Source organism: Salvelinus namaycush, chromosome 16 (assembly GCF_016432855.1).
Source record: "Salvelinus namaycush isolate Seneca chromosome 16, SaNama_1.0, whole genome shotgun sequence".
Lineage (NCBI taxonomy): Eukaryota > Metazoa > Chordata > Actinopteri > Salmoniformes > Salmonidae > Salvelinus > Salvelinus namaycush.
Window position 1 is genome coordinate 4,465,932 of NC_052322.1, and position 131,799 is coordinate 4,597,730.

General features: G+C 42.6%; 1 protein-coding gene across 2 annotated transcripts; it reads left to right on the forward strand.

The window, feature by feature from the left end:
• Positions 1-2,596: 2,596 nt before the first annotated feature.
• LOC120060919 (dynamin binding protein) lies at positions 2,597-117,829 on the forward strand. Of its 2 annotated transcripts, XM_039010351.1 has the most exons (17): positions 2,597-2,911; positions 22,526-22,680; positions 22,831-22,953; positions 40,736-42,961; positions 98,009-98,208; positions 98,659-98,758; positions 99,872-100,019; positions 106,744-106,761; positions 113,043-113,242; positions 113,365-113,495; positions 113,730-113,834; positions 114,576-114,704; positions 114,845-115,177; positions 115,697-115,879; positions 115,982-116,180; positions 116,514-117,190; positions 117,440-117,829. In XM_039010351.1, exons 2-17 carry the CDS (start codon positions 22,536-22,538, stop codon positions 117,623-117,625), a joined length of 5,103 nt encoding a protein of 1,700 aa, XP_038866279.1. In that variant the 5' UTR covers positions 2,597-2,911; positions 22,526-22,535; the 3' UTR covers positions 117,626-117,829. The 2 variants fall into 2 exon arrangements, with proteins under 2 accessions (XP_038866279.1, XP_038866280.1); XM_039010352.1 differs by lacking the exons at positions 2,597-2,911; positions 22,526-22,680; positions 22,831-22,953; positions 40,736-42,961 and adding an exon at positions 75,959-77,610.
• Positions 117,830-131,799: the final 13,970 nt, after the last annotated feature.

A 131,799-nucleotide genomic window follows, 5' to 3' on the forward strand; every position in this document is an offset into this window, starting at 1 on the left:
CTCTTCAACCGATCACTGCCCGCCCATCCAGCATCACTACTCTGGACGGTTCTGACTTAGAATATGTGGACAACTACAAATACCTAGGTGTCTGGCTAGACTGTAAACTCTCCTTCCAGACTCACATTAAGCATCTCCAATCCAAAATTAAATCTAGAATCGGCTTCCTATTTCGCAACAAAGCATCCTTCACTCATGCTGCCAAACATACCCTCGTAAAACTGACCATCCTACCGATCCTCGACTTCGACAATATCATCTATAAAATAGCCTCCAACACTCTACTCAACAAATTTGATGCAGTCTATCACAGTGCCATCCGTTTTGTCACCAAAGCCCCATATACTACCCACCACTGCGACCTGTACGCTCTCGTTGGCTGGCCATCGCTTCATACTCGTCGCCAAACCCACTGGCTCCAGGTCATCTACAAGTCTCTGCTAGGTAAAGCCCCGCCTTATCTTAGCTCACTGGTCACCATAGCAGCACCCACCCGTAGCATGCGCTCCAGCAGGTATATCTCACTGGTCACCCCCAAAGCCAATTCTTCCTTTGGCCGCCTTTCCTTCCAGTTCTCTGCAGCCAATGACTGGAACGAACTGCAAAAATCACTGAAGCTGGAGACCCATATCTCCCTTACTAGCTTTAAGCACCAGCTCACAGATCACTGCACCTGTACATAGCCCATCTGTAAACAGCTACCTTATCCCCATTCTGTATTTATTTATTTATCTTGCTCCTTTGCACCCCAGTATCTCTATTTGCACATTCATCTTCTGCACATCTACCATTCCAGTGTCTAATTGCTATATTGTAATTACTTCGCCACCATGGCCTATTTATTGCCTTGCCTCCCTTATCTTACCTCATTTGCACTCACTGTACATAGATTTTTCTTTTTTCTACTGTATTATTGACTGTTTGTTTATTCCATGTGTAACTGTGTGTTGTTGTATGTGTCGAACTGCTGTGCTTTATCTTGGCCAGGTCGTAGTTGTAAATGAGAACTTGTTCTCAACTAGCCTACCTGGTTAAATAAAAATATTTAATTGCTACGAATGTTGTTGTTGGCTTACTTATTTTTCTACTACAACGTGCATCTGTTGCAGATTGAGGGGGTGGATTCATGCAATTTAATCTGGTAGGTACTGCTTCAGAGGACAGTGTCTTCCAGAAAAGTATTTTTAATCACAAAGACACTCAATAATCAGATTAAAACACTCTTCAAAGTGTTCCTCGCACATAGCGTCCTCAAAGGACTTCTTCAGACTGATGTCCCTACGCCTGTTTCTCAGCCACATCTTCCTCCTGAATAATTACAAAAGTGTGTAAGGTTTAATCTCACATTTTATTATACTATATTTTGTGGTATTCTCACTTAAAATCTGATCATAGGGCAACAGAACATAAGTAGTTGCCTATACAACGTTTTACAGACATCTACCATCATTTAAGAGGTACTTAATGGTGTTCTACAACTCGATAAATTACTTTGCAATGACCCAGTGTCACAAATGATGGCTTCTATTGATTGTGCAGCATACCCTGGGATGGCCTTGGATGCAATATGGCTGGGCACATTGGTAAACTAAGGTTTGCTAGCCATGCTGCCTCATGCTAATTGTGTTAAACCCAGCTATAGATTTGTTTCATTACTGGTAGCTAGCATGTTTTATCTATCAGTTATTATTGCTTTGGTGATTGATTCAATGGGTAGTCATGGATACAGCACACTACAGATTACACAGTCAACAACGTGTGCCTCACCATGCAATAATTACTCCAAATGCATCTTCTCGTTATTTATGACATACCTTTCAACGTCTGTTGGAAACTGGAAAAGGGATTTTCCACCCTTCCATTTTACAGTTACAGTTCACAGAAGGAGTACTAGTAGTGGGAAAACTTGCAAAGAAATCGATTTCTAGCTATATAGGCCAAGTATGTTTAAAACAATTTTTTTGGGGGGGGGTGAATTAACTAGCCATCTAGATATCTACTTGGGACTAGCTAGCTACCGCCAAGAAGAGGATGAAGACCATTTGTGCCTCACGGAATATGCAAGACGTTAATTAGGAAAACGCCCACTATCTAGTGCACTCGTCCTAAACAAAGTAATCTATATAAACAATTAGGTAAGTCAAGTCTACCAAACTTTTTGTTATAGATTCTAGTTATGGAAACAGAACTGTATAGAGATCAAATGTTTTATTTATGAGAACATTTGCAGAATTTCGGCCAAAATCCATCTAGCTCAATCTTCTCCCACTGCCGGCCACTGGGCTTCCTCTTTTATACATCCAGTATATATCTGTCTCGTCTATCTGTGGTAAAACTATGTCTTATTTTAATTCAGGCAGAGTAAGGGCAGCCATTGGGTCCCTCTCATGAAAGGGGAGGTGACGTTGACGTCAGAGAGGAAGAGGCGAAGCGAGAGGTTTCACTCTTGCCAAAATCTGTCCAAAATAAGCCCAATAAATTTCGATGGGCTTATTTTGGACCTAAGCTTGTCGCCTGCCTTCCCGCCTTTGGGACAACGACTCCCATTGTTAGGGCGGAGACATGAGCATCTCGCCATTATATATTTTTCTAAGTGAACGGGGAACGACCCTGAGATTCAATTTTCATAGGATGACAGCTGATTCCAAGACTATGACACAAATGTTGGCAAGCGACTTTTTTGTAATGTGTGTAACCAATTAGCTTTGGAAGTGATTTGTAGACCGTGAACGTGTCTGTTTTGTAAAGAACATTTTAGCTTACTTGCAGTAGGCGGTGGATGTGGCCGCAGAATTGATCGCCTGAGAATAAACGAAAGACAGCAACACGGACCGAAAGTTAGATAACTTGCCAGACTGAAATATAAAGACTTGATTTGACCACTTCGGTAACTTCATCACGGATGCTAAAGGTAAGCTATCAGGAGGCAACTTTTGCTTTTATTATGCTTTTACATCAGATCTATTTTCTTTTCATGCAAGCAGAACGCATCAACGATCACATGATGAGCGACATATGTCCAGAGCCGATCAGTTGTCACATTATAGGCTACTTTGTAACAGTCACACACTTACCACGAATATATGCTGTTACATTGTATTTTAAGTGCTGCAGCTATGGCGATATTGTTACCTCTACAGATCTCTTTCCTCTCCCATAAGTGATCATGAAACCAGTTGCAAATTGTTATGCGTTTTACAAAACGCATATACAATTAACATGTTATAAATTATTGCTTAATATATGAAAAGCAATCAATTACTCTCCCCATCAATACATATTGTAGGGCTATATGCTACTCAACCACGGCAACAGAACACAAAAGTTCTTAGGGCTACTTAACGAGGGACGTGAACGGAGTACCTAAATTATAGATGGTTGTGTCACCATACCACGAGCAGGACTGATGTGTATAGGTTGAGAACTAGGCAGTGGATGACATTACCAGTCACCCGACAAACGTAGCCTCGTCGTTGTCAAGGTCTGTGAGGCTAGAGAAAACATTGACAAAATATGACGCCTGCAGGCCTAGGTTTCAGCCTAGGCCTGGGACGTGACGTTGGAATAACCCATGCCGACAAAACGACGTGTAGCAGGTTTTTATTTACTTTCCAAAAGCATAATTTGTCTTCTGTCAAAGCCTATACTTGTTTGTAGCCAACAGATTCCCATCCTACCGTTACGCTTGTTTACACTAAGTGTGTTTTCATATATAGTCCTCTTTAAAATAACCGATTGCACTCTGGGGTAAAAAAAAAAAAGAAGCCAAACAACTCCGTTATTTCTATTCACACTGCCCTTGCATTTGAATGAGGACTCAATCATTTTTCCAGTTCACTTCACGTATTTTGTGGTATGAATCAGCAATGTGAATTCAAAGCGATGTTTAGAAAGGACCCAAGATCATTTTCCAAAATTAACTCAATGCACTCTGGGTTTTTACAAAGTGCAGGACGAGTCATTCTATCAGAATGGTGTTATCGGACAGTTAGATATACCAACTTACATTTTGGAAGCTAATAGTTTGCTTTTAATTAAAATATGAGACATAATAATTACTCAGAAGATAATATTAACATATAAATATTATTGGTAACTGAACAAATAGAAAATGTATAACTAACTGAAGACTAAATAATGCTGTAATTGAAAATTGTACACTTAATGAAGGCTACTGCCCCTTTAAGAATAGATTTTGTACACTTTGTTGTGATTCTTACCAAATATGTTTTCTTCTCACACTATTCAAACCCCACAATCGAATAAACTGCTTATGAAGATCTCACCCTATAGATCACATATTGCAAACAAATAATCAACTAAAAACATTTTGGAATTTCTGTTCATCCTTGACAGTCAATATCCAAAACAGCAGACTTTTTTTTTCTCAAAAATATTTCACTTGTGTATATTAGTTTTTATTTGATGACTTTAGTCATCATCTCATCTCCACTCAGGCAGTAGCAGGCTGGAGGTTACCGTGGTACGTGACTCAGTCATGTTTGTGCCTGTAAGATTGAGTCTGACGAGTAGAAGCTTATACTTCTCTTCCCTAGCAGTTGATACTCAAACATAGAAAGGGGGGGGGGGGGGGGGGGGGGGGGGGGGGTTTCCTAGTCAGTGGTAGAACTGAATGCCTTCAACGGAAATGTGTCTTCCGCATTCAACCTAACCCCTCTGACTCAGAGAGGTGCATGGGGCGTCTGCTAAATGACTTAAATGTAAATGTGCTCTCTCGGCCATGCGCTTGGAAACACTACAGCCAAAATGGGAGCCACTAGAAAAACAACAACTTCTCCCTAATTTTTCCAAAAACCAGCCTGAAACTCTTTCTAAAGACTGTTGCCATCTAGTGGAAGCCCTAGGAACTGCAATTGGGAACAATTTCACCCTATTATAAAAGTGCCAGACATTGAAATCGGTGTTATTCCATTTTTTTTGGATTTGTTGGTTTGTCCTCTGTTTCTCCTGCCATTTCAGTTCTGTTATAGTCAGACATTATTTTAATTGTTTTTTTAGATACTTTAGAGTTTTCTATCCAAATCTACCAATTATATTCATATCCTAGTTTCTGGGCCTGAGTAGCAGGCAGTTTACTTTGGGCACGCTTTTCATCCAGACGTCAAAATACCGCCCCCTATATACCGCCCCCCCAAAGAAGTGAACAATTGTTTGAAAAATGTAACAATTGTTGGAAAAATTGTGTCATGCACAAAGTAGATGTCCTAACCAACTCGCCAAAACTGTCATTTGTTATCAAGAAATGGTTGAAAAAGTAGTTTTAATGACTCCGACCTAAGTGTGTGAACTTCCGACTTCAACGGTACATTACATTTTCAAAAATGCCGGTGTTGTATCAGTATCATCAAAATGAAATATCAAACAGATTTTGCCATTTATTTTTCAAATTGGCAGGCATTATGCATACTCAATCATGAAAATGATACTGCATTATATTTTTTTGAGTTTGAAATTTGTGACAATCCATTTGGGAAATGGAATTGCAAAGATATTGATTTATAATTTGCCAATTTGAATTTAGGATTGAATGTCAGTTTTTTATTTTTTGGTTGCAATCTATGGATGTTTTTACATTGATTCATGTTGGTCAATGAACAAGTGTGAATAAGGTCTATTGGGGCGATTCCTTTTTTTGTTGTTGCATTTATCATATTTTTGCTGGGGAAAATCATGAGTGCCAATTTTAGGCTCTTTTTAGACCTACGGTATAGATGCCTCCTCTAATACCCTATGATCTGTGAACCGTACAAATGACGAGTGTCTAGATTTTGAATTACAATTTTTCTCATTCATTCAACGTTAAAAGTATTAATATTAGCATCTCAAAAGTACCCTTTTTGGTTATTGTTAGACATTTTTTGGAACAATATACTCTTCAAGCATGTCAAATGTCCAGTGGCCTCTTGGATAGATATTGGCCTCTTGGATAAGATATTACCCATTTTATACATAGAAATGTACATTTATGTCATTACCCAATCACAGCCCTCCTTTAGGATTGCACATTCAGCAAATCACCAGCAGAGGGAGTTCCCTTTGAATCCATTTCCCCATTCACTGTGTTGGTTGGGCTAATAAAATTGATCATCACTTCAAAATGAGCAGAGAGCCCATTGGAAATGTGATGTAATTGTAGAGTATATTGTTTCAAACAATGTCTCAAAGTAAACAAAATCTCAAATGTGATGGCTAGTGAATCTGAGACCAGATTTTATGAATGAACAAAACCACCCACACACATATTTCATACAGAATCTCCATGCCTGGTCTCACAATGGCAAAAGGGAAGGGAACATCAGGGGGACTGAATATCGATACATTAGTTATCTCTCCTGTTAGAAGACGAAACTGAAACAACGGTAGCTAGCCACCGAACACTGAATGCTAACGAGGTGATAATGTTACCTTGCTAGCAAGCTATCTTCGTAATGTTACCTCAGGAAGACAAACTTAACATGAATTCCTGACACCACTCAAAAACATTGTTTATACAGAATGTGACTAATATTGACAGTAAAGTACAATGTTTTCAGAGGTTACAAACTAAAAAAAAAAATTATGATTACATTTTTTTAATAAAAAAAGTATATAATTTTTAATACATTTAAAATGGGGAGAGTGGGAGAGAACAAAGCCTACCTCGTTCTGAACGAGCTCACGCACACACGCAGTGCTGATGCCACACACACTCAAAATCAAAAAGGGTACTTTTGAGATTAATGTTGAATAGATTTATTTAGAGTCTAGACATACTCCATATTTTAGAGCAGAGTATAATGACACCAAGATGTTGTTTGTATGGTTCATGCCTCATAATGTATAAAAGGGGTCGTCACGGGAAATGGACCCCTGGCTTTCCAACCCGTACCCGATATGTATAAATACATTTTCAAAAAGATTATGCCCCTCAAGTTCAATGGTCAGCGATTGATGGTGCGCCAGTGCGCACTGAGGTCACCGTCTTGGCCGCATCAAACCTGAGTAGCGAGTTGCACAAAGTAGGCCTACATTTGGTCGCGCCAAGTATGTTCTTCTCATTTTTGTCCACTACAATATTCAAACTTGTCCACATGGAGGACATTCCCCTTGTTGGCTTCTTTTCACTATACTCCTTTATTTTATTTTTCTGTAGCTTTTATTTTGCATCAGTGAAAAAGGCCTCTATCATCGGCGCAATCAACAGTAGCCTAGGTCAAGGCTCCTCTCGGTCTCTCTCTCTCTTCAGCTGGACCTGGCCGGCCTAAGCTATATGTTTTATTGAGTTTCAATTTTCTGACACACATAATACGCTGGCACAGTTCTCATCACCTCATACAGTGCATTCAACCGGGTCCAGTTGGTAAATCAATTTTAATTGCACATACCCGAGACTCGTGGCAATTATATTAGACCAGGCCCAGATCTGAGACAAAATGTCAGAATTTAGTACCTGGACCAACTTGGGTCCGGATCGGATATCGGATCGTTTCTCCAAAATGTTTTGTGATACAAATGTAAAAAGCATGTCAGACATCCTTTCTTCCAAATTAAGTTTCTGTGAGAATTGACAGAACAATCTGAGATACAGAAAAAAAAATTGGCCAATTTTTGTTGAGTAAAACAACCTTTTTATTTTTTGTTGTGAGGTATTTATATTCTTCAAAATCAAGTGGTATGTATCATTAATTGAAATGACAAGTAGGCTGGGTCTTTCCAAGAATAGAGTGCCTTTTGGGTAGGAGATCTGAAAATAAATGTCCTGCTTTGTGGCATTTCGCGAAGGCTCAATGTTATACTGATCGCGGAATATGTTTTTGTGCGTGTAGATGCAGTATGGTTGTCCTTGTTGGATAGGGCCATTGGATGTCTTTCAGCTATGTTCCTATTGGCGGATTATTGCTAAATATACAAGTTGACAAAACATTTTCCAGTTTCTGAAATGCTACTACTCACGTGGGGTGTACTTGTGCTCTAGCCCCATCCCTTCCCCAAGGCAGGCTTTAAAAAAAAAATGGAATCGGACACTAACCACACAATCCATTGGGAAAAGCAGAAAGAACTGACCAGACTGCAATGTCTTTTAGTGATTCCTCTCATCAACACAAATTAGATAAAAATAAATAAATTGTTAGCTACATGGTGACATTCAAACATACATGTTTCAACTGGAATATAGCGAAGAAGATTCGAAACAGAGTTTGATTTAGCCAGAACCTCCGCTACAGCTGATACCAAGAGGGCAGATGCCAAATACGGTGGCTAACTAAGATATCTTTCCTGAAGCCACCCAGCTAGCTAAATTAACTCAAGTTAGCTATCTACTGAAACCCATATGGTGTATTTAAGCAATAAGGCCCGGGGGGGGGGTGGGGGTGGTATATGGCCAATATACCACGGCTAAGGGCTGTTAGGCATGATGCAAAGCCTGGTATATTGGCCATATACCACCAACCCCTGAGGTGCCTTATTGCTATTATAAACTGGTTACCAACGCAATTAGAGCAGGAAAAATGAATGTTTTGTCATCCCTGTGATATACGGTCTGATATGCCAATCAGCATTCAGGGTTCAAACCACCCAGATCTTTTTAGTAGTAAATATGGCTAATATACAGCAAGTTACAACCAGCCACTAAAAGCTAGGTTTACCAGCAATCCTTAGCACATGACTGGAGTTGGCTAGCTAATTAGCCAGGCACCTGCTAACTTGCTATGCACCACGCCTCACGTTTGCAAACGTGTAACATCAGCAACTGTAAATAAATTTACTATGTAACAATTGACAAGGGTTGACTATGATTATGACCGTGGATGCATTTAAATGGGATTCCCAACAGAGGTAAATAACAATTATTGGCTAATGGTGAGGAGAAACAATACAACAATTTACTGTTATATATATATCTCTCTCTAAAACTGATAAACTGGTTTTACTATAGAAATATTTGCCAAATCATGCCTGATATACATGGCAGTAGCTAGAATTTATCTTTTTTGTTTGTCTTACAGACAATACCGTGTGGGCTTCCTTCTGGAGTGGATTCTAGATGGAGAGAAACAGAATTCCTTTGCCTGCGTGTGTCATTGTAGCAGATCTGTATCCCATGAACTATATCCGCTCGATGGATTCGACGTTATGCTAGATTTAGTTCAGATTTTTGGTTATGGATATTCTAGATAATTTACTGATTTAATTACTGGTATAATTAATTGATCAAATTTAATTAATTTGGTTATCCTATTAATTTGGTTGTCCTATTACAAATAAGTAATTCAAGGTTTTATTTAGACTAAATAAGTTGGAAAATGAAGAAGTTAACAGATAAAATATAGAGGCAGAGTATAAAGGGACACAGCACAGTTATTGAGGTGAGAATCTCTACACGTGGGAACTGAGGGAACAAAACATTAAGAACACCTTCCGACGTCACTGGCAGGCCAAAAAGATCATCAAGGACATCAAATCAAACTATATTTGTCACATGCGCCGAATACAACAAGTGTAGACCTTACCGTGAAATGCTTACTTACCAGCCCTTAGCCAACAGTGCAGTTCAAGAAGAGTTAAGAAAATATTTACCAAATAAACTAAAGTAATTTAAAAATAAATAAAAGTAACAATATAACAATAACGAGGCTATATACAGGGGGTACAGGTACTAAGTCAGTGTGCGGGGGTACAGGTCAGAGGTAATTTGTACATGTAGGTATGGGTGAAGTGACTATGCATACATAATAAACAGCAAGTAGAAGCAGTGTACAAAACAAATGGAGGGGAGGAGGGTCAATGTAATAGTCCGGTGGCCATTTGATTAATTGTTCAGCAGTCTTATGGCTTGGGGTTAGATGCTGTTAAGGAGCCTTTTGGTCCTAGACTTGGAGCATTGAAAAGTCTATGACTTGGGTGACTGGAGTCTCTGACAATTTTATGGGCTTTCCTCTGACACCGCCTATTATATAGGTCCCGGATTGCAGGAAGCTTGGCCCCAGGGATGTACTGGGCCGTACGCACTACCCTATGTAGCACCTTACGGTCAGATGCCGAGCAGTTGCCATACCAGGCGGTGATGCAACCGGTCAAGATGCTCTCGATAGTGCAGCTGTAGAACTTTTTGAGGATCTGGGGACCCATTCCACGACTGTCTTGGTGTGTTTCGACCATGATAGATTGTTGGTGATGTGGACACCAAGGAACTTGAAACTCGACCAGCTCCACTTCAGCCCCGTCGATATTAATGGGGGCCTGTTCGGCCCTTCTTTTTCTATAGTCAACGATCAGCTCCTTTATCTTGCTCACATTGAGGGAGAGGTTGTTCTCCTGGCACCACACTGCTAGTTCCCTAACCTCTTCCCTATAGGCTGTCTTATCGTTGTCGGTGATCAGGCCTATCACTTGTGTCGTCAGCAAACTTAATGATGGTGTTGGAGTCGTTCTTGGCGACGCAGTCATGGGTGAACAGGGAGTACAGGAGGGGACTAAGCATACACCCCTGAGGGGCCCCGGTGTTGAGAATCAGCATGGCAGATGTGTTGTTGCCTACCCTTACTACCTGTGGGTGGCCCGTTAGTCCCAGTGTTCTTAGTTTACTGATGAGCTTTGTGGGCACTATGGTGAAGTGTAGTAGATTACAGCTGAGCCGTAGTCAATGAATAGAATTCTCATATAGGTGTTCCTTTTGTCCAGGTGGGAAAGGGCAGAGTGGAGTGTGATTGAGATTGCTTGATTTGTTGGGGTAGTATGCAAATTGGAGTAGGTCTGGGGTTTCTGGTATGATGCTGTTGATGTTAGCCATGACCAGCCTTTCAAAGCACTAAATGGCTACCGACGTGAGTGCCACGGGGCGGTAGTCATTTAGGCAAGTTACCTTCGCTTTCTTGGGCACAGGGTGGTCTGCTTGAAACATGTAGGTATTACAGACTTGGTCAGGGAGAGGTTGAAAATGTCAGTGAAGAAACTTGCCAGTTGGTCCACGCATGCTCTGAGTACACATCCTGGTAATCTGTCTTGTAATCTGTCTTGTGAATGTTGACCTGTTTTTAAGGTCTTGCTCACATCGGCTACAAAGAGCGTGATCACACAGTCGTCCGGAACAGCTGGTGCTCTCATGCATGCTTCAGTGTTGCTTTCCTCGAAGCGATAATAAAAGGCATTTCGCTCGTCTGGTAGGCTCGCGTCACTGGACAGCTCATGGCTGGGTTTCCCTTTGTAGTCCGTAATAGTTTGCAAGCACTGCCTCATTCGAGCATCAGAGCCGGTGTGGTAGGATTCAATATTAGTCCTGTATTGACGCTTTCCCTGTGTGATGGTTCGTCTGAGGGCATAGCGGGATTTCTTATAAGTGTCTGGATTAGTGTCCCGCTCCTTGAAAGCCGCAACTCTAGCCTTTAGTTGGTGCGGATGTTGCCTGTAATCCATGGCTTCTGGTTGGGACATGTACGTACATTCACTGTGGGGACGACATCGTGGATGCACTTATTGATGAAGCCGTTGACTGATGTTGTATACTCCTCAATGCCATTGGACGAATCCCGGAACATATTCCAGTCTGTGCTAGCAAAACAGTCCTGTAGAGTAGCATCCGTGTCATCTAACCACTGTCGTATTAAGCGAGTCACTGGTACTCACTGCTTTAGTTATTGCTTGTTAGCAGCAATCGGGAGGATAGAATTATGGTCAGATTTGCCAAATGGAGGGCGAGGGAGAGCTATGTATGCATCTGTGTGTGGAGTAAAGGTGTTCTAGTTTTCTTTTCTCTGGTTGCACATAGATCGACACACACATTGCTATATGTGTGGTGTACTATACAGCCAAATAAATGCTAATGCACTTACTTGCTAACTTTGCTTGAGTTGTCAGCTGACAGATGCCGGGAGCTGACACTGTCGTAGTCAAACGACATCAGGAGGGCTAGCTCGGAACATCTGAAAATGGATTTTAAATAACTAATTTTAGCATTAAAAGACTCTGATTAAACACGGACGATAATTTCAGGTCCAGTACCATCGTTGGGTTGTTGGTGTGTGATTCAGCAAGCTACTGGCATTACACATTTGGCTAAAATATTACTATAGCTCTTCTGGAGTCACTTTATTTTATAGATAACTTTGACACCTTCTGGAAACAGAAGATACACTACAGGAATGACGGAGTCCATCCAAATCATCTTGGCTGTTGGACTCTGTCCACACATTTCAAGGCTACGTTAAAACAATGACTTATCAGTGACCCAAGACCAGCTCAGTTAATCCCGACCATTGTGACAATGAGTCGTCATAATGCTGCATCAAATGTACATTATCCTAGGGGCGTTGGCAAACACAATGTAAGTAACTTCATTTATGTCCCCCTAATTGCCCTGATACCTTTGTTAATCCTACAGCTATTGTATGCAGTAATCATGAGCCTATGAACCAGAGTTATACTGCACTTTGTGCAGGGTGAGCTGCATAATCAGCTCCAATATAAATAACATGAGCAAGTCTACTTCTGATAAGCTTCCCAGTAAAGCATAAAAAATAATCAAAAGTGCTAAAAATAGCCCATATTAACATATGCAGCTAGAGAAACGAGGTCCATGAAGTCAATAACTTGCTTGTAACAGATGACATTCATATTCTGACTCTCTGAAACTCACTTAGATAATACTTTTGATGATACAGTGGTAGCAATACATGGTTAAAACATCTTCCGAAAAGACAGAAACGGGGGCAGTGTTGCGGTCTATATTCAGAACCACATTCCTGTAAAGCTTAGAAGATCTAATGTTAAATACTGTTGAAGTAATATGGCTACAGGTTCATCTGCCTCGCCTAAAGCCCATTCTGGTGGGAAGCTGCTATAGACCACCAAGTGCTAAGTCAGTATCTGGATAATATGTGTGAAATGCTTTATAATGTATGTGATATCAACAGAGAAGTATATTTTCTGGGCGATTTAAATACTGACTGGCTTTCATCAAGCTGCCCACTCAAGAAAAAACTTCAAACTGTAACCAGTACCTGCAACCTGGTTCAGGTTGTCAGTCAACCTACCCATCATGGTAGTTACAAACAGCACAGGAATGAAATCATCATGTATTGATCACATCTTTACTAATGCTGGAGAAGCTTGCTTTAAAGCAGTATCCAAATCCATAGGATGTAGTGATCACAGTATAATAGCCATATCTAGGAAAAGTTCAAAAGGCTGGGCCTAATATAGTGTATAAGAGGTCATACAATAAGTTTTGTAGTGATTCATATGTTGTTGATGTAAAGAATATTTGTTGGTGTGTAATGAAGAGCAACCAGACGCTGCACTTGACACATTTATGAAACAGCTTATTCCAGTTACTAATAAGCACCCATTAAGAAAATGACTGTAAAAACTGTTAAATCCCCTTGGATTGATGAGGAATTGAACATTTGTATGGATGAGGCAAAAGGTCTGGCAGCCCAACTGATTGGCAAACGTACTGCAAATTAATAAATCATGCTACTAAATAGAAACAAACTATGCTCAAACACGTTAAATAACATTTTTGGGGAAAAGCCATCTCGGCTCCATTCATTGAATCAGATGGCTCATTCATCACAAAGCCCACTGATATTGCAAACAATTTTAATGACTTTTTCATTGGCAAGATAATCAAACTTTGGCATGACATGCCAGCAACAAACGCTGACACTACAAGTATATCTGACCAAATTATGAAAGACGCATTGTACTTTTGAATTCCGTAAAGTCAGTGTGGAAGAGATGAAAAATGATTGTCTATCAACAATGACAAGCCACTGGGGTCTGACAATCTGGATGGAAAATGACTGAGGATAATAGCAGATGATATTGCCACTCCCATTTACCACATCTTCAATTTAAGCCAACTAGAAAGTGTGTGCCCTCAGGCCTGGAGGGAAGTTATTCCGCTACCCAAGAATAGTAAAGCCCCCTTTTTACTGTCTCAAATAGCCAACCAATTAGCCTGTTACCAACCCTTAGTAAACTTCTGGAAAAAATAGTTTGACAAGATACAATGTTATTTCACAGTAAACAAATTGACAACAGAATTTCAGCATGCTTATAGGGAAGGACACTCAACAAGCACAGCACTTACACAAATTACTGATGATTGGCTGAGAGAAATTGATGATACAATTATTGTGGGGGCTGTCTTGTTAGTTTTTAGTGCAGCTGTTGACATTATCGATCATAGTCTGCTGCTGAAAAAACGTATGTGTTATGGCCTGTTACCCCCTGCTATAATGTGGATAAAGAGTTACTTGTCTAACAGAACACAGAGGGTGTTCTTTAATGGAAGCCTCTCAAACATAATCCAGGTAGAATCAGTAATTCCTCAGGAAGGCCTGTGTGTCTCTTTATGCGGATGACTCAACACTATACACGTCAGCTACTACAGAGACTGAAATGACTGCAACACTTAACAAAGAGCTGCAGTTAGTTTCGGGATGGGTAGCAAGGAATAAGCTGGTCCTAAATATTTCCAAAATTTAAAGCATTATATTTGGGACAAATCATTCACTAAACACTAAAACCTAATCTACGTCTCATAATGAATGTGGAAATTGAGCAAGTTGAGGTGACTAAACTGCTTGGAGTAACCCTGGATTGTAAACGGTTATGGTCAAAACATATTGATACAACACTAGCTAAGATGAGAAGTCTGTCCATAATATAGCGCTGCTTCTTAACAACACTATCAACAAGGCAGGTCCTACAGGCCTTCATTTTGTTGCAGCTAGACTACTGTTCAGTCGTGTGGTCAGGTGCCACAGAGGGACTTTAGGAAAATTGCAATTGGCTCAGAACAGGGCAGCACGACTGGCCCTTAAAAGTACACGGAGCGCTAACATTAATGATATGCATGTCAATCTTTCATGGCTCAAAGTGGAAGAGAGATTGACTTCCTCATTACTTGTTTTTGTAAGAGGTGTTGACAAGCTGAATGTACCGAGCTGTCTAAATACTTGCACACAGCTCGGACACCCATGCATATCCCACAAGACATGCCACCAGAGGTCTCTTCACAGTCCCCAAGTCTAGAACAGACTATGGGAGACGCACAGTACTACATAGAGCCATGACTACATGGAACTCTATTCCACATCAGGTAACTGATGCAAGCAGTAGAATCAGATTTTTAAAAAACAGGTAAATATACACCTTATGGAACAACGGGGACTGTGAAGAGACACACACAAAGGTACAGACCCATTCATACGCACACGTTGTGATATTGTCGTATGATGGTATTAAACAGTCTCTGTTGTGGATATGTGCTGGTTTAGGGATGTTGTATAATGTACTGTTTTATCTTTAGCTCATTCAGTACAAACATAGTTCACTGTTTTTATATGGACTGTGGGTGCTTTGGTGTGTTTGGACCCCATGCCTGCCTTGGCAGCAGCTAATGGGGATCCCTAATACATACAAATACAAATTGTTTTCCTCTTTGATGTTGAGTTTACTATTGCAACCTTTTGAAGGCGATTTATTTTATAATTCAAATCTACTCTATAGGCTAGTTGCTGAGGGTGGACTTTTTCTGTTGTGTTTGCTCTGCGAGAGATCAAGCGGAAAACGGGCGCTATCGTTGCACCACAGTATTTGTTGTCTATGTAAATTAGAATGACATTTTTCCGCTGTTGACGTTGATAGCCGTAAATTGTTGCTACGGATAAAAGGGTGGCTGGCCCAGCGGCCACGACAGTTTGATATTTCAGTTACACAAATTTACGTTACGGAGTCTGGCTTCAAAGGGAGTTTAGGCGACGTCAAATTTTGTTCAAAGTCAGCGGATCAATAAGGACACAGTTGCTAAGGCACGTGTGTTTGTCTAATTGATGAGCAGGAGTGTGGGTGGCCGCTTATCTGCTGACCGGCCACGTTTATTTATTGAATTGTGTCCATCTCATGCCAACAATGAAGCCTCTGCCGCTCCCTCTCCCAACAGAACAATAGCAACACACACACACCAAGCGGTAGAACCTTCTAGACTGGTCATGGTGCAGTTGTAGCCTTTTTTATTTCTAATAGGTTGTTTACTGACTGCTCATTGTACTTCGGGCCAATGCAGCTCTCCAGGGTGCTGCATCCACGCCAATGTATTCAGTTAAAAGCAATGTGCCGGACAGGTATCCCGGTGGATCGTTCTAGATATTAGCAGAGGACATTTGTCCCCCCCCCCCCCAACTTGTCTTTCAGCCCGTGATAGGGAGTTATGTCTGAGCAACCAGTTGTCAAATGAGCTCATATTGCTAGCCATGTGCTCTGACATGCTTTCTGATTTTTCATTTGTCAGATCATTTTAGGTACAGAGATTACCAAGTATTAACTAGATGTACATTTTCCTATTTTTAGAAAAATGTTAGGACTTGCTTTAGCTCTTTTTAAAAGTATTTTTGTGGCAGAATATAGTCTAAGTTAAATTTTAGTAAAATAATTGTTCTGAGTAAGTTGATAAACTACTATATCAAACTCAACTTTGTATTGTGGGGCAGGTAGATCACACATTTCATCAGAAATAACTACACTCAGACTACACTTTTATACACTCTCCTACTGGTATACCACAGTATGTGAAACCTGTAATTATAGAGTACAGAAGACCCTTGGTATTGATTAAGTACAGAAGGCATTGATGATGTTTTAAAGGGAAGTTTCTACTTCATATTTCTACTTCATATTCATCATCTCCAGCACCAGCCCAACATCAACATATGTGAAAATGGCACATATATTTTTTTGTGTGAGAAAGATAGGATGATAAGTGTTTCCAATGACATTGTCAACCAATTAAGAGGCAATTGATTGTGTGTTGTAGTGGGCACACATAATGTACTTTTTCACTTAAGTTTCCATGTACCGATTAAAAAAAATAAAAAATAAAAAAAAATCTAAAGTTCAATGTGTTTTCAATTCTATAGATTTTTGTCACGAACTGTTGCATTTAAATATTAAATGTGCCTACTCTGGTCTTGGCATGTGTGCTGTAACCAACAGCTCGCAGATACAGTGCGGGTAGGCTAGTCTACATGATGAGAGTATTTGTTTATTTGTAAATGGCAGTCAAGCATCGATCATCAGAATAAGACCCTCGATAATTTATTGGAAATAGCGTCAAGATCACCGTGCATTTTCACCACCATGTAAAGTTCATAAATTATTTCATGTGTAGCCTAATAAACTGCATGGTTTCCCGAGTCGTCGTAGTGGGAGGACCACATGCCATATCATCAGCCATATCTTCGATATGATGGTTATTATACACTACATGACCAAAAGTATGTGGACACCTTCTTGTCGAATATCTCATTCCAGAATCATGGGATTTAATATGGAGTTCCCCTTTCGATGCTTTAACAGCCTCCACGCTTCTGTGAAGGCTTTTTCTAGTAGATGTTGGAATATTGCTGCAGTGATGGGCACTGATGTTGTGCGATTAGGCCTGGCTCGCAGTCGGCATTCCAATTCAAGGTGTTCGATGGGGTTGAGGTCAGGGCTCTGTGCAGGCCAGTCAAGTTCTTCCACACCGATCTCGATAAGCCATTTCTGTATGGACCTCGCTTGTGCATGGGGGAATTTTCATGCTGAAACAGGAAAAAGCCTTCCCCAAACTGTTGCCACAAAGCTGGAAACACAGAATCGTCTAGAATGTCATGTTGTAGCGTTAAGATTTCCCTTCACTGGAACTAAGGGCCTAACCCGAACCATGAACAACAGCCCGGGACCATTATTCCTCCTCCACCAAATTTTTCAGTTGGTCCGATGCTTTGGGGCAGGTAGTGTAATCCTGGCATTTTACTTTCTTTACTTTCAGGTCCACATGGAAGGGGTGTTATGGGGAGGGTTTTCTCCGGTCACCGGGAGTGGTGCGGGAGGGAAGATAGAAAAGCATCCTCTACTGACAAGCAACCGTGGATGTATGGGGGTGTAGAATAGATGGGGTGGGGACTGACAACCAACCTGTGTTGCTTGGCAGGGTTGGAAGGGCTGGGAAACATGGTTTCGGGGTGGTGGACAGAGACATGGGGGGCTGGGGGTAATAGGATGGGGAGTTTGGAGTGTAGGCCCCCTTGTTTTATTTTTATAAATAATTGTACATACCATTTCTACTCTTACAAAATCCTGTTTTGGTGTCCAATGTGATCATCTCTCTGTATGCATTTCTTCGTTTTTTGTTTTTCTTTTAATTAAGTGGCAGCCCACTGTTATAAGAACTGAAGATATGCATTGTAATTTATATTGTACCTGTAAAACCCCCAACGAACAATGACAACCCCCAAAATAATATCTTCTACCAATCTAGCGATACAGATGTTTTAGTAACCGCATTAACACATTTTCCCCCAACTATTTACAAACTTAAATTTGGACCACTTTCACGGCATTTGAGACAAACGCTTAGGTCGGGGATGACATCTTGGTCTACTTATTTGCTATTTAAATTTGGAATCATAACATAATTATCATCTACCAATCAAAAGTTTAAGGCTGACCCCAATTAGTTGACTGGTCGATTGTTTGGTCAATAGGCGTTTGGTTGACCGATATTTGTATATATTTTTTTTTAGTCGAGCAGTAGCAAATATATATATATATATACAGTACCTGTCAAAAGTTTGGACACACCTACAAGGTCGAGGGTTTTTCTTTGTTTACTATTTTCTACATTGTAGAATAGTAGTGAAGACATCAACTATGACATAACACATGGAATCATGTAGTAACCAAAAGTGTTAAACAAATAAAAAATATATTTTCTATTCAAAGTAGCCACCCTTTGCCTTGATGACAGCTTTGCACATGCTTGACATTCTCTAAACCAGCTTCAAGAGGAATGCTTTTCCAACAGTGTTGGAGTTCCCACGTAGGCTGAGCACTTGTTGGCTGCTTTTTCTTCACTCTGCGGTCCAAATCATACCAAAGCCAGGTCATCTGATGCAGCACTCTGTCACGCTCCTTGCTCAAATAGCCCTTACACAGCCTGGAGGTGTGTTCTGGGTCATTGTCCTGCTGAAAAACAAATGATAGTCCCACTAAGCGCAAACGAGATGGGACAGATTTCCACCAGTCTAATGTCCATTGCTCGTTTCTCTTGGCCCAAGCAAGTCTCTTCTTATTGGTGTCCTTTAGTAGTGGTTTCTTTGCAGCAATTCTACCATGAAGGCCTGATTCACACAGTCTCCTCTGAACAGTTGATGCGTCTGTTACTTGAACTCTGAAGCATTTATTTGCGCTGAAATATGAGGCTGGTAATTTTAATGAACTTATCCTCTGCAGCAGAGGTAACTCTGGGTCTTTCCTGTTGTGGTCCTTATGAGAGCCAGTTTCATCATAGCGCTTGATGGTTTTTGCGACTGCACTTGAAGAAACTTTCAAAGTTCTTGAGATTTTCTGCATTGACTGACCTTCATGTCTTAAAGTAATGATGGACTGTCGTTTCTCTTTGCTTATTTTGAGCTGTTCTTGCCATAATATGGACGTGGTCTAGGGCTATCTTCTGTATACCACCCCTACCTTGTCACAACACAACTGATGGTTGGTTACTACATGATTCCATATGTGTTATTTCATCTTCACTATTATTCTACAATGTAGATAATAGTAAAAATAAAGAAAAAGCCTTAAATGAATAGGTGTTCTAAAACTTGTGACCGGTAGTGTTTATCTGACCAAATTAGGAAAGACATGAAGTGCAATTTTGTATTTTTAAAATTTCACTTTTATTTAACCAGGTAGGCTAGTTGAGAACAAGTTCTCATTTACAACTGCGACCTGGCCAAGATAAAGCAAAGCAGTGTGACACATACAACAACACAGAGTTACACATGGAATAAACAAGCGTACAGTCAATAACACAATTGAAAAAAAGAGTCTATATACAGTGTGTGCAAATGGCGTGAGGAGGTAGGCAATAAATAGGCCATAGTAGCGAAGAATTACAGTTTAGCAGATTAAGCCTGGAGTGATAAATGAGCAGATGATGATGTGCAAGTAGAGATACTGGTGTGCAAAAGAGCAGAAAAGTAAATAAAAACAGTATTGGGATGAGGTACGTAGATTAGGTGGGCTATTTACAGATGGACTATGTACAGCTGCAGGGATCGGTTAGCTGCTCAGATAGCTGATGTTTAAAGTTGGTGAGGGAAATATAAGTCTCCAGCTTCAGCGATTTTTGCAATTCGTTCCAGTCACTGGCAGCAGAGAACTGGAAGGAAAGACGACCAAATGAGGTGTTGGCTTTTGGGATGGTCAGTGAGATATACCTGCTGGACCGTGTGCTATGTGTGGGTGTTATTGTGACCAGTGAACTAAGGCGGAGCTTTACCTAGCATAAACTTATAGATGACCTGGAGCCAGTGGGTCTGGTGACGAATATGTAGCGAGGGCCAGCCGACTAGAGCATGCAGGTCGCAGTGGTGAGTGGTATAAGGTGATTTGGTAACAAAATGGATGGCACTGTGATAGACTGCATCCAGTTTGATGAGTAGAGTATTGGAAGCTATTTTGTAGATGACATCGAAGTCGAGGATCGTCAGGATAGTCAGTTTTACGTGGGTATGTTTGGCGGCGTGAGTGAAGGAGGCTTTGTTGCAAAATAGAAAGCTGATTTTGGATTGGAGATGTTTAATATTAGTCTGGAAGGAGAGTTTACAGTCTAGCCAGACACCTATGTATTTATAGTTGTCCACATATTCTAGTCCAGAACCGTCCAGGGTGGTGATGCTAGTCGGGCAGGCGGGTGCGGGCAGCGAACGGTTGAAAAGCATGCATTTGGTTTTACTAGCGTTTAAGAGCAGTTGGAGGCCACGGAAGGAGTGTTGTATGGCATTGAAGCTTGTTTGGAGGTTAGTTAGCACAGTGTCCAAGGAAGGGCCAGAAGTATACAGAAGGGTGTCGTCTGCGTAGAGGTGGATCAGGGAATCGCCCGCAGCAAGAGCGACATCATTGATATATACAGAGAAAAGAGTCGGCCCGAGAATTGAACCCTGTGGTACCCCCATAGAGACTGCGGTCCGGATAACATGCCCTCCGATTATTCCGTAAAGTGAGTGTGGAAGAGGTGAAAGACAATTTTTTTTATTAACAATGACATGCCACTGGGGTCTGACAACTTGAATGGAAAATTACTGAGGATAATAGCGGACGATATTTCCAATCCTATTTCCCATATCTTCAATTCAAGCCTTCTGAAAATCGTGCCCTCAGGCTTGGAGGGAAGCAAATGTCAAAAATGGTGTTTGAACAGATACAATGCTATTTTACACTTTACAAAAATTTACGAGACATTCAGTACCCTTATAGGCAAGGACAGCACTTACACAAATGTCTGATTGGCTGAATAAACTAATCATAAAACGATTGTGGGGGCTGTTTTTGTTAGACTTCAGTGTGGATTTTGACATTATCAATCATCGTTTGCTGCTGGAAAAACTGTGTTATGGCTTTCTGACCATAATTCTATCCTTCTGATTCCTGTGACTCGCTCAATACGGAAGTTGTCAGATGATGCGGATGCTACTTTACAGGACTGTTTTGCAAGCACAGACTGGAATACGTTCCGGGATTCATCCAATGGCATTGAGGAGTATACCACCTCAGTCACCGGCCTCATCAATAAGCGCATCGACAACGTCATCCCCACAGTGATCGTGTGTACATATCCCAACCAGAGGCCATGGTTTACAGGCAACATCCGCACAGAGTTAAAGGCTAGAGCTGCCGCTTTCAAGGAGCGGGACACTAATCTAGACGCTTATAAGAAATCCCGCTATGCCCTCAAAAACCATCACACAGGCAAAGCCTCAATACAGAACTAAGATTGAATCCTCCTACACCGGCTATGACACTCGTCGGATGTGGTAGGCCTTGCAAACGATTACGGACTACAAAGGGAAACCCAGCCGCGAGCTGCCCACTGACGCGAGCCTACCAGATGAGCTAAATGCCTTTTTTATTATTGCTTCGAGGCAAGCAACACTAAAGCATGCATGAGAGCACCAGCTGTTCCGGACGACTGTGTGATCACGCTCTCCATAGACGATGTGAGCCAGACCCCATTTCGTGGTATCCAATTGGTAGTTAGTTTTGTCCCATCGCTGCAACTCCTGTACGGACTCCGAGGCGAAGGTTGAGAGCCGTACATCCTCTGAAACCCAGCCAAGCCTCACTGCTTCTTGACACAACGCCCGCTTAACCCAAAAAAAGGTTCTGGCTCTATTGTCATTAAAGATCCATGAGCACGTATTTCAAGAGTAAGGGTGAGAACCCTGGTGTCCTGGCTTAAATTCCCAACTTGCCACTCATCATGGCCATTTTTACATTTGAGTCATATAGCAGATGCTCTTTGCAACTTAGTTAGTGCATAGTCATCCTCAGCTTCCAGTTGGGTCATTCAGCCCCTCTTTTCCCCCTGCAGATATTGCCTAAGTTGTTACTATAAATGAGTGTCAGTGTCAACGCATGGTCAAATATGCTTGAAACAAATAAATCGTTGATTACTTTCCATCATTCTCTCTCTCTTCAGGCGATGAGTGATGGAGCCGGGTTCGGTGGTCCGTGCCGTGTTTGAGTTCCTGCCCAGCGTCTCTGAGGAGCTGCCCCTCTTCACTGGCGACGTCATCGAGGTGCTCAACGTGGTGGATGAGTTCTGGTTGCTCGGAAACAAGGATGGAGTCACAGGTGGGGGTCAGGGTTTGAAATTAGAGGTCACAATTGATCTCTGCCCAGATTAAATAATCACGTCACTGATCTCTCCTTTTCTCCTCTGACTTATTGTCTCTTCTTCCTCCTCTTTCTCATCTCAGTTTTTTGCTCCATCTCCCTCTCCAGGCCAGTTTCCCAGCACTTTTGTGGAAGCAGTCACCATCCCCAGCACCAAACCAGAGGATAAACTGTATGTGTGTATCAATGACTTCAGTACTGCAGAGCCAGGGAGCCTACCCCTGCAGAGAGGTATGTGCAAGCACACATACACCTCATAGGCATACATAAATAGATGGTCACTTCAAAAAGGGGAGAAAAGGGTGTTCTCCAATTAATCAAAAGTTTGGGTGTGTGGGTCTTAAAATGCGAGCAAGAATTGTGCTCTTGAAAAAATAATCCCCTCAGAAAGATGACAGAGGCGGACACAATGTGGACGCAGATAGCTAGGTTAATTATAGCCATAGCGAGTCAGTGGTTATGTGCTTGTAACGCGAACGTTAGCTGTAATGGCGCATGCAAACTACTTACTTGAGAAATACATTCATTGAAAATGTCCTCCTCGAGCTCCATATAGCTAGCTGCCAATTTTGTGTCTTGTGGGGATGTTTACACCAGAGCACAAACGGATAAGGCTCTGGATGGGTTCCCTACGCATCCCATTTCTGCCAAATTATGGAACCCAACCGATTCTTCTAGTATTGTGTGCAGACGTGTCAGAACATTGTAAATGTGGGAGGCAACCCGTCGGCCTAGGGAGATGACTATATTACTGAATGAATGAGCTCAACTGAACCGTAGGATCTCACGTGAAAGAACAGGGATGCAGTATTATTGACAACCAGTGAACAGTCCGGAAAACAATACAATTTCTGAATGCTGGTAGTTAACGTCTCTGGCGCAGGCGTTCCGCTAGCCAGCTCTGGTTCATTCTACAGTCCACTTACGAAATGGTCTCATTCTTCCTCATTTTTCAGAAAACAAGCCTGAAACATTGTCTAAAGATCTAGTGGAAGCCATAGAAACTGCAATCTGGGTCCTACCCCATTACATACTGTACTGGCATTCCATTGAAAACTACACACATCAAAAATATCCCACTTCCTGGATGGATTTTCCTCAGGTTTTTGCCTGCCACATCAGTTCTGTTATACTCACAGACATTATTTTTTTGAGTTTTCAATCTATTCTATTATATGCATATCCTAGCTTCTGGGCCTGAGTAACAGGCAGTTTACTTTGGGAACGCTTCTCATCCAGATGTCGAAATACTGCCCCCAAGCCATAACAAGTTAACTACTTCTGAGTCTGTAAACAAACTGAAAGGGTGCATCCTGCCACCTGGAGGGTGTTGTCTGAACAGGAATAAAGACAAGGTTGGTGATTTACTGCCAGCTGAAGTTATGGAATGTTTGTTCAGGAGTATAATTAATTGGCTAATTTCTCCTGAGTCCTGATGATCTGGATATGATTGTGATCTTTCCTTAACCCCTAGTAAGTCCCACCCAGTTGACTACTTCTAAATGGTGAAAGTCCTCAATGGTGCTACAGATGCTGGTTCAATACCCGTGCCGGCCTCGACTGGGAGACCCATGAGATGACTGTAGGTTTTTGGTTTCTCTCCCTCTAAAAACAGAAATAAAATATTCTAAATAACAAACTGGCTTTATTTACAAATTAGTAACAATGTCTCACCCCATGTTCAAAAATGGCCTTTTTCCTCACTCATTTTACGTTATCTGAAAATGAAATAATCTCCAAAATATATATTTTTTAAACAAAGCAATTTATTATTATTAATTTAGAATTATATAAAAGCCCCGTGGACATTCTCACAGATATATTATTAACCCTGTTATTAGCAGGACAATATATTTTGATCATGGCTCCCGAGTGGCGCACAATGGCATTGCCTTGCGCAAAAGGTTCAATGCAAGGGGCATTGGGATGGGCCCGCAGAGCCGTGCACAGAAGACGGACCTAGCCCATGGGGAAGGGGTGGAACCCCGCCCCACCTGGTAGCACAGAGCAACAATTTTTAAGGAGCATTGCACTAATCATGGCGCTGACTAGGGAAACGTTCCCGCTGTTCTTAGTGCCAGTCTGCACGTTTAAACTAAAACAATGTGACTAATAACAGCGTGAAAAATGATCCTTTTTTGATATGAATTGGGAGGGCAGATATTATTAAATATTAAAGCATTAGACCTCTCACTAAAGGTGTCACTCAAAAGTTCTACTTAAATCCGAACTGGCTTTAACAAAAAATGACAAAAAATGACATGAAAAGCACACATTTGTAAATCCCAAACTCAAAGGTAATTGGAAAGGTAGATACAAATGATTTGTGACGTTGGGGTTACAATAAAGAATGTAAACCAGATGCTGTGTTTTTATTTACAGTAGTGATGGACAGCTGGTGGCATTTTGAAAACAGGTTTTCAAACACTTGTAGCCCGTTTAGCAGGACAATAGACTCTTTATAGCCCGTCTACTGTAGGTGTGAACATCCCCCTACCTGCAAAAAATGACATTGCGACCAAAGAGAACAGACGAAATGGACATTTTTCATCAAGCCAGCTTCTTTCTATGGTGCTACCCGTTCCAGGGTTTGGACCGTAACCACGAGAGGACTTGAAAATGAGCCGGAGCTGATAGGATCACCAAAACCTAAAGGTATTTGGTTTCGGTGCATTTTCTTAATATTTTTTATAGCCTATCAATGTGTAGGTGTACTGTGTAATAAAATCGATAATTAAATAAATTATTTTTTTTTTTTTAAATCTTGTGTAATAAAAACATGAATGCTTTTTTCCAGAGTATACAAACATGCCTACAACCATCAGTGGACAAAGGGCTGGACAATGGGCCGCACCGAAAAAATCTGCTCATCTGATGAAGGTGCACATGGATCACATTCAAACTTTGAAGACCGAGATTGAGTCATTGAAGGCACACCAAGCAGAAAGAGAAACATTATCGGAGGGCGGAGATACGGGTGACAGCTGATGCATTGGTCCAGAACCAGGCGGCATTGGCGGAGAGCCAGGCGGAGAATGACGCGTTGAAGAGGGCGAGGAATGAGATGGAGTCACAATCCATGTCAGGCACACCTGTGAGCTCTGGAACTCCACCTCCGACATGCGGAGTCAACATACCTGGCGGGTTCATTAGGTCGTCGGTTCACCCTGACATTTCCATTCCTCTTATGACAACAGAACTTGACCAACTGCTCACCAGGCACATCAAGGGCCGTCCGGACCGTTATGCTGTTCTGCTATAACCTAATAAACAAATGCAGGGGGCTTGTATCTTCAAAATGCTTTATTATCCAAATGTAAAAGCATATACTGTACAGTACTGTATTTCTTGATCAGCATCTTTATGCTTTTGTTAATAAAATAATGATGAAAATACATTCTAAATGCCGATTTTTATTTAGTTATGGATCCATAATGAATTACTAAGGGAATAAATATCACTGAATTGCAGAAATATTGGAACAAAATTGTCTAATGAAGGTAAACATGGTTGCTTACTGGAAAATACTTGTTGTACAGTGCCATTATGGCTATTAGCAGGGCTATATTTTGGCCTTTATCGGCCGTGCACAATTGGCCCAGCGTTTCTCTCCCTCTAAAAACAGAAATAAATGTTTTGGCCTTTACAAATATATTATTTTGGCCTTTATTCAGATTACATTTGTTCTCTTTGTTTAAAAAAACAACAACAAAATAACCTCAAATATTGTTATATATTATCAAGGTGATGACAGTCATATAGCCGGCACCTACGTAAAGCTGAGTGACTCACTCATTCATGGCTTTGGATCAAAATAAATAAGTACCAACATTTTGTCTGATAGGCTTTTAATAAAGAAATGTTTTGGTTATCCTGACCAGGACACCATGTACAGTATTATAATAGCCCATTATGGGCTATTAGCAGGACAATATACCTTTACCAACACCTCTCTGTATTTTTATACTTTGTGGATGGGGGCTCCCGCAGTGCAAAACGCATTGCTACAGATGCAGGTTCGATACCCGTCCCGGCCGCCACCGGGAGACCCATGAGGTGGCTTTTCGTTTTAATTTAGAATCCTCTATGTAATTGTTGGCGGAGAGTCACGTCATATTTTTCGATATACTGTAGGCCTTACGTAGGCTACATGCGTCTCACTAGTGTTGAGTAATGTGCTGTTAAAAGTGGTGTAGGTCTTACTTATTTAAAGAGCATATTGAAGTTAGAAGCAATTGGATTTGAAGCAATAGCCTACAACTATTTTAGCACCGTTTCGCGCTGCTCTGAGACGAGCATGGGGACTGGTCTTGATAAATCAATGAGATTTTTTATTTTGACTGAATATCCATTTGGGTATTGGCTAGACTACAATTAGGATTTAGAAATGTTATGCTCTTAGTGTAACCTTTTATTTAATTAGGCAAGTCCGTTAAGAACAAATTCTTATTTACAAGGACAGCCTACTGAACCCCAGTCTCCCGTGTGCCCGCACAACACAGGGATTATTTTAGCTAAATAGCCCAGTACTGTAGCCTACTCCCGACCGTCACGTTGTACAGCGCCATATTTTCCGTTCCATCCTAATGGAAACCCAGAGGGTTTATAATATTAATCAAATTAAAATGTCTTAATCAGTCCCATATACTATGTTCGTACAAAAAAAGGTTTTACATTCTCTAGTACAGACACTATTGAAGGCTATCAACTGCTTCCCAAAGATGCCCTCTGGTGGTCAAACTAGCACTAACTAGCATTAATGGTACCAGTGGTTGGCACGTGCCATAGAATTCTGCGGCACCATGCATGCTGTGCCGCAGTACACTGCAACTTTTTAAAGCACGAACCACTGTATAGAGGTCCTGGATGGCAGGGAGCTCAGCCTTAGTGATGTACTGGGCCGTACGCACTACCCTCTGTAGCGCCTTGCGGTCAGATGCCAAGCGGTGATGCAGCCAGTCAATATGCTCTCAATGGTGCAGCTTTTTGAGGATTTGAGGTGCCATGCCAAATCTTTTCAGCCTCCTGAGGGGAAAGAGGCTGGCCAAATAATAATCACAGTGGTTATAGAGGGTGCAACTGGTCAGCACCTCAGTTGGCTTTTCATAGCTAAGCATTGAGGTTGAGACAGCAGGTGCGGTAGAGCGAGTGAGGGATAGAGAGAGGGTTGAAAAAGCCGGTCCAGGATTGGGTAGCACGTCTGGTGAATAGGTCAGGGTTCCATAGCCACAGGCAGAACAGCAGAAACTGGATCAGCAGCACGACAAGGTTGCACATTCTGTGAACAGGAAGAACCCACTCAAGTCGAGTATAGTGAAAAAAGCCTGGCAAGACATGATGTACCCATGGGAGAGCACTAGCAAGCCAGTAACTTAGGGTTAAAGGCAGAGAATCCCAGTGGAGAGGGGATTGCCCGCCAGGCAGACAGAAAGGGTGGTTTGTTACTCCAGTGCCTTGCCATTCAACTTCGCACCACGGAGCCAAAATACACTCAATCATAAGACCTACTGAAGGGATATGTTTGCAGTAATGAGTTAAAGGATGAAACTGAGTCTCTCTCACATGGATCGGCAGACCATTCCATAAAAATGTAGCTCTATAGGAGAAAACCCTGCCTCCAGCCCTGTTGAACCCCAGTATGTTGATTTCTTCATCTCTAAGTTTGTGCCAGCATTGCCAGCCTTTTTAGGAGATACCAGGGATGTGCTTAAGATAATCAATAACTATAGATGCGACACCAAAAGCATCTTAGTAACACTTGACGTTCAGGCTCTCTACACTAATATGACGCAGGCCTACGAGCGCTCTCTCGCTATCTCCACACTAGACCAGTGGGTGTCTCACCTCTGTCTAACTTTATTCGGTCGCTCATTGAAAAAGGCCTCACATCAAATTACCTCTATTATGTAGGCAGTTTCTGCCAATGGGTTTGGGGTACTGTGGTGGGAGCTGCATTCACTCCTAACTATGCAAATGTATTAAAGGGACACTGGGAGGAGACCTCAATTTATGATGTTCAGGAAAAACCCATATTTCCAGAATGTTGCCCTTTGGAAAAGATGCATAGATGACAACCTACTGGTATGGAATTTTACTGATGCTCTCCTGAGTTAATTTCTTATATTCATTTATCTGACCCAATCTCAAATTCACAGTAGACAGAAGTCAGGGAAAAAATAGATTTCTCGGATCTTTACAGTCCACAAAAACAAAGAAAAACAAATTGAAGTGTACTATCTTCCGCAAGGCGCAGAGTAGGAATAGACTTTTCCGTGCAGACAGTAACCACCTGGTACACCTTAAGTGGAACATACTGGTGGGTCAATTCCGAAAGACTCTGACCTAACTGCAGTACCGATATAGATTTCGAGTGCAAAGCTAAGGATATGCCAACCAGGTTCCAGCAACGCGGGTATGATAAGAATGTCATTGAACAGACCTGTGCTAGAGCAGAGACTGAACGTCAGTCTACTCGCTGGCACTAATACAAACCAAGACCAAACGTTTTTCCAGTACAGCCCATGTGCCGGTCTATCGTGTTGAAACACTGGAACATCCTCAAAAGTGATCCAAATCTGTGAGAGTTGACAACATTGCCCCCTTGCCTTTGTTTTCAAACGTGTGCGCAATCTAGCTGATTCCGTTATGCACAGAATGCAGCTACCCAAGAAGTGACACATGGCTCCCAGGCCTGCCCAATGGTATTTACAAGTGTGGCCACTGTGTACATTGTGACAATACGACCAATACTAACGTTTTTTAAAACCAGAGAACAGGTAAAGAATACAAAATCCAAAGCTTCATTAATTGTAGCACAACAAATGTCATATACTTGGACAAATCACACAGGACATTATGATGGCACCGGAGGAGATGGCTACCGTTTTACGGGCTCCTAACCAATTGTGCTATTTTGTGTGTGTGTTCGCGTTATTTGTAACTTATTTTGTACATAATGTTTCTGACACTGTATCTTATGACTGAAAAGAGCTTCTGGAAATCAGAACAGCGATTACTCACCTCGTACTGGACGAAGATTTTTTTTCTTTAATGAGTTGGATGTGAAGGATTTACTTCAGACACCGACAAGGCCCACATCCCCGTCATTACCATGAAGAAGAGACTTGTAAGGATCCTTGTAAGGATCCGACGGCGAGTGAGTAATCCCCCTCTCCCATCAGTCCTATTAGCCAACGTGCAGTCATTGGATAACAAAATGGATGAGCTCCAATCAAGACTATCCTACCAACGGGACATTAAAAACTGTAATATCTTATGTTTCACAGAGTTGTATCTGAATGACAACATGGATAACATACAGCTGGCTGGGTTTTTGGTCCATCGGCAAGGTTGTTTTTGTGGACTTTAAGATTGGGGCGGCAGGTAGCCTAGTGGTTAGAGCGTTGGGCCAATAACCGAAAGGTTGCTGGATCGAATCCCCAAGCTGACAAGGTAAAAACCCACTGTTCCCCGGGAAGGCCATCATTGTAAATAAGAATTTGTTCTTAACTGACTTGCCTAGTTAAAGGTTCAATAAAGCTGTTGTTGCTCCTAGGTAAGACAAGGGGTGGCGGACTGATTTCCCTTCATTGGAACTAAGGGGCGAACTATTAAAAACAGCGCCAGACCATTATTCCTCCTCCACCAAACTTTACAGTTGGCACTATGCATTGGGGCAAGTTCTCTTGGCATCTGCCAAAACCAGATTCCTCCGTCGGACTGCCAGATGGTGAAATGTGATTCATCACTCCAGAGAACGCGTTTCCACTGCTCCAGAGTTCAATGGCGGCGAGCTTTACACCACTCCAGCGGATACTTGGCATTGCGCATAGTGATCTTAGGCTTGCAGCTGCTCGGCCATGGAAGCACATTTCATGAAGCTCCCGACGAGTAGTTATTGTGCTGACGTTGCTTTCAGAGGCAGTTTGGACCTCGATAGTGAGTGTTGCAACCGCGCTTCAGCACTCGGCGGTCCCGTTCTGTGCCGCTGAGCCGTTGTTGCTCCTAGATGTTTCTACTTCACAATGACAGCACTTACTGGGGCAGCTCTAGCAGGGCATAAATGATCTGAATCTCTTCGAGTCGATCATATGATTCCACAAATTAATCTTCACGTGGATGGTTCGTGCACCTCTCTTATTCCTGAGCTTTATGTAATAACAGAGAGTTATAATGCAATCAAAGTGTGCTATGCTCATCTTTAAGTTGGGAAGCTTTTCACAACTAAACCCATGCATCACACAGTTGATTAAACTCCGGTTAAAAAAATCTCTTCCTTTTATAATGCCCATCGTTAAGTTTCAAATTAAATCACACTGCAAATTACAATGCACAGAAAGTTTCTTTGCATCACATGCTGCTGCATAATCACACAGATACAAAACAGATAAAAATATAAAAGGGACATCGCACATCTGCTGGTTAATCTGTTTGATGAGGTTGTAGGGTTGACTTTTGAATCACCAGTGGTGCATTCACCAGGAACCAGTCGGAAGCAAATGCGTCCAAAACATGCAGGGAAACCTGAACTTGTTCAATAAGAAGTGCTCGTTTTGGTTTGCTACAGTGTGCACTAATGAATACAACACTGCACTGGCACCTTGAATTAGAATTACTCAGGGCTCTTCTATTGATCATTTATGGGCCTAATTTATCAACATATACACTTAGTATATAAAACATGAAGAATACATGCTCTTTTAATGGCAGACTGACCAGGTGAATCCAGGGAAAGCTATGATCCCTTATTGATGTCACTTGTTAACCACTTCAATATGTGTAGATTAAGGGGAGAACGGGTTAAAGAAGGACGTTGAAGCCTTGAGATAATTGACACATGGATTGTGTATGTGTGCTATTCAGAGGTTGAGTGGTAGTAGGTGCCAGGCGCACCGGTTTGTGTCAAGAATGGCAACGCTGTTGGGGTTTTCACGCTCAACAGTTTCCCAGTGTGTATCAAGAATAGTTCACCACCCAAAGGACATCCAGCCAACTTGACACCACTGTGGGAAGGAAGAATTGTAGTCGACGTTGACCAGCATTCCTGTGGAAGGAGACGGGTTAAAGAAATATTTTTAATGAAGGGGAGCAGACAGGTTAAAGAGATTTCTAAGCCTTGAGACATGGATTGTGTTTGTGTGCCATTCAGAGGGTGAATGGGCAAGACAAAAGATTTAAGTACCTTTTGAACAGGGTATGGTAGTAGGTGGCTGGGGCACCAGTTTGTGTCAAGAACTGCAACGCTGCTGGGTTTTTCACGCTCAACAATTTCCCTTTCCGGTTTCCTCCTCACCAACTGAATGACGATTACTGTAAGGAATTCTTTCCAAATAATTTTAAAAAAGGAAAATAAACAAATGTACAGAAAGATCAGTGCGAAGGCCAAATTAGAGGATTCACGTTTTGAGGCTATTAAATCCTTTCAGTTTGGAAAAACCCTAAGGCTTGATGGCATACTGTTCGAGGTATAGCCTTTTTTTATATACTAAAAAGTCCATTGTTAGCTTGTTTTAACTAATCCTATGGAAATGGTAGTCTGTCAGGTACTCCTCAGGAAGTTCTGATTTCACTATTATTAAAACAAGACCCAAATGGCAAATATAAAGATCCAGTCTATATAATGAATATGAATTGGGTGGGTTGAGATTATTAAATATAAAAGCACTAAACCTCTCTCTGAAAGTTTTACTTGAGCCCTAAATGGTTCTCAGATAGATTACTAAGAAAAAATCATCCATTGTTTAAAAATGGCCTTTTTGCCTTTGTGCGGATTTGCTATTTCTCATTTTTGATTAATTAAAAATAAAACCTTTTTCAAAGTATCTCTCTTTTTCAAACAAGCATTGCAGAGCTGGCTTCAATGTCATCCCCCTGAAAATATAGGACAAATATTATGGCAACTCAAATGTTGATAAAATACCTGTAGTTATGGGAAAGATGTTTGAAAAGGGTATTTTATTTTTAAATGTAAATTGGAATGGTAGAGTTATGTTTTTCATGAAGGTCTCCTCAATCCAAGATTACAACCAATTTATTACAGCATTACCCCAAAAATGGAGGAGGCAGGTGGCAGCAGCAGGTGGTAGGGAACTGGTCTGTCTGCCCAATATATATATATATAAAGGATCAAAACTGGTGGAGGAATAAAAATAGCATAAATAAGGAAGTATACCAGTTTCATTTGAGGACCAGGATGTTGACAGCTGTGCCATACAGATTGCAAAATGGTTGGGAAGAGATTTTTGATTCCATGGTACAGGGTGTATGAGTTAATATGTGACTCACCACCTGGATTTTGTCTTATGTAGCAACATTTGAAATGGTGTTTTTCCATTGGATAAAAGTAGAGACTCAGAGCTACAAAATGGTATATCACATACGGCATTTTTTGAGGAACAATGGGAAAGTAATTCTACATTGAAAGTTGATAAACTTGTAACCTCACTTTTGAGAAAATGGCCTTTGAATGTTTTGGTATCAAGTGAAGTTGTCTACACCCATTCAGCAATGTTCACACCCTCTTAAGCTTTAGCCCCATCCATCTCGTTTCGCTCTGAGCGTTCAGAGCGCACACTTGACACTAGCCGATGATTTGTTTACCTATGGATAACATGAAAACAGCCTAACCAGCTCTGCTGGCAACAATTTCATTACGCTTTTTTTGCCGACGTTTACTGACACCGGCCATATTCAACAGGTGTTGTACACTTTAGCTTAAGACATGTAGATAGCTAGGTAAACAATGAACTGAGCTAGGTAAACTGTGTAAGATCGCACACGTCATGTTAGCTAACGAGCCAGCCAGCTAACGTTAGCTAGTTAAACAACAATGAACATTTTGCCCTGCATGAATCTACTGTGAGCTAACCAACCATTTTCAATGTTAGCTAACTAACATTAGGCTCTAACTAGCAAAGCAAATGGTTCTGGGATACCAATAATGTCATACACGTAATGTTAGCTTGGGAGCCAGCTGCCTAACGTTAGCTAGCTAGCTAACAGTTCACTTTAGCTTGAAATGAAACGACTTTCTGTCAAAATTGGAAATGTGTAATATCTGAAAATGTAGTTAGCTATCTTACCTGTATACATCATTATGCATGATGGACGCGTCTCCCTGTCACGGATGCCCTTCGTTTGAAGATGTAATCTGGAGACAGGTGTTTTCTCCATGTCTTTAGCTATCATACTCTAATTCCACTGATTTCAAACTCAGTCCTCCAAAAAGTGGAGAGCAACACTTATGCAGCTCCACTACACAATACATGAAAAAAGCCACGTTCGACAGGATTACCAACATAGACTGACCCAGCTCAAATAGACAAAAGCCTTCTATATGGCAGACCAATCCGAACTCCTCTCTCGGCATGTCAAATTAAATGTTATTAGTCACATGCGTCGAATACAACAGGCGTAGTAGACCTTACAGTGAAATGCTTACTTACAAGCCCCTAACCAACAATGCAGTTTAACCTCTTTCAGCTAGGGGGCACTAACGTTCCCAAGGTAAACAGACTATTTCTCAGGCCCAGATGCTAGAATATGCATATAATTGACAGATTAGGATAGAAAACACTCTAAAGTCTCCAAAACTGTCAAAATATTGTCTGTGAGTATAACAGAACTGATTTTGCAGGCGAAAACCTGAGGAAATCCAACCCGGAAGTGCCTTTTATTTGGAAAATCCCTGTTTCATTGCCGGCCCATCCTCCATTTTTAAAGGGGTATCAACCAGATTCCTTTTCCAATGGCTTCCTCAGGCTGTGACCAGGCTTTAGACATAGTTTCAAGCTTTTATTTTGAAAAATGAGCGAGATTTATCAAAACGCGTCAGGTGTCCTTTGATTAGTTCATGCACCCGAGAGTTGTAGCTCGACATTTTCTTTCTCTGTAGTATTGAATAGTTTACCGTCCGGTTGAAATATTATCGATTATGTATGTTAAAAACAACCTGAGGATTGATTATAAAAAACGTTTGACATGTTTCTACGAACATTACGGATACTTTTTGGAATTTCCGTCTGCCCTTCAGGACCGGCACGAGCCTGTGGTTTTCTGAACATAACGCGCAAACCAAATGTACGTTTTTGGTTATAAAAATAATCTTTATCGAACAAAAATAACATTTATTGTGTAACTGGGAGTCTCGTGAGTGCAAACATCCGAAGATCATCAAAGGTAAGCGATTAATTTTATTGCTTTTCTGACTTTCGTGACCAAGCTAATTTGCGGCTAGCTGTTCTTACTGTTTTGTCTAGTGATTGATAAACTCACGAACGCTTGGGTTGTTTTCGCTGTAAAGCATATTTTCTAAATCTGACACGATAGGTGGATTAACAACAAGCTAAGCTGTGTTTTGGTATATTTCAGTTGTGATTTCATGATTATAAATATATATATATATTTTTTTTAATTTGGAGCTCTGCAATTTAGCGGTTGTTTACGAAAAGGATCCGGCTAAAGGGATCCGTGTGTCAAGAAGTAAAAAAATAGGAATAAGAAATAAAAGGAACAAGTAATTAAAGAGCAGCAGTAAAGTAACAAAAGCGAGACTACAGTGGCAATAAAAAGTATGTGAACCCTTTGGAATTACCTGGACTTCTGCATAAATTGGTCAATTGATCTGATCATCTTAGTCACAACAAAAGACACACATATTGTGCTTAAATTAATAACACACAAATTATTGTGTTTTTCTTGTCTATATTGAATACATCATTTAAACATTCACAGTGTAGGTTGGAAAAAGTATGTGAACCCCATAAAGCTGGAATGGGTTACAAAAGTATCTCTAAAAGCCTTGATGTTCATCAGTACATGGTAAGACACATTGTCTATAAATGGAGAAAGTTCAGCACTGTTGCTACTCTCCCTAGGAGTGGCCGTCCAGCAAAGATGAATGCAAGAGCACAGTGCAGAATGCTCAATGAGGTTAAGAAGATTCCTAGCATGTCAGCTAAAGACTTACAGACATCTCTGGAACATGCTAACATCTCTGTTGACGAGTCTATGATATGTAAAACACTAAACAAGAATGGTTGCCGCATGTCTGAAGTTTGCAAAAGTGCACCTGGATGTTCCACAGCGCTACTGGCAAAATATTCTGTGGACAGATGAATCTAAAGTTGAGATGTTTGGAAGGAACACACAGCACTGTGTGGAGAAAAAAAGGCACAGCACACCATCAAAACCTCATCCCAACTTTAAAGTATGGTGGAGGGAGCATCATGGTTTAGGCCTGGACAGCTTGCTATTATTGACAGAAAAATGAATTCCCAAGTTTATCAAGACATTTTGCAGGAGAATGTTAGGCGGTCTGTCCGCCAATTGACGCTCAACCGAAGTTGGGTGACGCAACAGGACAACGACCCAAAACACAGAAGTAAATCAACAACAGAATGGCTTCAACAAAAGAAAATACGCCTTCTGGAGTGGCCCAGTCAGAGTCCTGACCTCAACCCGATTTGAGATGCTGTGGCATGACCTCGACAGCATTTCACACCAGACATCCCAAGAATATTGCTGAACTGAAACAGTTTTGTAAAGAGGAATTGTCCAAAATGCAGGTCTGATCCGTAACTACAGAAAATGTTTGGTTGAGGTTATTGCTGCCAAAGAAGGGTCAATCAGTTATTAAATCCAAGGGTTCACATACATACTTTTTCCACCCTGCACTGTGAATGTTTACTTGGTGTGTTCAATGAAGACATGAAAACGTAATTGCTTGTGTGTTATTAGTTTAAGCAGACTGTGTTTGTCTATTGTTGTGACATAGATGAAGATCAGATCAAATTTTATGACCAATTTATGCAGAAATCCGGGTATTTCCAAAGGGTTCACATACTTTTTCTTGGCACTGTATATACAGGGGGTACCGGTACAGAGTCAATATGCGGGGGCACTGGTTAGTCGAGGTAATTGAGGTAATATGTACATGTAGGTAGAGTTATTAAAGTGACTCTGCTTAGATAATAACAGAGTAGCAGTGGTGTGAAAGAGTGCGTTCCTGTGTAACTCTGGCAGTTGTTACCATCCTGTACCTGTCCCGTAGGTGTGATGTTCGGATGTACCGATCCTGTGCGGATGTACCGATCCTGTGCAGGTGTTGTTACATGTGGTCTGCCACTGCGAGGATGATCAGCTGTCCGTCCTGTCTCTCTGTAGCGCTGTCTTAGGCGTCTCACAGTACGGACATTGCAATTTATTGCACTGGCCACATCTGCAGTCCTCATGCCTCCTTGCAGCATGCCTAAGGCACATTCACGCAGATGAGCAGGGACCCTGGGCATCTTTCTTTTGGTGTTTTTAGTGTCCTAAGTTTTCATAACTGTGACCTTATTTGCCTACCGTCTGTAAGCTGTTTCTGTTTTAACGACCGTTCCACATGTGCATGTTCATTAATTGTTTATGGTTCTTTGAACAAGCATGGGAAACCGTGTTTAAACCCTTTACAATGAAGATCTGTGAAGTTATTTGGATTTTTACTAATTATCTTTGAAAGACAGGGTCCTGAAAAAGGGAAGTTTCTTTTTTGCTGAGTTTACATATGGACGAGCGATGTCATAGCGGAACGGACTAAGATCTAGTAGAATAGTATAGAAAACAGTATATACATTTGAGATGAGTAATGCAAGATATGTAAACATTAAGTGAATAAGATACCATAGAATAGTATATAATACTGTATATACATATGAGGTGAGTAATGCAAGGTATGTAAACTTTAATAAAGTGGCCAGTGACTCCTAGTCTATGCCTATAGGGAGCAGCTTCTTATGTGCTAGTGATGGCTGTTTAACAGTCTGATGGCCTTGAGATAGAAGCTGTTTTTCAGTCTCTCGGTCCCAGCTTTGATGCACCTGTACTGACCTCATCTTCTGGATGATAGCGGGGTGAACAGGCAGTGGCTCGGGTGGTTGATGTCCTTGATGATCTTTTTGGCCTTCCTTTCAAAGCACTTCATGGCTACTGACATGAGTGCTACAGGGCGGTAATCATTTAGGCAGGTTACTTTCACTTCTTTGGGCACAGGGACTATGGTGATCTGCTTAAAGCATGTAGGTATTACACTCTCGGTCAGGGAGAGGTTGAAAATGTCAGTGAAGACACTTGCCAGTTGGTCCGCGCATGCTTTGAGTACACATCCTGGTAATCCATCTGGCCCCGCGGCTTTGTGAATGTTTACCTGTTTAAAGGTCTTGCTCACATCGGCTACCGAGAGCGTTATCACACAGTCATCCAGAACAGAACAGAATTACAACACATTAGATCTGGAAAAAGATTAAACGTATCGTATTTTTTTTACCCTCTTTTAAATGCAAGAAAGGCCATAATGTATTATTCCAGCCCAGGGGCAATTTAGATTTTGGACATTAGATGGCAGCAGTGTATATGCAACGTTTTAGACTGATCCAATGAACCATTGCATTTCTGTTCAAAATGTTGTATCAAGACTGCCCAATGTGCCTAATTGGTTTATTAATAACTTTTCAAGTTCATAACTGTGCACTCTCCTCAAACAATAGGATGCTATTATGTCACTGTAATAGCTACTGTAAATTGGACAGTGCAGTTAGATTAACAATAATTTACATTTACTGCCGATATCAGATATGTCTGTCCTGGAAAATGTTCTTGTTACTCACATCCTCATGCTAATCACATTAGCCTACATTAGCTCAACCTTCCCACTAGAGGGCAGCAGTGTATGTGCAAAGTTTTGGACTGATCCAATAAACCAGTGCATATGCACGCAGTTGACATTGCGTCTTTTGATTTTTGCATTGTTGTTTTCTTTAGATTTTCTCTTGCTCATTTTGTTGGTGCTTTGTTCCTCAGCTATAGTTGAGGAACAATGGGAAAGTAATTCTGCTTTGAAAGTTGATCAACTTGTAAACTCACTTTTGAGAAAATGGCCTTTGACTGTTTTGGTACTACTACTGGAGACCCCTTCTTTGTCTACATCCATTCAGCATCGTTCATTTCAACTTCAACCAAAACAAATTTCAGCCCTTTATCATTTCTGCATTTCCTGCACTCAATTACAGTGGTGGAAAAAGTACCCAATTGTCATACTAAGTAAAAGTAAAGATACGTTAATAGAAAATTACTCAAGTAAAAGTGAGTCACCCAGTAAAATACTACTTGAGAAAAAGTCTAAAAGTATTTGGTTTTAAATATACTTAAGTATCAAATGTAATTGATAAAATGTACTTAAGTATCAAAAGTAAAAGTATAAATAATTTCAAATTCCTTATATTAAGCAAACCATTTTCTGGTTTATTTTATTTACGGATAGCCAGGGGCACACTCCAACACTCAGACATCATTTACAAACAAAGCATTTGTGTTTCGTGAGTTTTACAGAGCAGAGGCAGTAGATGACTAGGGATGTTCTCTTGACAAGTGCTTGAATTGGACCATTTTCCTGTCCTGCTAAGCGTTCAAAATTTAACAAGTATTTTTAGTTGTCAGGGAAAATGTATGGAGTAAAAAGTACAGTATTTTCTTTAGGAATGTAGTGAAGTAAAAGTTATCAAAAATAAAATTTGTCAAGTACAGACACCAAAAAACAACTTAAGTAGTACTTGAAAGTATTTTTACTTAAGTACTTTACACCACTGCTCAATTGAGAATTTTCACACTGCCATGTAGAGCTGCACGATATGGGGAAATAATCTAGGACTTATTTTTAACCAAATGTTGCAATTGCGATTTGACTTGTGAATTAGAGCAAAACTGTTGGAATCATGGAAATAGAATGACTAGTCTAATTCTATAGTTAAAATATAATAGTGGGCACTTTGAATACAGTGTTGTTTGAGATGACAACGAATGAAAATGCCAGGGAGGAGTTATTGTGACAGGGTAGGAACTAAGTGTTCATACGTATTTCCTAGGGGACCCTATAAGCTTTGGCTACATTGTATGTTTTCTCTTAGCTACTTCACGTAGCTAACATATTCTTGCTTTGCGTATTCCTCTTTGATTTAGAAGATACTGTTGCACAAACAACATATGCTGATTTAGGTCTACACCATCATTACTACTATCAGGCTGTATTAGCTAGCTACATTTTCCTCTTACTCAGTACATTTATTAGCTAGCTAGCTAGCTATTAGTATTAGCGGCTAACAATTATAACAAGCTTTAGGGCAACTTGCTAAGAAAAGACAAACTAGCTGTTTGCTGATGTAAGAAACAGAAACTAATAGTGTATTTATAGAACACTAGTATATTTATATTAAGCAAAGTGAAAACAGCATTGTTGTCGCCAAATTGACCATGCAGACTGAATGCAAGTATCTCACGGTTGAGTCACAGGGGGCGTGGCTAGGTCACTGTGGAAAGTGGCACGGAGAGAAGGAGCGGAGAGAGATGACCCAAGTAGCGAAGTAAACTATAAAAATTGACATTACACATGGCGTATCACATGTAACAAACCAAACCTTCAAATACCGGTATAGAAGGTAAAGTAAAAACCCAAACCGGTCCCTGCATCAATACCGGTATATCATAAAATACGGTATACCGCCCAGCCCGAAAGGCAGACCAATCCAAACTCATCTCTCGGGCATTTCCAGCACACTCATTATCTCTGCCAATCATGGCTAGCGGGAAGGTTGCTTCTTTCTCTGTGGCTTAACCAACTACGCTTGTAATTTAACCATTTTATTCATATTTACAGATGGCATACAAGTTTGTTATTAAGGCACATGAAAGTTCACACGTTCAAGAAGGCATTTCTGCCCCAAAAAAGTTTACGTTCCAACGTCTCCTATGAAGTAGTGACTCGCGATATACGCCTAGTTTCCTGAAACGGGTCACAAATGAGGCCCAGAGTCAAGTTACATTTCCACCACCTGCTGTGACAGAATTCTCAAGCCATACAATATCTCATCTGACTTCTGCTCTTCTTGCTCTTCCTCATTCTTCCCTCTCTTTATTTCTTAATACCTTCATCTTCTTCCTCTCGTCTCTTCTTTTCCTCTCCCCTCCCTCTCTCTCTTGTTAGGTGATGTGGTGGCAGCCGAGAGCAGCGTGGACTCAGGGACAGCCTGGCAAAGGGGGCGTAATGCCTGGGGCGCTCGTGGCCTCTTCCCTGTGTCCTGCGTGAAAGAGCTCCACCTGTCGGGTCGTTCCAGGCAGCTGTCAGAGCGCAGCGCCCAGGCCCAGGCTTCCGAGCTCCCCCCATATGCCTTCGGCCAGGCCAGGGCACTCATGAGCCTCCATGCACAGCTCCATGAGGAGTTAGACTTCTGCAAGGGGGACCTTATCACCATCATCGGCCTACCCGAGCCTGGCTGGTTCCAGGGAGAGCTGGTCGGACGCAGGGGGGTGTTTCCTGAGGGATTCGTGGAGCTTCTGGGGCCCCTGAGGTCCCCACATGATACAGAGGCTGACCCCATGAACTACAAGACTGAACCTTTGACCTATGAGCCCTACAGTAGTGGGACAGGAATTGAGGAGGTGTTTTCCAGGGAGATTGAAGAGGAGGAGGAGGATGGGGTGTATGGGGTAGCACTGCACGACTTTCGGGCCATGGAGCCAGGAGAGTTGGAATTTGACGTGGGGGACCGTATCCGGGTGGTAAACACCCTGGAGGACGGTTGGCTGTCGGGCGAGCTGAGAGGGCGATGTGGGGTCTTTCCTCATCGCTTTGTCAAGATTGAGGATTATGGGCAAAACATGAGGGAAGACATGGAAGCTGTAAAAAGGGAAGGGGTAGAGGAGTATAGCAGCTACACCTTGGACTGCAGCTCCGGTCAACAGGACCATAGCGAGACGAAGTACGGTTCTGAGTGGAGACCCCAAGAGGACCACACTGTGTGGGACCTGGATTACTTTGATAGGGCGGAAGAAAGGATGTGGCAGGGGGACTCTGTCAGCGAGAGTCTTTCCCAGGAGACTGCAGGGGAGCAGCCCCAGGACAGGGGGGAGAGAAGAGATGGGGCTAAAGCACAACCTCACAGGCCTACAGCCCCCCATGGGCCCCAGAGACCCAGCTCTGTCCCTCAGGCAAGGCCCAGGCTTCTCCCTCGCCCTACTGTGCCAGCTCTGGGCCACAGGCATCACATCAGCCCTAACGCCACCAATAATGGTAGTAGGACTAGCCACCCTGATACGACCCTGCCACCACTACTCAACAGAGCCTTTAGCCTAGCTACACCTAGCACCCAGTCTGCCTGGTCCAAAGGTAACGGCCACTACCTCGGAGCACTAGAGGGCACCACCAACAATGGCAAAGGTCATAGTCTGGGCAAGGAATTGTTAAGTCTAGTGGTGGAGGGCCACCGGCAGAAAAAGCTAACCCGCCACTCCAGCGTCAACGATGCCGACTTGCTACTTGGCTGCAGTGGTGAGCGCAGGGTGCTGTCCCAGCGGAAGGGGCAATGCTCCAATGGTCTCCTGCCCGCTTCCCTCACCTTGGAATCCCTGGCAACATCAGCCGGTGACCTGGAGACCAAGTTATCCCAGCAGCTCTTGCAATTTGAGAGGAGCCTGCCGGGGAACGGAGGGGTCGATGTTGTCGGGGCTGCTGCTGGAGATGTTGTCGGGGCTGCTGCCGAGGACAATGGAAGCCGACAATCCAACATCTCCCGTCACTTTTCCATAATGGACTTCAGTAGTGAGAGCGACATCATGCGAGGCTCCTCCCACTCCCAACTGACCCTCTTCCAACCCTCTTCCTCATCTTCCTCCCTGGAGAGGTGCAAGACCCTTCGCCCCCCTCCCCCTCGTCCAAGAATCCTCCACCCCCCAGTTCGAGCTCCCTACAAACCGGCACGCCCTGCGCCTCGCCCACCCTGTCCCCGGCAATCATCCCCTCCCCTTAACCTCCAGCCCTTTGGACCCCTCTTCTACACCCGCGAGGAGGGGGAGGGGTCTGTGACAGAGACTGAGAGGAGAGAAGAATCTGAACCTGCCTTCGGTGACCTGGCTCTGGAGCAAGAGAAGGAGATGGAGCAGCACCTTGAGATGGACAGGGATATCAAGATTGAGAGGCAAAGAGAGATGCAGCAAAAGGAGGAGTATAGGCTGCTGCTGCGGCTGCAGGAGCTGGAGAAGGACATGGAGGAGTACGCCCACACAGCCTCAGAGCTGAGGGCCTTGCTGGAGGAGGAGGAGGAGGAGGAGGATGAGACGTCCTGTCTGCAGACCCTGGAGAACCTGGAATTCTGCAACTACACCCTGTCAACTCTGGCCCTGGAACAGCAGCATCTACAGCAGCAGCTACAAGGTAAATAGCTTCACTTATCCCACAAGAGGTCCACAAACTACGCTGGTTCAGAAACAACCCTATAGGCCCTATCCTTTAGGCACTCTTGTAGATCTGAAAGGAATGTATATTGTTTAGGCAATATGGCAAAATTCCACTTACTCTATCAGAGGGCAAAGGTGAAGCTACTACCATATTCTCTACACCCATCCAAATATTTCAGATCTGAACAACAGCAGCAGCTACTAGGACAGAGAGAGATTCATATAACAGGCACTGAATATGGAACGGCAACAGAATAGGGAGCCGATGTTGAATTTAAATGATCGGGTTTCAAACCCGGATCGTCTGCTCAATATGATGCTATTCTGCTTCGCTAAAGGCTAGGTATGCTGCATGAAATAAATTCATACTAGTCCCAAAATTGACCTCTGAACTCTGACCCAGGAAAAGCAGCTGTTATAAAGTATGGGTTATGTTTACAATTGGGGAGATTGATGCCAGAGTTGGCTCATAAAACCAGTTAGCAACCTGACCCTTAGACCAAAACCTGATGTTGTCACCAAGTGTCAGATTTTAAATTCATTCCAGAATTGGCTTGGTCTCCCAAATCCCTGTCAGCACCCCTGGGGTAGGTGCTGTGTAAGGTAAGGTCAGAGTGTCCCCTCTAACACACTGGCCAAACATATCCCTGGTTAGCAGTAGAGAAAAGGGACTTGTTCTGCACCCACTGTAGTTTATTTTAGGTTGGCTGCTGCATCTTCAGTCCAATCGCTAATCTCACAGAGAGACAAACACACCGAGGCTAATCTCAATTTGGTAACCACATCTTATTTGAATAACTGGGCTATCTATCTCTCCACAATCATCGCAGGCCACAAATGGGGATGTACAAACATTTGCATAATGTTAAAGTGTGTGTATGTAGGAAAAGGAAGGGGATACCTAGCCAGTTGCAAACTGAATGCATTCAACCGAAATGTGTCTTCTGCATTTAAACCAACCCCTCTGAACCATTGAGCACATAACACATTGTGGCTCCTAGCCATCCAATTAAATTAATCATGTAACAATTAACTCATTAGGAATTTGGGGCACCACAGAACAAGTTTTTTAACAAGTTACAATCTCCCGAATTAAACTCTAGAAGATATATATAAGTTATATATTGATAACAGTCAATTATTAAATCATTACCTCATATCAATTCTCATTCTGAATACTCGTAACCTTCTTGGATCTGCACAAACCCCAGGCGTGAGCATTATTCAGTACTACACAAATTGGTTTAATTATTTATTTACTAGCGAACTAAATAATAACACAGAATACACAAACACACTTACATAAGTCAAAGGTCCCTAGTGGACTGACAAGATATGACAGCTTATTACACAGAGATGGAGAAGGGGGTGGGGAAAATAGAGAAACTGACATTTATCGTGGATACATTCTAGGACTGTCCTCACATTAATCATATGCCTTGCACACGAACCGCCATCCGTTTGGAATAAGAAAATAATTAATGTATTTACATGTGGAATGCATTTCGTTTGTCGTTTATCTCGGTCGGAACCAAGCCCTCTCAGAAAGTTGTTTCGTGTGGGCCACTTGTACATGCTCTGATTGTCCACTAGAGGTCACAAGGTCCTTCTTAGTTGTTTGGTATCCAATGGTCTGTTTCCGAAGAACAGCTACTTAGCTATACCAGTGATTGTCTGAGAGGGGAGTTTTCTCCTCTTCCTCGGTACATAGTCAAAGTTCCAAACCACTTTACACTTACACCTGCAGACTGGCAGTGTCCTGGTCTGGTAAGTTCATTTTCTTCACCTCGTGTTGAGTTTCAGAGTTTCTAACGATTTCAACGTGTGGACCACAGTCTCACGTCTTTCTGGTCTAATGGTTGATTATTCAGGGTTCAGTTTCCGAAAACTTAACATGCCAGCAGCAACTCGGCAATGTACTGGTCTGATATGTTAATTTTTAGCCAGTCCTTTTTAACCACACACACGTATATATGTATGTATGTATGTATGTATGTATGTATGTATGTATGTATGTATGTATGTACAGATGTACAGTGTGTGTGTGTATGAAAAACTGAGTTTAAATGTATTTGGCTAAGATGTATGTAAACTTCTGACTTCAACTATGTGTGTGTGTATGTATATATACACACACACTTATATATACACACACACACACGTACACACACACGTATGTGTGTTGGCCAGCATCCCGGAGTCGCCTCTTCACTGTTGACGTTGAGACTGGTGTTTTGCGGGTACTATTTAATGAAGCTGCCAGTTGAGGACTTGTGAGGCGTCTGTTTCTCAAACTAGATGTACTTGTCCTCTTGCTCAGTTATGCACCGAGGCCTCCCACTCCTCTTTCTATTCTGGTTAGGGCCAGTTTGCGCTGTTCTGTGAAGGGAGTAGTACACAGCGTTGTACCAGATCTTCAGTGTCTTAGCAATTTCTTGCATGGAATAGCCTTCATTTATCAGAACAAGAATAGACTGAGTTTCAGAAGAAAGTGCTTTGTTTCTGGCCATTTTGAACCTGTAATTGAACCCACAAATGCTGATGCTCCAGATATTCAACTAGTCTAAAGAAGGCCAGTTTTATTGCTTCTTTAATCAGAACAACATTTTTAGCTGTGTTAATATATTTGCAAAAGGTTTTTCTAATGATCAATTAGCCTTCCAAAATGATAAACTTGGATTAGCTAACACAACGTGCCATTGGAACACAGGAGTGATGGTTGCTGATAATGGGCCTCTGTAAGCCTATGTAGATATTCCATTCAAAATCAGCCATTTCCAGCTACAATAGTCATTTACAACATTAACAATGTCTACACTGTATTTCTGATCATTTTGATGTTATTTTAATGGACAAAAAAATTAGATTTTCTTTCAAAAACAAGGACATTCTAAGTGACCCCAAACTTTTGTGTGTGTGTGTGTGCACACTTTAAAAAAAATTTAATATACCTTTTATTTTCCCCAGCAAACTCTACCACCCCTCCCCCAATTGGCATAAACTAATACACAGTAACACTTAGGCTTCTACTTCCAGCTTATACATACTATACACATTTTACAGACACAATCTATTTTACAATAGTTATATTTTGTTTGTTTTTAGTCCTGGCCATCCAGTTTGATTTATATTTGCAATATATTTGTAACTGCTGTTTCACAAATGTTCTGAACCTATATACATTTTACAGACCCGTATGTTTTACATTTGTCATCTTGTTATTAGTCCCACCCTTCAGCTCCATTCAATCTCTCCCATCTATTTCTTAACACCATCCATATTGGATTTCTATTTGCCATCTATTTTTCAACTGTGCTGTGATGCTTCACAAAAGGTTGACTTTTGGCATTGTCTCGTTTTTTGGGGATTGCTGAAAATGTACCAGAATTATTTATTTATGCAAACTACATAGCTCTGATTTTAAACCAGTCACTAATTCCCCCCGTGATAAGGAAGTAAAATACAAATTGAGTGCCTCAGGCTGAGGCTAGTTCCATTTAGTTTTCATTTGGGGTACTTTCAACTGGGATTACTGTAGTATGGCAAATATTTCTGAGCAGACAAGATGCAACCAACCAGCTTTTTGATACGATTTTTATCAAGAGTATAACGTTTTTTTGATGGGATAGTTAAATCCAAAGTCAGAGTTCAGGTCTACCTCAAAACTGATGTCAAGAGGTGTTTAATGCATTCCATCTGTTGTGTAAATCCAGCTCCAAGCCCTTTGCCTCATCCCCAAAGTAATGGAAAAGCTCTGATTTTGGAGTGAACTGTCCTTTTATGTTGTCCAAAACACACAGTCAAGTCTGGATTCCAAGTCTCTCTGTACAAATGCTTGTTGGTAGAAGCTGCAAAGAGCTCTCGTTAGCTAACATGCCTATGAGGAATCTAACTTCACTTCACACTGCTAATGTTCAGTTAATCTAATCCTCAAATCCGATTGAGTCAGCAGGTGAATTGAGTCAGCAGGTGAATTGAGTCAGCAGGTAAATTCAAGATATACTTAACTTAAACTTGGTTCATAGCATCAGTCGTGAAGTGGGAGCTGACGACGTACACCCAAATGGTTGACGAGGTGCAGACCCATGGATGATGAACTTGAACCGACCCTTAAGGCACTGCCCACTGGGCACACCATGTCATTTCAACTGGAATTTGGGTAGTATTTGGTTGAGATGTTGATCAATGAGATTTCAACCTTTATTCACCCACTCAAAAAGACAGACAGAAGTTTGTTGAATTCCCAATGTGTTACCACTATGCTTTCAAACATCTAAAAGCACAACCAAATTCCAATGGATGAACTAATTTATTGTTGGTTTAGTTGTCATCGAAATTTATTATCACTGCACTTTCAACAATTTAAAAGCAGAATAAAGTTCAAATGGGAATACAATGTCAGATATTTTGTATTTATACAACAACTCAATGCATTATCACTGTGCACAGCCAAATGACCTGGATTGCAGTTGAGATTAGATTAAAAGTACATGCAAGTGGTCAATGTTGTTTGAGATACTGTGCAGACTATTATAGCAATTGTGAAGATCTCCACAGACCTGTGACCTTTGCATGCCATCTTGAAGCTAGCATGGACACTGACAGTTGTGAATCTGATGCAGCCGAAGAGCTACTGCCCCCTTACCCGGGAAAGCACCAAACAACAGACAGGGACATTGGACCATCGAAGAGAAAGATAACTACATTGATTTTGGGTTCACTTATATTGGGAATAGTGCCTTTCCTCAGCCACAGTGTGTTAAATGTGCAAAAGTATAACTCGATGACACCTTCACTTTTGTGCAGACATTTAAACAAAACATGCCCATTTAAAAAATAAGCCACAGGAGTTTTTTGAGCGAGAAGTAAGACTACCCTCGAGTAGTAAGACATGTGTAAAAACAACAGATGCCATTAATAAGAAGGGGCTAGTAGCGTCTTATATGGTGAGCTACCGAGTGGCTAGGACAGGTAAGCACCATACTATTGTGGAGGACTTAATTCTTCCTGCTGCCGCTGATATGACTGAGACAATGCTAGGGAAAAGGCCAACAAAAACTATACAGACAATGTCTTCATCAAACAACACGGTTTCACGACCCATCAGTGACATGGCAGGAGATGTTTTGAAACAATTACTGCTTCATATACAAGCCAATGAATTGTATGCGTTAGAGCTGCATGAGTCAACAGATGTGGCGGGCCTGGCACAGCTCCTGGTATATGTCCGTTACGTTTATGGGGGGTCAATTAAGGAAGACATCCTCTTCTGCAAACCACAGGAAACCAGGACAACAGGATATAATATTTTTACTGGACAGCTTTGTGACATCAAATGGACTTGGGTGGTCAAGATGTGTTGGTATCTGTACTGATGGCGCAAAAGCCATGACGGGGAGACTTAGGGGTGTCGTAACGCGCGTGCAAGCAGGTGCTCCTGATGCCACTTGGGTACACTGGAGCATCCACCGAGAGGCTCTTGCTGCCAAAGGAGTGCCTGACAGCTTGAAAGATGTTTTGGACACGACAGTGAAAATGGTTAACTTTGTTAAAGCAAGGCCCGTGAGCTCTCATGTATTTTCTGCACTATGCAATGATATGGGTGGCAACCATGTAACACTTTTACAACATACAGAAGTGCGCAGGTTATCAAGGGTAAAAGTATTGACACTTTTATTTGAATTGAGAGATGAGCTTAAAGTTTTCTGACCATAATTTTCACTTGTCTGACCGCTTGCATGATGACAAGTTTCTCACACGACTGGCCTATCTGGGTGATGTTTTGTCTCGCCTCAATTATCTGAATCTAGGATTACAGGGACTCCGCAACTATATTCAATGTGTGGGCGAAATTGAAGCTATGATTTAAGAAGTTGGAGCTCTTTTCTGTCTGCATTAGCAAGGATAACACACAGGTCCATCATTGTATGATTTTTTTGTGTGCAAATGAACTCAAGCTTACGGACAATGTCAAATGTGAAATAGCGAAGCACCTGAGTGAGTTGGGTGCGCAATTACGCATGTACTTTCCCGAAACAGATGACACACACAACTGAATTCGTTATCCCTTTCATGCCCTGCCTCCAGTCCACTGAACAAGAGAGCCTCATCAAAATTGCAATAAGCGGGTCTGTGAAAATTTAATATAATCAGAAGCCACTGCTAGATTTCTGTGTTGGGCTGTGCTCAGAGTATCTTGCCTTGGCAAATCGTGCTGTTATAAGACACTGATGCCCTTTGCAACCACGTACCTATGTGAGAGTGGATTCTCGGCCCTCACTTGCATGAAAACTAAATACAGGCACAGACTGTATGTGGAAAATGATTTAAGACTGAGACTCTCTCCAATACAACCCAACATTGCGGAGTTATGTGCATCCTTTCCAGCACACCCTTCTCATTAACCTGTGGTGAGTTATTCAAAAAATTTGAAGAACAAATAAGATTTATATGGCTAAATAAAGAGCAAAATTATTGATTATAATTATTTGTGCCCTTGGTCCTATAAGAGCTCTTTGTCACAACCCGGCTCGTGGGAAGTGACAAACTCACACTCATTCTTATGTTTAATAAATGTAGCGTGTGTGTGGCAGGCTTACAATGATAGCAAAAAACATGGTGCTAGACGGGGTACGCAGCTGGAGGTTGAATGTTTGAAGGGGTACGGGACTATAAAAAGTTTGGGAACCACTGGTGTAGATGAAAGAAAGGAGAGGTGTTAAAGAATAATTTTTCAGCCTTGAGACAATTGAAATTGCGTTTGAGTGCCATTCAGAGGGTGAATGGGCTCGATAAACTATTTAAGTGCCTTTGAAATGGGTATGGTAGTAGGTGTCAGGCACACCGGATTGTGTCAAGAACTGGTTTTTCACGCTCAGCAATTTCCCGTGTGTCAAGAATGGTCCACCGCCCAAAGGACATAACTGTGGGATGCATTGGAGCCAACATGTGCCAGCATCCCTGTGGAATACTTTTAACACTTTGTAGAGTCCATGCCCTGACGAATTGAGGCTGTTCTGAGAGGGGGGCAACTCAATATTAGGAAGGTTTTCTTAATGTTTTGTATTTAGTTATTAAGTATCAAAGCTAAGCAGGGCTAATCATGGTTAAACTCTCCAGTAGGAGGTGCTGCCTGGCTTATATTTTTTCTGGTCGTGGATATAACGTTGAAGATCTGGCGTTGTTTCAAAGGTACAAATTATTTTATAAAATGTTTGTATTTGTAAAACATTGATTACAATGATGACATAATCCTGTGGTTGGAATTTCACCCTCAAAACAACAGTTTGACTTTTTTCAAATCCATTGTGTTTTACACGTAGATTCCATGTCACAATATGTTGACAAATTATGTAGGAACAACATTGTGTAAAAGGCCGTACCTATTCACTGACAAAATCCTAGGCGGGACAGCACAAAATGAGACACAGAGACGTGGACAGTGCTGGGCCTGGCCCATAGCCATTTGTTGGGAGGTCATTTACGGAGAGAAAAACACAAGAACGGGTGTTACAATGCTTCTTCTGGCTGGGGGGGTGTATGCGGATGTTGTAAGGTAGTGCCAGGGGAGTCTTGACTGTCAGAGAACCTCACCCCTTCCTGATGTACGAAATCCCTTAATCCCGTTGGCAGTGATCGACACGCCATTCAATGGAATTGCTATGGATTTAATTGCACCATTACCACGGTCTGTGAAAGGTTTTCAACATGTACTGGACATGGTGGATTATGCCACCAGGTATCCCAAGGCTATTCCCTTGCGTAGTGCCAACACCAAGAGCATCACCAGAGAGCTGCTACAGATGTTCTCCCGGGTAGGTTTATCGCGATAAATCCTGACGGACCAAGGTACCATGTACATGTCCAAGGTGATGAAAGATTTATGTAAATTGCTTCAAATCAAACAACTGCGCACTTCTGTATATCACCCCCAGGCTGACGGCCTAGTCAAGAGATTTAATAGAACCCTAAATCTATGCTCAGACGGACCATGGAGCGGGATGGGTGAAACTGGGATCAGCTGCTGCCGTTTTTGATGTTTGCCATAAAAGAGGTACACCAGGCATCCACTGGCTATTCACCATTTGAGCTATTGTTTTCCCACAGGCCCAGGGGATTGTTGGATATGACAAAGGAGAACTGTTAACAACAGCCCAGGCCCCACAACACTGTCATAGAAGAAATGAGAGCACGCATAAACAGGGTAATGCCCATTGTGAAGGAACATTTACAGCAGGCATAAGAAGCCCATAGTCAGGTGCATAACCATCCAGCTCAACCCTGAGAGTTCACTCCAGGGGATCGGGTTATGGTGTTAATACTCACGATGTAGTGTAAATTCCTGGCCACATGGCGGTGTCTCTATGAGGTTCTGCAGAAAATGGGGCCTTTGAACTACCTCATCTGTCAGCCAGGGAGAAGGAAGGCAGAACAGGTGTAAAGATGTGTTTTCTTCCTTACCAGGACATACCCGTCACATCCAACTAGACATCATAACACCTCCGGGGATAAGGGTCAATCGAAAACCTTACCGGGTGCCAGAGGTGAAGAGAGCAGCAATAAAAGAAGTGGGGAAGATATTGGAGCTGGAAGTAATTGGAGAGTCACAAAGCGCGTGGTCCAGCCCGATAGTCCTGGTGTCGAAACCAGATGGTACAGTACGGTCCTGTAATGACTTCCATAAGTTGAATGCCATTTCGGAATTTGATGCTTATCCCATGCTGAGAATAAAGGAGATGATAGAAAGACTGGGAAATGCCCAGTTCATTGGTACACTTGACCTAACCAAGGGGTATTGGCAGGTTCCTCTGACACCTGCAGATCTTGAGAAGACTGCATTCTCCACTCCAGATGGCCTGTTCCAATATGTGTGACTGCCCTTTGGATTTGATGGAGGCCCCCACCATGTTTCAAAGGTTGATGGACCGCGTTCTCTGCCCACATCAATCCTATGCTGCAGACTACCTGGACGATGTGATAATACACAGCCACAGTGCCAACCCAAAGAAATGCACGCTGGGGGTAAGTGAAGCAAAGTATCTGTGCTATTCCATAGGGTGAGGGTTGATCAAACCACAAGAGAAGGTTGCTGCAATCCAGAATTGACCTTGACCAGTGAATAAGAAACAGGTACGGGCTTTCCTGGGAATAACCGGTTATTACAGACGTTTCATCCAGGATTATGCAATCTTTTCAGGACCCCTGACCTGACACGGAAAGCCCAACCTGCCATGGTACAGTGGAACCCTGCAGCCAAAGAGGCATTTCAGAAACTGAAATTGGCCTTATGCACTTCCCCTGTGTTGTATTCACCGGATTTCTCGAAGCCTCTTATTGTACAGACCGATGCATCGTACACTGGAATTGGAGCTGTACTCTCGCAGGAAGTTAATGGAGAGGAACATCCTGTGCTGTACATTAGCCGTAAGTTGATTCCCTGTAAAGCCAAATATGCAACAGTGGATAAAGAGTGTTTGGCAATCAAATGGGCTCTGGAGTCCTTAAAATCTGGGCCGCAAGTTTTATTGATGACAGATCATGCTCCCCTTACCTGGATGAAGCAGAATAAAGACACTAACACCCAGATCTCCAGGTGGTTCCTCAGCCTCCTGCCTTTCCACTATCAGATTGTCCACTGTTCGGGTTCTAAACATGGTAATGCTGATGCCATGTCTCGTATGCATGCCAGGTTTTCTTCACTTGACTCTCGTGTGCATGCCATGGTCAGAGCCACTGTAGCATGACTCTGAGCACCGGGTCAACGCTGGGGGGGAAGGTATGTAGTGGTTTCAGGGGTTGTGTTGTGGATGGACGTTATGTGCTTGCAAAGTTTCTTTGTTTTTTGGCTGCCAGGACCACGGACAGACATGAAGTATTCCCCAGAGGCAGAACCAAGGTTGGCTCAGGGGAAACTTCTAGACTGCAGCAGAACAGCCACACCTGTCTCCAGTTGTAATAAGAGCCAAACTGCAGACAGACAAAACCAATCAGTTCCTCTACTTAACCTTTTTTTTGACCCACGCAGGTGAAGGAGTAGGAGGTTATTGAAGAGGCCGAGTGTACGGTTGAGAAGGTTTTAAAGAAGAAAGGAAATTATGATTTCAACAAGGGTTGAACCCCCAAAGACGAAGCTTGGAGGACCTTCCACTGTTGGCGAAGTGTTTACTTTGTTTTGGGTTTTGTATATCAAGAACGCTGCCAAAGCCTGATAGTAATAAACCGGTTTAACCCTTCACTTGGACTGGTGTTGTGTGTTTGTATGTGTAAACCCTGCCTTACAAAGAACCTGGCGCCGTAAACTCTACAATTGTTTTAGCCACCCTAAGTGAGGTGTAGAATCCCACTAGCGCCGGCCAAACCTTTCTCCTTTATGTACGAGGTGCATTCCTGGCCCATAGGAATGAGGGAAAGCTATGCACTTGGGACTCTCCCACATTTTCCTCATCCTTTCATTCCTGGAGGGAGAGAGAGACGTCAGTTGCGCTTCCTTCTGGAGTGCCATGGTGCTGCCCATTTCGCACCTCTCAGCTCTTTGTGAACACGTTGTTGGGACCCGGTCATCTCACATGCCAGATAGTGGGAGGGAGATGGGGGTAACATTCTTGGACAAGAAGGACCCCATTGACCGATATTATTAGACAAATGGGGCTAAGAGCCTGGCTTTTACAGCCCGTTAATTAATATGTATTTACCAGCTAAATACATAGTAATAAAAAATACGTATTAACAGGAACCAAGTAAGTAAATACTACATACTTAATTTGTAAATATAAAGTAACAAAGGTAGCTAATAACTATGTAAATACATAGTCACACCAGTATTTCAATATAATATCTAAAACACCAAGGAACATACAAAGTCACAATTAAATTTTATAAGAAATGTTAGTCTCAAAGGTAAGTACAAGTAAAAACCAGCTTATTACTATGTAAATACATAGTCATGCCAGTATTACCTAAGAAACAACCATTAACATAGATGGTCATTTATTACCACGTAATTACACAAAAAATACCTTCAGGTCACCCTTTTGTGTTGATATTCTCCCATTATTTCTATGTATTTTACTTTACCATGTACAGATTAGATTATGTATATATACAGTGCCTTCGGAAAGTATTCAGACCCATTGACCTTTCCACATTTACAGATGTTACAGCTTTATTCTAAAATGGATTTCAAAAAATGAACTCAACAATCTACCCACAATACCCCATAATGACAAAGCGAAAACAGGTTTAGAAAATTTAGCAAAGTTTTTTTTGAGCTCAGTTGCATCCTGTTTCCATTGATCTTCCTTGAGATGTTTCTACAACTCGATTGGAGTCCACCTGTGGCAAATCCAATTGATTGGGCATGATTTGGAAAGGCAAACACCTGTCTATATAAGATCCCATAGCATGTCAGTGCAAAAACCAAGCCATGAGGTCGAAGGAATTGTCTGTAGAGCGCCTAGACAGGATTGTGTCGAGGCACAGATCTGGGGAAGGGTACCAAAACATTTCTGCAGCATTGAAGGTCCCCAAGAACACAGTGACCTCCATCATTCTTAAATGGAAGAAGTTTGGAACCACCAAGACTCTTCCTAGAGCTGGCCGCCCAGGCCAAATTAAGCATTTGGCAGAGAAGGGCCTTGGTCAGGGAGGTGACCAAGAACCCGATGGTCACTCTGACAGAGCTCTCGAGTTCCTCTGGCGATGGGAGAACATTCCAGAAGGACAACCATCTCTGCAGCACTCCACCAATCAGGCCTTTTATGGTAGAGAGGCCAGACGGAAGCCACTCCTCAGTAAAAGGCACATGACAGCCCGCTTGGAGTTTGTCAAAAGGCACCTAAAGATTCTCAGACCATGAGAAACAAGATTCTCTGGTCTGATGAAACCAAGATTGAACTCTTTGGCTTGAATGCCAAGCGTCACATCTGGAGGAAACCTGGCACCATACCTACGGTGAAGCATGGTGGTGGCAGCATCATGCTGTGGAGATGTTTTTCAGTGGCAGGGACTGGGAGGCTAGTCAGGATCGAGGCAACGATGATTGGAACAAAGTACAGAGAGATCCTTGATGAAACCTGCCCCAGAGCCCTCAGGACCTCAAACTGGGGCGACGGTTCACCTTCTAACAGGACAACGACCCTAAGTACACAGTCAAGACAATGCAGGAATGGCTTCGAGTCAAGTCTTTGAATGTCCTTGAGAAGCAAAGCCAGAGCCCGGACTTGAACCCGATCGAACATCTCTGGAGAGACCTGAAAAATAGCTGTGCTGCGACGCTCCCCATCTAACCTGAGGATCTGCAGAGACTAATGGGAGAAACAAATACAGGTGTGCCAAGCTTGTAGCGTCATACCCAAGAAGACTCGGCTGTCAAAGGTGTTTCAACAAAGTACTAAGTAAAGCGTCTGAATAGTTATGTAAATGTGATATTTCACTTATTTCTTCATTTTTATTAGCAAATAATTCTAAACCTGTTTTTGCTTGTCTTTATGGGGTTTTGTGTGTAGATTGAGGGAAAAAACGTTTTAACCAATTTTAGAATAAGGCTGTAACGTAACAAAATGTGGAAAAAGTCAAGGGGTCTGAATACTTTCCAAATGCACGGTAATAGCGCTCACGTGCCAATTCTCGAATGTAGCGCGGTCTTAGCCTCCCCCTAGATGGCTTTAGCGCCAATGGTCTGATCAGAAAACAATATATTTTTCCCATGCTGTGACTCCTCTTTCCTTTTGACTGGTGAAGTCGGTCCTTCCACACACGCGGGAGAGGCAATACGGACATGCCTGGTGGCCAAAATTGATGACGTATGTCATGCAGCGAGAGTTGAGTGGGGACTTGGGAGTTTAGTTTTGTTTATTGAGATCCCCATTAACTACTGCACATGCAGCAACTACTCTTCCTGGGGTCCACATAAAACGTACAAATACATGACAAAGTACAGTAAAGTTATAGACAAGGACAACAAAATATATTACATTAAATTCTAAATGAAAACAAAATAACAGGGATGTAAAGAAATGTGTACACAAAATTTGAGAGAAGTACACTTTCTGTATTTGGAAATACACTGAGACAAAAAAAAGTGTTTCTCTCAAATTGTATCTTTACATCCCTGTTAGTGAAAATTTCTCCTTTGCCAATATAATCCATCTACCTTAAAGGTGTGGCATATCAAGATGCTGATTAAACGGCATGATCATTGCACAGGTGCACCTTATGCTGGGGACAATAAAAGGCCACTTTAAAATGTGCAGTTGTCACACAACACAATGCTACAGATGTCTCAAGTTTTGAGGGTGTGTGCAATTGGCATGCTGACTGCAGCAATGTCCACCAGAGCTGTTGCCAGAGAAATGAATGTTAATTTCTCTACCATAAGCTGCCTCCAACGTGTTTTAGAGAATTTGGCAGTGCATCCAACCGGCCTCATAACCGCAGACCACGCCAGCCTAGTACCTCCACATCCGGGATTCTGATGAGTATTTCTGTCTGTAATAAATCTCTTTTCTTGGGGATAAACTCATTCTGATTGGCCAGGTCTGGCCAGTGTGAGGGACTGGCTGCCAAGTGGGTGGGCCTATTCCCACCCAGGCCCATCCATGGCTGCACCCCTGCGACGCATGAAATCTGTTTTTGGTTTGGGTACCGTGAAGAAACCCATAGTGGCGTGTCGGGTGGGGTATGTATGTATGTATGCATGCATGTCTATTTGAATTGTATGCAAATAGATTATATAAGTTGTTAGGCATTTTCAACACAAATGTTTTTTAAAAGGCTAGAAGATGAGTCAATTTCTCCTCAACCCTCAAATATGAAAGACTATCATGCATGTTGTTAGTTAAGGGTGCAATTAAGGGCAAGGTGTAATACTTTGTTTTGAGCCAGCTACAACTTTCTTAGGTCTTTCTTTGCTGCACATGAACATATTACCGGACAGTAATCAAGTTAGGACAAGATCAGAGCCTGAACAACTAGTCCTGTTGATATTTGTGTCGGAAACACATCTTTTTATAACAGACATCCCTTTCCCCATCTTCACAACAAATTTGTTAATATGACTTGACCATGATAGCTGACCATCCAATGTTACTCCTAGGAGTTCAGCTTCTTCAACTTGTTCAATGGTCACACCCTTCATGCAAACCCCAGTTGAGGTTTAGGTCTAAGAGAATGCTTTGAACCAAATACAATGCTTTGGGTTTAGATGTATTTAAAACCAGTTTATTGTTAATTACCCATTCTGACATTGACTGGAACTCCTTGATAAGTCTCAGTGAGCTCACTGGCTGTAGGTGCTGAAGAGTAGAGAGTGCAATCATCAACATACATAGTCATTTTAGCTTCTTGTAAGACCAGTGGCAAATCATTTGTAAAAATAGAGAAGAGTAATGGCCCAAGGCAACTGCCCTGAGGGATACCGCACTGTACATAGCTGATGTTAGAGAAGCTCCCATTGAATAATACTCAGCGTTCTATTGGATACTTAACCCTCCAACCAAGTGATGGCAGGTGATGTAAAGCCATTACAATTGAGTTTTTTTCAATAAAAAATGATGATCAATAACATAAGGCTGCACTGACATCTAACAGTACTGTTCCAACTATCATCTTCTTTTAGCCAATCATCAGTCATCTGAGTAGGTGCAGTACAAGTTGAGTGCCATTCCCTATATGCGTGCTGAAAGTCAGTAGTTAACTTGTTCTTTGAAAACTAGCATTGTATTTGGTACACAATTTTCTCCCTCAGTTCACTAAAAACAGGCAGCAAACTGATTGGGTGGATGTTAGAGCCAGCAAAGGATGCTTTACTATTTTTAGGTAGTGGATAAAAGTAGAACATTTTTCCGACATCCACTTCCTTATGTCTGAAACACAGGCTTCCAGGGAGGGCAGTTTTGGAGCTTCACCATGTTTCATCGAAATGTACAGCTGTGTGTCATCTGCATAGCAGTGAAAGTTAACATTATGTTTCCAAATGACATCACCAAGAGGTAAAATATATAGAGAAAACAACAGTGGTCCTAAAACGGAGCCTTGAGGAACACCAACATTTACAGTTGATTTGTCAGAGAACAAACCATCCACAGAGACAAACTGATATCTTTCCGACAGATGAGATCTAAACCAGGCCAGAACTTGTCCGTGTAGACCAATTTGGGTTTCCAATCTCTCCAAAAGAATGTGGTGATCGATGGTATCAAAAGCAGCACTAGGGTCTAGGAGCACGAGGACAGATGCAGAGCCTCGGTCTGACGCCATTTAAAAGGTCATTTACCACCTTCACAAGTGCAGTCTCAGTGCTATGATTGGGTCTAAAACTAGACTGAAGCTTTTCGTAAACATTGTTTGTCTTCAAGAAGGCAGTGAGTTGCTGCTCAACAGCTTTTTAAAAATATTTTGAGAGGAATGGGAGATTCGATATAGGCCGATGTTAGTTTTTTATATTTTCTGGGTCATGGTTTGGCTTTTTCAAGAGGCTTTATTACTACCACTTTTAGTGAGATTGGTACACATCCGGTGGATAGTGAGCTGTTTATTATGTTCAACTTATTATTATTATTATGTAGCTCAGTAGTTTAGTTGGAATAGGGTCCAGTATGCAGCTTGAAGGTTTAGAGGCCATGACTATTTTCATCAATGTGCCAAGAGATATAGTATTAAAAAACTTGTCCTAGGTCCTGGCAGTGTTGTACAGACTCAGCACAACTGAGCTTTGGAGGAATACGCAGATTTAAAGACGAGTCCGTAATTTGCTTTCTAATGATCATGATCTTTTTGTCAAAGAAGTTCATTAATTTATCACTGCTGAAGTGAAAGCCATCCTCTCTTGGGGAATGCTGCTTTTTAGTTAGCTTTGCGACAGTATCAAAAATACATTTTGGATTGTTCTTATTTTCCTCAAGTTGGAAAAATAGGATGATTGAGCAGCAGTGAGGGCTCTTCGATACTGCACGGTACTGTCTTTCCAAGCTAATCGGAAGATTTCCAGTTTGGTGTAGCGTCATTTCCGTTCCAATTTTCTGGAAGCTTGCTTCAGAGCTAGGATATTGTCTGTATACCAGGGAGCTAGTTTCTTATGACAAATGTTTTTAGGGGTGCGACTGCATCTAGGGTATTGCGCAAGGTTAAATTGAGTTCCTCAGATAGGTGGTGGTTAACTGATTTTTGTACTCTGACGTCCTTGGGTAGGTGGAGGGAGTCTGGAAGGGCATCTAGGAATCTTTGAGTTGTCTGAGAATTTATTGCCAGCAGCATACCACCCTGCATCCCACTGCTGGCTTGCTTCTGAAGCTAAGCAGGGTTGGTCCTGGTCGGTCCCTAGATGGAAGACCAGATGCTGCTGGAAGTGGTGTTGGAAGGCCAGTATGAGGCACTCTTGCCTCAGGTCTAAAAATAATATCCCAATGCCACAGGACACTGCCCTGTGTAGGGTGCCGTCTTTCGGGTGGGACGTTAAACGGGTGTCCTGACTCTCTGTGGTCACTAAAGATCCCACGGCACTTATCGTAAGAGTAGGGGTGTTTACCCTGGTGTCCTGGCTAAATTCCCAAGCTGTCCCTAATACCATCACGGTCACCTAATCATCCCCAGCTTATAATTGGCTCATTCATCCCCCTCTCCCCTGTAACTGTTCCCCAGGTCGTTGCTGTATATGAGAATGTGTTCTCAGTCACCTTACTTGGTAAAATAAAATTGCACGGCTTTTGATGATCCTTGGTTGGGGTCTGAGCAGATTATTTGTTGCGATTGCAAACGTAATGAAATGGTGGTCCGATAGTCCAGGATTATGAGGAAAAACATTAAGCTCCACAACATTTATTCCACGGGACAAAACTAGGTCCAGAGTATGACTGTGGCAGTGAGTAGGTCTGGAGACATGTTGGACAAAACCCACTGAGTCGATGATGACGCCGACATCCTTTTGGAGTGGGTCTGTGGACTTATCCATGTGAATATTAAAGTCACCAAAAATGTGAATATTATCTGCCATGACTACAAGGTCCGATAGGAATTCAGGGAACTTAGTGAGGAACGCTGTAGGAGGCCAGTAAACAGTAGCAATAAAAAGTGATTGAGTAGGCTGCGTAGATTTCATGACTAGAAGCTCAGAAGACAAAAACGCTGTCATAATTTTTTTTGTAAATGGAAATTTGCTATCGTAAATGTTAGCAACACCTCCGCCTTTGCGGGATGCGATGGGGGGATATGGTCACTAGTGCAACCAGGAGGAGAGGCCTCATTTAACACAGTAAATTCATCAGGCTTAAGCCATGTTTCAGTCAGGCCAATCACATCGAGATTATGATCAGTGATTAGTTCATTGACTATAACTGCCTTGGAAGTGAGGGATCTAACATTAAGTAACCCTATTTTGAGATGTGAGATATCACAATCTCTTTCAATAATGACAGGAATGGAGGAGGTCTTTATTCCAGTGAGATTTCTAAGGCGACCACCGCCATGTTTAGTTTTGCCCAACCTAGATCGAGGCACAGACACGGTCTCAATGGGATAGCTGAGCTGACTACACGAAACTGGCAGGCTGGCTAACAGCCTGCTGCCTGGCCTGCACCCTATCTCATTGTGGAGCTAGAAGAGTTAGAGCCCTGTCTATGTTTGTAGATAAGATGAGAGCACCCCTCCAGCTAGGATGAAGTCCGTCACTCCTCAGCAGGCCAGGCTTGGTCCTGTTTGTGGGTGAGTCTCAGAAAGATGGCCAATTATCTACAAATTATATCTTTTGGGAGGGGCAGAAAACAGTTTTCAACCAGCGATTGAGTTGTGAGACTCTGCTGTAGAGCTCATCACTCCCACTAACTGGGAGGGGGCCAGAGACATTACTCGAGACATTACTCGATGCCGACACATCTTTCTAGTTGATTTACACGCTGAAGCTATGTTGCACTTGGTGACCTCCGACTGTTTCATCCTAACATCGTTGATGCCAACGTGGATAACAATATCCCTATACTTTCTACACTCACCAGTTTTAGCTTTAGCCAGCACCATCTTCAGATTAGCCTTAACGTTGGTAGCCCTTCCCCATGGTAAACGGTGTATGATCGCTGGATGATTAGTTTTAAGTCTAATACTGCTGGTAATGGAGTCGCCAATGACTAGGGTTTTCAATTTGTCCGAGCTAATGGTGGGGGGCTTCGGCATCTCAGACCCCATAACGGGAGGAGGAGAGACCAGAGAAGGCTCGGCCTCTGACTCCGACTCATTGCTTAATGGGGAGAACTGGTTGAAAGTTTCTGTTGGCTGAATGAGCGACACCGGTTGAGCATTCCTACAGCATTTCCCTCCAGAAGCCATGAGAAAGTTGTCCGGCTGCAGGGACTGTGCGAGGGGATTTATACTACTATCTGTACTTACTGGTGGCACAGATGCTGTTTCATCCTTTCACACACTGAAATGACCCTTGCCTAACGATTGCGTCTGAAGCTGGGCTTGCAGCACAGCTATCCTCACCATAAGGCGATCGTTCTCCGGTATATTATGAGTACAGCGACTGCAATTAGAAGGCATAATGTTAATGTTACTACATAGCTTCGGCTGGTGGAGGTCCTGACGAACTACGTCCAGATAAAGCGTCCGGGGTGAAAAGGTTGAATGAAAAAAGTTGAGCGAGGGGAAAAAAATATATATATAAAACGGTAATTAAGAAGTAAAAGCCGTAAAGTTGACAGGTAGTTATTTAACATGAAGCATGCATGAGAGCACAAGCTGTTCTGGATGACTGTGTGATCACGCTCTCTGTAGCCAATGTCATCAAGACCTTTAAATAGGTCAAGGTTCACAAGGCTGCGCGGCCAGACTGATTACCAGGACATGTACTCAGAGCATGCGCGGACCAACTGGCAAGTGTCTTCACTGACATTTTCAACCTTTCCCTGACCGAGTCTGTAATACCCACATGTTTCAAGCAGACCACCATAGTCCCTATGCCCAAGAATGTCAAGGTAACCTGCCTAAATGACTACCGGCCCATAGCACTCACGTCGGTAGCCATTAAGTGCTCTGAAAGGCTGGTCATGGTTCACATCAACGCCATCATCCCGGAAACCCTAGACCCACTCCAATGTGCATACCGCCCCAACAAATCCACAGATGACACAATCTCAATCACACTCCATACTGTCCTTTCCCACCTGGACAAAAGGATCACCTATGTGAGAATGCTGTTCAACGCCATAGTGCCCACAAAGCTCATCAGTAAGCTAAGGACCCTTGGACTAAACACCTTCCACTAAAACTGGATCCTGGACTTTCTGACGGGCAGGCAACAACACATCTGCCACACTGATCCTCAACGCCGGTTCCCCTCAGGGGTGCGTGCATAGTCCCCTCCTGTACTCCCTGTCCACCCATGACTGTGGCCAATCACGACTCCAACACCATCATTAAGTTTGCTGATAACACAACAGTGTTACTGACAATGATGAGACAGCCAAGACAAAGGACATGATCGTGGACTACAGGAAAAGGAAGGCCGAACAGGCCCCCATTTACATCGACAGGGCTGATATGAACCGGTTGAGAGTTTCATGTTCCTTAGTGTCCACATCACCACCACATCACCGATCTATCATGGTCCAAACACACCAAGACATTCGTGAAGAGGGCATAGACTGTTCTCTCTGCTACTGTACGGCAAGCGATACCGGAGCACCAAGTCAAGGTCCAAAAGGCTCCTGAACAGCTTCTACCCCCAAGCTATCAGACAGCTGAACAATTAATCAAATGACCACCTGGACTATTTACATTGAGCCACCCCCCCTCCTTTTGTTTTTGCACAAGAAATCAGCCAAGACCTCAGAAAAATAATTGTAGACCTCCACAAGTCTGGTTCATCCTTGGGAGCAATTTCCAAACGCCTGAAGGTGCCACGTTCATTTGTACAAACAATAGTACGCAAGTATAACAACCATGGGACCACACAGCCGTCATACCGCTCAGGGAGGAGGCGCGTTCTGTCTCCTAGAGACGAACATACTTTGGTGCGAAAAGTGCAAATCAATCCTAGAACAACAGCAAAGGACCTTGTGAAGATGCTGAAGGAAACAGGTACAAAAGTATCTATATCCACAGTAAAACAAGTCCTATATCGACATAACCTGAAAGGCCGCTCAGCAAGGAAGAAGCTACTGCTCCACAACCGCCATCAAAAAAACTGATTACGGTTTGCAACTGCACCTGGGGACAAAGATTGTACTTTTTGGAGAAATGTCCTCTGGTCTGATTGGCCATAATGACCATTGTTATGTTTGGAGGAAAAAGTGGGAGGCTTGCAAGCCTAAGAACACCATCCCAACCGTGAAGCATGGGGGTGGCAGCATCATGTTGTGGGGGTGCTTTTCTGCAGGAGGGACTGGTGCACTTCACAAAATAGATGGCATCATATGTGGCAAAATGGCTTTAGGACAACAAAGTCAAGGTATTGGAGTGGCCATCACAAAGCCGCTGACCTCAATCCCATAGAAAATGTGTGGGCAGAACTGAAAAAGCGTGTGCGAGCAAGGAGGCCTACAAACCTGACTCAGTTATACCAGCTCTGTCAGGAGGAATGGGCCAAAATTCACCCAACTTATTGTGGGAAGCTTGTGGAAGGCTACCCGAAACGTTTGACCCAAGTTAAACAATTTAAAGGCAATGCTACCACATACTAATTGAGTGTATGTAAACTTCTGACCCACTGGGAATGTGATGAAATAAATAAAAGCTGAAATATATCATTCTCTTTGTTTTTATTCTGACATTTCACATTCTTAAAATAAAGTGGTGATCCTAACTGACCTAAGACAGGGAATTTTTACTAGGATTAAATGTCAGGAATTGTGAAAAACTTAGTTTAAATGTATTTGGCTAAGGTGTATGTAAACCTCTGACTTCAACTGTATACTGAGATCATGTGACAGATCATGTGACACTTAGGTTGCACACTTCTGAACTTTATTTAACTAATTATGTGACTTCTGAAGGTAATTGGTTGCACCAGATCTTATTTAGTGGCTTCATAGCAAAGGGGGTGAATACATATGCACACACCACTTTTCGGTAAAAAAATAAAACGTTTTTTGAAACAAGTTATTTTTTTCATTTCACTTCACCAATTTGGACTATTTTGTGTATGTCCATTACATGAAATCCAAATAAAAATCAATTTAAATTACAGGTTGTAATGCAACAAAATAAGAAAAACACCAATGGGGATGAATACTTTTGCAAGGCACTGTATGAGATGAGTAATGTGAGATATGTAAACATTCTTAAAGTGGCATTATTAAAGTGACTAGTGTTCCATTTATTAAAATGACCAAATTATATCAAGTCTGTAGGTAGGCAGCCGTCTCTCTGTGCTAGTGATGGCTGTTTAACAATCTGATGGCCTTGAGATAGTTGTTTTTCAATCTCTCCGTCCCAGCTTTGATGCACCTGTACTGACCTCGCCTTCTGGATGATAACGGGGTGAACAGGCAATGGATCGGGTGGTTATTGTCCTTGATGATCCTTTTGGCCTTCCTGTGACATCGAGTGCTGTAGGTGTACTGAGGGCAGGTAGTTTGCCCCCGCTGATGCGTTGTGCAGACCGCACCACTCTCTGGAGAGCCCTGCAGTTGTGGGTGGTGCAGTTGCCGTACCAGGCGGTGATGCAGCCCGACAGGATGCTCTCGATTGTGCACCTGTAAAAGTTAGTGAGGGTTTTCAGTGACAAGCCACATTTTTTCAGCCTCCTGAGGTTGAAGAGGCGCTGTTGCGCATTCACCACACTGTTTGTGTGCGTGGACCATTTCAATTTGTCGGTGGTATGTACACCGAGGAACTTAAAACGTTCCACCTTCTCCACTGCTGTCCCGTCGATGTGGATAGGGGGGTGCTCCCTTTGCTGTTTCCTGAAGTCCACGATCATCTCTTTTGTTTTGCAGACATTGAGTGAGAGGTTATTTTCCTGACACCACACTCCGAGGACCCTCACCTCCTCCCTGTAGGCTGTCTCGTTGTTGTTGGTAATCAGGTCTACCACTGTAGTGTCGTCTACAAACTTGATGAATGAGTTGGAGGCGTGCATGGCCACGCAGTCGTGGGTGAACAGGGAGTACAGGAGAGGGCTGAGAGCGCACCCTTGTGGGGCCCTAGTGTTGAGGATCAGCAGAGTGGAGATGTTGTTTCCTACCTTCACCACCTGGGGGCGGCCCATCAAAAAAAAAAAAAAAGAAAGAAAGAAAAAAGAAAAAATGTAATCAATTTTAGAATAAGGCTGTAACGTAACAAAATGTGGAAAAAGTCAAGGAGTCTGAATACTTTCTGCATGCTCTGTATATCGGTATTTATGCACAGACAGGTTTGGGTTTTTACTTTACCTTATATAACGGTATTTTAATGTTTGGTTTGTTAAATATGTTCCGCCACTCCGCCACGTGTAATAATGTCAGTTAAAAAAAATAATCAAAGCATTGCATGCATCTCATCGCATTTGCGTAGTGGCATAGAGCAGAGGCATGTACACATGTGTAACATTTTTAGTAGCATAAGCCTAGGGTCCGGGAGAAATGTGGCCTTTTATAAACGCATTTCATGCAGTTCTACATGAGTTATGTGACTGTAGACTTTGGCAGAATATTTTTTAATCCCGCACAAATTATCGAAATGACAGGCTACTTTGACACTGACAACGTGTGAATCTGCGATCAAGAAAAACAACCTTGAATCCATCAATAGCATAGGACTAGGTGTGTTGAGACAAATATTCATTCACTCGCCGGTGATGGCCGTTGTGTTCGTGCCAAAAGCCAATATCTCGCTCTTGTTTTACTTTGTAAAACAATATTTGGAAGTTTATCAAATATTTTGTTAGCCTACAGCAGACAGATTAGTGTCTTCTCTTTGGTGTCCAACCTGTGTTTTCCCGCGACTGTATTTGAAATATTGCGAAAGGCCTGTTTTGTCTGCATGCTGTTCACTGACAGATTTGCCTGAAAGCACGTACGACCGCATTTAATCATGGCAAGGCGACTGGAAACATGGCCGAATACAAACAGTGTAGTTATTCCCTCCGTAAGGCAATCAAACAAGCAAAGCGTCAGTATAGAGACATAGTGGAGTTGCAATTCAACGGCTCAAACACGAGACGTATGTGGCAGGGTCTACATACAATCACGGGTTACAAAAAGAAACCCAGCCACGTCGCAGACATCAACGTCTTGCTGCCAGACAAATTCAACTTCGTTGTGCGCTTGGAGGACAATACAATGCCACCGACACAGCCCGCAACCAAAGACTTTGGGCTCTCCTTCTCCGTGGCCGACATGAGTAAAACATTTAAATGTGTTAACCCTCGCAAGGCTGCCGGCACAGACGGCATTCCAAGCCGCATCCTCAGAGCATGCGCAGACCAGCTGGCTGGTGTGTTTACGGACATATTCAATCCTTATCCCAGTCTGCTGTCCCCTCTTCAAGAGGGCCACCATTGTTCCTGTTCCCAAGAAAGCTAAGGTAACTGAACGACTATCGCCCCGTAGCACTCACTTCGGTCATCATGAAGTGCTTTGAGAGACTAGTCAAGTATCATATCACCTCTACCTTACCTGGCACTCTAGGCCCACTTCCATTTGCTTACCGCCCCAATAGATCCACATATGATGCAATCACCATCACACTGCACACTGCCCTATTCCATCTGGATAAGAGGAATACCTATGTAAGAATGCTGTTCATTGACTACAGCTCAGCATTCAACACCATAGTACCCTCCAAGCTCATCATTAGGCTCGAGGCCCTGGGTCTGAACCCCACCCTGTGCAACTGGGTCCTGGACTTCCTGACGGGTCGCCCCCAGGTGGTGAAGGTAGGAAACAACACCTCCACTTCACTGATCATCACCACTGGGGCCCCACAAGGGTGCCAGTACTCCCTGTTCACCCATGACTGCGTGGCCACGCACGCCTCCAACTCAATCATCAAGTTTGCCTACGACACCTCAGTAGTAGGCCTGATTACCAACAATGACGAGACAGCCTACAGGAAGGAGGTGAGAGACCTGGGAGTGTGGTGCCAAAATAGCCTCATACCTAACGTCAGCAAAACTAAGTAGCTGATCTTTGACTTCAGGAAACAGCAGGGGGAGTACCCCCCTATCTACATCGATGGGACCGCAGTGGAGAAGGTGGAAAGCTTCAAATTCCTTGGAGTACACATCACTGACAAACTAAAATGGTCCACCCACACACAGTGTGGTGAAGAAGGCTCAACAGCGCCTTTTCAACCTCAGGAGGCTGATAAAATTTATCTTGGCACCTAAAATCTTTATAAATTTTTTACATATGCAAAATTGAGAGCGGGCTGTACGGCAACTACACCTCCCGCAACCACAGGGCTCTCCAGAGGGTGGTGCGGTCAGCCCACACATCACCGGGGGCAAACTACTTGCCCTCCAGGACACCTACAACACCCAATGTCACAGGAAGGCCAAAAAGATCATCAAGAACAACAACCACCCGAGCCACTGCCTGTTCATCCCGCTATCATCCAGAAGGCGAGGTCAGTACAGGTGCATCAAAGCTGGGACCGAGAGACTGAAAAACAGCTTCCATCTCAAGGCCATCAGATTGTTAAACAGACATCACTAGCACATTGGAGGCTGATGCCCTATATACATAGACTTGAAATCCCTGGCCATTATAATAATGGAACACTAGTCACTTTAATAATGTTTACATATTTTGCATTACTCATGTATATACTGTATTCTGTTCTATTCTACTATATCTTAGTCTGTGCCGCTCTGACATTGCTCATCCAAATATTTATATATTCTTAATTCTATTCCTTTTATTTAGATTTGAGTCTATTGTGTGTATTGTTTTGAAATTGTTAGATATTACTTGTTAGATATTACTGCACTGTCGGAGCTAGAAACACAAGCATTTCGCTACACCCGCAATAAAATAAAATAAAACAAGTAAAATTTGATTAAATAAATGATGATGAACACAGGGTGGTTGAAGTGCAATGTGATTGCTTGATGCTCCTTTCTAATAAATATCGAGGGTCTTATTCTGTTGACATGAACATTGATGCTTGTCTGCCATTTGACAAATAAAAATAATCTTGATCTTTTTGTCCACAATAATCTCATCATATAGGCTACACGTGCGCTCTAGCCAAAAGCACACCCTGCGCCCATCAGTAGGGTTGAAAATGCGATGGAAACCCATTTAAGTTGTATTTGTTTATTTGGTACGTGAGAATTGAACGGCAAAAGTTATTTTGACGCACTATGACATCACGCACAGCATTTTATCTGCCACAAGTCGATTTGATGGTATCATATCTCTGGTGGGAAAAAGCGCATTTTGTTTTTATGTAGATTTTAGAATATCTGTCTTTATATCTATATGAAAATCTGTCTGAAATTGTATGGAAACCTAGCTAGTGGTAAAGCACGTCATGCCTCAAAATTAAATAATCACATTCTTAGAAGTTCAAGTGGTAGTGTGTGTGTCACTACTGTGCATGGCGTTGTTGCAGTGTGTGTAAGAGTGTTTTTTTTCTTTGATCTAACAGGGTGTGTGAGTTGCTCAGCTGGGAGTTTGAGATACCTGTGCACTGTACAAAAGAAAGTTTCAAGTCCTGATTGTTGTTGTGTGAAAAGAGGAGAGGATTTTTTAAGAAAAGCAAATATGAAGAGGTAGACTGACAAATATACTTAACAGAAAAGAGTGACGGAGAATTTTATTTTATCTGTTATCATCTAAAGCCTCTTCAACAATATTTTCACATGTACACTACCGGTCAAAAGTTTTAGAACACCTACTCATTCAAGGGTTTTTCTTAATTTTTTACGATTTTCTACATTGTAGAATAATAGTGAAGACATAAGTATGAAAAAACACATATGGAATCATGTAGTAACCAAAAAAGTGTTAAACAAATCAAAATATATTTGAGATTCTTCAAATAGCCACCCTTTGCCTTGATGACAGCTTTGCACACTCTTGGCATTCTCTCAACCAGCTTCACCTGGAATGCTTTTCCAACAGTCTTGAAGGAGTTCCCACATATGCTGAGCACTTGTTGGCTGCTTTTCCTTCACTCCACGGTCTGACTCATCCTAAACCATCTCAATTTGGTTGAGGTCGAGGGATTGTGGAGGCCAGGTCATCTGATGCAGCACTCCATCACTCCCCTTCTTGGTCAAATAGCCCTTACACAGCCTGGAGATGCGTTGGGTCATTGTCCTGTTGAAAAAAAAATGATATGCCCACTAAGCCCAAACCAGATGGAATGGGGTATTGCTGCAGAATGCTGTGGTAGCCATGCTGGTTAAGTGTGCCTTGAATTCTAAATATATAACAGACAGTGTCACCAGCAAAGCACCCCCACACAATAACACCACCTCCTCCATGCTTCACAGTGGGAACTACACATGCAGAGATAATCCGTTCACCCACACCGCGTTTCACAAAGATATGGCGGTTGGAACCAAAGATCTCAAATTTGGAATGAAAAATGTCCACCGGTCTATGTCCATTGCTCGTGTTTCTTGGCCCAAGCAAGTCTCTTCTTCTTATTGGTGTCCTTAAGTAGATGTTTCTTTGCAGCAATTTGACCATGAAGGCCTGTTTCACGCACTCTCCTCTGAACAGTTGATGTTGAGATGTGTCTGTTACTTGAACTCTGTAAAGCATTTATTTGGGCTGGTATCTCTAATGAACTTATCCTCTGCAGCAGAGGTAACTCTGGGTCTTCCTTTCCTGTGCGGTCCTCAGTTTCATCATAGCGCTTGATGGTTTTTGCGACTGCACTTTTCTGTATTGACTGACCTTCATATCTTAAAGTATTGATGGACTGTCATTTCTCTTTGCTTACTTGAGCTGTTCTTGCCGTAATATGGATTTAGTATTATACCAAATAGGGCCATCTTCTGTATACCCCCCAACAATGTTTTGTTTACTACATGATTCCATATGTGTTATTTCATAGTTTTGATGTCTTCACTATTATTCTTCAATGTAGAAAATAGTAAAAAATAAAAACTTTTGAATGAGTAGGTGTTTTAAATCTTTTGACCGGTAGTGTATATCCAGCCAATATATCTTTATGGAGTAGAATTCAGTAGAGTTGTCTGAAGTTATGGAAACCATGTTGTGTGGCAAAGAAGTGGCAGAGTATATAAGAACACCATAAATGAGAAGACTAAGAGATAAGCAAGGAAAGAAATGTAAAAAGAGTGTGATGCTCTCCCCACTCATTCCTGAGTTGGCTGCCTTTGACCTCGTCCAAATGGGAGTGCCTGGTGTTGGGTCCTGTTCCGGGAGAGCCTCCCCCAGTATCAAAATCAAATGTTATTTGTCACATGCACTTAATACAACAGGTGTAGAACTTACACACACTAACACATACAGTAAAATGTGTGTATCTGTATTCTGACTATCCCAGTACCTGCCTCCATTTACCACTCTCTCTTTCTCTCTCTCTCTCTCTCTCTCTCTGGGAGGCTATGTTATGCCCTGGACATTATATGTATCAAATAAGTAGATACATAAGAAGTAGAAAATAAGAATCAAATAATGTCAAATTATCTTTCACAATTGTGTTATGAAAGTAATGAAGTGGGTTACAAATGATGAGCCTGTGAAAGCTGTTGTCGCTGACAAGTGACGTTTTCTGAACGGATATGAGAGATCGCAATGTGGCCATTACTGGTACCAACAAAGTTTGTCAAAACAGCTAGCAATGCTAATGTTAGATAGCTAAAATATGGTGCTCTCCTCAATCTTAGTTAGCTGGCTAAAGTTATACTGCATCTTAAATCAAATTATATTTGTCACATGCTCCGAATACAACAGTGAAATACTTACTTTACAAGCCCTTAACCAACAATGCAGTTTTATGAAAATACCTAAAAATAGTAAGAGATAAGAAAAACAAATTATTAAGGAGCAGCAGTAAATAACAATAGCGGGGCTATAAAATCAAAATATACAAGGGGTACCGGTTCATAGTCAATGTGCGGGGGCACTGGTGTTGAGGTAATTATGTACATGCAGGTAGGGTTATTAAAGTGGCTATGCATAGATAATAACAGAGAGTAGCAGCAGCGTGGGGGGTGGTGCAAATAGTCTGGGTAGCCATTTGATTAGCTGTTCGGGAGTCTTATGGCTTCAGGGTAGAAGCTGTTTAGAAGCCTCTTGGACCTAGCTCCGGTACCGCTTGCTGTGTGGTAGCAGAGAGAACAGTCTATGACTAGGGTGGCTGGAGTCTTTTTTTTTTTTAGGTTCTTCCTCTGACACCGCCTGGTATAGAGGTCCTGGATGGCAGGAAGCTTGGCCCCGGTGATGTACTGGGCCGTACACACTACCCTCTGTAGTGCCTGTCTCTTGGTGTGCTTGAACCATGTTAGTTTGTTGGTGATGTGGACGCCAAGGAACTTGAAGCTTTCAACCTGCTCCACTACAGCCCCGTCGATGAGAATGGGGGTGTGCTCTCTCCTCCTTTTCCAGGAGTCCACAATCATCTCCTTTGTCTTGATCACGTTGAGGGAGAGGTTGTTATCCTGGCACCACACGGCCAGGTCTCTGACCTCCTCCCTATAGGCAGTCTCATTGTTGTTGGTGATCAGGCCCATCACTGTTGTGTCATCAGCAAACAAATCAGCAAATGATGGTGTTGGAGTTGTGCCTGGCCTTGCAGTCATGAGTGAACAGGGAGTACAGGAGGGGACTGAGCACGAGGGGCCCTCGTGTTGAGGATCAGCGTGGCGAATGTGTTATTACCTACCCTTACCACCTGGGGGCAGCCCGTCAGGAAGTCTGCAGAGTTAGGTGTTTAGTCCCAGGGTCCTTAGTTCAGTGATGAGCTTTGAGTGCACTATGGTGTTGAACGCTGAGCTGTAGTCAATGAATAGCATTCTCACATAGTTGTTCCTTTTGTCCAGGTGGGAAAGGGCAGTGTGGAGTGCAATAGAGATTGCATCATCTGTGGATCTGTTGGTGCGGTATCCTAATTGGAGTGGGTCTAGGGTTTCTGGGATAATGGTGTTGATGTGGGCCATGACCAGCCTTTCAAAGCATTTCATGGCTACAGATGTGAGTGCTACGGGTTGGTAGTCATTTAGGCAGGTTACGTTCGTTTTCTTTGGCACAGGACTATGGTGGTCTGCTTGAAACGTGTTGGTATTACAGACTCGGACAGGGAGAAGTTGAGAAGTTGAAAATGTCAGTGAAGACACTTGCCAGTTTGTCAGCGCATGCTTCACAGAACATGTCCTTGTAATCCGTCTGGCCCTGTGGCCTTGTGAATGTTGACCTGTTTAAAGATATTACTCACATCGGCTGCGGAGAGCGTGATCACACAGTCATCCGGACCAGCTGATGCTCTCATGCATGTTTCATTATTACTTGCCTCGAAGCGAGCATAGAAATGATTTAGCTTGTCTGGTAGGCTCGTGTCATTGGGCAGCTCTCGGTTGTGCTTCCCTTTATAGTTTGCAAGCCCTGCCACATCCGACGAGCATCAGAGCCGGTGTAGTACGACTCGACCTTAGTCCTGTATTGATGCTTTGCCTGTTTGATGGTTCGTCGGCGGGCATAGTGGGATTTCTTATAAGCTTCTGAGTTAGAGTCCCGCTCCTTGAAAGCGGCAGCTCTGCCCTTTAGCTCGTGGCGAATGTTGCCTGTAATCCATAGCTTCTGGTTGGGGTATGTACGTACAGTCACTGTGGGGACGACTTCCTCGATGCACTTATTGATACAGCCAGTGATTGATGTGGTGTTATACTCCTCAATGCCATCGGAAGAATCCCGGAACATGTTCCAGTCTGTGCTAGCAAAACAGTCCTCTAGTTTAGCAACTGCTTCATGTGACCACTTTTTTATAGACCGAGTCACTGGTGCTTCCTGCTTTAATTTTTTGCTTGTAAGCAGGAATCGGGAGGATAGAGTTATGATCAGATTTGCCAAATGGAAGGCGAGGGATTGTGATTGCCTGGTCACTTTTACCCCTACCTACATGTACACATTACCTAAACTACTTCGTACCCCTGCACATTGACTCGATACTAGTGCTCCTTGTAGCCTTGTTATTGTTATTTTATTGTGCTACTATTTCCTTTTTTTAATTAGCACTTTTAAAAATAAATAATAAAAATAAAAATAAATTACTTGTTGGGAAAGGTCATAAGTAAGCATTTCACAGTAAAGTCTACACCTGTTGAATTCGGCGCATGTGACAAATACAATTCGATTTGAGCTAGCTAGCCGGTTAGCTAACGTCAGCTATGTTAGTGATACTGGTGATAATGATTATCAATATATACATAACCAGCAATCTATGGTCTAGCTTACCTCTATACTCACCATCAGTGGGGACCAACAAACTCCAACCACCTATTCCTCATTAAAGGGTCCTTCGGCACGGCATGCAAACCACAGTTAGTCAATCCGTATAGAGCTTTTCAGTCTCAAATGGCTGTAACCTTTTTTTGAAACAACAGAGCCCCATTCAATGAAGGGAAGCGAAGTGGACAGAGGGGCGATTTGCACGTGGAGCTTGGCAAAAGGGGGCATGATTTGTTGACAGAATTGTAATCCATTTACTCGTTGTGACACACTGAGGTTCCAAATTCCATTTTAGACGAGACTTACTTTATGACCAAAATAATAATTTTGACACTAGAATAAACGTTTCTGACTCATATTGATGGCACATACGGCGTTTTCAAAGGAATTAGTTGGTTTTTAGGGGCAGTCACTCTCTTTAACCTGACTTTCCATTGCAACCAATTCATTTCCAGGTTGGCTGAGTAAATCTCTTTAACCTGCGTGGTATCACCTGTCAGACAACTTAAACATGGATATCAGGGTATGTGTTCTGTTTGACAGGATATTCAGACAATTCTCAGAAAGACTGGCAACTAAATGACAGAAACTTGCCTTGCTTAACATTACAGGACTGGAATGTTGCACCTGATCCCCCTGAAGTAAATGAGAATACACACACACACACACACACACACACACACACACACACACAGTTTCGGTTGGGTCCCTGGGATTGGAAGTTAAAATCTTAAATACTGATAATTAAAGAGCATTACATCAACGATATCCTTTATAGTAGGTACTGTATGTTGCCAAACAATTTTCCCAACAGAGCAGTATTTCCACCAAGCTTACTTGTTGCAGATTACAATCAGTGTGTGATGACATAGTGCACACAAATGTACTTTTTCACATAAGTTTTCATGTATTGAATAAAAATCTAGTTTGATGCGTTCACGTCGCATTTACAGCTATACCAATAGTTTTGTCTTGGCAAGTGCACTCTAGCCAACGACTCGCAGATGCTGTGCAGGTAGGATACTCTACATGATGAGATGATTATGGATAAGAGCAAGACTCATTTTTATTTGTCAAATGGCAGTCAAGCATTGATCCTCATGCCACCAGAATAAGACCCTTGATATTTATTGGAAAGGAGCATCAAGATCATCACCGTGTACTTTCACCGCCCTGTGAAGTTCATCAGAACTTATTTGTATTTCATCTTGTTTCATCTGCATGGTTTCCCGAGTCGTAGTGGAAGGACCACACACCATATCATTGTGTGACTCTACGTTGACATCAATATGATAGTTATCATATCAATATTTCCACCTCCATTTCTCCCATAATTAATGTCACAGACTAAGATCCCACCATGTCGAACAAACAAATTCTGTCGGCATTTATACAATTGTACCAAAACTTTGTTTCCATCACAGCTGTCGTGATTTTTTTTTTTTAATAGGGTTCGACTAATGCATTCAGTTGTACAACTGACTAGGTCTTTCCCTTTCCCATGATCGACAGCCATACTCGCATAAAAACTGGATGGGAAACGTGGTTAGTGTAGGGTTTCTGCCCAGTGCTCAACAACTACATTGATTTCACTGTCATGAGTAGTTTGAAGAAAGCTATTTTTATCCAATGAATAAGCTTAACTTCAGTTTCTCCCATTTCTCTATTTCCCTCTTCCCTACACCAGTAGGGGATGGTTGGGAGATGGAGAGATACTGTTTGTGTGGGGAAGGGGGGCTGTAAACGTCGACCATCGTATAATTGGCTCTTTGATGGAAGGGAAAGGGGGGATATCCTATACCCCCAAGCTTATGAATAGGCCTGGTTTTTTTTCTCACACTGAAATATACCGTAGCCTCTGAAACCAGGGATAGGCTTTCAACAATAGCTCATTGTAGAGTGAAGAGACACTTTCCAGTACACTCTAGAATAATCAGCCCCTGTCCCCAAAGCCTTTTCCACCTCCTTTCACTCGCTCGGTCACAGACACGCACATTCCAGCCTTCTTTTATGAAATCATATGAATGTGTTCATGCGTAAATTCATTATTCCACTCCAAATGTAGGGCAAACGGGGCCTCATACACTGTTGATTTGCTCTTATTTTTGCACAGAATAACTGGTTCCCGTGTTTACTTTGACCAAGCTCCAACATAAGACGACTTTGATTCGCCTTAAGTTCTGAGGAACTGGGAAAACACATTAGTCTAGAAGTTTACCCAGATAATGTGGAGAATTTGATTAAGAAAGTATCCTTTTTCATAATGTGTAAATGAAAGAAAAACAAAAGAGGATGGAAAAACAAAAGGAACATTCTCTGAAGTGGAAGTTGCTTGGTGCCAAGTCTCACACACGCCAAAGGCATTCTCTTGAAAAGACCGTTAGTCTCCTTCCCCTGGAGAAGGAAATCTACCCAGCCAGCCTGTGTTTTCCTGCAAACATAGCAACTGACCAATGAAAACGCTGAGAGGGGCTGACTGTAATCCACCACTCATGTGACTACTGAATGATTTACCAAGAATGGCCCCTCCTTCCTTCACCTGCCCCTCCCCACTGACGTGATTCACCGGGCTGCCGGGGGAGGGAAGGATTTTGTAACACAGAAACTGGGAAGTGCCTTAGCAGGGCAGTCCAGTTGAGGCAGCCCTAAGAGAAGGAGTGAGAGCGATAAAGAGCGAGTATGTCTGACAGGTGGTTGAGTCTCCCACGTTGCTGTGCTCTGGAATGCCATAGTATGGGGAGATAGAATAAGCCATCACATCGTTGTAGGAGCAACGGCAGCACTGAGAGCTGTATCAGAAACGGCACCATGAAGGGCCAGGTAGTTAATGGCTTCCAGGCTGAGACTGGACCCTTGGACTGGAGCTCCGGCACTGGGATGCCCCCTCGGAGGGGCAAGAGTATGGAAGAGTTGGGGAATTGTGACTATGCCAAGGAGAGGATGGTCCGTCTGCAACAGCAACCACAGTTCCAGCAGAAGCATCAACAGGTGGTTGGATACCACGGTTATAAGCTAGCTCCAGCGCCAGTGCTGGCCCCTGTACCGGTGGCAGCTCCAAGGTCTGTGCCAACTCCGTGGCCAGGGCAATGGGACTACCAGGCCAACCTGAGGCAGGGGAATGCCGGTCGGCAGGCCAGCTGGGAGTATGAGGACTATGACAGAGTGCCCTATAGAGACACAAGGCCTCAAAGCAGGGACCTTTATTTCCGCTCTGCCTCAGATAATGGCCACCTGGAACCCAGGAGAGTGCAAGAGTGGTCTGGTAAACATTGCTTCTACCCAGGCCCGGAGGACCACAACTACCAGGAGCACAACCGAGAGACACAAATCAAGGATTACAGGGATGTCCACAGACGTCAGGCGCAGTATGACATAGACAGGGACAAATATGACCACAAAGAGGAGGAGTATCCCTACAAACAGTGTGACCTCTACAAAGACAGAGATGGGGACCACTATGACTGCAAAAAACAGGACTATTGGGACCTGGAAAATGAGTTTTATCAAGATCATGACCGTTATGATCGCAAAGAGTCAGACCAGTATGATCACACAGACCGGTACAACCCTAGGGACATAGGCCATCATGACCGCAAAGATGGTGACCTGTACGACCTTAAAGATCAGGAATATTTTGACCGCAGGAGACAGAGCAAGAATGACCACACAGAAAATGATTATTTGGACTACAGACAAGACAATAGGAAAGAGGACCACTACGTAAAATACCGCTATGTTCGCAGGGAGGATTATTATGACCATAAAGAGAAGACCCATTATGAGCTCAGAGAGAATGACCACTATGACCAAAAGGAAAAGGACCACTATTTGCTTAAAAAGAGTGATAGTTATGACCACAAGGAAAAGGACCGCTACAACTACAAAGGAAAGGACCACTGTGATCGCAGAGAAAAGGACCACTGCAACGACAAGGGAAAGGACCACTGTGATCGTAAGGAAGAAGACCATTACAGGGATTTGCGATCATTATCTATGGACTCCAGGTATGAGGAATACCCCGGCAGTGGGAAGCACTGTGAAGGATGGGTTGAGGACCACAATCAGCCCGCACGGGAGCGGCGGTCCTACGACCGTCACCTGTGCCACGACAAGGACCGTGAAAACGGGTCCCACCTGGATTCTGGTAGCCTCATGGGGACCGTGAACCACCCCAGGCGGGCACGTAAGCCCGTCTACATGGGCTCCCTTGACCGTAACAGTTTCTACAGGAAGACCGCCCCCAGCGCTCTGCGGAGGTCAGAGTTTGCCATCAACAGTAAGCAGAAACAAGGTAAACGTCTGTGTGCTGGGAAGGATTCAGTTATGTAAAGTAGGCAGAGGCCAGAACATGGGGTTATAGGAAGTTTTCCTCTTTATTGCTGATCTAGGATCAGCTTTCCTGACACCAATCCATTGAGCGCTTACAAAATAAAAACTGTGTTTTTTTGGGGAGCAACCCAGCCGCCCAGCAACAACGAGTCACCAGTTCATTTCCACTCACGATTGGATCGTATGAAAATTTCACCAAGATTGAATTGTAAGCCACGATTGTAATGTGAAGTGTCCTGTATTTTCCGAAGTCTCAACCTCAGACGAATGACCTTTAGTTGCACTTACAATGGACGTCTAAAGTGTTGTGGCCTGGGGCCTCGTTTATTAAAACGTTGCATACGTACAAAATATACCCCAAAACGAGCGTGCAATAGTTTTCACTCATTTATAATAACTGAAACTTGACGTTAGAATGTTCTTACCTCCACGCAAACTTTAGAGCATCCTACAAAAAATGTCTAGGGGTTGTAGTATTGCATTGAAACCAGGCAAGTAAGTATTTTGTGCAAATGGGGGATATGATGACACACTTATTGATTAAAAAAAAATGAAATACTGGAAAATATAACAAGATACAAACATTTGCCGTTAGTGAGAAGAGCGAAAATATTTTTTATTTTATCTTTGCAATCTAAAATAACAAATTATTTATTTCCATGACCATTGTACAATTACATTCCTTCTCTTTTCTGACAGTGGTGAAAGTAGCCTATACAATAAATAGAGATACTATTCGTCCCATCTCTTATTTAATTGGACCTACTTCATCGTTGTAAATAGATTAGCTATTTCAAGTGCTTTGCTCTATATGATCCTTCCCGTTTTTATACCTACACATTCTCTTCAGAAATAGCAGATATTTAGTAGGCAACTGTTATAAATGAGGCCAAGGTGCTCACTCACTTTCCAGGCATGTGTGTGTGAGACATAGTCTGAGGCTTGTAGTGCGTGGTGGTTTCGCCTGTTGTCTTAGGAAGGTGAACCTGAAAGTATTTTAGGGCGGAGGAACCAGTCAAGCAGGTTATGTTGGCTCTTGGTTTTTGTTGGCTCCTTTTCTCCTCTGTCTCTCTCTCCGTGTCTGGCTCTGTGTCTCTCTCTCTCGCTCTGTGTCTGTCTCTCTCTCTGTGTCTGTGTCTGTGTCTGTCTTCAAATCTGCACAGAAGAAGTGGCATTTGTCATCAGTCTCTTGCTCAGGTGTTTCACATGACTCATTCCATTGCTGTCTTAAAGGGATAGTTCACCCAAATTACTAAATTGCATATTGGTTTCCGTATCCTGTAAGCAGGTTATAGACAACGTAAGACACCAATCCATGCGCTGTTTTTGTTTACCTGGCCACTGTTTCCAAAGGCACAAATCCAATGCAAGTTATTGATACCAATATTTGCATTTTTCACACTTCATTTTATCATATGGGTGAACTATCCATTTAATGGTGTGGCTGCTCTTAGACGCTCTGTCTAAGTAGGACTTTGTCCTGGCTGGATGGAATGTCTGTGGCAGGTGTTAAGCACCGCAGATTACCATTTTGTCACCATTCAGGTGAACTGAGTGAGTATTTGTGTGCGTGTGTGTGCCTAAATATGTCAGAGCAAGAGAGCACTTCTCCTCGGGAGTTTGCTTCTTAGAAGAAGCAGGTGAAGCACCCTAGTGCTCAGCACAGCCTGGTACCAGACAGAACTCACTACCTTCCCCCCCCCCAAACACACACACTGACCATGTTTCCAACCAGTAATCCCTAACGTCAACACAGTGAGGAGGAAGAGAAGGTGGTGAGTTCTGTCTGGTCCCAGGCTGTTATGAACAGTTGGTTGATTCCTCCACAAAGGGACTGAATTTCAAGTTGCATGTACCAAGAGTGTGCGTGTGTGTTTGTCTGTGGAGGTGCCTGTTGCTGGTCTTCGTAGTAATCCATGAGCAGCAGCTGCTGATGGGCAGATGGGGGATTAATCAGAAAATCCTTAGACAACCTTCTCACAACATTCTGGTAACATTCTGTCTAGGGGCCAGCCTGGCAGACAAATGCCCCAGGTCTCGAGCCGAGGAGGGAATTAGCCAGCTAATGTAGGTCAGAAACACTGCACAAGCTCTCTGACACAAACACTGACATCTGGTCTCTCACTATCTCACACACACACGTAGTCCTGTTACATGTATTTGAAATAACTTCACTATCTGCTGGTACATTCCCTAATTTGTTTTTACACAAATGAACAAGCTAGTTAGCACATTATCTTGTGAAACTGTTGAAGTAGCTAGCAAGCGATAAGATTTGCCAAATAACAGACTATAATGTCTTCTACAGTGGCACTTACTTTGCAATGTGCAGAATACAATCACTCATCGGGGGGGATTTCTTCTAAACCGCAGATCTCCTGCACTCATTTTTGAGAATTGATACAAAAGTTTTATATTTCTTAAGTTTTGCATTGCGCTGAAAATGTATCTTCTCACGTGCTCGACTATGATGTTGATTGCCTTTGATTTCTACAGTGTTCTGAAGTTTCATTTACCATAGGAATCAAAAATCTATATCAGTGTATCGCAAGAGGAATATTGCTGTGTTTTTCAAACTTCTCAATACAGGTTTTGATTGAACAGGACCTGGTATTTGTAATTTCATTTTCTGAACTAGAGCAAATCAATTGTCTTTTATCTCAAAAATGGGAAGAGGGGTCATAAGAAATTGAGTTTGAGGTAACTCATGCAAGGATTAATATGTTTTGTTCCACTTAGAATTCTAAATCCTGACCTTTGAACTTCAATTCAAACTTCTAACTTGGAAATTAGACTATTAACACTATTGTCATTTCATTTGACCTTCCATAAAAGTTGTGTTATCAGTGCGTAAAATGATTGGCATCAGCATATTTTATTTACTGCAAGTACTTTGCTCAACGAAAGTAACTTCACGGTGCATGTTTTGAAAGAAACCCCAGTGGTCTTAAGTGAATTTGTGAGGGGATAGAAGAAACACTGGTGCAACTCAGGCTTGGGTATGTGAATGCCCCTGCCACCCTATTTCAGAGACACCCAACAGCATTTGGAGTTGACAGTAGGGTTAACTAGAGAGCCAAAATTGACCTTTTGACCTTTAAGCTTTTGGAGTAAACAGAGGTATCCTACTGTCCAACATGTGGAGCGTCTTCCTTTCCTGTTGCCCATCTCACTGCTTGCTGAAACCAGTGTGGTTTAAGTTTAATTATACTGTGGGCTCTAAGGAGTTGGCCCATGTTTGTTTTACTTTCCTGGCTCTTGTGAACTTGTAGGGTCCATAATTACCAACTCTTGCTTACACCTTCTGGAACAAATTTGCTAGCTGTGAGTCGCTTGTATTTCCGGGAACAAATAAATCAACCAGTGAAAGAAGTTGACGCTAATAACACACCAACCAATGGAATTTCCCAAAAAAGGTGAACTTGTGTAAAAATAAGTGTACAAAAAGGGGCATACAAAGCATGGAAATACAGTTGAAGTCGGAAGTTTACATACACTTAGGTTGGAGTCATTAAAACTAATTTTTCAACCACTCCACAAATGTCTTGTTAACAATCTATAGTTTTGGCAAGTCGGTTAGGACATCTACTTTGTGCATGACACAAGTAATTTTTCCAACAATTGTTTACAGACAGATTATTTCACTTATAATTCACTGTATCACAATTCCAGTGGGTCAGAAGTTTACATACACTAAGTTGACTGTGCCTTTAAACAGCTTGGAAAATTCCAGAAAATGATGTCATGGCTTTAGAAGGTTCTGATAGACTAATTGACATCATTTGAGTCAATAGGAGGTGTACCTGTGGATGTATTTCAAGGCCTACCTTCAAACTCAGTGCCTCTTTGCTTGACATCATGGGAATATCAAAAGAAATCAGCCAAGACCTCCACAAGTCTGGTTCATCCTTGGGAGCAATTTCCAAACGCCTGAAGATACCACGTTCATCTGTGCAAACAATAGTACGCAAGTATAAACACCATGGGACCACGCAAACATCATACCGCTCAGGGAGGAGGCGCGTTCTGTCTCCTAGAGATGAACGAACTTTGATGCGAAAAGTGCAAATCAATCCCAGAACAACAGCAAAGGACCCTGTGAAGATGCTGGAGAAAACGGGTACAAAAGTTTTGTATTTTTTATTTCACCTTTATTTAACCAGGTAGGCTATTTGAGAACATGTTCTCATTTTCAACTGCGACCTGGCCAAGATAAAGCAAAGCAGTGCAACACAAACAACAACACAGAGTTACATATGGAATAAACAAACATACAGTCAATAATAAAGTATCTATATCCACAGTAAAACGAGTCCTATATCGACATAACCTGAAAGGCCGCTCAGCAAGGAAGAAGCCACTGCTCCAAAACCGCCATAAAAAAGCCAGACTACGGTTTGCAACTGCACATGGGGACAAAGATTGTACTCTTTGGAGAAATGTTCTCTGGTCTGATGAAACAAAAATAGAACTGTTTGGCCATAATGACCATTGTTATGTTTGGAGGAGAAAGGGGGAGGCTTGCAAGCCGATGAACACCATCCCAACCGTGAAGCACGGGGGTGGCAGGATCATGTTGTGGGAGAGCTTTGCTGCAGGAGGGACAAAATAGATGGAATCATGAGGAAAGGAAAATGATGTGAATATATTGAAGCAACATATCAAGACATCAGTCAGGAAGTTAAAGATTGGTTGCAAATGGGTCTTCCAAATGGACAATGACCACAGCATACTTCCAAAGTTGTGGCAAAATGGCGTAAGGACAACAAAGTCAAGGTATTGGAGTGGCCATAACAAAGCCCTGACCTCAATCCTATAGAAAATGTGTGGGCAGAACTGAAAAAGCGTGTGCGAGCAAGGAGGCCTACAAACCTGACTCAGTTACACCAGCTCTGTCAGTGGGAATGGGCCACAATTCACCCAACTTATTGTGGGAAGCTTGTGGAAGGCTACCCAAAACGTTTGACCCAAGTTAAACAATTTAAAGGCAATGCTACCAAATACTAATTGAGTGTATGTAAACTTCTGACCCACTGGGAATGTGATGAAAGAAATAAAACCTGAAATAAATCATTCTCGCTACTATTATTCTGAAATGTCACATTCTTAATTCATAAAGTGGTGATCCTAACTGACCTAAGACAGGGAATTTTTACTAGGTTTAAATGTCAGGAATTGTGAAAAACTGAGTTTAAATGTATTTGGCTAAGGTGTATGTAAACTTCCAACTTCAACTGTATATGGGCAACTTCAATGTATTGTGAGTTTCGGAATAGGAACAAGATAAGATTATATTCACTGGCGCACATTCAGGGGAAGAATAGGCTACACAAAGTCAGGATAGAGATTCAGCGGTTTGTATGATCAATTTTTGTATATATGTTTTTTTATGTTTATACCTTAGTTCATGCAAGCCACAGACTGAAAGACTATTTTAAAGAGAAGAAATGTACATGCTTCATTTTGGCATTGTGACTAGACTTGTACACTTTTTTTCCCTTCAGCTTTTTTACTCTGTTCCACAATCTATAATTCCGTTCCAGCGAAGCCACTCCCCACACTCCAAACCTTGGCTTGATTATAAGAGGCCCCCATGCTATTATGGTTGCCACAGCAACAGGGCGTTCTTGTGTGAACTTTGGGCCGAGCACACAGCACGTATTGTGCGCGACCTTCGACTTCACATTGAAACACAAACTCAGCAGGTAATCTCTAGACAGTGTTGCATGTTCCACATAAAACATGACTCAAGGAATTCACAGATCACACCCCCACAAAAATCTTTGTCTCAAATGAGTATGTCATACAATGTTGCCAACTAATTTCTCTCTGTTATTTATCATTTAAATGTTGATATGAGATGCATGCTGCAAGTTCCTTATAACAGTTACACACAGACAGTGAGAGAAAAGAGTGAGAGAGAGAGTAATGTGGGACCTGTTTGAGATCCTCAAGATGGTATTCAGCCTGTTGGGGGCGTAGTTGTGTCAGTTATTAGGCCTAGTTCCGATTTAAAACGCAGAGCCCGGCTTGCAAATCAGACTGGACCAGGCGTGTGTGTCAGAAAGGGAGTGTTGTTGGTGTTCATGTTGGCCCTGTCCAGAAACCACCCCTTCTCCCTAGACAGTGGGTCTATATCTGAAAACATTACTCACCGTCAAATCCTTGCTTCCTCTGTCCTTGTTTTTTTGCATTCCTCACCTCCCGTCTTTCCCACTTTGAGAGGAGAGGACTGGAGAAAACAAGTATCAAGGAAGCAAGGACGAATGTTTTCAGATACAGCCTTGTTGCATGTGTGTGCATGCAGATATACAGATCTTACATACCCTCTCACATCATGTGCATACACTGAATTGCAAAACGACCCCTAGCCCCTACTACACCCGGTCTCTCATGTAGATCTGTGAAGATTGGATAGATGTTTAATATATATATATCGATTGGATAGACGTATTATATATATATATATATATATATATATCGATTGGATAGATGTATTTTATATATATAGATTGGATAGATGTATTATATATATATATATATATATATATATATATATATAGATTGGATAGATGTATTTTATATAATTATAGATTGGATAGATGTATAATATATATATATATAGATTGGATAGATGTATAATGTATTATTAAGCATTATAGTGAAAGTTCTACAGGATTGGCTTGGGAGTATGTTCTAAGGGTCTATGTGGTATTCATAAACACTCACACAGTTTTTCTTCATGGACATGAATAATCCAGTCCAGACATAGTCCAGTTCAAGTCTTTACTGTGCACCGGGGTGTCTGCGTGCACTGGGTTGTGTCTAATCATGGAGGGTTTCCATCCATTCTCATGGTAATGTGGGAATAGAATAGAGCCTGTGCACTGAGACAAATAGAGAAACCCTTCCATGAGGCTAGAGCAAGACAGGGAAACTACAAGTGGGACTGTACTTTGGAGAATAGGCTGCCTAGGAATGACTGGGCTGACTTGAACCTGTTTGTGGGAGTGTGTGGGCGTGGGGCAGGGTGGAGCAAAGGTGCTTGGCTACAGGTGGGTCTCTCTCTGTCTCTTTCCCTCTTTCATTCACTTAAATTCTCAGCTGAGGTATCAATGTTAATGTCGGCCTTCACAATGGTAGCAGTATCTGTTCTCTGAACTTTTAAGAAAGGAAGTCATTTTTTAAAGATAAATATGGGCTGTATCGAAACACATCCTGATTTTAGAGTGAAGATTGTTGGCCTGTGTTTGACCCAAGGTCTTTCAATGTAGCATTTTGTGGCGTTAATCGAAGTCTTGTAAAAACAAATCCTAATGCGGTCCATAGAGGAGTGTGAAGTCGAATGCCGCGTCCTTGGCAAAGGACTGGTTGAATCAAAAGCATAACTTTCACTGGTGTTAAAAATGTGGCTTTCATTTGGTTCAGAGAACTAGCTTAATAAGTCAACTTGCCTGAGACCTGAAGACACACATTTACGCGTCGAACACTTGTGGAGAAGTCTGTCAATAATAAAGCGCTGCTCTGCCTTCTTAACAACACTATCGACAAGGCAGGTCCAACAGGCCCTGGTTTTGTCGCACCTGGACTACTGTTCAGTCGTGTGGTTAGGTGCCACAGAGGGACTTTAAGGAAAATTGCAGTTGGCTCAGAACAGGGCAGCACGGCTGCCACTTAAAAGTACACGGAGAGCTAACATTAATGACATGCATGTCAATCTCTTATGGTTCAAAGTAGAAGAGAGATTGACGTCTTCATTACTTGTTTTCGTAAGTGTTGATAAGCTGAATCAAATTAAATCAAATTTTATTGGTCACATACACATGGTTAGCAGATAGCGAAATGCTTCTAGTTCCGACAGTGCAGTAATATCTAACAAGTAATCTAACAATTTCACAACAACTACCTTATACACACAAGTGTAAAGGGATGAATAAGAATATGTACATATAAATATATGAATGAGCGATGGCCGTGCGGCATAGGCAAGATGCAGTAGATGGTATAGAATACAGTATATACATATGAGATGAGTAATGTAGGATATGTAGACGTTATTAAAGTGCCGTTATTTAAAGTGACTAGTGATACCTTTATTAAATCAATTTATTAAAGTGGCCAGAGATTTGAGTCAGTATGTTGGCAGCAGACACTCAATGTTAGTGATGGCTGTTTAACAGTCTCATGGCCTTGAGATAAAACCTATCTTCTAAAAGCTTCTAACTTAACTGCCCTTCACTGACATGGAGGTAGTCTATTTAAAGAGTGCAAGATATATAGCAGCCTATAGCCTAATTCTGTCTGTCAAACAGGTAGACCTACCTCTTATTTCTTAAATAGGAAGAAATAGGCTCCAACACAAAGCCCTTGTTGTTGTTAGTAAAGTCTAATAAGAATTTAGACGGTTGAAATGAATAATGCCTACTCAAATTTGCCTACTTTCAACAACATGAGCTTTCCATTTCCGATTGATTGGGCCGCGGCTGCTGCTTCAAGTTTCAGCACCACAATGTAAGTTACTCGAATCTGGCTTATTGTGAGGTCAATAACTCTGATAAATACGTCATAAGCAAGAAACATATTGTTTTTATTCAAATCAATTATAGTAGTAGCAAGCTATCAAAGTTGACCTCCGGTCCTCCTCTTCGCCCTTTCCTTCTCAAACTGAACAGAACATAGGCTATAGGCTAGTTCACACGCAAGATATTACATTTTTTGAAGAAGAAAAAATAACTATTTGACTCTCCTGAACTGCCTACACAGCACAGCATTGGTTAGGCAGCGCAAAAAAAACAATCAACAAGAGCAGTGCATGCCTGGGCTCAAGGTTGCAATATCCAGTGCAGTGTGCAATGCAGCCTAGTTTTATTTACGCTATCCCAATAGTGCAAAAGACTCAAGTCAATTTTCTTAGAAATATATCTTTGCTCTGTTCTTCTCCGCTCATGCACTTCTCGTAGACTATGGATCATTTGATCGAGACCACACTAAATAGCCTATAGGCACACTTGATGGTTCATCCCTTAATTACCCATTCTGACACTCACTGTAACTCCTTGCTAAGAGTCTCAGCGAGCTCACTGGCTGTAGGTGATTATGTGTAGAGTGTGCAGTCGTCAGCATACATAGTCATTTTAGCTTCTTGTAAGACAAGTGGCAAATCATTTGTAAAAATAGAGAAGAGTAACGGCCCAAGGCAACTGCCCTGAGGGACACTGCATATCTGATGTTAGAGAAGCTTCCATTAAAGAATACTCTCTGAGTTCTATTGGATAAGTAACTCTCCAACCGTGTGATGGCAGGTGATATAAACATTTTCAATAACAAATGATCAATAATGTCAAAGTCTCCACTGAAAGATAATAATACAGCTCCATCAATCATCTTATTATCCATTTATTTTAGTTTATCGTCAGTCATCTGAGTCAGCGCAGTACAAGTTGAGTGTACATATAACTACAAGACCTGAGCATGTAAGCAAAGTATCTAAATATAACTGGGCTACAAGGCAATAATATTAAATTAATGTCATATGGGTGAAAAGTGTATTCCCTGCCCTGTCACCTTTGTTTGTTTCGCAGCCCCTTTCCATTTTTCCTTTGTAGCACTGATTCTGCAGATAGCAGCTACTTTGAGGAGTTTTACTTCCTCACAATATGTAGTTGTCTCAACTACTTTGATTGAATGCACTTTCTTGTAAGTTTCTCAAAGAGCTCCTGACAATGATTGAATTGTTTTGAGTTGGAAGTGGGAACATCTGTGTATATTGGGTGTTGTGACTTTCATTAATCTGATGACTGTTATTTATTTAATCCACTAACTATGTTTAATTGTTACCTGATTTTAATTCAATTAATCATGTAACAATTAACTCATTAGGAATTTGGGGCATCACTTTAAAGAGTTACCATCTCCCGAAATGAACTCTATAAGGTCTTTACCTATAACATCCATAAAACAGCCAACATATTAATCATAACCTCTTGTCATATCATCATTCTGAGCAGTCGTAACATCATGCATCTGCAAAAAAAACAGCCGTACTCATGATTCAGTACTACACAAATTGGTTTATTTATTTACTAGCTAACTAAATAATAACACAGGATTAACACACATAGATTATTGACTAGAAACTTAGTCCGCTAGGGACCTGTTTCCATCGTATTAACACAATATGATGACTTGTTACAACAGAGATGGGGGAGGGGGGGAGGAGAGAGAAAGAGACACTTATCATGGATACATTTGACAACTATTCTCACATTAATAATATACTTTGCACACGAACCGCCGCCCATTATGAAATCATGAATGTATTTATTTGTGAATGCCTTTGTTTGCCGTTTATCTCTGTCGGAACCAGGCCATCTTAGGAAAGATGTGGGTTGGCCTTTTCAGCTGCACGCTTGTAAGGCTCTGATTGTCCGAAAGGGTCCGGACAAGTCTCTTCTATTGTTGTTCACTCTGGAAGATAGCCAGCCATGTCGACGGTTCCCATTGGTGATGGTGGTGGGAGAATATGGTGATTTGAAACTCGTAGTAGGGTGGGATGGTTTGAAGAGTCGTAGGATGGTGCCTCTTAGATTCGCTTTTCTCTGACTTAGGACAGCTAATTAGCCGTACCAGTGACTGTATGGGAAATGAGCTTCTCACCTACACCTCGTGTCGATTATTCAGGGTTCAGGATTCCGACCACTTTACACGCACAGCTGCAACCTGGCAATGTTCTGGTCTGAAGATTGATTTCTCTCCCAAGCCTTTATGCACGCTAGGCAAAAGGGGACGGTTCCGTCAGTCTGACACGCTCTCTGTCCTCACTCGGGGCGTGGTTACTTAACTTGCAATCATATCCTTTGCACAGTATCTGTTATGACTCCTAAAATTATTAATATCTTAACAAAAATACTTTCCAAATATTTAATATTCTAAGCACAGCGTATTGGATGGAAGCTTGACAGATAAAGTTACAAGTTACAGTATTTCATCTATACAATGACATCATAAAATGAAAACCCATATGACATTAGTTTTCTATAGCTCCCCACTGACCTTTCCCCACATTATGTTAAAAATATTGTTCCACTATTCACATTTTTGAATGTGTTAGTTTCGGCAGGAAAAAGTCTGTTAACAAAGAACATTCCTTGGGTTAAATACTGGAAGGGGAGAGAAAGTCTCCTTCTCCTGTAATTTACAACAGGGTGTAAACTGTTGACCAACCAGCAGCCCCCTCTCTGTGGGAGAGAGAGAGAGACCTGGTTACTGTCATCCCACACCAGTCTGATCTGACCCATTCTGATCCTCACAGGACTGTCATGACATTGCTATATATTTTATATTATTTGTATTGCCTGGCAGGTAGTTGTTACCTGGGCCTCCCTGCCACCTCTTGCGTCCTAGGATAAGCAGCCAGAAGAACCACAGCCCTTGCACCTGACTTTGTTGTCCTCACCCCGACTATCTTAGCCACTGACTCAGTGAGCCAGTATTGTCAGACACAGATTAAAGCACATACCCTTACCAGGAGCAACACCAGATGCACTGGGAGCTCGACTAGACCCATGAGACAGAGAGACCGAGAGAAAAAGAGGCAGAAAGACCGAGACAGAGACGGAGACACAGAGGGAGAGTGAGGGAAAGAGACACATAGAGAAACACTGAGCAAGAGAGACACAGAGAGAGAGAAAGAATGAGAGAGAGACAGATACTGGGACCCAAAGAGATAGAGACAGAGAGACACACTCAAAGAGAGGGAGAGAGAAAAGGCAGCGCGAGAGACTGATGGAGACCAAGACATAGAGGGAGAGAGACACAGAAAGAAAGAGACCGAAAGAGAGCGAGACAGAGAGACACACACAGAGAAAGACAGAGAGATGCACACAGAGAGGGAGAGAGAGAGGGAGAGAAAGAAAGACAGAGGGAGAGAGATACAGAGAGAAGGAGACACAGAGGGAGAGAAAGAGACACAGGGGGGGAGAGAGAGAGAGAGAGAGAGAGGGAGAGCACCCCTCATCACTGTCAAACGCTCCCTAAAACACTTCTGCGAGCAGGCCTTTCTAATCGACCTGGCCCGGGTATCCTGGAAGGATATTGACCTCATCCCGCCAGTAGAGGATGCCTGGTTATTCTTTAAAAGTGCCTTCCTCACCATCTTAAATAAGCATGCCCCATTTTTTATTATTACCAGGAACAAATATAGCCCTTGGTTCACTCCAGACCTGACTCCCATTGACCAGCACAAAAACATCCTGTGGCGTTCTGCATTAGCATCGAATAGCCCCCGTGATATGCAACTTTTCAGGGAAGTTAGGAACCAATATACACAGGCAGTTAGGAAAGCTAAGGCTAGCTTTTTCAAACAGAAATTTGCATCCTGTAGCACAAACTCAAAAAAGTTCTGGGACACTGTAAAGTCCATGGAGAATAAGAGCACCTCCTCCCAGCTGCCCAGTGCTCCTCCTTGCACAAAGGCGGAGGTAGCGGTCCTGCTGCTGGGTTGTTGCCCTCCTACGGCCTCCTCCACGTCTCCTGATGTACTGGCCTGTCTCCTGGTAGCGCCTCCATGCTCTGGACACTACGCTGACAGACACAGCAAACCTTCTTGCCACAGCTCGCATTGATGTGCCATCCTGGATGAGCTGCACTACCTGAGCCACTTGTGTGGGTTGTAGACTCCGTCTCATGCTACCACTAGAGTGAAAGCACCGCCAGCATTCAAAAGTGACCAAAACATCAGCCAGGAAGCATAGGAACTGAGAAGTGGTCTGTGGTCACCACCTGCAGAACCACTCCTTTATTGGGGTTGTCTTGCTAATTGCCTATAATTTCCACCTTTTGTCTATTCCATTTGCACAACAGCATGTGAAATTTATTGTCAATCAGTGTTGCTTCCTAAGTGGACAGTTTGATTTCACAGAAGTGTGATTGACTTGGAGTTACATTGTGTTGTTTAAGTGTTCCCTTTATTTTTTTGAGCAGTGTATATGTATATATATAATTTTACCTTCTTTTTTTAAACTTTACTCAAACCAGTGAATATCACTTGTTATAAATGAGATTATTAACTATTAGCTCTTGGAATATCCAGGGCCTAAACTCTTCGCATTTTGGTTCTAAAACAACATCCAGAATTTCTTAAAAACATCAAGGGACAGGACATCATAATCCTACTGGAAACATGGTGTTGTGGAAACATTGATACTCAGTGTCTCTCAGGCTATAGAGAAAGTTAACTGCCATCAATCAAAAAAAAATTTTTTTTAAACGGGTCCGGGATGTGGAATCATCATTTGGCATAAACAGGACTTAGCACTGAATGAAATGAAAAAAGGTACTAACCACATTTGGCAAAAACTTACTGAAGGTAAAATCTATTGGGACTTTGATGTATACATATGTGCAGTTTATGCTCCTTCTTCAGATTCATCAAATTATTATTTGTTTTTTGACAATCTCCGTACAGAAATCATTCAATTTCAGGCAGAGGGTAAAGTGCTTCTTTGTGGAGATTTCAATGCAAGAACAGGTTCTGAGCCTGACTACACTAATGTGGGAGGTAACCACCAGGGTTGGGGAGTAACGGATTACATGTCATCTGTTACATGTAAGGGATTACAAAAAAGCTGATTGTAATCCGTTACGTTACCAGCAAAAATATTGTAATCAGATTACAGATACTTTTGAAAAACTAGATGATTACTTCGAGGATTCTAAGAGGATGTTTGCGAGAGAAAAAACTATCTTTGACACTTCTCTGTTTTCTCAATGACATTTAAATCAGCATTGAAAAAAGACCACGTTTAAGTTTGTTCCACCTGAGCGTAGGGCTGGGCGATATGGCCAACATCTCATATCACGATATAGGTCATTTCATATCCTGATAACAATACATATCACGATATAGCACATTTTCTGTAAATTCGATGAATAAATAGTTTATATAAAATGACCACATGTAAAGGCCTATTCAATCAATCAATCAAGTTTATTTTATATAGCCCTTCGTACATCAGCTAATATCTCGAAGTGCTGTACAGAAACCCAGCCTAAAACCCCAAACAGCAAGCAATGCAGGTGTAGAAGCACGGTGGCTAGGAAAAACTCCCTAGAAAGGCCAAAACCTAGGAAGAAACCTAGAGAGGAACCAGGCTATGAGGGGTGGCCAGTCCTCTTCTGGCTGTGCCGGGTGGAGATTATAACAGAACTATGCCAAGATGTTCAAAATGTTCATAAATGACAAGCATGGTCAAATAATAATCAGGAATAAGTGTCAGTTGGCTTTTCATAGCCGATCATTAAGAGTTGAAAACAGCAGGTCTGGGACAGGTAGGGGTTCCGTAACCGCAGGCAGAACAGTTGAAACTGGAATAGCAGCAAGGCCAGGCGGACTGGGGACAGCAAGGAGTCATCATGCCCGGTAGTCCTGACGTATGGTCCTAGGGCTCAGGTCCTCCGAGAGAGAGAAAGAAAGAGAGAAGGAGAGAATTAGAGAGAGCCAAGATTTTCAAAATGTTCATAAATGACAAGCATGGTCAAATAATAATCAGGAATAAAAGTCAGTTGGCTTTTCATAGCCGATCATTAAGAGTTGAAAGCAGCAGGTCTGGGACAGGTAGGGGTTCCATAACCGCAGGCAGAGCAGTTGAAACTGGAACAGCAGCAAGGCCAGGTGGACTGGGGACAGCAAGGAGTCATCATGCCCGGTTTGCCGTGACGTATGGTCCTAGGGCTCAGGTTCTCAGAGAGAGAGAAAGAAAGAGAGAACGAGAGAATTAGAGAGAGCATACTTAAATTCACACAGGACACTGGATAAGACAGGAGAAGTACTCCAGGTATAACCAACTGACCCTAGCCCCCCGACACATAAACTACTGCAGCATAAATACTGGAGGCTGAGACTGGAGCGGTCAGGAGACACTGTGGCCCCATCCGAAGATACCCCCGGACAGGGCCAAACAGGAAGGATATAACCCCACCCACTTTGCCAAAGCACAGCCCCCGCACCACTAGAGGGATATCTTCAACCACCAACTTACAATCCTGAGACAAGGCCGAGTATAGCCCACAAAGATCTCCACCACAGCACAAACCAAGGGGGGGCGCCAACCCAGACAGGAAGATCACGTCAGTAACTCAACCCACTCAAGTGACGCACCCCTCCTAGGGACGGCATGAAAGAGCACCAGTAAGCCAGTGACTCAGCCCCTGTAATAGGGTTAGAGGCAGAGAATCCCAGTGGAGAGAGGGGAACCGGCCAGGCAGAGACAGCAAGGGCAGTTCGTTGCTCCAGAGCCTTTCCGTTCACCTTCACACTCCTGGGCCAGACTACACTCAATCATATGACCTACTGAAGAGATAAGTCTTCAGTAAAGACTTAAAGGTTGAGACCGAGTCTGCGTCTCTCCCATGGGTAGGCAGACCGTTCCATAAAAATGGAGATCTATAGGAGAAAGCCCTGCCTCCCGCTGTTTGCTTAGAAATTCTAGGGACAATTAGGAGGCCTGCGTCTTGTGACCGTAGCGTACGTATAGGTATGTACGGCAGGACCAACTCGGAAAGATAGGTAGGAGCAAGCCCATGTAACGCTTTATAGGTTAACAGTAAAACCTTGAAATCAGCCCTTGCCTTAACAGGAAGCCAGTGTAGGGAAGCTAGCACTGGAGTAATATGATCAAATTTATTGGTTCTAGTCAGGATTCTAGCAGCCGTATTTAGCACTAACTGAAGTTTATTTAGTGCTTTATCTGGGTAGCCGGAAAGTGGAGCATTGCAGTAGTCTAACCTAGAAGTAACAAATGCATGGATTAATTTTTCTGCATAATTTTTGGACAGAAAATTTCGGATTTTTGCAATGTTACGTAGATGGAAAAAAGCTGTCCTTGAAACAGTCTTGATATGTTCGTCAAAAGAGAGATCAGGGTCAAGAGTAACGCCGAGGTCCTTCACAGTTTTATTTGAGACAACTTTACAACCATCAAGATTAATTGTCAGATTTAACAGAAGATCTCTTTGTTTCTTGGGACCTAGAACAAGCATCTCTGTTTTGTCCGAGTTTAAAAGTAGAAAGTTTTCAGCCATCCACTTCCTTATGTCTGAAACACAGGCTTCTAGCGAGGGCAATTTTGGGGCTTCACCATGTTTCATTGAAATGTACAGCTGTGTGTCATCCGCATAGCAGTGAAAGTTAACATTATGTTTTCGAATAACATCCCCAAGAGGTAAAATATATAGTGAAAACAATAGTGGTCCTAAAACGGAACCTTGAGGAACACCGAAATGTACAGTTGATTTGTCAGAGGACAAACCATTTAAAGAGACAAATTGATATCTTTCCGACAGGTAAGATCTAAACCAGGCCAGAACTTGTCCGTGTAGACCAATTTGGGTTTCCAGTCTCTCCAAAAGAATGTGGTGATCGATGGTGTCAAAGGCAGCACTAAGGTCTAGTAGCACGAGGACAGATGCAGAGCCTCGGTCTGACGCCATTAAAAGGTCATTTACCACCTTCACAAGTGCAGTCTCAGTGCTATGATGGGGTCTAAAACCAGACTGAAGCATTTCGTATACATTGTTTGTCTTCAGGAAGGCAGTGAGTTGCTGCGCAACAGCTTTTTCTAAAATTTTTGAGAGGAATGGAAGATTCGATATAGGCCGATAGTTTTTTATATTTTCCGGGTCAAGGTTTGGCTTTTTCAAGAGAGGCTTTATTACTGCCACTTTTAGTGAGTTTGGTACACATCCGGTGGATAGAGAGCTGTTTATTATGTTCAACATAGGAGGGCCAAGCACAGGAAGCAGCTCTTTCAGTAGTTTAGTAGGAATAGGATCCAGTATGCAGCTTGAAGGTTTAGAGGCCATGATTATTTTCATCATTGTGTCAAAAGATATAGTACTAAAACACTTAAGTGTCTCTCCCGATCCCAGGCCCTGGCAGAGCTGTGCAGATCCAGGACAGCTAAGCCCTGGAGGAATACGCAGATTCAAAGAGGAGTCCGTAATTTGCTTTCTAATGGTCATGATCTTTTCCTCAAAGAAGTTCATGAATTTATTACTGCTGAAGTGAAAGCCATCCTCTCTTGGGGAATACTGCTTTTTAGTTAGCTTTGCAACAGTATCAAAAATAAATTTTGGATTGTTCTTATTTTCCTCAATTAAGTTGGAAAAGTAGGATGATCGAGCAGCAGTGAGGGCTCTTCGGTACTGCACGGTACTGTCTTTCCAAGCTAGTCGGAAGACTTCCAGTTTGGTGTGGCGCCATTTCCGTTCCAATTTTCTGGAAGCTCGCTTCAAAGCTCGGGTATTTTCTGTATACCAGGGAGCTAGTTTCTTATGACAAATGTTTTTCGTTTTTAGGGGTGCAACTGCATCTAGGGTATAGCGCAAGGTTAAATTGAGTTCCTCAGTTAGGTGGTTAACTGATTTTTGTCCTCTGACGTCCTTGGGTAGGCAGAAGGAGTCTGGAAGGGCATCAAGGAATTTTTGTGTTGTCTGAGAATTTATAGCACGACTTTTGATGCTCCTTGGTTGGGGTCTGAGCAGATTATTTGTTGCGATTGCAAACGTAATAAAATGGTGGTCCGATAGTCCAGGATTATGTGGAAAAACATTAAGATCTACAACATTTATTCCATGGGTACTATTAAAAGGTACTTACTCGTATTTGATTATTTCTCATTTTATTTAGAACCTTTGTGCAAATTTTCAATTAAGCATGTATCAAAATAGTAATGTATCAAATCTGAAAAGGTAAATAGAAAACACTTCAACTATAGTTGCAAACAAAATAAATATAGGCCTAAAATATATATTTATTTATTTTGGGGGTCTTGCCTGTTTTGCAAGTTATTTGGCATTAATACGTGTCACATTTCAATTTGCATTTGGTACCTTGGGTCGAGTGTTCGCACCAACTCACGAAACCCCCGTTTCTCGGCCGTGTAATTTGGGGCCTTGTCTCTGCAGATGTAAGTTGTAACTGCAGCTGTTATCTCCTTCCATTTTTGTGATTCTTTCCTATATGGTGTGTCGCGGGCAAAAGCCTCTTGCAACGTCTGAGTTGGGGGTTTGTTTTGACCATTCGACTGTACTTTTTTGGGTCTCATCTGTAGACTCTCTCCGTACTGTTTCACATGATTCTTGCATAGGTGGTAAAAGAGGTTAGTGGGGTTTGAGCCTGTTGTCGGGACCAGCCTGCAACATATTTTGCAAAGGATGATTTTCTGGTCCATGTCAGACTTTTCATACCCAAACCACATCCATGTGACCGAAATAGCCCCTCTTTTAGGTACGAGCTCCGTGTCACGTTCAATCTCCTCCATGTTTGTTTGTGTTGCAAATCTCCTTCCACAAGGCACGTGTGGACGCAAAGCGTCGTCCAATTAACGAAAAATATTGCCATAAAGAGTGTGATTTGCGACACAACAAAATAAACGATAGAGCATAATATGAAATGATAGACGTTTTTCTATCGTCACACGATATATCGCCCAGCCCTACCTCAGCGTGTTTGACCACAAGTTGACCACTATGATGACACACCAAATGTGTTTGATGGATCGCGGGAAAAGAGCAGGAATAGTCTTTTGTAGGCTACAGTCCAGGCCATGTCTTCCAATGGTGCGACTGCTGTCGGCATCCAAAGATTATCCAACTTGAATAAACGCTTGGAGGTAAGGATGACAACAGTGGTGTAGTCTATGGCGATACGGATATCACTTATTATTGATATCTACATAGCGTATTGAGGTGTCACACTGCTGCTCTCTCATTTAGCTATTTGCGTCATGCGACTTGTGGTTGTTGTGGATGGCTGTTCAGAAATCTAAATGTGTATTTGAACCCAATAATGGTTGAATTCAAGAAGTTTAAGATGCCTATCAATCATTGTTTTTTAAACCAGTGGACAGCCAGTGAAAAACCCATAAATGGCCAACTATATCAACTTTAACATTGATTAATCCTACAATAGATGTCGTTCAATTGTTAACATACATTTAAAGCCTCTTAAGGGGAAAGTAATCTAAAAGCAACTGAATGTAATCAGATTACGTTACTGAGTTTAGGTAATCCAAAAGTTACATTACTGATTACAATTCTGGACAGGTAACTAGTAACTGTAACGGATTACATTTAGAAAGTAACCAACCCAACCCTGGTAACCACTTCATATTTGGACACCCTCCTTGTACAGTAGCCCTATTATTAATAATAGAAACAGTCCTGACCAAATACTGAACAAAAACGGGAAGGAGTTAGTGCATCTCTGTCGAGTCTTAGGCCTGTACAGGGTTTGGTGGCTTTGCTCATTTAAAAACAGCTCTTCTAATGATTCAGCAACATTACACATTTGCTGTGGTGTAGTGACACAGGTTGACATTATGTCTACTCCTGAGACCCCCTCCTAGTAAAGAAAAAAAAAAGTGGTGTTTTATTGTCACATACCGGAGGGGTGCAGGGAAATGTGTTGTTTGATAATGACTGTAATTATATTTTAATAGATAGACCCTAATCTGATAATATATTATACTTTTGGTATCAACCCTGGTCCCCCTTGCCTTTATCCTCTGTCCATGTTCCCCCCACTCCTAAATTCCCAGTTTCCCTCTGTCCCATCCATACTCCACTCTCTCCTTTTTGCTTGATTGTATATCTTTGTTTATGCTTTCCATATTCCCAGATGTATTATTAATCCCTTGTGCCTTTCTTCCTCCATCTCCCTCTTTCCTTTATCCATGTCCCTCTTCCTTATGTTCTTCACTCTCATCTCTCTATCTAGTCTCCCGCCCACTCTTTATGTACTCTTGATAGTTTCCATTCCCACATCTCTTCCTTTCCCACCCGTTAATTCCTGCCTTTCTTTCTCCCTCTATCCCCGCAGTCCTCTTTTCTCCTCTCCGTTCCCAAAACTGTCCTCCTTCCCATCCCTCGTCTCTCCGCTGTCCCACTGAGGCCTATATCTCACTAGCTGCTGTCATAGTCTATTGTGCCATTGACAAAGAGCCGAGTCCACTCCGGTCCATAGCCCATTCAGAAGGCTCAGCAGTGCGTGAAACGGGCTCTCCGTCCGTTCCCATACACCACAGAGACCAGCCATTGACACCAGAGATCTAGATGAAAGTCTAGCCTGACATGTCTAAAGAAAATGGGTCTTGTTCGAAAATTGTTTATAACCAGGGAGTATAAAGGCCTAATCAGAAGAGTGGAATTAATTGTATTTTTCTCCACTGCTCCTCAGGTGCTTAACGTTCACGGCAAGTATGCTTGTTGACATGCTAACTTTCACATTCAATTCCATTCAGTAACCATGAAATCTTTCTCTCTTTCCCCCCTCTCTATTTTCTCGCTTTTTTTTCTTCCAGAGATGACCCTCCTGTCGACCCAGCCCAAGTGCCTGGAGTCAACCCCGGTCTCTGCAGTGGTGGCCATCGAGGACCCCGAGCAGAGGATGCTGGAGAAAAGGTCAAAGGTCATAGAAGAGCTGCTGCAGACAGAGAAGGACTACATCAAGGACCTGCAGATGTGTGTCAAGGAGATTATCCAACCACTCCAACGCAAACAGGTACACACACTACGAGAACTAGTAGAAGAAGACAATTGACTACTTCAAAATGGAGATGCCTCAATGGCGCTGCCTGTGAGTTCACAGTCGCCATAATGGGGACAGATACAACATTGCGTCCTCTATCATTCTTTATGGATTTTAATGGTCAGCTTCAAAACAATAAATATTACACCCAATTTATGAAGACATATGCCACTATTATAGACATTATAAGCTTCACGGAGCGTATGTATTGCACATCTATCTGATATATACACACGCACCTACGCACACACTATTATGTCATTCGAAAATGTTTACCCAACTGCCCAGAGACAACATATTAAAAAACAAATACATCTGGCACATTTGCAGAGTTGTTGATTCATGTGCATTGTCCATATAAAAAAAAAGAAAATGATTCAAAAAAGTTCAGTAAATATTTCTGTACCTCTACTCATCCTAAAGGTGCAGAACATTGACTTTGACGGTCTCTTTGGCAACATCAGCTCTGTGATCGACCTCTCGCGTCGTCTCTTCAAGACCCTCCAGGACACTGACTCCATTGGTAATGCCAACCCTAGACTGTTTTTGTTAGCAAACGTAATGACTCGATGATTCGAAAGACTTGAAAGATGTGCCTCCCACTGAGTCTGACTGAGAGCCAACTCAAAGTCCTCTAGGAGAGGCTGTTTTGGCACGATGCATCGATAATAAAGGGGTATGTGCTTTAACTGGTTGGTTCTTCCTCACTCAAACCCCCACATGTACAGCCAGACACGAGCGCCGCTCCCTTCCATGACAACTGTTGTATTTTCAAATCCTAACAATGAGAGGTCTCAATCCCTCAGGGGAAAAATAACATTTGAGAGAACCAATTAAAAATCTCTCAATTTCAAGGCGACTATTGCATCAACAAATGGACTCCTTTCCAGACCAGTGTGTCACAGCTCTCCCTCGCTGTGTACCTCGTGGGTCACGTCAGCCAGGCTTCCTCCCACTATGGCCATCACACACTTGATTTTGGGTCATACTGTTTGGTGGGACATGATAGACTTAAAGAAATAATCTAGACTAAAGTCCCACACCAGTTTTCCATGACTTTCTTTAAAGGATAAGTTCATATTTTTTCAACCAAATCTCTATGTTTGATGTAAATGGCATGTTATAGAAGAGTCCAGACATGTTTTCTGGCGATTTCACTTGGTTTTGAGAAACTTACTTATGCTCATTCTGCAGTGCAGTATATTCCATTGTGTTGGACTCGAGCAATACTTCCCTGTGTAGCCAGCACATGCACACACGGTAAAGTATCACTCGAGTCCAACAAAATGGAATAGAACATTGCGGAAAAAGTTTAGAATCACACAATGTCATGTGTAAAACATCTAATGACCTGCATCACTATACTGAGAGCGTTGCCGTTTCTAAAACGACGTATCTGGGTGTTATTGGAGCTTTTGTTCATGTTTTAGCCGTGCCCTGGTAGTGCAGAATGAGCATGCAGGACTATATCGCTGGTTGGGGTAAGTTTCTCAAAACCAAGTGACTCTTGCTATTTACATAAAACTATTTACATAAAACATTTAGATGTGGTTGAAAAATATGAACTTTACCTTTTAAGAATTGATTAATGCGGTACAGTAGAATGACAGTGGTATTGCTCTGTTGCGTTTCCCAGGAAAGGTGTTCCTGGACTTTAAGGTAGAGCTCGAGGAGGTGTACAAGATCTACTGTCAGAACCACGACGACGCCATCTCTCTCCTGGAAATGTACGAGAAGGACGAGAGCATCCAGAGGCACGTGCTGGAGTGCCTGGAGAAACTCAGGTGACTACACACAAACCAAACAGAGCAGATTTATAGCCTGAGAGAGAGACCACAGTCCCGTCCAGAAGCCCATACCACCATGGGCAGATCTGAAAGAATTAGATAAGTGTAAGCAATATGGCGAAAATTCCACCTGAGGGAAATTTAGAGGTACTACCACATTGCTTGAACCAATCCAACTATTTCAGATCTACATAAGGGGTAGAAGTTAGTGTTTTTTGGGACAAGGCCAATAAGTGCTATCAGGTCAATTCCATTTTAATGCAATGCATTTGTGAGATAAATAGTTATTATTAAGGTTTTAAAAGTACAATTTTCAATTAAGGAATATTTTATTTTATTTTATTGTAATTTCAGTAACTTCCTGATTTCACTGGAATGAATGACATTGACTCCGACCCTGCTCTCAACAATGTATAGTGCCTTCTTTTTTCCGTCTCCTCCCTTTCAAAATGCTGGATGCCACCAGATTTCCCCCCTACATGTACTCAGTAATTTCACATCGATGTAGATGAAGAAAAGGAGACGAGGAAGACACTTCAGATTGTTGAGATATACCCCATGGTTGCGTCACAATTCTCTTACGTAACCTCAACCCATCCTTTCATTGCTTTGGATTGAAACCTGTTTTTTTAGTTTACCAGCAACCGCGAATGAAAGGACACAAGGAAAGGGAGTTATATTCCAAAGAGAATTGGGACATACAAAGCATTGTTTCATGAGACGTTTTACTATTATGTGAATTGATAGAGAAACCTTACTCACCCTTCTGCAATGAGTGGCGTGTTTGTGTGTGAGCTTGTCTACTTGTGACATCAACATCTAGAAAAAATAGAAATCTCACCTCATTGAGGATGAGAGATGGAATACTTTGTCCTGGGTTTTTAGACTTATGGAATAGTATAGCCTGATCACATTCTCTTTGTACTGGGTTTTTAGACTTATGGAATAGTATAGCCTGATCACATTCTCTTTGTACTGGGTTTTTAGACTTATGGAATAGTATAGCCTGATCACATTCTCTTTGTACTGGGTTTTTAGACTTATGGAATAGTATAGCCTGATCACATTCTCTTTGTACTGGGTTTTTAGACTTATGGAATAGTATAGCCTGATCACATTCTCTTTGTACTGGGTTTTTAGACTTATGGAATAGTATAGCCTGATCACATTCTCTTTGTACTGGGTTTTTAGACTTATGAAATAGTATAGCCTGATCACATTCTCTTTGTACTGGGTTTTTAGTCTTATGGAATAGTATAGCCTGATCACATCCTCTTTGTACTGGGTTTTTAGACTTATGAAATAGTATAGCCTGATCACATTCTCTTTGTACTGGGTTTTTAGACTTATGGGGCGGCAGGGTAGCCTAGTGGTTAGAGCGTTGGTCTAGTAACTGAAAGGTTGCAAGTTCAAATCCCCGAGCTGACAAGGTACAAATCTGCCGTTCTGCCCCTGAACAAGGCAGTTAACCCACTGTTCCTAGGCCGTCATTGTAAATAAGAATTTGTTCTTAACTGACTTGTCCAATTTGTAAGTCGCTCTGGATAAGAGCGTCTGCTAAATGACTTAAATGTAATGTAAATGTTATGGAATAGTATAGCCTGATCACATTCTCTTTGTACTGGGTTTTTAGTCTTATGGAATAGTATAGCCTGATCACATCCTCTTTGTACTGGGTTTTTAGACTTATGAAATAGTATAGCCTGATCACATCCTCTTTGTACTGGGTTTTTAGACTTATGAAATAGTATAGCCTGATCACATCCTCTTTGTACTGGGTTTTTAGACTTATGGAATAGTATAGCCTAATCACATTCTCCCCAATAGGAGACTATTGCCTGACGACTCATCTTGAATTTAATTCCACTGCTCTATTGTCTGAAACTGCTGGTGTCAAAAAGAGGTCCGTTGTACAAAACAAATGAATCGGCGATTCGATCGTCTCGAACCAATCAGAGTATCAAAGCCAATGACGTGATTCATGATTCACGAAGGCCTGATCTGGCCCACCCATCGGTTCCTGAGAAACAATTAGAATGGTCAAAATGTGTTGGCGTTCTACAACATTCTGCCTTCTGCTGGGGAGGAAAGCAAATCCAGACTTATTGTGGAGAAGAAACGCTAGTGGGCGTGGCGTTTGGTCAGAGCGATATGGGTGACCTGTAGTGCTTTCAGAAGATATTTTTTTTCAAGCCACTAAATATATTCCGAACCATCTTCTAGTTTTTCTTCTGTTGTGGTCCCATATTTGCATAACTCTAGATAGAGGGTTACAAGCAAATCAGTGTTTTAGTCTGACTCGAGTCCCGATATTCGTGACTTGGACTCAACCATTGGTGACTTGGACTTGGACTCGCCTTCTCGTAACTTGTATTTTGCCCTTAGACTGGATAGGCTATGAACAGAATAGTAACAGCACTAGGTACGCAGCGCAGTCTGGTGAGCTGTGGGGGAAGCAAGCGATAAATGTGGGCAGACAGACAGGCAGGCTCTGCTCTGCTCTGGCTCTGCCTCCGATCATACTTATTAAACAAGCGACTCTTGCTTCCCCGTCACCAGTCACCAGCCTACTATTTAGCTATCCTTTGCCTGGTTAAGAAACACAAAGCTGCTTTACACATTTTAAAACAGTACTATTGAGTTGAATAGTAAAACAACAGTCTAGCTATGTTGTGTCTCTCCCACTTGAGTATAGTTTATATAGTCTCGCTCTACCCTCCCACTTTCACCCCTGCTTCCCAATTTCTGACAATTCGACCCCTTCAGTTTACACTCTGCAATAAAAACCTACTCAAATATCAGTGGGCGTTTTACAAAAAAACTGCTGAATGTCTGTTACAATAATTGCAAATATCAGACTAGCCAAATTGACAGGAGCAATAGACAATTCCGTCTGGAGACCATGCATTCACTACTGAACTTAATATTTATATAAAATATGTGTGTGAGCCTGTATATGAAGGACTTATTATTGCATATTGCAAGCGATGATGACCATTGGGCAATCGGAGGAAAAACTTTGCATATCTTTAATGTAGCTAGATTCTCGCCTCTTGATTGAGCTCGGATTTGGTCATGGTAGAAGAAATCTGCCTAGCAACTAGTAATGCCTTGTTTTAAATGAATCTGAGTAGAGTGGAGCTACTTTGCCATGCTTCCATACTTTGAACTCATCTCGAGCATAGGCATTGAGATCATGTGGCTTTATACCACACGCGCACACTCACGCACAAACATGTATGAGTAGTCCAGTGAATGGGATGTCCTTCCTGTCCCAGTACATTTTAATCATGTGGAGTTTGAAGAATGTGCCCTGCCTAGTTTCACCTCTCCAGTCTTGTTTCACCCAGTCTTTCAGCAGAGACTAGGGCTAACACCGTTTTGTTTATCCACTAGTGTGCTGGTGTGGGCTTTGTTTGAAGCAAGATACCATGATTCATTTAACAAGAAGGGCCTGGGCAACGGCGTCCTGTGTTCAACTTGGCTCAACTTTCTTCACAATTGCCTAGAATACATGTCGTAAGTAAGCTTGACGTACAAGTACACACCCTGAAAAGAGGGCCTTACCTAGGGCTGTGACCGTATTTCCACCAAACCGGCAGTCATGAGTCATGGCCGCAGTCAAATTCCATGTGACCGCTGAGTCATGTTAATCTCTTTTTATGCACTCTGGACATGCGTTGATAGTGCCTGACCATCAGGTGGCGAATGGCCTCGTACTCAGGGCTCTATTGTCCCTCTAACCACTCTGCCATCAAAGCAAATGCAGTCAAAAATCACGTCAAACACTTATCATCAAAACAGTATCATGCTTTTAAAACTCACTATTAGGCTACATTTTTTGACCTCACTAGCCTCGTTTCTATCCCACCATTTTATGCGGATGGATTACCTGATGCATCAAAAAAGTCACGACCGGGCTAATGGAAACATGACATTTTATCAATTGTCCCGGCAGACTATTTTTTTTATTCAACATGGTAGGATCTTTTTGTGTCTGTAACATTAATTATGTGAGAAATGGTGACGGAATCGCCTTAATATTGATATAATAACCATCATATCGAAGTAAACTTGGAGTCACACAATAATATGTTGTGTGGTCCTCTCACTACGACTCGGGAAACCATACAGTGTATTAGGCTACAGATGAAATAAGTTCTGATGAACTTCACAGGGTGGTGAAAGTGCAACGTGATGATCTTGATGCTCCTTTCCAATAAATATCAAGGGTCTTATTGTGGTGACATGAGGATCGATGCTTGGCTGCCTTTTGACAAATACAAATCATATCGCTCTTTTGTCCATAATAATCTCATGATGTAGGTAGCTTACCTGCACTGTGTTTGCGAGCTGTTGGCTCGCGTGCATGTGCCAAGACAAGAGTCGGCACGTTTGCTATATAACACTATATAACAGTTTTTGTGACAAAAACACCAATAAAGTTGAAAATGCTATGGAAACCCATTTAACTTGTATTTTTCATTCGGTACATGGGAATTTAACAGTAAAAGTCATTTTTATGTGCACTATGTCAACACGCACAGGCTTTTATCCACAAAAAGTAAGTTTGATGGAAGCATCTCTGGAGAGAAAATGTGCATATTGTTTTATGCAAAAAAAATATATATTAGCATGAAAATCTGTCGCAAATTAGATAGAAATCTAGCTACTGTGATGATCAATATGAAGAAAGTTCAAGAATAGGTTGAAACTGAGTGGAAAACATGGTCGTTGTGGATGCTGATTCTAAGCCAAACACAACTAAATGGACAGCGCTTCAAAGGTGATGATTAATTCGGTAACACGTTTTACTTGACACCCAGCGGCATAACACATTATGACACGGTCATAATGTCGTGGAAATTCTTACACTCAAAGTCAATCTTAAATGAATCATTCTTTATTTGTTAGCGCGCTTGTTGGTTGGAAAGGTTCCAACCAACACAGTGCACCATAGTACACACGTCAATCAGGATCTCTCCCTGGTCAGACCCAGCAGTTGTCTTGTATACGGCTATACACAGACAAGTTATATTTGCATGATTTAGCATAATTCATTGATCATTACCGTTTTGTTTCATTCATGACCAATACCTCACGAGGCTTCTTCTCTCTAAGCTGAGACCTTGACTGAGCTCTTTCGTTCGTTCTCAAAACAAGGTCTGGGCGTACTGCCAAATTGCAGCTACTGATAGTGAGGATTTGTACAGTCAGCCACTTGCATGAACACATGAATTAGTTATAAAGAAAAGCACAAACATAAAAAATCCATTACATTAACCATGTCATATGTCATAACAGTTTAAATAACTTGTCATAACCTGTTATAAAATGGACATGACACTGTCATGACACATATTTAGACCTGTTTATGACAACTACATAAGAGTGTCAAAACACACAAAACCTATAGCACATAAGGTAAAACATTCCATTACACTATAGCCTACTTGTCAACAGTATGTTTTGAAATTGAAATTGACCATATTAAATTATTATTGTTATTGCGGACACATTGATGTCAGACATGCACCTGCCCAAATGCTATGTTGCTGATGACTGGGATGAATGCAGGAGAAGTATTAAGGAGCTCCCCCTTTCTGATTGATGACTGATTTGTGCGTGTGCGCGCACGTATGTGCACAGGCACACGTGAGTGTCCGTGGATACAGAGGAGTAACATGTCATATATTGCTTGTCTAAATAGCTTTATATGGCCCCAGGAAGGGTTTAAGAAGAAATTCTTATTTACAATGGCGGCCTACCCCGGCCAAACCGTAACGGCGCTGGGCCAATTGTGTGCGGCCCTATGGGGCTCCCAATCACGGCCAGTTGTGATACGGCCTGAAATTGAACCAGGGTCTGTAGTGACGCCTAGCACTGAGATGCAGTGCCTTAGACCGCTGTGCAACTCAGGTGTACTACAACTTGTGCTACGACAACAGCCGTTGCTATGACGCAGTGCCTTAGAGCGCTGTGCAACTCAGGTGTACTACAACTTGTGCTACGACAACAGCCGTTGCTATAGCATTGGACAGTTTATTAACTCTAACTTGGATTCATGGATTTCTGCAGTTGAACTACGCCCTTTAAAGCTCTTAAAATTAGCACTCCAGGGTGAAGTTTCCTCTAGGTACAGATCTAGGAACAGCTTTCCTTCCATCAATCCTAACCTTAACCATTGGTGTGGGAAATGGAAAACTGACCCAAGATCAGCATGTAGGGGCAACTTTACCCTACACCCAAACTTGGCACTACCATATATGTTACAAGGGTATGCAAGGCTAGATTAGAAAAGTGTATCCTCTCATAATTGAGTGTAGCATCGAAATTGACATTGACTTACATTTAATGTATTGTATTTTGTTCAAGATTTAAGTGGATTCGACAAACTGCAGGTTATATGACCTCTGTACGGTTTACTGCTGTGCTTCCTAAGGTTGTTTGTGTGATCCTCCCAAAGCCTGGAATGTAGCTGTGGTCCTAGAGATGAACAATACCAACGTTCCTATCACAGCTTAGTGCTAATAAACTGTGAACTGCTAGACAATAGCGGTGACTCTGTTAGGGAAACACCTGTTTACTGGACAGACAGGTATAATCAAAGACCCAGGCCATATGCTCTTTAGCCAAGCTTTATAATGTCTACTGTATGTGTTCTTGTCTCACTCTCCCTCTCCCCATCCCTCTGCTTCTCCCACCCTCTTCCCCATCCCAGGGCGGTGTATCGCGACTGGTAAGTCTCCCTAAAGAGTGTTGCTATGATATCTGCATGAGAAACCGCCGGACTGCATGACTGTGGCTCACTAACCCCATAATAAGCTTTGTGTTTTCTCCTTTAATAGTTTTAAAGCTGGTGTGTGTGTGCTGAAAATCTTTATATTACTTAGATGCACTTGATTTAAAGTGCCTTCAGAAAGTATTCATACAGCCTTGTTACAGCCTGAATTCAAAATGGAATAAATATATATTTTTCCTCACCCATCTACACACAATACTCCATAATGAAAGTCAAAACATGTTTTTATAAATGTTTTCAAATGTATAGAAAATTAAATACAGATATATAATTTACATAAGTATTCACACCCCTGAGTCAATACTTTGTAGATGCAACTTTGGCGGCGATTACAGCTTTGAGTCATCTTGGGTATGTCTGGATCAGCTTTGCACATTTGGATTTGGGGATTTTCTCCCATTCTTCCTCAAACTCTGTTAAGTTAGATGGGGAGTGGTGGTGAACAGCAATCTTCAAGTCTTTCCACAAATTTTCATTGGGATTCAAGTCTGTGCTTTGGCTGGGCCACTCAAGGAATTTCACATTCTTGTTATGAAGCCATTCCAGGGTTGCTTTGGTTGTATGCTTGGGGTCATTGTCCAGTTGGAACGTAAATCTTCGCCCCCAGTCTAAGGTGGTTTGCACTCTGAAGCAGATTATCATCTGTCACCACCATGCTTCACGGTAGGGATTGTGTTAGACGGTTAATGAGCTGTGCCTGGTTTTCTCCAGACATAGCGCTTTGCATTCTGGCCAAAGAGTACATTTTTTGTCTCATCAGAACACAGAATCTTTTATCCTTCTGGCAGGTTCTCCCACTTCTACCAATGAACTCTGTATTTCTGTCAGAGTGTGTTCTTGGTCACCTCCCTGACCAAGGTCCTTGTTGCTCAGTTTGGTTGGACGCTAGGCAGAATCTAGGAAGTTCAATATTTTTTCCATTTTCCAATGATGGAGACCAATCTGCTCGTGGAAACTTTCAACACTCTAGAAATTGTTTTATACCCTTCCCCAGATATATGCCTCCTCACAATTCTATCTCGGAGATCTACGGACAGTTCCGTGGACTTCATGGTATAGGTTCTGCTCTGACATGCACTGTCAACTGTGGGACCTTATGTCGACAGGTTATTTTTTTCCTAAATCATGTCCAAACAATTGAAGTGGCCACAGGTGGACCCCAATCAAGTTGTAGTGACATCTCAAGGACGATCCAAGAAAATGGGGATGCACCTGAGCTCAATTCATAACAAAGGGTTGTGAATACTTATATAAATGAGATATTTCTTATATAAATGAGATATATATATTTTTTTTTTGTCATTATTGGGTATTGTGTGTGAGAAAGAAATACATGAAATACATTTTAATTCAGGCTGTAACATAGAAAAATGTGGAATAAGTTGAGGGGTATTAATGCTTTCTGAAGGCACTTGTAGCTTTCCAGGGGGGCAGGGTTTGCAAATATTCCATTAGTTCCATTGTATCGGGGGAGTTAAATCAAGCACACCCTTAAGTATTTGAGAGAAAGCAAATACTATTTTGGCACAAGTCTGGAGCTCACACAATGTGCTGCTGGGTTTTATGCTCTGTGTGTGTATGTGCATCTGTGTTTACTGTCGTGACTGCCTTTGGTAAAGTGAAATGTTGATTCTGTTTTGTGGGTCCAGTTTTCTAAGGGCCGACAAAGATTGTTGTTAGTGACTGAACAGACGTAATGCTATCTAGTGGAGTACAGCAGTAATCCCTTCCACATTTACGTATTGACAATATTTTATTAACTGAAATCATCTACTTTAACATATTCATCAGAAAATTGCTTTCAAAGCTAATAATTTAACATTCACAATATCCAGATCTTCATTTGCTTTGCTGTAATTAGCTTTACATATTGTATCTTACCTATAGATTAAATATAAATCATTGAATCCTGTGTCAGGTTGCCTAAGTAGCTTTTTCTCTTGGAAAACATTCAAACTAAGCCAATAAATGTGGATGTTATATAGTTACTGGACACATGTTGAGTCCCTCCATTTCCACATGAGTGTCATCATAAAAATATGTGCACTTTTGATGATAATGATTGTATATTGAATGGCCAGCACGTTCCTTACATTCACTATATATACAAAAGTATGTGGACACCGCTTCAAATTAGCGGATTTGGCTATTTCAGCCACACCCGTTTCTGACCGGTGTGTAAAATCGAGCACACAGCCATGCAATTTCCATAGACAAACATTGGCAGTAGCCTTACTGAAGAACTCAGTGACTTTCAACATAGCACCGTCATAGGATGCCACCTTTCCAACAAGCCCTGCTAGAGCTGCCCCGGTCAACTGTAAGGGCTGTTATTGTGGAGTGGAAATGTCTAGGAGCAACAATGGCTTAGCCGTGAAATTGTAGGCCACACAAGCTCACAGAACGGGACCGCCGGGTGCTGAAGCACCAAAAAATTGGTTGCAACAATACCACTAAATCTAAATGCTACAGCAAACAATGACATTCTAGCGATTCTGTGCTTCCAACTTTGTGGCAACAGTTTGGGGGAGGCCCTTTCCTGTTTCAGCATGACAATGCCCCTTTGCACAAAACGATTTGCTGAGATTGGTGTGGAAGAACTTGACTGGCTTGCACAGAGCCCTGACTTCAACCCCGTCGAACACCTTTGGGATGAATTGGAACGCAGACTGTGAGCCAGGCCTGATCACCCAACATCAGTACCCGACCTCACTTATGCTCTTGTGGCTGAATGGAAGGAAATCCCCACAGCAATGTTCCAACATCTAGTGGAAAGCCTTCCCAGAAGAGTGGAGGCTGTAGAAGCAGCAAATGGGGGACCAACTCCATAATAATGTCCATGTTTTTGGAATGAGATGTTCGACATACTTTTGGTTATATAGTGTATGTAGGGCCCTATAAAATCTGTGATGTCGAGAACGTGGAAGGAATCAAGAAAATCTAGACATTAAAAAGGAATTCAACAACATTCAAAAATGTATTGAACTTAGAAGGGAATCAACTAAATGTATTGAAAATGTATTAATTTGCAGAATGCATCAGTGATTCGTATTTCCTGCAACTTTCTGAAGAGGCAACGAGAATTCCCCCTGTCTGTGTATGTGCGGTGCATCTACCACTTTGTGTAGCATTCAGCGATGATGTTAATGAGAAGTCGTCTGGTAGATGGAAAGGCTTTCCCAAAACCCTTGTCAATTAAATGTTAACTACACTGAACAAAAATATAAATGCAACATGTAAAGTGTTGGTCCCATGTTTCATGAGCTGAAATAAAAGATCCCGGAAATTTTCCATATGCACAAAAAGCATATTTATCTCATATTTTGTGCACACATTTGTTTACGTCCCTGTTAGTGAGCATTTCTCCTTTGCCAAGAGAATCCATCCACCTGACAGGTGTGGCATATCAAGAAGCTGATTAAACATCATGATCATTACGTAGGTGCACCTTGTGCTGCGGACAATAAAAGGCCACCCTAAAATGTGCAGTTTTGTCACACAACAGAATGCCACAGATGTCTCAAGTTTTGAGGGGGCGTGCAATTGGCATGCTGACAGCAGGAATGTCCACCAGACATGTTGCCAGAAAATTGAATGTTAATTTCTCTACCAACGTCGTTTTAGAGAATTTGTCTGTACATCTAACTGGCCTCACAACCACACACCACGCATGTGTATGGGGTCCTGTGGGTGTACGGTTTGCTGATGTCAACGTTGTGAACAGAGAGCCCCATGGTGGCGGTGGGGTTATGTTATGGGCAGGCTCAAGCTATGGACAACGAAAACAATTCATTTTATCAATGGCAATTTGAATGCACAGAGATACCGTGACGAGATCCTGAGGCCCATTGTCGTGCCATTCATCCGCCACCATCACCTCATGTTTCAGCATGATAATGCACTGCCCCATGTTGCAAGGATCTGTACACAATTCCTGGAAGCTGAAAATGCTCCAGTTCTTCCATGGCCTGCATACTCACCAGACATGTCACAAAATGAGTTCCCGCCAATGTCCAGTAACTTCTCACCCCTCTTCAATGGCTGTGTGACAACATTCCACAGGCAACAATCACTGCATGAAGCTAATGTACAAAAAAAAGTATGAATGTATGTACTTGTAAGTCGCTCTGGATAAGAGCGTCTGCTAAATGACTTAAATGTAAATGTAATGGTGGTCACGCCAGATACTGACTGGTTTTCTGATCCACGCCCATCATTTTTTTTTTAAAGGTACCTGTGACCAACAGATGCATATCTGTATTCCCAGTCATGTGAAATCCATAGATTAGGGCCTAATTAATTGATTTAAATTGACGGATTTCCTTATATGAACTGTAACTCAGAAAAATCTTTCAAATTGTTGCATGTTGCGTTTATTTTTTTCAGTATACGAAGTAGCCTATTCTTACCTGGCAGAATGATACCCACTGGATTGATCCAAATAATCATGGTATTTGTTTTGCAAACTCTACCATCAAATGACTCTAAACTCTACAAAAACACAGCTAAACAAAATCTTGCTAGGAATGAAGGGGTAATCCAGACCTCAGAAGTGTTCTGCTGGTGTGGTTTGTTCTGGACTTAGAACATCGCATTTAGGGTTTTTTTCTATTAAAAAAGTGAATTTGAGAGGGGAAAATGGAAACCTGGAAAATCATTAAGGAGAAAACTGAATTTGGGGAAAAAAATGTAAATTATTTTATAGGGCCCTACGCCTGTAACTGCGCTTGTAACTGGATCAATGGCACAAATGTGAGCGTGTGTTCAGTGTCATTGATGAAGGGCAGTGGTCACCAACCTTTTCTCAGTCAAGATCACTTCCGGAGTCAAAATGCAAGCCGAGATCTACCACGCAGATTTTTTTTATCTATAGGCCCAATACGTTATCACTGCATATTGGCTGTGCTTGAATTGCCCTGCCAATGTTGTTCTTTTCAGACCATTTTGAAATTATATATTTTTTTAAAGTTAGGTATATGATCACACTGGTAATATAAATGTTTTTGTATTACTTGTGAGGCACAGATGAGTGAGCATAATGATTTCCTTTTTTTCTGGATTGATGGCCTGCATCTAAGGGTCAGACTGAGGAGAGGGAGGGAGCAGCGGCGAGGCTACCTCGAGAGAAGGGGAAACAGTCTTCCAGCTGAAAACAAAACTCTAGTCGCACTGCATTATTTCTGCCTCACGCACCAATTCATGTTGTTAGCTACCCGTATGAACAGAAATATTCCTCGATATAAAAAAAGGCACAATCCGCAATCTAATAACAATGCAAGCTTGCAGATGCAGTGCTGTGTGGAAGTAGGTAGAAAGTGCATTTTATGGCTTATAAGTGTTGACAGTGCTGAATAACAACTTAAACATAACATAAAGACAGCAGCTTTTCGCTGTATTCGTGGAGTCTCTCTCTCTAGTCATGATTTTAAACGTTTTGAAACCTCACAGTATCGACTTTGCTGTGCATTCGAGTCTTCTTTTTAGTCAATTGTTCAAGGAAACGGTAATCTGAGCTATCTGATTTGCCAGTGTTAGGCCTATATTGTAGGTGCACTTGATTTGCTCTCTAGGCCTACCGGGTATCGTTGGGTTTTTTACATAAATGTTTGGTTGATTGACTAGGAATACCTTGGAAATCGACCGGTTGGTGACCACTGATGTAGGGCATCACTTGGCGAGGGACGTGTCAAGTGATGTCAGAGTTGGTGGGTGTAGCCAGCTTGGTTTGTGGTTGTGTCCCTTCCCCAAGTGACTGGTGGGTGTAGCCAGCTTGGTTTGTGGTTGTGTCCCTTCCCCAAGTGACTGGTGGGTGTAGCCAGCTTGGTTTGTGGTTGTGTCCCTTCCCCAAGTGACTGGTGGGTGTAGCCAGCTTGGTTTGTGGTTGTGTCCCTTCCCCAAGTGACTGGTGGGTGTAGCCAGCTTGGTTTGTGGTTGTGTCCCTTCCCCAAGTGACTGGTGGGTGTAGCCAGCTTGGTTTGTGGTTGTGTCCCTTCCCCAAGTGACTGGTGGGTGTTCCAAAGCATCTCTTGCTCACATTCTAATTCTCTCTCTGTTTTGAATTTCAATCCTGTCCTTTCCCATTTCTCCTCACTCCTCCTTTACCTTCAAACTCTCTCTCTGTATTTCTCCATCCCCAATCCCCACCACCTTTCTCTCTTTCCTTCTCACAATCTCCTTCCTATTACCCCCCCCCCCCCCCCCCCCCCCCCCCACCTCAGGGGGAAGACCAACTACATCAACCTGGGCTCATTCCTGATCAAGCCGGTGCAGAGGGTGATGCGGTACCCACTGCTACTAATGGAGTTGCTGAGTGCCACGCCCGAGTCTCACCACGACAGGCCCCTACTGGCCCAGGCACTGCTGTCCATCAAAGAGATCAATGTCAACATCAATGAATACAAGAGGAGGAAGGACCTGGGTATGAGCAAAAGCCTGCACACGCTTAGTCCCCTTCCAAAACTGAAGTTGGAGACCCTTGCTTTAGTTTACTAGTGTATTTAGCAACGGTTTTTAACTCATGTGTCCCCCTCCTGTCCACAGTGCTCAAGTACAGGAAAGGGGACGAGGACACCCTCATTGACAAGATCTCCAAGCTGAGCATGCACTCCATCATTAAGAAGTCCAACCGCGTGAGCAGCCACCTCAAACATCTCACCGGGATCTCCCCCCAGGTATGGCTACAGGTTGACCAAAGGTGACCTCCATGGTCACAGTACATTTGTCCATGACTACATTGATTGAGTGTAAAAATAGAAGTGGCGCGTAAGTCTCACCATGTCTGTCACATACATCTTTAAACACCTCTAAACTAGCAGCAGTCTTCCCTTCCCGTTGCACTCCTATTTGAATTCGGACTGGTGGTGAAATCTGTTGTTGCTGTTGGTTCTCCACCTCCTTCTCTTCAGATCAAAGATGAGGCGTTTGATGAGGCAGAGAAGAGGTTCCGACTCCAGGAGAGACTCATCAAGTCCTTCATCAGGGACATCTCTCTGTACCTGCAGCATATTCGGGTAAATAGTCATATCCTACTACATACAGTCACACTAGAGTATGTAGAATCACACTTCAAATTCATTTATTCACGTACAAGTGAATTGGTCATTGAAATACAAGCATTCAGAATTAATTCAAGCAGAAGACTGGGCTCCCGAGTGGCGCAGCGCTCTAAGGCACTGCGTTATAGCAACGGCTGTTGTCGGAGCACAAGTTGTAGTACACCTGAGTTGCACAGCGGTCTAAGGCACTGCATCTCAGTGCAAGAGGCGTCACTAAGGTCCCTGGTTCGAATCCAGGCTGTATCACATCCGGCCGTGATTGGGAGTCCCATAGGGCGGTGCACAATTGGCCCAGCGTCGTCCGGGTTTGGCCTGGATTGGCCGTCATTGTAAATAAGAATTTGTTCTTAACTGACGTGCCTAATTAAATAAAGGTTAAGTAAATAAAATAAAAAATATGTGCATGTCAAAAAGCACATATAATGAATGGTATGCACTATTGCTAATGTTCAATCACTATCAGCGATACCCACCTAGACTGTTTCTACTGCACTGTAAACTTGCTCCAAAATCGACTTTTGACCAGGGTTTTCTTCCTTCGGGCATACAACCGAAAACAATTTTAAAAAGTCCCTTTTTGCCTCAGTCCATTTTCTTCCATTTGGTGCCTAATGAACACGACCCAGATCAATCACTCTTCTTCTATCATGTCATTGGCTGGCCCATGTGTTGACTGGCGTGTGTGTTGTCCAATAGGAATCGGCCTCAGTGAAGGTGCTGGCTGCTATCAGTTTCTGTGACATCTACACAGACCGGAGCCAGCTGGACCCTGAACAATTCCAGAGAGCCCACCGTTCCATTAGCGACCAGCAGTTCCCCCACTTTGTGAGTGTTGACATCCAATTTTGTTCTAATCATAAGACCGTTATGAAGCATGTCCCAATATAGAAAACAAACTAAAACTTTCTTCCCTTTCCCGTTTGTGTGGTGTGTGTGTGTACGCGTGCGTGTATGTGTGTAAGCAGAAGGAGCGAGCGGAAGCCTTGGTCATCTTCCCTCTCACCCAGCTTCTGCTCATGTTTGCCGGGCCCCACAAGCTCATTCAGAAGCGCTTTGACAAGCTGCTGGACTACGACAACTGCAAGGAGCGCGCTGAGCGCCTCAAAGACCGCCGCGTCCAGGAGGAGCTGCAAGCGGCACGCAACAACTACGAGGCGCTCAATGCCCAGCTGTTGGACGAGCTGCCCAAGTTTCATCGTGCCGCTGAAGACCTGTTTACTGGCTGTGTGAGAGCCTTTGCACAGGCCCAGAGAGATTTTACCAAGCTAACGCTCGGCCAGCTGCAGCCTTTGCTACAGGTAAGTGTGTGTGTGTGTGTGTGTGTGTGTGTGTGTGTGTGTGTGTGTGTGTGTGTGTGTGTGTGTGTGTGTGTGTGTGTGTGTGTGTGTGTGTGTGTGTGTGTGTGTGTGTGTGTGTGTGTGTGTGTGTGTGTGTGTGTGTGTGTGTGCGCTAGAGGGTGACATTATGTTGGGACCTGAACCCTGCATGTCATATGGGGATTATTCCAGATCAAATTCAGGACAGGACATGTTGGACAACACAGGCATGGACAATACAGGAACTATTGAGAACTGCGACATACAATATATATTTTTTGTATTCTTGATATTCAGAATTCAACTTTGGAATGCAGAGTGCTGGAGGTATTATAGTATCACATCTATGCATTATTGGCATAAATGATCTTGCTCCCAGCTGAGTGAATGGGATCTGCATTCATTTCTAGTTAATGTCTTACTGGCACACAAGGGTTACTGCTGGCTTTAGTAACTAGTGTCTATTGCTTTTTTCTCTCTCTTGTTTCTCTCTTGCTCCAGTTATCATGCATTGGGGGCAATGAGGGGAACCTGATATCATTGTTCCAAGAGGAGTATGGTAGAGTCCTCCAGCTTCTACAGCGCTTCAGCTTCTGCCAAGAGAGCCTGCCACCCTCCACACGCAAGCCTCTTGACAAGAAGACCCTGGAGAAACAGACCTCCAAGAAGCAGTTGCAGGGACCGGTGAGTGTTTCTGCTTACCTAGATGCCAGTTCCACCCACAAGACTAGTAGTATAATGATATACTAATGGTGTTGAATGTCTGTTTCTCTCTTCATATCTTAGCCTAACTACATCCTGCAGACAGATGAGCAGAGAGCGGGACTGTTGGCCCGGTATGGCCCGGAGAAACTCTTCCAGGCGGAAAGGAACTTTAACGCAGCCCAGGAGTTGGACGTGTCCATATTAGTGGGAGACATTGTGGGCGTCATCAAACAGCAGGACCCCATGGGCAGCAACAACCGCTGGCTCATCGATAACGGGGGTAGGTATGGGGTGCTACACAAGAAGCAGAGCTATTGAGATGGAGAATATTGGTTGGGAAATAATGGGGCTGTACGTACTCTACGAAATCATGTGGTAACAATAGATAGTTTTGCGTACTTATTTGATTGTACGTGCTTGTTTCGATCCCAAAACCCTTGACTGCAGACTGTAAAATAAAGTGTAACTTGTTATTTTTGTTTACACTGAAGTTGGTTGGTGGTAGTAGAACTCATTGATTAGTGTCGTATAGTGTGAAAATTAATACAATCCTGCAAATCTTCATTGGCATGATTGCTGATCAGTGATTAATTCATATTTTTTCTCTCTGCAGCCTCCAAGGGCTTTGTGTACAGCTCCTTCCTGAAACCCTACAACCAACGCAGGAGCCAATCGGATGTCTCCATTGAGAGCCAGTCCTCCAATGAGTCAGGCTATGGTGGCTCATCCCCTGTGTTCTCCCGCCAGAACAGTAACAGCACGCTGACCTTCAACCAGGAAACGTCCGCCGTCAGCTTCTCCACTGCCCCTCACACAAGCCACTCCTCACCCCGCCCCAACCTTGACCTAACCCAGGACCCCACCCTCTCTCGCAGAACCCACCGAGACACTCCCTCGCCAAACCGCAATCCTGCAGACTCCCCCAGAAATCCCTCCAATCACCGGGACCTGTTGGACCCAGCGCTCCGAAACTCCCCCAATCACAGAGACATTACAGACCCCACCTACCGACAGTCCTCTAATCACAGGGACTCGTTCGACTCAAGTAAAACAACACCAACCAATCACAAGGAGCTGTCTGACTCTTCGGAGACAGAATCTTGTTCTTCGCACAGAAACAACCGTTTGGGTCTTTCTCAGAGATCTGGCCCAACTGAGGCGGCCCTTGGCTCGTACCAACGGAATGGAGATGGTGGTGGTCAGAGGAGGTCCCCATACTCAAGGGATGAGTTCATTGAACCAGAGGCGGAGCCCAAACCTGAGCTCGAGTCAGAGCTCGATGGGCATCAGGTATGACTGGCCTACAATAGGACTGCGAAATAAAGTCTGTTAGTAGAGGAATGTATATAAAGAGTTTGTTGATAAATCAGTCATTTGATAAATAGTTATGTTGTGTATTTATTATGTTGGAATAGGTATTCAACTATTCCTCAAAAAATAATTGTTTGAAACCATCTTGAATGCAATATTATAATTTTACATTATTCCTTTGTTCAGACACTGTTAACAGAAGACAATCTAATCATTTTTTCATTCTAGATTTACTATGCCATCTACTCATTCACTGCCCGCTGTGCTAACGAGCTGAGCATCTCGGCCAATCAGCGTGTCCGCATCCTGGAGTTCGAGGACATGAACGGCAACAGCGAGTGGTGGCTCGGTGAGGCGGGGGGCAGGCGAGGCTACATCCCCTCCAACTATATTCGCAAGTCTGAGTACACCTGAAAAATTCCCCTGGGGGAAGGTGCCCCCTAACCCCCAAAGTCAGAGCCCCCACACTAGAATGAGCTCACCCCGTGATAGCAGACTGCTCTCCAGACTCCAAACAACAACAAACATACAAACAAACACTTAAACAAATGACCAAACCATCAACAGGATATCTGGTGCCTTAATATTGAAGGGGATCTGTGGAGTTTTTTGGGGGGGGGGGGGACTTTACCGTGCTGCTGATCCACTTCTTTGAAAGTTGTTAAATGACTATACTGTATTTATAGACTTTTTTTTTCATTTTTGTTACTACTTGGGAGAGTCTCTTCTCTTTTCCCTCATATGCTGTGATACACTTGTGAGTTGCCCAGGCTCAGAACCAAACACACTGGGTCTATAGAGTTGGTTATATGTTAGATAACCTCATTGGGGAAGCTTATTGGGCTGTGAGTTAGGAATTTGAAGGGGTTTGGTTCAGACTTCAAAACTCAAATATCCTGAGGCATAAACTCAGACAACAGATCTCCAGTATAACATTTCAATTGTGTGTATGTAATTTAGAGCATTACCCTACAAAGTGAACAGTGAGATGAGGATGATAATGATTTTGTGCAGTATATAGTCTACTTGTGAGACACTGGGGCTACATTTCCAATTCTCTACCCTTCTCCCGAAGTGTGCGCCCATTCACTCCCCCTCATGGATTTAAAAGGATGGAATGGTGTGAGGAATATGTTGGTGGAAACTCTCCAGCCGTGCTTGCACCAATCCAATGCTTTTAAATGAATGGGGGGTGAACGAGTGCACACTTCTGGAGAAGGGTAGAGAATCGGAAACCCAGCCCAGGTTAAAAACCGCCGGTATTGTGAGTATGAAGTGGCCTTGAGAAGCAGGTTGGGTTTAGAGCAGTGGAGGCTGCTGAGGGGAGGATGAATCATAATAATGTACTGGGACTGGGGTACCATTCCTCCTATTCCACTTCAGCAATTACCACGAGCCCGTCCTCCCCAATTAAGGTGCCGCCAACCTCCTGTGGTTTAGAGCATTGAACACTATTGTGGGTTGATCAAAAGGTAATATCTACTGTAAGTGTACTTTCCATCCTAAAGCCCATAAAAAATTTAAATAATCACAAACATGCTCTTATTTACATTTTTTAAATCAAAGGAACAAACAAGGATTGTAAGCACTCCTTTAAAATGATCTGTTTGTAGCTTGAATCTGAATGCAACGGTTCTGTAGCTCCATTCAACTGGGTTTGACAGAGTGTGTAAAAGCTGAGAGTGATGAAAGGTTTTCCTATAGTGAGGGTGGGAGTTTAACCAATAGGGACAAAGACGATCTGGCTCCGACTGGTCTCTCGCTCTCCTCATACATATACGGTACCAGTCAAAAGTTTGGACACACCTACTCATTCAAGGGTTTTTCTTTATTTGACAATTTTCTACATTGTAGAATAATAGTGAATACATCAAAACTATGAAATAACACATATGGAATCATGTAGTAACCAAAAAAGTGTTAAATAAATCAAAATTATATATTTGTTATTTGAGATTCTTCAAAGTAGCCACCCTTTGCCTTCATGACAGCTTTGCACACTCTTGGTATTCTCTCAACCAGCTTCATGAGGTAGTCACCTGGAATGCATTTCAATGAACAGGTGTGCCTTAAAAGTTAATTTGTGGAATTTTTTTCCTACTTAACGCGTTTGAGCCAATCAGTTGTGACAAGGTAGGGGGTGGTATACAGTAGATAGCCCTATTTGGTAAAAGACCAAGTCCATATTATGGCAAGAACAACTCAAATAAGCAAAGACAAACAACGGTCTATCATTGCTTTAAGACATGAAGGTCAGTCAATGCGGAAAATTGTGCAGTCGCAAAGGAAGACCCAGAGTTACCTGCTTCAGAGTTCAAGTAACATACACATCTCAACATCAACTGTTCAGAGGAGACTGCGTGAATCAGGCCTTCATGGTCGAATTGCTGCAAACAAACCACTACCAAAGGACACCAATAATAAGAAGAGACTTGCTTGGGCCAAGAAACACAAGCAATGGACATTAGACCGGTGGAAATCTGTCCTTTGGTCTGATGAGTCTTTGTGAGACACAGAGTAGGTGAACGGATGATCTCCGTGTGTGTGGTTCCCACTGTGAAGCATGAAGGAGGAGGTGTGGAGGTGCTTTGCTGGTGACATGGGTCTGTGATTTATTTAGAATTCAAGGCACACTTAACCAGCATGGCTACCGCAGCATTCTGCAGCGATACGCCATCCCATCTGGTTTGCGCTTAGTGGAACTATCATTTGTTTTTCAACAATGACTCAACACACCTCCAGACTGTGTAAGGGCTATTTGACAAAGAAGGAGAGTGATGGAGTGCTGCATCAGATGACCTGGCCTCCACAATCAACCGACCTCAACCCAATTGAGAAGGTTTGGGATGAGTTGGACCGCAGAGTGAAGGAAAAGCAGTCAGCAAGTGCTCAGCATATGTGGGAACTCCTTCAAGACTGTTGGAAAAGCATTCCAGGTGAAGCTTGTTACGAGAATGCCAAGAGTGTGGAAAGCTGTCAAGGTAAAGGGTGGCTGCTTTGAAGAATATAAAATATATTTAGATTTCTTTAACTTTTTTTGGTTACTACATGATTCCATATGTTACTTCATAGTTTTGATGTCTTCACTATTATTCTACAAATGTAGAAAATAGTAAAAATACAGAAAAACCCTTGAATGAGTAGGTGTGTCCAAACGTTTGACTGGTACTGTATATCATGCTGTATATTGAGAATGTATTACTTACTGCACTCCATTGTCAAGTGATGTTTTCATTTGAATAAAAAAGAAAATCAGCTTAGCTGAAAAATATCCCCTGGGTTCTGTGTTTTTACTTCATTGTTATGGGCTGCTTTGTTAAAGGCCCAGTGCAGTAAACATTAAGTGTACCTGTGTTTTGTGTCATTTTGTACAACAAGTGATGAAACAAACACTGTAAAAGTGTGAAAAGGTTTTTGATCTGTGTTAAATCCTGATAAAGGGTGACGTTGTGCTGAAGGATGGCATACTCTCTCTAAAGTCAAGTCATGTCAGTCACATTACACCTCATCTTGTTCACAGACACTTCCAGCCAACTTGGCTCTTCATTAGTTAGGGTTAGGTTTAAAATCTAATTTTAAGAAGATCAATTGTGGATATGTGCAGGGTTTTGCCATAATTATGACTTTTTGTTAACTAGTGACGATGACAAATACTTTACTAAGGTCACTCTTATAGAATTATGTGGTCACTCCCATTAAGGCCAACTTTGAATGATTGATATCCAAGACGTATATGTGCTGTGCAATAGGAGGATGCTACACCAATAAATGCTTACCTTGATGAAAGCCCCCGACCTAAAGAAATCTTTGTATTTGTATTTATTATGGATCCCCATTAGCGGTTGGCAGTAGCCTGGGGTCAAAATTAAGGCTGTTATACAATTTAAAAAAACATTACAATACATTCACAGATTTCACAACACACTTTGCCCTCAGGCCCCTACTCCACCAATACCACATATCTACAATACAAAATCCATGTGTACGTGTGTGTATAGTGCGTATGTCATTGTGTGTCTGTGCCTGTGTTTGTGTTTCTTCACAGTCTGTTCCATAAGTTGTATTTTTATCTGTTTTTTCAATCTAATTTTACTGCTTGCACCAGTTACTAAATGACTACCGACCCTTAGCACTCACATCTGTAGCCATGAAATGCTTTTAAAGGCTGGTCATGGCTCACATCAACACCTTCATCCCAGAAACCCTAGACCCACTGCATTTTGCATACCGCCCCAACAGATCCACAGATGATGCAATCTCTATTGCACTCCACACTTCCCTTTCCCACCTGGACAAAAGGAACACCTATGTGAGAATACTGTTCAGCGTTCAACACCATAGTGCCCTCAAAGCTCATCAATAAGCTAAGGACCCTGGGATTAAAACACCTCCCTCTGCAACTGGATCCTGGACCTCCTGACGGGCAGCCCCCAGGTGGTAAGGGTAGGTAACAACACATCCGCCACACTGATCCTCAACACAGGGGCCCCTTGGGTGCGTGCTCAGTCCCCTCTTGTACTCCCTGTTTACTCATGACTGCACGGCCAGGCACGACTCCAACACCATAATTCAATTTGCCGATGACAAAACAGCGGTAGGCCTGATCACCAACAAGATGAGAGCCTACAGGGAGGAAGTCAGAGACCTGGCCGTGTGGTGCCAGGACAACAACCTCTCCCTCAACGTGATCAAGACAAAGGAGATGATTGTGGACCACAGGAAAAATAGGACCGAGCACGCCCCCACTGTCAACGATGGGGCTGCAGTGGAGCCGGTTGAGAGCTTCAAGTTCCTTGTTGTCCACATCACCAACAAACTAACATGGTCCAAGCACACCAAGACAGTTGTGAAGAGGGCACGGCAAAACCTATTCCCCCCCAGGAGACTGAAAAGATTTGGCATGGGTCCTCAGATCCTCAAAAGGTTCTACAGCTGCACTATCGAGACCATCCTGATTGGTTGCATCACTGCCTGGTATGGCAACTGCTCGGCCTCCGACCGCAAGGCACTACAGAGGGTAGTGCGTACGGCCCAGTACATCACTGGGGCCAAGCTTCCTGCCATCCAGGACCTCTATACCAGGCGGTGTCAGAGGAAGGCACTAAAAATTGTCAATGACTCCAGCCACCCAAGTCATAGAATGTTCTCTCTGCTACCATCTAGTCAAATGGCTACCCAGACTATTTGCATTGCCCACCCCCCTTTACACCACTGCTACTCTCTGTTGTCATCTATGCATAGTCACTTTAATAACTCTACCTACATGTATATACTACCTCAACTAAACGGTGCCCCAGCAAATTGACTCTGTATCGGTCCCCTGTATATAGTCTCGCTATTGTTATTTTACTGCTGCTCTTTAATTACTTGTTACTTTTATCTCTTACTCTTATCCATATTTTTTTGAAACTGCATTGTTGGTTAGGGGCTCATAAGTAAGCATTTCACTGTAAGGTCTACACCTGTTGTATTTGGCGCATGTGACTAATACAATTTGAATTGATTTGATTTGGAATAGAGTTCCATGTAGTCATGGCTCTATGTGCCTCCCATAGTCTCTTCTGGACTTGGGGACTGTGAAGAGACCTCTTGTGGCATGTCTTGTGGGGTATGCATGGGTGTCCGAGCTGTGCGCCAGCATTCAACATGTCAATACCTCTCATAAATACAAGGAGTGAATACAATGTTAGCTCTCGGTGTACATCCAAGGGCCAGCCATGCTGCCCTGTTCTGATCCAATTGCAATTTTCCTAAGTCCCTTTTTGTGGCACCTGACAACACGACTGAACAGTAGTCCAGGTGCGACAAAACTAGCGCCTGTAGGACCGGTCTTGTTGATAGTGCTGTTAAGAAGGTAGAGCAGCGCTTTATTTTGGACAGACTTCTCCCCATCTTAGCTACTGTTGTATCAATATGTTTTGACCATGACAATTTACAATCCAGGGTTACTCCAAGCAGTTTAGTCACCTCAACTTGCTCAATTTCCAAATAATTCATTACGAGATATAGTTGAAGTTTAGGGTTTAGTGAATGATTTGTCCCAAATACAATGCTTTTAGTTAGAAATATTTAGGGCTAACATATTCCTTGCCACTAATTTCAGTCGCTGTAGTAGCTAATGTGTACAGTGTTGAGTCATCCGCATACATAGACACACTGGCTTTACTCAAAGCCATTGGCATTTCGTTAGTAAAGATTGAAAAATGTAAGGGGCCTAGACAGCTGTCCTGGGGAATTCAAGATTCTACCTGGATTATTTTTGTGAGGTTTCCATTAAAGAACACCCTCTGTGTTCTGTTAGACAGGTAACTCTTTATCCACAATATAGCAGGGGGTGAACTGGAAGGAAAGGTGGCCAAAAGAGAAATTGGCTTTGGAGGTGATCAGTGAAATATACCCGCTGGAGCGCGTCCTATGGGTGGGTGCTGCTATGGTGACCAGTGAGCTGAGATAAGGCGAGGCTTTACCTAGCATAGACCTATAGATGACCTGGAGCCAGTGGGTTTGGCGACAAATATGAAGCGAGGGCCAGCCAACGAGAGCATACAGGTCGCGGTGGTGGGTAGTATATGAGGCTTTGGTGACAAAACGAATGGCACTGTGATAGACTGCATCCAATTTGCTGAGTAGAGTGTTGGAAGCTATTTTGTAAATTACATCGCCAAAGTCAAGGATCGGTAGGATAGTCAGGATAACACATACACTACCGTTCAAAAGTTTGGGGTCACATAGAAATTGTCTTGTTTTCAACAACAACAAAAGTCCATTAAAATAACATCAAATTGATCAGAAATGCAGTGTAGACATTGCTAATTTTGTAAATTACTATTGTAGCTGGAAACGGCTTATTTTTAATAGAATATCTACATAGGCGTACAGAGGCCCATTATCAGCAACCATCACTCCTGTGTTCCAATGGCACGTCACACGTCCTCAACTGGCAGCTTCATTAAATAGTACCCGCAAAATACCAGTCTCAACGTCAACAGCTAAGAGGCGACTCCGGGATGCTGACCTTCTAGGCAGAGTTCCAAAGAAAAAGCCATATCTCAGACTGGCCAATAAAAAAAAAAAATTAAGATGGGCAAAAGAACCCATCTATTAGAGTATGATAGCTAATGAGATGGAGAAAACACCTGTCTCCGGATTACATCTTCTAACTAGGGGCAACCATTGCATCTGTGAAAGAGAAGGAGAAGGGTCCATCCATGTACGTAAGACAGTCTAGCTAGGTACATTTTCAGATATTACACATTTGAAATTTTGTCAAAGTCGTTTTCATTTCAAATGTACTGTTAGCTAGCTAGCTAACGTTACGTGTATGATCTGTGTAGTAATATTGTTCATATTTCAAAGCCATTTGCTTTGCTTGTTATAGGAAAGGGGGATACCTAGTCAGTTGTACAACTGAATGCATTCAACTGAAATGTGTATTCCGCATTTAACCCAACCCTTCTGAATCAGAATGGTGTGGGGGGCTGCAATAAGCGACATCCACATCTTTGGAGCCCGGGGAACAGGGGCAGAACGACAGATTTTTACCTTGTCAGCTCGGGATTTGATCCAGCAACCTTTTGGTTACTGGCCTAACGCTCTAAACACTAGCCTAATGTTAGCTAGCTAACATTGAACCTGATTGGTTAGCTACCTATAGATTCATGCAGGATGGAAACGTCATGAGTTGGGATTATTGTTCATTGTTTAGCTAGCTAGCTACAATTCTTAACAAAAGACTCCACTATGCAAGTATCCATTTCAATACAATTCAGGATGTCACTGCAACAACTGTTGATAGACGTAGCTGGTAAATTCGCTCTGGCTATCTATTTTGTGGCAAAAAAGTAGGTTGCAAGCTAGCCACAGTTAGCCAGTTAGCTTGGGTGCTTGACTGCTGTTGTTAGGACAGAACACTCGAAACAACCCTTAAAGAGATGGGTGGGGCTAAGGCTTAAAACTTCTTATGGTTGCAGGGGCAGTATTGAGTAGCTTGGATGAAAGGTGCACAGAGGTGCCCAGAGTAAACGGCCTGCTCCTCAGTCATAGTTGCTAATATATGCATAATATTATTAATATTGGATAGAAAACACTCTGAAGTTTCTAAAACTGTTTGAATTATGTCAGTGAGTATAACAGAACTCATATTGCAAGCAAAAACCTGAGAAAAAATCCAAACGGGAAGTGGGAATTCTGACGCTGGTTGATTTTCAACCAAGATCCTATTGAAATCACAGCGAGATATGGATGAGTTTGCACTTCCTACGGCTTCCACTAGATGTCAACAGTCTGTAGAACCTTGTCTGATGCCTCTACTGTGAAGGGGGGCCGAATGAGAGGGGAATTAGTCAGGTCTGCCATGACCTGACCATGCTTTCACCATGCGCGTTCACATGAGGGAGCTCTTTTCCATCGCTCATCTGAAGTCAATGTAATTCTCCGGTTGGAACGTTATTCAAGATTTATGTTAAAAACATTCTAAAGATTGATTCAATACATCGTTTGACATGTTTCTACTGACTGTTACTGAACTCTATTTGTGCTTTTTGTGACTCCTCTCTTTGGCTGGAAAAATGGCTGAATTTTTCTGTGAGTTGGTGGTGACCTAACATAATCGTTTGTGGTGCTTTCGCTGAAAAGCCTATTTGAAATCGGACACTTTGGTGGGATTAACAACAAGATTACCTTTAAAATGGTATAAGATACATGTATGTTTGAGGAATTTTAATTATGAGATTTCTGTTGTTTGAATTTGGCGCCCTGCACTTTCACTGGCTGTTGTCATATCATCCCGTTAACGGGATTGCAGCCATAAGAAGTTAAACCCTGAGGAGGCTGTCTCGGGGAAGGCTGCGCTGCTTTGAGGCAATGGGAATGGCAAAACGGACTCCAACCCAGGGTTGAACTTGTGGTCCAATCATTAACTGGGTTGTGTTTCTTAAGTCAAGTCTCGGATTTCTCTACTATCCCCACAGAGTACCACAACCTCCTCTTCCTCCGCATCGTCCTTATGATTGTGCCATTGATCACCTCCCAGGCACCACACCACCTCGTGGTAGGTTATATTCTCTCTGGGCCGGAGACCAAGGCCATAGAGGTGTACATAGAGGAGTCTCTGGCTACTGGGGCTGTCCGTCCGTCTGCTTCTCCTGCCGGGGCAGGATTTTTCTTTGTGGAGAAGAAGGACAAGACCCTGTGTCCGTGCATTGACTACCGGGGTCTTAATGATATCTCGATTAAGAATTGTTACCCCCTACCACTCCTCTCCTTGGCTTTTGAACCTCTCCAAGGGACCACCATTTATTCCAAGCTGGACCTTCGGAATGCCTACCACCTGGTTTGGATACGCGAAGGAGATGAGTGGAAGACAGCATTCAACACAGCCAGAGGACATTATGAGTACCCGGTAATGCGGTTGGACTCGCCAACGCCCCCGCTGTCTTCCAGGACCTGGTAAACGATGTGCTCCGGGACATGCTAAACCAGTTTGTGTTCGTATACCTTGAAGACATCCTGTTTTTTCCAGGTCTGCCCAAGAACATGTTCTGCATGCCAGACAGGTCCTTCAGCGCCTCGTGGAGAACCAATTGTTCATAAAAGCCAAGAAGTGTGAGTTCCATTGCTCTACCATCTCCTTTCTGGGATATGTCATTGCTGAGGGAAATGTCCAGATGGATCCTGGAAAGGTGAAAGCAGTGGTGGATTGGCCTCAACCCATGTCCAGGATGCAGTTGCAACGTTTCCTAGGTTTTTTAAACTTCTACCCTCGTTTCATTCGGGGTTACAGCACCCTGGCGGCCCTCCTCTCTGCACTCACCTCTCCCAAAGTACCATTTACATGGTCTCCAGCTGTCAACAAAGCCTTTGTGGACCTGAAGCATCGGTTCACAACAGCACCCATCCTCATCCATCCGGACCCATCAATTTGTGATTGAGGTTGATGCTTCTGATGTTGGAGTGGGGGCCATCCAGCCCCAGCAATCTGCCCAGGACAAAAGCTTCATCCCTGTGCCTTCCAGTCCCATCGACTTAACTCTGCAGAAAGAAACTACGACGTGGGTAACCGAGAACTCCTGGCGGTCAAGATGACACTGGAGGAGTGGAGACACTGGCTGAAGGGAGCTGAACATCCGTTTTTGGTCTGGACCGACCACAAGAATCTGGAATGTCTCCGCACAGCTAAGCGCCTTAATTCCAGGCAGGCCCGGTGGGCTCTGTGATTTACTAGGTTCAATTTCACCATCTCCTACCGCCCAGGGTCCAAAAACGTGAAGCCGGATGCTCTCTCCCGTCTATACAGTTCCTCTGCCACTCCCTCTGAATCTGAGACCATCCTCCCTGCCTCTTGTTTAACATCTTCTGTTGTTTGGGGAATTGAGGATCTGGTCCGCAAGGCTCAGCATTCCCAGTCGGACCCTGAGGGAGGGGGCCCGGCTAACCATCTGTTTGTGCCTGATGCGGTCCGGTCTAAGGTCCTGGAATGGGCTCACTCCTCCAGGCTTACCTGGTACTCGTCGGAACCCTGGCTTTCCTCGGTCAATGCTTCTGGTGGCCTACCATGGTTCCTGATGTCTCGGCCTTCGTCGCTGCATGCATGGTGTGCGCGCAAAGCAAGACTCCGCGGCAAGCTCCATCTGGCCTACAGCCACTTGCTGTCCCTCATCGCCCCTGGTCCCATATTTCTCTGGATTTCGTCACTTGGCTTCTTCCGTCAGATGGCAACACCACCATTCTGACAGTTGTGGACAGATCCTCCAAGGTTGCCCATTTCATCCCTCTTCCTAAGTTACCTTCTGCCAGGAGACAGCCCAGTTTATGGTGCAGCACGTCTTCCATATCCATGGACACCCGGTTGACTTTGTCTCGGACCCTGGGTCCCCGTTCTCGTCCGAGGCGTTCTGCACTCTTATTGGGTCGTCAGCCAGCCTGTCCTCTGGGTTTCATCCCAAATCTAACGGCCAGTCGGAGCGAGACAATCAAGATATGGTGACGGCACTCCGGTGTCTTGTTGCCAGTAACCCCACCACCTGGAGTCAGCAACTGGTCTGGGTGGAATATGCCAGGAACACTCTGCCCTGCTCGGCTACTGGACAATCTCCTTTCGAATGCTCCATGGGATATCAGCCCCCGCTCTTCCCAGAGCAAGAACCGTACCCTCCGTGTTCACCATACTTTTCATGTTTCCAGGATTAAACCCTTGTCTCACTGTCCTCTGTCTTCTGCTTCTAGGCCCATCCCTCCCCCACGTGTCATCGATGGCCAGCCAGCGTATACGGTGAAACGCATCCTGAGGGTTCGACCCCAGGGCAAGGGTTTCCAGTATCTGGTTGACTGGGAGGGTTATGGCCCGGAGGAGTGGTGCTGGGTTCCGGCTAAAGACATCCTGGACCCGGCCCTCATCGCCGATTTTCACCGCCGACACCACGGTCAGCCAGTTATGCGCCTAGGTAGGACGCCAAGTGGCGTCCCTAGAGGGGGGGGGGGGGGGGTTACTGTCACGCCCTGATCTGTTTCACCTGTCCTTGTGATTGTCTCCACCCCCTCCATTTGTTGCTTATTTTCCCTGGTGTATTTATCCCTGTGTTTCCTGTCTCTACCTGACCATTCTGCTGCGCTGACCTCGAGCCTGCCTGCCATTCTGTACCTCTGGAACTCTGAACTGGTTTTGACCTTTTGCCTGTCCACGACCATTCTCTTGCCTACCCCTTTTGGATTGTTAATAAACATCTTGGAGTCTAACCATCTGCCTCCTGTGTCTGTATCTGGGTCTCGTCTTGTGCCCTCTTAGACATGTTTATATGCGGGTTTGTTTTTACGCCGTTAATCCTGTCTCCATTTCCTTACCGCATGGAACCTTTTAAGTACACGTTTTTCTGCACCAGATCCTTTAAAACACAGAACACAACACGGAACACAGCTACAGTCAATGCTTGCTACATTGCTGTAGATCGTGTGCCTCTAGTCAAAATCATTTAAAAGGTATACACAATATTACCGTAGCTGTGTTTTTTTCTGCCGAGGATTTCTGTGAATGTCGGGGCCTTTTTTAAACTACTCACGAGCTGATATATTTTGGTTTGATAACACAACATTATTTAGCTAGTTATGCTAGCTAGCTAGATAGCTAGCAACCTGATAACTTGACCACTGGCTATGCAAACATTTAGATGGCACAGGAAGAACTGAAAATAAATAGGCTACTCAAAGAGATGCTTCAAAGGTAAGCGGCATATGCAAGAGTGGGCTAGGCATGAACGTGTGAGCAGAGTAAGTGAAAGTGGGAGGGGGCGAAAGTGTGTAGGCCTATGTGTGTAAAGTTATCTGAACAGCACAGATGGTTACAGTGCTTTCATAACATTGTTGGACAAGTTGAAAAGCTCTTTGTTCTTTTTATCCATGGAGCCAGTTCTTTTTTCCTAGTCACACATTTAGAATACCTGAAGCTTTAACAGTACTTAAAGCTGTGGGTGTGTGAGAGAGATAGAAATTGTGTGTGTGCTGTGCGCAAATTAAACTTCAAGAACATTGATAACGGGGAGTAGGCCTACTTGTGAGCATTAATAGCTGTATGTTACAGTGACTTGTGGTGTTTATTGTGAAAATGCTATGAAAAAAATCAATTGGATGTAGATAATGTTCTTTCCATCCTTTACAACCAAATCATGCCTGTAACTCAATGCACTGCTTTTTAAATGGGAAAGTCTTTCTTTAAAGCAACATTTGACCAAAAACAAATCCATTAACTCAATTCATTATTTTAACCATTTGACAGCCGTAATTAACTTGTACCTGCAACATCTGTATGATCAAATAAATATATATAAATTATGAAATACAGTCATTGGTTTTCTCGGCAGCTGTTGTGGAGCTGTCACCAGTCCACCTTTCTCTAACATATGCGGATATAGGGGTGGGCCGAGAACTCTGACAAAAAGGTTTTTGTCCAATACTCGGCGTATGTTGTAACGGATATGGAGAATGTTCCGATTATGATACAAGTATTTTATTTATTTATTATCCAGCATGCATCTCTCTCATGGCACTCAAACAGTACCAAGTGCTGTGCGCTCTAAATAACTCAACTGGTTAGTTTCTCTACCTGTAAAAAAAATGGGCGGGCTGTAGGTTGATCCTGCTGCTACGATTGGGAAGAGCGCAGCTGTATCTCCATTAACTTGCTCTTCATTGCTTGATCATTTCACTGGTCTCTTCTACTCGCATGTTTTACTCTGATCATTTCGATTGCTACTGCCTGCTGCTAGCTACTACGATAAATCAGTTTGCGTGGACATTTGCTAGCAAGCTATCAATATGCATAATATCTAACATCAACTAGTGGAGCGAGGGTAGGAAAAAAAGTCTCACAAAGTAAAAACCACATTTTCTCAAAGCACTTTCTCCCTCTCCTTTTACACTTTACTTGACTTGAAGGGTAAAAAAATAAGGGTTTCAATGACATTTTTTTTAATGTAACCTTTATTTAATTAGGCAAGTCAGTTAAGAACAAATTCTTATTTACAATGACGGCCTACACCGGCCAAACCCGGACGACGCTGAGCCAATTGTGCGGCGCCCTATGGGACTCTCAATCACGGCCGGTTGTGATACAGCCTGGATTTGAACCAGTGCCTTAGACCGCTGCGCCACTCAGGAGCCCAATATTCATAAGCCATACACAACACATCCATATGCTGTACAAAATAACTATTTTATTGCATTTCATGAATGCAAGTCGACATAGGATCATTATTGTGACATACAGAAAGTATTCACAACCCTTTACTTTTCCACATTTTGTTGTATTACAGCCTGAATTTACAATGGATTACATTTAGATGTTGTGTCACTGGCTTACACACAATAAATACACCATAATGTCAAAGTGGAATTATATTTTTAGAAATGTTTACAAATAAATTTAAAATTAAACGTTGTAATGTCTTGTCAATTCAACCCCTTTGTTATGGCAAGCCTAAATACATTCAAGAGTAAAAATGTGCTTAACAAGTCACATATACTAAACAAAAATATAAACGCAACATGCAACAATTTCAAATTAGTAAATAAATGAATTAGGCCCTAATCTATGGATTTCACATGAATTGGAATAGAGATAGTCACAGATACCTTAAAAAAAAGCATGCCAATTGCACGCTCCCTCAAAACATTTGTGGCGTTGTGTGACAAAACTGCACATTTGAGTGGCCTTTTATTGTCCCAGCACAAGGTGCACCTGTGTAATGATCATGCTGTTTATTCAGCTTCTTGACATGTCACACCTGTCAGGTGGATGGATTATCTTGGCAAAGGAGAAATGGTCACTAACAGGGATGTAAACAAATTTGTGCACAACATTTGAGAGAAATAAGCTTTTTTTTTGCTTATGCATATTTCTGAGATCTTTTATTTCAGCTCATGAAACATGGGACTAACACTTTACAGCACACACACAAGTACACTTTAATGGTGTATCAATACACCCAGTCACTACAAAAATACAGGTGTCCTTCCTAACTTGCTGGAGAGGAAGGATACCGCTCAGGGATTTCACCGAGGCCAGTGGTGACTGTTACTGACATTTACTGAGTTTAATG

Coding starts and splice junctions, on each gene's coding strand:
- LOC120060919 (XM_039010351.1), top strand. CDS start 22,536: ATGGAGCCGGGTTCGGTGGTCCGTGCCGTGTTTGAGTTCCTGCCCAGC. Junction 114,705..114,844: donor ACCAGCAGTTCCCCCACTTT/GTGAGTGTTGAC, acceptor GTGTGTAAGCAG/AAGGAGCGAGCGGAAGCCTT. Junction 116,181..116,513: donor CTGGCTCATCGATAACGGGG/GTAGGTATGGGG, acceptor TTCTCTCTGCAG/CCTCCAAGGGCTTTGTGTAC.